The sequence below is a fragment of the Leuresthes tenuis genome, unplaced genomic scaffold (assembly GCF_036924035.1).
Source record: "Leuresthes tenuis unplaced genomic scaffold, fLeuTen1.0.hap1 SCAF_6, whole genome shotgun sequence".
In the NCBI taxonomy this organism is placed as follows: Eukaryota; Metazoa; Chordata; class Actinopteri; order Atheriniformes; family Atherinopsidae; genus Leuresthes; species Leuresthes tenuis.
In genome coordinates this window covers 10,776,219-10,919,744 of record NW_027325360.1, presented here as the reverse complement: position 1 = coordinate 10,919,744, position 143,526 = coordinate 10,776,219, and the positions used below count along the sequence as shown (strand labels likewise).

At 40.2% G+C, this 143,526-nt stretch overlaps 8 protein-coding genes across 13 annotated transcripts; 5 read left to right on the top strand and 3 right to left on the bottom strand.

Moving 5' to 3' along the window:
• Positions 1-26,270: 26,270 nt before the first annotated feature.
• lipg (lipase, endothelial) lies at positions 26,271-31,423 on the bottom strand. The gene is made up of 10 exons (XM_072387538.1): positions 31,238-31,423; positions 30,099-30,289; positions 29,732-29,911; positions 28,864-28,975; positions 28,556-28,774; positions 28,208-28,450; positions 27,921-28,038; positions 27,254-27,481; positions 27,067-27,171; positions 26,271-26,979 (listed from the first exon to the last, which is right to left on the bottom strand). Exons 1-10 carry the CDS (start codon positions 31,311-31,313, stop codon positions 26,967-26,969), a joined length of 1,485 nt encoding a protein of 494 aa, XP_072243639.1. The 5' UTR covers positions 31,314-31,423; the 3' UTR covers positions 26,271-26,966.
• Positions 31,424-34,768: 3,345 nt separating this feature from the next.
• On the top strand, positions 34,769-46,776 carry LOC140309609 (E3 ubiquitin-protein ligase KCMF1-like). The gene is made up of 7 exons (XM_072387537.1): positions 34,769-34,905; positions 36,613-36,780; positions 39,735-39,874; positions 42,145-42,246; positions 43,392-43,572; positions 44,343-44,661; positions 45,118-46,776. Exons 1-7 carry the CDS (start codon positions 34,890-34,892, stop codon positions 45,443-45,445), a joined length of 1,254 nt encoding a protein of 417 aa, XP_072243638.1. The 5' UTR covers positions 34,769-34,889; the 3' UTR covers positions 45,446-46,776.
• Positions 46,777-46,867: 91 nt separating this feature from the next.
• On the bottom strand, positions 46,868-90,629 carry slc20a2 (solute carrier family 20 member 2). Of its 6 annotated transcripts, XM_072387533.1 has the most exons (12): positions 90,274-90,629; positions 79,795-79,901; positions 67,762-68,337; positions 65,565-65,705; positions 65,102-65,187; positions 64,304-64,400; positions 64,006-64,125; positions 62,645-62,878; positions 61,770-62,406; positions 61,388-61,573; positions 58,263-58,347; positions 50,165-54,165 (listed from the first exon to the last, which is right to left on the bottom strand). In XM_072387533.1, the coding sequence occupies exons 3-12, from the start codon at positions 68,048-68,050 to the stop codon at positions 54,001-54,003; spliced, it is 2,040 nt and encodes a 679-aa protein (XP_072243634.1). In that variant the 5' UTR covers positions 68,051-68,337; positions 79,795-79,901; positions 90,274-90,629; the 3' UTR covers positions 50,165-54,000. The 6 variants fall into 6 exon arrangements, with proteins under 6 accessions (XP_072243637.1, XP_072243634.1, XP_072243632.1 ...); XM_072387531.1 differs by lacking the exon at positions 79,795-79,901; XM_072387532.1 differs by lacking the exons at positions 58,263-58,347; positions 79,795-79,901 and adding an exon at positions 56,817-56,901 and having other exon boundaries at positions 90,274-90,628.
• A 4,405-nt stretch (positions 90,630-95,034) lies between these two features.
• On the top strand, positions 95,035-108,014 carry mthfd2l (methylenetetrahydrofolate dehydrogenase (NADP+ dependent) 2 like). The gene is made up of 8 exons (XM_072387530.1): positions 95,035-95,187; positions 96,373-96,557; positions 96,745-96,867; positions 97,689-97,841; positions 99,396-99,503; positions 104,683-104,775; positions 107,234-107,359; positions 107,571-108,014. Exons 1-8 carry the CDS (start codon positions 95,045-95,047, stop codon positions 107,684-107,686), a joined length of 1,047 nt encoding a protein of 348 aa, XP_072243631.1. The 5' UTR covers positions 95,035-95,044; the 3' UTR covers positions 107,687-108,014.
• Positions 108,015-110,090: 2,076 nt separating this feature from the next.
• On the top strand, positions 110,091-111,916 carry epgn (epithelial mitogen homolog (mouse)). Its single transcript, XM_072386938.1, has 5 exons — positions 110,091-110,198; positions 110,476-110,604; positions 110,895-111,015; positions 111,176-111,328; positions 111,515-111,916. The coding sequence occupies exons 1-5, from the start codon at positions 110,165-110,167 to the stop codon at positions 111,567-111,569; spliced, it is 492 nt and encodes a 163-aa protein (XP_072243039.1). The 5' UTR covers positions 110,091-110,164; the 3' UTR covers positions 111,570-111,916.
• Positions 111,917-113,796: 1,880 nt separating this feature from the next.
• On the top strand, positions 113,797-122,218 carry LOC140309605 (proepiregulin-like). Its single transcript, XM_072387529.1, has 5 exons — positions 113,797-114,043; positions 118,461-118,544; positions 120,179-120,305; positions 120,410-120,556; positions 121,129-122,218. Exons 1-5 carry the CDS (start codon positions 114,004-114,006, stop codon positions 121,187-121,189), a joined length of 459 nt encoding a protein of 152 aa, XP_072243630.1. The 5' UTR covers positions 113,797-114,003; the 3' UTR covers positions 121,190-122,218.
• A 4,481-nt stretch (positions 122,219-126,699) lies between these two features.
• Positions 126,700-132,554, top strand: areg (amphiregulin). Its single transcript, XM_072386834.1, has 6 exons — positions 126,700-126,832; positions 127,639-127,815; positions 127,980-128,202; positions 128,430-128,594; positions 130,472-130,582; positions 132,244-132,554. Exons 1-5 carry the CDS (start codon positions 126,796-126,798, stop codon positions 130,563-130,565), a joined length of 696 nt encoding a protein of 231 aa, XP_072242935.1. The 5' UTR covers positions 126,700-126,795; the 3' UTR covers positions 130,566-130,582; positions 132,244-132,554.
• A 3,292-nt stretch (positions 132,555-135,846) lies between these two features.
• On the bottom strand, positions 135,847-143,183 carry LOC140308989 (transmembrane protease serine 9-like). Its single transcript, XM_072386833.1, has 12 exons — positions 143,076-143,183; positions 142,804-142,945; positions 141,681-141,819; positions 141,169-141,444; positions 140,933-141,076; positions 140,488-140,492; positions 139,276-139,349; positions 138,952-139,093; positions 138,410-138,548; positions 136,481-136,756; positions 136,181-136,387; positions 135,847-135,881 (listed from the first exon to the last, which is right to left on the bottom strand). Exons 1-11 carry the CDS (start codon positions 143,128-143,130, stop codon positions 136,235-136,237), a joined length of 1,545 nt encoding a protein of 514 aa, XP_072242934.1. The 5' UTR covers positions 143,131-143,183; the 3' UTR covers positions 135,847-135,881; positions 136,181-136,234.
• Between the last annotated feature and the right edge of the window lie 343 nt (positions 143,184-143,526).

Below are 143,526 nucleotides of genomic sequence, written 5' to 3'. Positions count from 1 at the left end.
CCCCTGTTACTCAGTCCCTAAGAGCTATTGGAAATGGATGGAGAAAACATTAAATGATAAATATGTAAATATTGCTGGTGACTGCAATAGTCCATCTTGAAAAAAAAATTTCTATTTATGCTCAGCCTTATGATGAATTGTGAAATGGGCCAACAAACAGTTTCCTTATGTAGATCAACACAAATTGTGTCTCTTTTTTATTTGAGACTTTCAGGACATCTTTCAAAGTAATTTCAGCTAAAGGTTTTTTTGTGTGATTTTTCAGATTTGGCAGAAGTCGTCATCTATGAAAATTTTCCAGTGAAATTTTATTGAAACCCCTGATATTTTATGAATATAGACCAATTAGTTTTAAACGCTTAAGCTTAACCAAACTGCAAGCAAAAGTGGAGTTTAAAACTAAAAGTTAAAAAAGGAATTGACTTAACCAAGACCAAACTTGATTTCTGGAGGACTGCTGTGAGTGTTTAAAGCCACCGAGACACCCTGAAGCTTTCCACAGTATCAAAGTTGGTAAGCACTCCTTTTCTGACAGTTTCACAATATGCACTCACTTTGTGTTCCAATTCAACTATTTTCATGCCCATGGAAAAGAGATAAAAGTCAGTGATGTCCAAGAATGATGTTGTGGCAGTTGAACAAACTGTTGTGAGACTGTGTTGGCAGGACCAATATGTGACAACATGTGATAAAAAGTACTTGACACAGAATCAAAATCTGCCAGGGTAAAATAATAGGTATATTTTTGAAAATTATATGTTTTTTTTTCTGGTGGGAAATCGCTTTTACATTTAGATTTCATTACAGAAATAATTCGGCAACCACTGTGTGCCAGGAATTTATCCTGAGATTTTCATGATATTTCAGTCAAAATTTCAACTCACTCCAGTGACTTTTAAAATAAAATGCAACAATGTACACACCAAACTTTAAAATTTCAGAGATAAAAAAGTTTTTAGAGTAAAGCTTAAGAACTTTGTAAGGACCGTTAATGGAAGTATTATTCGATATGATGCAATGAAAATCAATTACATGAACTGTGAGGACTGTGTAAGCTGATATGAAGTGATTCCATTTCAAATGGCTCATTCTAAAATGTGGCTTTAGGACATTAAAACAGACAAATCAAGTTGCTGTACATTAATTTCAACAAGTAAAGCCTCCCAAAATTAAGAAATGGAAGAGTGAATTGCTGTTTTTCACTAAAGCCAAACTAACCCCTTCAAAGACATAGTGAATGTATATTTTAAGAGCCAAACCAGTGTCAGAAATGTGAGAAACTGCGAGCAGTCACTCTGTGGGGTGTCAGTAGTGTCAAATGTCAGAACAGTACAAGCATATCACATACCAACATGCCAAGAAAGCACTTGTAGGGCGACCATCGGTTATATAAGTGACCTGTCACCGACAGACCTGAAACTGAAACTGAAATTTCTATTCAATTTCTTTCCTTCATAAAAACGTACAACAAGTTTTTTTTATTATTATTTCATGACTGGAAGAAATTGGCAATGCAAATAATGCAACCAATCTTCAGCATTAAATCCTACCTCTCTGCTTTTAAAGACCTGAACACATCGGGTGTTCCACCAGCCAAATCAAGTCATTACAACAGGATCAGCTATGAAGCTATGAAGTTATTTTTGGATCGAAACTGCGATTATGATGCAAATCAGTTTTATTACCTTAATTTTGCCCCTTGAATAATGACTTAACAGTTTTTTCCTTTTCTTTCTATTTTTGTGTGGTGTCAACTCAATCATACGATGCAGTGCATCATCATTCTGGAAATGCCTTCAGTATATTTCCCACCCAACCCATCACCTGAGCCTGCTCCACCCTGCATATCGCTTACTCATTCTAACTATAAGCTCTATTGTTTCTTCTTCACAGCTTCCCACTCCCTTTTGCTGCTTTTATTTTGCTTTGGTGTCCTATCAGATAACCTGTGTTCTTGGAGACTTAAGGCTGTCTGATATTTGCCACCTGAGTTAGATAAAATAGGTCTGCAGTCTACAAAACTTGGATTTTGCTGAGCAGTTTAACACATATCTAAGACCTTTAATCGTACATAGCCTCACACAATGCTTTAAATTTCTTTTTTGGAATCTTCCTTTAATGCTGTCCCTCCAGTCCTCACCTCGCAATGTTTACTACATTCCTGCATTCTGATGAGGCTCTTCGTTTGGTGAGAATGCATCCACTTTCTCTCATTTTGCCTCTCCTACTATAAACGCAAGTGGGAATGTGCCTTAATGAGATCTCCTTCATGTGCTTATGATTAAAACATAAGCCCCTTACCTAAAACTCTAAATTTAAACACTGGATATCCCGGTGAAACAACAATTAATCTGTTTGAAGCTTTGCAGGACTTAGATATTGAGGCTCTCAGAACAATACTTACAAAATTTGTCGTTTTGACAATCTTCAAGACATCAGGCATCCAATTTTAGACGTTAAAAAGTTTAGGGTTTCTGACAGTGTTACTATCTGTCCAGTCAGCATTGTCTGCAATGACTTGGAAACAATGGTGACGTTATTGTTGTGAATGTGGTTACAGGCAGAGTGCATTTTAGAGAGTTAAACAGTGAGGGCAGCAAGAATTTTTTTTTTGTCCAATAGTAGATTCAGTGACTTGAAAATATCAAATAATAAATTGCAAAAAGTAAAATAACTTAAAAAATAAATCTATTGAATATGTCTATGGAGGATTTATTATAATCCTAAAGAAATCTTAAATCCCATGTTTAAAATGACCGCAGTTAACACTTTAAGTATAAGTATAGTGCAGCAGAACTGCCAGAGATCAGCAACAATAGAGGAAATGAGTTAGAGCCACAGGGAAAAAAGACAAAAATAAAGTGACAATCTCAAGTCATAAAATCCAAGAAAAGCTTAAGGGAAACTAAAAAAAGCTGTTCCTTTCACATTTTGCTTATCAGCAGTGAGAATGCTAATATGCAAAACAAATGCAAAACAAAAAGTTAAAAATTCAGCATTCTCACAATGCTTAACAGCATTCTCACAATAACTAGAAAAAGCTGTTCCTGCGAAACGTCAGTGAGCATGCTGATAAGTTGAATGGAGATAGCTGATCATGCTAAAAAAGATGAAAAAGTGAAATTTTAGCAGAAAGTTTGTTGCTGAAGCTTCAAAAGACCTAAAATGTATTTTTGAAAGGACCTGGAGCTAGATGAAGGCATAAAATTTGTAAAGAACAGAAGAAAAATACAAAAAGGCTATGAAAGTCGCATTAGCTGAAAGAGGACAAATTTTACTACGTTTTGATGCTAGATTTATGTCTGTGGGTTAAAGATTGTGGACACAGTGACAGGTTACAAACTCTTTTTTTCTGGAGAATCTTTCTGTAATCTGACAACTGTACATATGTACACATTCCGTCTCATTGGAATGCATTGTAAACTCATCAATGATTTTACTAATTTTTTAAATAGCGATAGTTTAAAATTGGCAGAATATTTTAAAATGCTGCATCATTCAGTAATAGTTGAATGTCTTTAAATCTGTTTAAACTTTGAATGGTGTCTCAAGCTGAAAGTATGCTGAAATAGTTAGATTTCAAAGAGACGAAGTTTTTTTTAATGATTTGAAAGAATTTCCATTTATTTTCAATGACGGGAAATTTGAATAACAACCATAATATTTTAAGAATGATAAAAGTCATAAACACCAAACGATATAGCCATATATAATATGCCATATATAATGCTTAACAGCATTGTCACAATTAAAACACAAACACAGAAACAAAAGCACCTTTCCCTGGATACTTCCTGACACCTGATTGGTGAGAAGCGGTGTAATACTCACGATGTGACTGAAGTTTGTGTGTGTTTGTTGTGTGGTGGCATGCTGATATTGTCATAGGGGCTTTACGGGGCAAGACAGACAGACAGTGTGGTGTGATATCAAGTCGTTCTTTCAGATGGCTGAACACCCCAACACATGTACACTCACTGTGATAACTCGTCTCCTGGGAAACCTCGTCTGCAGCCAAGTTTTTTGTTATAGAGAACAAAGGTGTTAAGCACACCAGTGTTTCTGGACAGTCTGACCTGATGAGCACGTTCCTTTCTGCTGCGCATATTGCCTTCATGACATTATTATCAAGGTTGGGAACAAAACTGTTATCGGTTTTAATAATTCAACCTTGTTTCTGTTGCACAATTTTGTCATACTTGTACACAGTAAATGAGACATTGTTTTCAGTAAAGACCTGGCTGTTTCTGGGTATTTTGCTCCTTTGTCAAAGAGTACACTACTGAAAAGTGGCTAAATGAAGGGGGGACAATGATTACATCTCATATGCAACTAAAAAAACGTGACAATGCGGTCAAGTAGGCCATAAATGTCACTTTTTCACTCACTCCAGCTTTCACTCTGTACTTTACAGCACTTATGTATGAATATTGTCTAAGAATCCTCCTAAAACCTACCAGAAACATCAAGTGGTAACCTTAACCAAGTTTTTAAAACATTTTCAGTTTGCCTACCCATTAAATTGTCTGTATTTTGTGTCCCCCAGGAAGAGCTGAGGAAGTTGAAAGGGAGCAGAATTTCTGAGTAGCATTGCTGTTTTTCCTGATACTATACTTGACCAATGTAGAAGATGAACTAATACCAAATGATCCATCCTTCAGCATCTAACAACATTCAAAACGTCAAGTCATTTCTTTAGACAGGAGCACACAGGCTGTGTTTGCCATGTAATTACTGTGAAATGTCTCTGCTCATTATAGCTATGAGGCAAATGCTTGTAGCTCAAAGTGCAAGCATTAGTATTAAGCCTCTTTGTATGTTTACATCTTACAGTTGATCTGCATGTTAATAGTGCATGAAGTAACTTGCAGAAATTCCAAACCTGATTGTGTGCCTCTATTCTCCTTAATCACATTTAATGTCTCACTGTGGAAACTGGGGCAAGTTTTACAACTTGCATCTCAGTTTCTACCAAGGAAATAATCAAAATTGGCTCCTCAAACAAGACAATCTTTATTTTCTTATATTCAAACAGCATTCTAATTAATTTTGTCAAGCAATTTGAATTGTTCCAGCTTTGCATCCCTATTACTCCCAAAGTAATTCCAGTAATAGCTTAGTTGACTTTACTCAAGCACAATATGCAAAAAAATACAACAAACTTTTAGATCTAACCAGACTTGCAGGCAAGTGTCGCAAAGTAGGAGCACACGTATCTGGAAAATGCAACAATCTATGGGACAAGGCCATCTCAATATGGCTTTTGCATTTGTGCAGTACACCAAGTCTGTTCCATGCAAATGTCGAAATGTCTTCTTATTTAGGTAAAGTTACAATAAAAATCTGTAGCCGTCATGCCTTGACAAGGGTGCTGACACTGCTCCAATTATGTGTGGACAGCATCTCTTTAATCAATCAAACTTCTGGTGCCGCGTAGATCTTCAATAGAATGACAAAAATCAAAGAGACAAACAGCTCAGACTTGGTATTAGTGGTATCATCTGTTTGATGAGCTGTGTTCAGAATAGCATGAGGTGTGTCTGCACAAAAAGTACTTTCATCCACAGAAATGGACAGCTCTCGGCTCATGTGTTCACCATCTGTTCTGTAAAATGTTCTCACATATGGGTGTGTTTGATTGGTGAGTTCTGTAGAGCAGTATGCAGACATGCCACTCCAGCGAGTCTCTTAAACGAAATCCTGTTCTGTGTCTCTGGTGTTTCCTGTGAAGTAGAACAAAGCACACATTTAAAGATTTATAAAAATAATTAGATAAAGAGTGCATTAAGATGTAGATTCAACAAAACTGAAGCCACACGCTCCAAAGACACTTAAACTTTATGATATAGACTGGATCTCTGCATGACTTATCTATTTATTTATCTTTTTATGAGGCATAGTTCTCTGATGTCCACACACACATCTTGGGTGCTCACTCTCAGTTTTGATACTCGATAGCAAATACTGAGATCATGACTGTAGGCAGGTCAAGCAGTCTTTTCACTGTTAGTGTTGAAATACTCAACCTCTACAGACAGCTGCATACCAAATGTATTACTTGAGAGTCAGTTTACAAGAAATCCTCATTTCTTGCTGTGAAACAACACATAGGAGACACATCTGGAAACTGATCAGGACCGATCTCTTGTGTTTTAAAGACTAATGTGTTCTATATGAGCTAGGAGGTTACAGTTTCAAAATCAGAGGTAGGACACTGAAAATATTGTGATATTTAAGACGTTGGAGGGCATGATAAAGTCTATGGGCAAGTTGAATAAGTATCTTCTGCCCTTATTCCCTGGTGTTTAGGCTTTTCATCATGTTACACTTCATTACTCCCATTTTCCCACTCTGTCAAACTTACTTCATTCTTAATTCTGTCCTTACAACTCTGGTTCACTGACTTTATTAAATGTTTCACTCTAAACCAATCAGTTTCATTTGCATTCTTTCAAATTCTCTTCTGTTCTGTCATTCTCTCCCCAGAACAACTTTTCACTTCCTCCCCATCTCCGACTCTTCCTGACACCAGTGGTGCTCATTGGGAGTCTCTACAACCTCTTATGTCTGCTCATCCACCACTTGCATTTAGACACTGGGGGAATTCCGTCTTACTCCCCTCCCTCTTCCTGTAACTGCTCCACCAAGATGATTCTTGGGAATCTAATTGCAAACCACTATTTCTGTAATTCAGCTTTTGTGCATTTGTAGATTTTGCTTCACCCTTTTCGTTGATCTCTCTTGCCATGGCAGGATTTTTCATCAAACTTAACGCCTGACACTTCTGACAGATCCTCGTCCCGCAGTTCCAGCCGTCATGCTGACAAGTCTCTTTTCTCATCATTACTGTCACCCAAAAATACAAGTAGCTACAGAATAATAGTTTTTTTCTCGTTGTTGTTGAAGAAAACTGGCAGTTTCTCCCCATAGCTTCTCTGTCTCAGTTATTTCATGATGGAAAGACCAAAGATGGATGGATGTTCTTGTCAAACTTGAACCAAAATTTCCTGAGCAGACTATAGTTTCTTATAGTTCTTTATATATAGTTTCATTACTGTCCTCCTGGTTGTGTTGTTTGCAATTTTCTTTTCCCCTGTTACTCCTGTGGTGTATTCTTACAGTGTATCTTGTGCCCTCATTGGCTGTCACTCCTAGCTGACAGCTCACTCTTTCCTTGCTTGAAAATATCAAAAATGCCATCTACAGTTTTTTTCTATTTAGTGATTAATTTGACAGGGTCAATGCGGATTAATAGGCATAACTGTAAATGCATAATATCTGAAATCTGTAGTCCCTGGACAGGTGTTAAAGAGTCACCTTAAAAACGTAACTAGGACTTCTTCACAAGCCCCTGAAATCACATCTGTGAAACGTTGATACAGCAACTGAGGAACACCAGTCAAAGCACCGCCAGATACACTCAGATCTCTCTCTCCTCGGCTACTTCTTCCAGGGACACTGAGTTGTTCTTAAAACAGCCACCAAGAAATAAAAGCTTACCAGTAGATCCTAGGTCAGCCTGAGGTCTCCTTGATGTGGGACATGCCCGGTGGGATGCCTCTCCTCTGGGAGGTGTCCAGAAACTATCAACATATATTTAATGATTTTATGGGAGGTACAATTTTTTTTTGTACTTTTATAACCTGCATTATGCTGTGCCTTGCACATATCCTGATATTCTTTTTGGTTATTATACAATGCTGAAAACAGCACTGATGTAATCTTTTAACCCCAGAAAAATTCTCCTATGGGGAAAATAAAGTATATTTGATTTCCTTCCTGTGAAAGTAATTCAAAACTGAAGCTCAGATAACAACCCACACCATAGGTGGTTGTTGCCTCCAGCAGAACTACCTGAAACATTTGCGGTTCAGGCTATTCATCCATTACTCAACAACATCACCCTAAACAATGCGCATAATATCTGCCAAGTGGCAAGCCTGGGACACCTGAAACAAAGAATGAGAAACAAAGCCTATAATTCTGCCTCAGCCTTTTGCGAGAGGATGCCTTAAAGAGACAGGAGCTAAAATGGGATGTTTCAGGAAAAAGGGGACAAGACATGCAGCAACAATCCACAGTTTGAGAAAAAAAAGCCCTAAACATTTAATCGAGAAGACCCTGAAAAGTACAAACTTTTAAATGAGCATAATATGGGCTCTCTTAAGTTATACAAAGGTAAAGTAAGATTAATCGTTGTATGTTTGTGTTCACCTGCAAAGCTCTCACCTTAGGGAGTAAAGGATTATGGGTATTCAACCAACACAAACAGGGTTGTGAGTAAGTCGTTTACTTTTCAAATGTTCCACATATTCACAGATTTTTACGCTGCCCCCCTGTGGCCAAGGAAAGCTGTGGGAGGTAGATGTAGGTTCACCAAGCTGTGTGAAGCTGTGAACAGTCAAACAATAGCCGCACTATTCCTGTGAAAGCAATGACAACTAGCTGTAACTACAGTGGAGTAAGCAACTGAAGTTGACGAAAAGTTTAAAGTAGGAATGAACCAGGATGAGTCTTACATCTAAATCATTTTCTCTGTTGTGATCATGCCTACATTAAATAAAAGAGGAGAGAATGCATAAAACAGCAAAGGGGAAGGAGTGGGCAGGAGAAGAGCATTCGCGCGAAGGAATCAGAAATTGGAAAATAGTCTGAAATCCAGCAGACGGGAGCAGGATCAGGAAAACAGTCCTGCACAGGGAGGCTATTCAGCAACATGCAATTTATACTGCTAGATGCATGAAAATTATACACACCCAACATTCAAAGGGAGTTTTTCTTTCTGAAAAGATTGACTTTTTAGCTGACAGAGATGACAAACTTTGTCCAAAATCAATCAATAAATAAATAAGAATAAAATATTTGTCAGCAAGTTGTTTTTGCCCCTTTCCAGCAGTAACTGACAATTTCACACCACACAACCTGTTCAACAGCAAATGGACGAATAAATCAGGCTGGACAACATAGTGAAGTCACTGGTACTAATTTGTTAGTTTCTTTTTTTTTTGTTACTCACATAACATTAGCTATGCTGCAACTGCTCCAATAAAATAGTTTAAGATCTTATGAAGTGTCTGTAGCCTTAAAGTGTTACATGTCCCCTCAGATTTCAGAAGTATGCAGAATAAATAAAACACCCCAGGTACTGTCAGATTGACATCCCAGAGTCAACCTGAACAAACTAGCTAAACATACCAATTGTCAGCACAATCTTGAAAATCCACAGTTCCACAGTAAACATCGACCATTACCGCACCAGAGCCTGCTCGCCAACAGTTAGTCAATGCCAGAGCACAGTCAAATGTCCACACTCAATCAGCCCATACAACCTGACTACCTGGAATGTGATGTAAAGATATCTGATTTCAAAAGTCAGTTATATAGTGTGGTCCTAGTCTCAGTTAGGGAGAGTTTTTCCTGTTTAGCTGCACTTTCAGCTGCACTCTCAGCTGAGGTCACACAGGACGGCAGGAGACGCAGGGTCTGAGCCTGGCTCAAAAGCAGCTTAGTGGAATTTGCTGGCACTGAGCACCAGAGAGAACACCAGGGAACCGAGAGAAGTGCATATAAAGTTAATTTTGTTGACAGAGAATTCTGAGACAAGACTCAGCAGTATATAGTGTCGTTATTCAGCATTACTTGGTGTACAATGGCAGCTCAAAATGACAATAACCGGAGGAAAGGAAGTTGAACACAGAGGCTCCACGACTGCTCATTTCTCATGTAATAAAGTAACTCAATGAATGCATTTGGAGTCAAAAGTGAGTTTTCTTGGGAAATAACTCATCACAGTCACTTTCCCACCAAGCACTCAAACTTGGTTTGTCACAAAAGTCCCTTTGTTTGGGCAAGTGCCGCACATTCATTGACTAACATTCAAAAGGAGCACAGTGTCACAGCCCTGGGATTAGGGTCAGTTTAAAGGTTTGGAGGAGGAGAGGGAGGAAGGGGTCAGGGTTAAGGTTAGAATTGGCATGGGCGGGGGGGGCGCTCTGCTACACAAAGTAGGGATGTGTAGATGCCTACAAATGAATATAGCTTAAATGCTGATTTTATGGTCCTTTAGTGATGTTTTCCAAGCAATTACTATCCCTGCCACTGCTTATTACCCCAAACACGACTTGTCACATTTGAATCCCTAAATGGTTTGACTGAGAGGGAAATCATTTCTCTACGGGTTTCAGTTTTTAAATGTTTGTAGATTCGTGTTGTTTTCTGTGACAAATACTAGCCTGGAACTTTAGCTAGACATAACAAACCATCCAGGATTTTCTGATAGCAAATATGCAAGTGTTCCCCCTATACTTATTGTGAAAAAATAAGACAGTTGTGAAGAAGTGACTAAAGGAGCAGGAATGCACTTGCCTGCACATGCTATAATGACTACTGCTTATGAGAAAGGCATGTCCTTGTTGTGCATGTCGGCTTCTCAGACACGCCAACATGCTTACTGAAATCTTAGTGTCAATGAACTAGAGTAACCCTCCTTTAAGGTGAGACCATACCTCTCAGCCAATCAAAATCTTCCAAAGAATCAGGCATCATGTCCTGAGCCAATCAACACATTTGGGCTTCACCCCCCCCTCTCTCTCTTTCAGTTTCCTGGGTTCCTTTTCATTCTTTTTGAAATATACAATTTCATGAGTAACAACCAACCCCCAGAGGCGGAAGTGGTTACCATTTGTTAGTGTGCACCCATCAGGCAGTTTTTTTTCTCCTAAAGCTCTTTTCCTTGTGCCTCTTGTGCTCGTGTACCATGCCATTGTATGCTACCCATTCATTCACAAAATACACAATACTGGGGGAAATCCCTCATCCCCAAGTCTATTTTGCTCTCACTATGTCTGTGTTTGCTCTAGACAGGAAAGTATGTCATTAAATATCACCTTTTCCTCTATGAAGGGATTGTGGTAGAGTGTGAAGCTGCACTCGCAGATGTACCACTGTAAGCGTAACTTGAGGTGGGAACACTGTCATGTGACATCAACCGTTACATAATCCATGCCAAGCCAAGGCACAGGTGTTTCTGTTCCTTACTCAATATGGATTCCCACAGAATACCAAAATATACAGCAGAGCTCAGGTGGTCCGTTCCCATACATCTGAGAGAAGGGACGACTGAGAGGTTAGCTCCTCCTCATGATAAGTCATTGTTTTCTTTGGAGGAGCTCTTTTGGAATAAATCACGCGAATCTGCTTTTGGAGTTTTAATCTGATAAAGATGTTAAAAAAACTACAGATAAGGAAAAGTTGTACAGAACTGGGTGGGGGGTTCACATTTAACAATACAAGTTAAATGTGCAGAGCAAAAATATTTTGACTTAAGTCACCAGCCTTTTTTTTTAAGATTCATTTGATTCATGTCTATCTAATCAATTGTCTGTTTTGAAATCAAACAATTTCCTACTACAATGACACAATGAAATAGCATTAGATTCCGTGGCTCAGTTTGATCCATAACCCCTCCACGCCTTGAACTGTCCTGCTCAATCTGCTCAACCATTTGAGCTACCTGACAACCTTTGATCAATGGTTCTTGACCTTTTCCCTGGAGAGGAATTTGTTTTCAAATTTAGATATTTAAAAAATGCTTTACTTTTAGCTCAGAAAAAGACAACTTACTGGTGCTCTACTGGCTCAGTGCAGCTGAGAAAGAGGAGCAAAGAATAGTCCAGAGGTGAAAAAAATCACAGAGATTTGTCCAATTTCCTTCACTGCTTAAACCCTCAGTATTCCTGTTGCACTGATATGTTAAACTAAGCCTTTGTCTTCTTTGTGAACAACATCGGCCAATTCAACTGACAATCCAGTCAACCTACATTCACAGCGAAAGGATTTTATTTAACTCTTACAAATCCCCTGATGTTTAGGAAAAAAATAAACTTTATGAGCAGACCATTGAGCAGAAAAGCCTGAGCTGTGACCCACAAGTTGGTTTTGGACATATTCCTTACTCCCTGATGATCATTCAGCAATGCAACAGCTTCAAAATTCCCACTAAAGAATTTGAAACTATTTATTGTTGTGGGGAATGAAAAGCTGAGTGAGAAGTTTCCTTCTGGAGAGTCTCTATGCCATGTGGTATAACAGAAGCTACTATCAATAATGTTTCATTATATTTACAGACTTGTTATTCTTTTCATTCTTTGCCTGTGGGTCATTTTAAATGTTACCATCTTGACATTTTAAAGAATGACTGATTTAAACCAAAGGCTAAAACCTTTGCTGAATCACACTAAAGGTCAATATCACTCTGGACACCGGCCACACTCAGCAACCTCTATCAGAATCTTTTATCTGGTGAATATATTTGGAAAATTGAAGAATGAAATGATATGATCCCTTTAGTCCTGTAAGTTTGTGTCCTTTCTTGCTCTCAGGCTGAGAAGAATTGTGGTGGACATGGTTTGAGCTTTGAGGGGCAGTTGTATTATCAACAAAATATTTTAATGTTTTCTTAATATGAACTCAGATTTTGCATTGAAATATTACTGTGAAAACAAACAAGTGTGTGGCATTGCAGTGGAGGAAATTTTGCAAAGATTAACATCTACTGATGTATCAGCCTCTGACAGTTTCAAAGCAGCTCCAATAAAGGCTGATGTAATAAAAGGAGTTCCTGCACTTTGTGTGCCAAACTTGGCTTGGTGTCGCTGCTCTTCCAGTTTTTCTTCAGGAGAAACTGATGATTCATAAGTCAATGAGGCTGCAGTTTATGCAGGAATTTATTTGCAGATTAACTGTCACTTTGGGCTCCTCTCAAAAAAATGTGAATACAAAGAAGTGAACGATAGCTTTTACATCGGCTTTCTTTGTGACTTCACTAACCTACAGCATCACAAATTTAGATCAGCGAAATATTAAAAAATAAATGTAACCCTCGTCCCTTGTAGTGAGAGGAGCACTGAACTGCTTGATGAATGTGAATCTGCTCTAAATCCCTGACCAGTGCAGTAGCCTTTACTGTCACCAGGTCTCAACCCAGCGGAACAAATAAAGAAGATTTTTCACCAGCGTGTTGGAGAGCACTCTCCAACGCCATCATTAAAACATCAGCCATAAGGGAAATAAGGGAAATAAGGGAACAGTTTTTGGAAGAATGGTGTTTTGTCCCTCCAGAACAGCTCCATAGACTTCTATATGTGTGTCATTTGTCGGTATACGTGAAAAAAAAGCGTTAATGCAGCAGTGATAGCATTAGGCAAATATTTGCAGTGGCATTAGTTCAATTCAGTCACAGGTTTCCTCTTTGTTCTTCTGTTTCTGAAATAGACCAGCAAAATAACTGGCCCAACAGATACTTGTCAAGCACAGTATCTTTGAATTTAGAGCAGCTGTTCATCTGTATCAAAGATGCATGTTATCCTTTTCTCAGTAATTTCCTCCAAATAAAGCTTTTTTGTTTGTTTTATTTGCTGTAAAACATGTTTTTTCATTCTTTTCTTTGGCAATTGTTTCTCTGTCAAAGACTGATTATATTATCGCAATTTACTTCTGCCGGGAACAGGAACCACATGTATCTAATTTCTGAAATCAGGATGTTTGGGAAGAGTTTCTCTCCTTTAGATCATAACATTTTTCTTGTGGGCTCAATGGGCTAAATGGCAGACATGGTTTAGTAACACGGACCAGTTTTCTGGAAACTTTTCTTTTTGATACAGAACTAAATACTTTTAAAGTTTAAATGAGCCCAACCACATACTAATGAATTATCAATTTGTTTACTGAAAAACACTTTGATTGATATTGAGGGATGTACTGAGAGAGGCATTTGTCATAGCATCTTTTTCAAACTAATTAAATAGGGTTCAGTAACAACAAATCAATATAGATTGTTGAGGCATGGGTTACCCATGACTGTTGACTCGCAGTGGAAAACTGTGAGTGGTGGAAAACTATGGAAACTATTCCACTGGTGGTCAAAGACAAAGGAGGAGGAGAGAGAGAGGTCGTGCAAGAGAGAAAGAAAGGTATCAGTATCTGTGTAGCATTGAGAGTTAAGAGTTAAGATAAAGGGACTATGCCGGTAAAAAAAAGAGAGAGAGCTGGCTCACGTAGAGAAAGGAGTTAGATATATTGTGTGTTAAGGTGACATGGTAGAAGGAAACCAAGGCCAGGAGTGTGATGTTTGCTTTGAGAAAGTGAATGGAGAACTATAGTTTAGAGCAAAAGGAGTTTCACAGTGTTTTTGTAGATTTAAAGAAAGCTAATTATATGGGTGCCAAGAGAGGAGCAGTGGAATGCTATAAGGAAGTCAGAAGTAGAAGAGCAATATGTAAGCGTGGTGCTGGACACGAGGACAGCAAGACAGTGGTGAGATGTGCAGTTGTACATCAAGGGTTGTCTTTTAGCTCTGTCAAGTTTGATGTGGTCAAGCAGACGCTGCTATAGCCTGTAACGTTCACAAATGACATTGTGAAAGTCGTTAGAAGGAAGACAGGATGCATGTTAGCGAATGAGAGAAATGGGGGCCAAATGATGAAGATGCAAGGAGGAGAGGTAGTTATGGAGGATGGGTTTAAATACCTGCAGTCAACCATCTGAAGCAATAAAGATGAAGGTGCAGGCAAGATGGAGTGGGTGGAGACAATTGTTGGGGCGAAGTGTAATAGAAGGATATAAGCAAGAGTGAAAGGGAAGGTTTAGAGGACAATAGTGACCCTTACTATAATACAGACTGGAGGCAGGGGTACTGAGCTGGAGGTGGTGCAACTGGAGATGCTAAGATATTTGTGGGAAGTTGGATATTTAGTACGATTCTGAAATAGTCTAAGTATTTCCAAATGATCAGTTTGAATTATTACATAAAAGATGTACGGTAAGTGAGCATGTGGATGAACTTGTTGCTCCCTGTTATCTTCCCCAAGGGGCAGAAAAAAGTTGGCAATATGGTATTAAAAGATTAACAGTAAATCCTCACCCAAGGGCCATGTAGCTGTGATGAAAAGTGAAGTTCCCTTTGAGGTGGGATCTGTCTGCTGCTGCAGTAAGCTGTGTTTGATCTACTGTACAAATCAATCTCAAAATCATATGCATCAAATCATGAGACATCAAAGCCTCCGTGGATTTGGCACAGCAGCAGCACAATGACCTGAATCCCTTCCATAAAATACCACTTACAGTAGTGTAGCATGTGTGTTCTTTATACTTAAATATGTCCAGACTGAACAAAACCCCACATGCAGATTAGACTCTCATTTAGAAACCTTCATTATAAAGCTGATTATTTTGTTATGCAGGCAAAATAGGAGTTGGAAACATGTGAGCAGGCTGATCAGGCAAAAAAAAAAAAACAGATAATAGGTGGGTGGCATTGGATCATTCATGATACAGGAAAGAAATCAAACCAGATGTTGTGATGTTGATGTATAAACATATCGGGGGAGTAAATATTATATATGTCAAAGCCATTTAAGATACTGTTGAGAAGGGAAATTCTAAGTCTTTGAAAATGTGCTCTTTCTGGTCTTTAGTCCTCACCCCAGACTAAATTCTAAACTCTGGCTGAGCCACTTCAAAATGTTGATATTGTTTTCTCTTAACAGTTTCTTGACCCGCTCTGTGATTAGAATTATTGCCTTTTTAGGAGGTCTGTGCCTGCCTAAAGCCAAAGCTTTCAGTTTGATGTTTTTCCACTCTTGTTTGTCTCTCTTTTAATCGAGAGGCTATTTACTTTGATAAGGTTGTCTGGCATGTTATGACTGGGAAAAAAAGACAAAAACTGTATTTTTTTCTCTAGTTCCTCACCCTGCTTGACCACCCTTTTTCTCTCTAAAAAACACTAAATGCCAGTAAACAACTAGTTGTTCTGTTCTGTCTCTGCCTCATTCAAGCACAGAACTGATGACCAAATCATTTTTCTTTGTCTGTTTGGGCTTTTGTGTGCCTGTCTTGGTGAACTGGAGTTGTCCTTGGTTGTCGTCCATAGAGACCAATCTTGTGCAGTGCCCTCTGGATTGTTTACCTTAAGATGTTGTTAACAGAGCTGCATAGTTTCAGTAAGATGGACATGATGGCGATCATTCAACTTTAGATAATGTTTGATAAAGAAAACTGCATTAAGTAAGTATACAGTAAATGGAGTGTAACTGCCTGAAAAAAGTCACACTGGTGATGAAATCTAAAGAAAAGATGGCTTTGGGCAGCAAGACAAGAATTGAAAGCATACAAGTGAAGTGGTGAGGAAATGATAAAGAACAATATGAGGATTTTGTTTTTAAATTCAGATCTGAATCATTTCCTGAATCCAAAGAGAGATCAAAAGACAAAACCGATGGCACAGGGAAGCCCTCCAACCTCAAAGACCTACTAGCATCACATTCAGGTGGTTTGAAATCCCTGTTGAGACATGCAGGAGGATCACTTGCAATGATAACAATCTCTGCGATTGATATAAAGGTTCACCATTTCATCAGGGAAAATGGTATGATTTTGGACATGGTATTCTTTTTTAAATGTGTCATGGTCTATTAGTTCTGTCTTATGTTTTGTGTTAAGTTTATCCTGGTTTTATGGTTCTTTGCATTGGCTTTTATGATCTTGTTGTATTCCAGATTGGTTCGTTGTGTTTCACAGTTAGTTCTGCTTTCTGCTCTCACCACACACCTGGCACTAGTTTCCCGTACTATACCTGGATTGTGTCAGTAATTTTACTCCATCAGTTTATATAAGACATGTTGTCTTTTGTTCCTTGCAAGATCCATGTCTTTGTTTCATGTTGTTTTCTCATACCAAGTTTTGTATGAGGTTTTGTTCCAGTCGCGTTTAGCTCAGTATTATGGACTGCCTCCTGTACCTCAGTCTGCATTTGGGTCATCTCCAGCTATGCCGCTACACACAACCACAAGACAAAATGTGCTGAAACAAATGTCAAATGCACAGAATTACTCTCTTGTCACTTGCTTCTGTTCATTTCAAGCCAAACGAAAGTTGCATGCTCAAATATAAACTCACTATAAATGAAAACTCCAGAGTTCCAACTATTTGCTGGCCTGTTTTTTCATGGGCAGACAGTATACGTGACTGTAAATGTATAAGCTGATTTCAGGCAAATTAAGCTAAATTAATGTGCCAGCTCTGCAGTTTCACCATAGAGGGTGAACTGAAAAATGTATCGTGTGTGAATGACATAAATCCCATTGTCTGCAGATTATAGCTTTTTGTCCCCCCTCCTTCAGTTAAAGGGAAATTTCTTTGAGTTTCTCACAATCGTCTGGCTCATTCCCATGAGAAGGTCTTAGCCTACTCTCTGACACCATAGAATGGGTTCAGACGAAATAACTGGCATCCCAGGCTCTGTGTGTGGGAGAGGAGTAAATCACAAAGTTCTGTGTTTTCACATTCACAATGTTTGCTTTCTTTCAGCAGCATCAGGGTTGTTTCAGAGTGCATTAAAAAAAAAAAATCCTGTGTGTTTCTTTGTGTAAACCACTGGATCTGTCTACAGGCTTGTACTGGTCCTTGAGCTCAATTTGACACCATGAGGAAGTTTTGTTTTCCGAATGGTTTCCTGAGTGACTGAGTAACCTGAGTGAGGGGTAACTGTTACACCTTAGGGTTCTACTCTGAAGCACAACTGATGGGTGCTGGAGGTCTGTTGAGCCAAAAGCTGAGTTTTCAATGTCACAAATGCCTATTAAGCTGAATAGATTACCACAGATTTATTTAAATTTAAGTGAGCTGTGAAGAAACACTACCAATTTGCAAGTTTTGTTTTTGCTTATATTCTCTACAAAATGAGAAATATATATTCTCTATGAAAATACAAATTTATTTGCAGATCTGAGCTGTATGGTATGCCATCAAATGTAACCATACACATACAGTAATATGAATAATATGTATCTTGTAGCTGCAGGAACTTACATACGGTCAGCTGGTTATGCACAAAATACATGTGTTTTTTCATGCTAGGTTTCGATCCTTTTTACACTGTTGGTATAACAGCTAATAGAAAAACCGAGCTGATAGATTAGAAAATTGACTTGTCTGATGGTATTCAGCCAATAAAAATCCACATTAGTATCAAGTTTAAAAGCTCTGATGTGCGGTTATATGGAACTTGTAATATACCCCTTCTGTCTGTCTCTGACCATAAGAGGCAGCTTCACAGGGATGTAACATGTTAAAAAGAAGTTAAAGCTGGATCAATCTTAATAACTCCTGCAGTGGAAAAATCAGTCAGTTCTTCATACTTACAGTCAATACAGTCAATTCTAAGTAATAATTTGGTAAACAAGCCACTTAAAAGAAGTTCTACTCTCCGGAGACAACGTTAAATAGCCCTCATTCGTATTCTGGGCGTTGAATGAGAGCATTAGGAGCTGTTCATAAATCATCCCGCTCTATATTACTTTATTCCACATGTGAGCGTTAGTAGAGCTCTTCCCTCGAAGATCTTGCAGTCATTTAGAAGTCTATCAGAATTTGTGGTGAATATGTATATATGTGTATATTCAGACACAGATGATTGATTCAGTGAAGGTCATGAAGGAAAGTCTTGGGACAGAAGAGGCTCACTGACTGATTGGGTTAACAAGGTCCAAAATGGCCTGATCCTCCACTGCTGACTGACTGGTTTCTCCAGTTTTAGCTTTTAGTGCCTTTTGGCACTTTGTGGTAGAAATGTGGTCATTGTTGGACATGGCCCACTAATAAAATTTTCTGTCTGGAATCAAGGGCCACTGAGGGCAGCGAGTGGGCAGCTCACAACATGGCAGTCGTCCAGCTGTGTAGGAGCTGTATGTCAGGACAATGACCTCTGGCCTTAACTGACCTTTTCTTCCCACTCTTTGTTTGATGAAGTAGATATGTTTGAATTCCAATAAATAAACTTCAGCCTTACTAACAATAAATCAATAGGCCTTAAAGCAACAAAATCAAGGTTCAACTACTCTCATAACACTATTTTTTTAAATCTATTATGAATTAGGGATTTATAATTTTATCAGAAGTTAAATTGCAGGTATTTTTTAGTATTTTTTTAACTGAGTCTCTGTTTCTATGTCATAAATTAATTTTTACCCTAGCAGTGCAGGTTCTCCTAAATTAAGCACAAACTTGGCTATAAGTCCCAGTTGTTAGCCAATCACTTGACGTTATAAAACTGATCAAATGTGCATTATAAAACCATCCAGCAATTTTTACCATGGTTTTCTACATAGCTCAAATTTTTCAAAACAAGACATAGCTTGCTTTTTTTGACCATTTCTATACATTCTGAATTTGTTGCAGTAAACCAATTCATTCACAACATAACCTAAGTTTGAAGTAATTTTTCAAGCTTTTCAATCACATTATATGTTCTTTATCATCAAGTGATGTTTTTCTCATTTGCCTAAAATACTTTTTGGCACTTTTTTTGGTACTTTTTGGCACCATTTTTGGCACAAAAGTTGATATAGATATTGTTGTAGCTTGTTTCTGATACTTTTATCAAATAGGTGTGCTTCTGTTGGGTCTAGACTCTAGAGACCTGAGAAAGACTTGCAAAAACAAATGTTTTCATATTTTTTTCTTACAATTTGAAATCTATATCACCATAGAAATCTATCCTTACTGCTAAACTAGATGGTGTTTCAGCTGCTGTGAAGCAATTCAGTAACACTCAACACAAATTTGCCGCATAGATTAAATGACCTAATGATCCACACTTGATTAATCTACCCTAATTGTAACCAAGTCTGTTCATTCAGTAACTAATTATTCTGTTTGTTTTTGGCAACTTCTGGAACCTCAGTTGTACAAAGGCTAAAGTTATAACAAGTGCCCTTGATTATGTACCTGACCTGAATATGAAGTTCTATCTTGAGAGGAAACTTGATGGGTGAAACAACAACTGAGACCCTCACACACCTCTAGGTCAGTTTCACTGTGGTCTTACACAGCACTGGTCTCCCACTCCAGACAGTTGAGGCAAGCACAAATTAAATAAATGTGACAGTATAACAGTGGTGTCAAGTGCTGACGCATGCACCAATGGGAGGAGAGTGTTCATGTGGAAAATCGCACACCCTCACACACTCATAAACATACTGTACTTACACAGGGACCAGGTGACAGTGTAAATATAACCTCTTGTAAACAAATGTGAAGTTGCGAAACATAAACATAGACCTTCAGCATGTGGCCTCTGATTGGATATTCATCTTGACGTATGATAAGTTAACAGCACTCGCAGTACCCACAGCTGACCTCCCAAATAACATCACCATTCTCCTGCATGTGCACTCTCTGTTCTCTGCTTTCTTGTTGACATCACAGCATCCTTCAGGAGAAGTGTGCAAGGCCAAAACAATAAATCAGTACATGGATATATCAGGAACAACTTTCCATGACATTTGGGAACAGACATTACCCAGAATCCATCTAATTCTGGTGATCACCTAGCTTTGTCTCTCTTGTACCAACAACAGGGTACGATGATAGTTTGTGAAGACTCCTTGTCATCTCAGAAGGACACAGAAGGTGTGTTTTTGCTACATAGCCCAACCCAATTGTCCACATCAAAATTGTTGGAATGTTAAAGTGCTTCAAAACATAAGTCCCGACTTTGAAATGCCACTGGAGTAGTTGTTTTGTCATGTATCCGTTTTCATTCACTTGTTGGTGTTCCTGTTTCTAATGTTGTTTAATAAGGTTTCTGCTCCTAAAGCTACATTGTTAGGTTTAGGAAAATAACCTTGTTTGGGTTTACATAAACCACTCGTTAACAAATGATATTCTATCTCTAAGATTTCAAAGGTGACCCTTCACCTATTTAAACTTTATCACAACAACACATCCTTCATCAAAGCACGTTTCTCATGTCAAATTACTGCCCTCCCACACTTGGAAAATTCAGTGGGCATCTTATGTGGAAACAGAGAGAGCCCATGTGACCTGAGTGCTCTTGCCAGACTCTGACATGCTAAAACCACCCCATTGACATCACATAGTAAATGCAAAGGGTGTTTGGTCAATGTTTATTTTACAACTGATGTCATGAAGCCTCTTTCAAGTGGTCAGTCTCTGCAACTGAGTACATGTGTGTACATGGACTGCTGGGATCATGTGAGGTGACCCCCCCCAATCCTCTCTGCCGTTGATTTGCAGGGCCGCTGCAAGTGACTGAGCCAACATCCCAACATGTGGGAATGTCTTCACCACCGCCCTTTAATCTGCAAGGCACATGGATCTGGAGTAACCAGCAACACAGTACTGCTTGTGGTGTGTTGCAGCAGCAAAACTGGCAGGATTGAGACAAAAGCATTTAGATTTGCAACCGTATTCCATTTTTTTTCTTTCATCACAGAACTTGCAAAAGAAATTTACAGATGGACTGCAAATGTAGGTTAAGTTTGTCTAAAATCTTTAAACATATGAATTCAATTTGGAGCCCAGATGAAAGTGTAATTATAGCCTCTTGTGAACAAACACGGTATCTACAGGCAACACAAACTATAAACATAGATCATAAGGCATGTGGCCTTTTGCTGAATCTACCACTTGACTGGTAATACCTGCAGTGAATTGTGCCCCTTTCCACCCAATAGCTACAGTCTCTTACTTGTATTGACAACATGATGAGGTATACAAAGGTTGAACAATAAATAGGACAGGAAGATAAGAAAACAAACAAGCAAAAAACCAAGTGGTTTTCTGTTAAAAAATTGATGTAACTTGCCTAGAAATTTAAAAAAGATTCCTGCTAGAAATACCCATCTGACTTCAGACACTATGAGAAACAAAAATTGCTCTGTTCTTCAGGACCTGCAATCTATTTTCATCTATTGCCATCAGCTAGTGAAATATAATAATCCTTCTATATGGTGTAAGATTAAACACTTGCTTAAAATGCCTCCAATATGATAAAGAGAGTGAATATGTTAGATATAAAGTGATGCAACTGTTGGTATGCAGACATTACTTTTGTTTTCATTTTTGTCCAAAAATAAATCTAAATGAAGATGCAATCTACATCTCTTTGCCCTTTGGAAAGAAATCATTACACTGTGTCTTGGAACAGATTACAGACAAAAACACTTTTTAATAAGGATATGAAAAGCAGGCTTTTCTGCAAACAGCAAAAGTAAGATTAAGAGCAGAAGACTTCTTCAAGTTCAAGTTACATGGCTGGATAGCTGTGGAGAGAATGCATCTGACCGCATCTGCAAATTATACTTTGTGGTATCAGTGTGGATCCAGAATTTCTTCTCAGAGGTGCTGTGTAAGCTCTTTGAGAATCAGAAAAAAAGGTGCAATTTCTTAAAAGAAGGGATGCTCTACCAATACATTGTTTGTTTTAAAAAGAAAGATCTAATCATAAGCGTTGAAGCTGTCAAACAAAACCTAGATGACCTTTTTTGGTAAAGTTTCTGTTCCACAACTTGGAGTTCCCCTGGATTTTGGCATTTTGTTTATGGGGAACACATAGAGGGATGTGAAAAATACCCATGAAACTGCAATTCACTGCGATCTTCTTTTGAGAGAGGAACTACAGATAAAGTTTGTGTATCACAGCAGATGACACAAAAATGCCAATTTTGATTCAAATGTTCTAGTTTAGAGAATCGAAAGATTGATCAGTCCATTGAAAAAGACAGTACATCCCTATCTACTATAAATCACACATACAAATTTACAAAATAAATCAAAGAGTGCTAAGAGACTGTGTGTGGCATGTCTTTTGAAAGTTGATACGAAATAGAAGTAGGTCATGAAAGACCATTGGGATTCTCACCAGACTAGTATATCCTAAACTAGCGTACGATACAGCTGCATGGTGGTGAGGTGGTTAGCAACATTGCCTCACAGCAAGTGTTCCAGGTTTAAATCCCAGTTGGAGGCTCTCTGTGTGGAGTTTGCATATTCTCCCCATATGTGCATGGGTTCTCTTCTGGTACGCCAGCTTCCTCCCACCGTTAAAGACATACATGTTAAGTTATTTGTGACTCTAAGTGAGTGTGCACGGTTGGCCTCTTTTGTTCTTGTGCTCCAGAACCTGTTCTAGAGTTGCCATGATTAGTGCCTTTGTATTGTCTTTCAGACCAGCCTTTTCCAACCCCTGGTAAGACTTCTCGATATCAGCCACGTCTTCAGTCTTCAGTGATGGTACAGTGTGCAGAGGCTTATACTTCCAAGAAGGTTCCTCCTCTTTCTCTGCCTGAGATACTCTTGCAGCTATTCATCACTTAGGGCCATCTTCCTGATGGGTTCCTGAGTATTTGTTGATTCATCCTGAATAGTGGGTGTGACGCTCACTAGCCCCTGGCCTCCCTCTTTCCACTTAGTGTACAAACTCAGGGTGCTGGACTTTGGGTGAAACCATCCGTGCATTGTGGGGAGCTTTCTTGTCTTGGTATCAGTGGCTTCTATGTCCTCCTTTTGGTCAGGTTATTTTGTCAGTGGGGTATGTGATGGCAGGCTCAGGCTCAGGCTTTATTCTCTCCATTCAGCTGACTCTTCAGGATCTGCCTTACTCTCTGTGGGTACTTGGTTGTGGCTGACTTCCTTGTGGCCTCTGCATGGCTTCCATTTGCCTGTGGGATCCTAAGGTATTTATAGCTGTCCTGAACACCTGCTATGGTGTCCTCTGGTAGTTCAGCCCTTCAGTCATGATCCCTTTGCCCTTTGATATCTATCAGCCGCATTTATCTAGTCCAAATTACAACCTGATGTTCTTGCTGTATATCCTTGTGAGCTTCAGTGTTGTGCAGAGGCAGGTTCAGTGGCAGGTTATTGGCCAGTAGTTAGATGGAACTGCCCCCTTCTGGGAATCAGTACTGTCTGACTTTGCATTAACCAGTCTAGATGGGTCCCATCCATTAGCAGCTAGTTCATTTGTGCTGCTAGGCATTCATGGAGTGCAGTTAGTTCCTTTAGCCACTATCATGCCAGGGCCTGGTACAGTCCAACTCTACATACTTGGATGTATGCCACTGTGATGGTCACTGGTTCCTGTTCTGGGAGGCTGCTGTCACCTCTAAGATCCACCAGCCACTGAGCATTGGTGTTATGTGTGATATGGGTGTTAGGTGTGATGCTTCTTTCTCCCACATGCTCATGCAGTATTATTCAGTCTCAGCCCTGGGTGGGTCTATCATAAACTTATTGCCCTACTGAGAGTACACTTTGGATGGTTCAGTTGAAGCTTCTTTAGTGTACCTTCTCAGGTGGGTAGCCAAAGCTGTGAGTCATTGCTTGGCAGTCTCCAGTGCCTCAGATATGGAGAGTTTATAGTATTTCTTATGGATTTTCCTCTTCAGCGCACCTCTCTGATAGCTCTGATAGCTGGCTAACCTCCGTCTGTGTTGCCTTGATCTTTGAAAGGGCAGATTAAATTAATCACACCTTTTTTTCTTGCTGCAAAAAACACTCAGGCTTGCCACATTGAGGAACTTCAGCCTCTGTATATAGGACGCCCACTTAACCAGCTGAGCTATGTGTCAGTAGTTGGTAAACTTCTATATTAACACCTCTACCTCCTCAGTATGCAACGCACAGTCCAAAAAGGCAGATTGTTGTCTTGCACTTCCTCATTTTACTTTCATTTCAAGTGTTTGTTCTGTGAAGGCCTCTACTTCTTGAGTTGACCCATGGCTTCATACGTGATCCTTTACAACAACTCCGCCTGAAAATGTAAAAATCTTATCATAAACATTTTAATATAGATATATTTACATATATATGAAATGTAACGTGAAATGAACGTTTTATGAGTTCTGTATATTCATCAGCCATTGACAGTAATATTATATTATATATACACAAAAATGTCAAAAGAGTCATGTCAGTAAAGTGAAGTAGCACAGTAGGACCCCTCCATTTTACATGTGGTAAAATATTAGGTGCACTTTAACTGTAACAGTCCCCCACATCACCACCACCCACTATGATCTCAGTATTATTCATTATTACCTTTTTATTTAAACAAAAACAGAAAATGTGGGAATATTCATACATGTAGAACTTGCTATTGGATTGTAGCAATACTGTTGGATTAGAGTGCATAAACCTTCACATTCTTACCGAATAAGGGGCCTGTGAGAATATTTAGGAGCTGGAACTCTAGTCAGCATAGAGGGATTATCTTTAAATGATCAAAATCATGACGTATACTCACATTTACGTATTTAAACAGTGAATAATAATACTTTCTGAAATTCTCAAGGATTCTTTCTTGGGATTATTTTATTACTTTATTATTATTACTAATTTGAATTTGGTTGCAAGAGAAATGCATTTTTGTAACAAGATTTTTTTTAAATTTGTTTTGTTTATTTTGTTATTTAGTGTAATACATTTGGAAACTGTAAAACCATCAGCAACAACTGCCAAGATGTAATTAGATTTCAAGCCTTTGAGGATGTTCAGCCTAAATTTCAACCCAATCTTTTTGTTAACTGATCTAAATCTACCGATACTGACCCACAGCTATGTGCAAACAAGCCTAGGAATCTGTGTGACTGTAAGTGAAACTGATGGTATGGAGAGATTTGAAGTACCCCAAACAAGGAAACAGAAGTGAGTCACTAAAACAACTGCGTGGGATGGTGATTAACGTGGGGGTACAACATCCTCTGTTATGGGCAGATGTTTCTTTTTTATGGACAAAAAATATTTGCACAACATAGCAAAGCACCAAAGAGAATTACAACCAGAGAAGGGCAGCGGCCATACTGACAGACAGCTACTTAGTAAGTGTTACACACATTCCTCCTTTCATCAAACAGCAGCTCAGTGAAATGCAACAGAACACAACAAGATGATTATGACAATATTTGCTGCGATTTGGATTTTAGCATTTTGTAAAAGGAAAGCATGGTTGTTTCAATTCTCCACCTCATGTTAAAACAAATAGATGAGTCACTGGAACTCGTAAATGTTTATGGAGTTGAACCGACTGCTCAATCCCACGTGTTTTAAAAAAAAAAAAAACCTTAGTTCAAACAAAGACATTAGAGTCAAAGAGTTAGAACTTTGCATACAAGCTGCATGTGAGTGATGTTTGGATAAATGAGCTTCTGACAAATGATTGACAACTGAAGTAAAATCCAGTTCCCCAACCGGTGAGCAGACCTTTTGAAAATAAGGTTTTAGATGGCCTTGCTCAAGTCATCAAGTTGCATTGACAAATAATTTGAACTCAAGATTACTAAAACATGCCTAAATGCTGTTACAAATCATAGCTTGCACATTCAATTCTGTGAAACAGGCAACAGACTACCAGCAAGTCCATCTGAGAGCCACGACTCAGTTATTACTGATATATAAAAATGATAAGACACAACTTCTACAAACAGGTGAATTTATTTTTCAAAAAACAAAAACCTATATACATTATATACAGACACACCCCAAACAATAACAAAAAGATGACACATTGTAATACTATGCACAGAATCTCTTAATCATAACGGATCAGCCTTCAATTTTACAGTGTATTGTAATCTCTCAGCAGAAAGGCACACTTCTTGGTCACAAACACACTTAACATACACAATACTGCATTTGCAAGAAAGTCAACATGTGCTTTATTCTGGGATGTGCTCTGATAAATAACATTGGTCTTGCAGTGCTTCAATTTATTTTTTTTCCATAAATAAAATAGTTTTAAAAAAATGTACAACAGCAATTACCTCTACTACAACTGCCTCTGTTCACTGGCAAAGATCTGTATTCTACTTCACTCAAAGAAGGAACTTTCTGCAACTTGAAAAACCAATCTTGATACATGCAAGACTGCCACCTATACCAGCCTGCGCATCATTTTGCAGCCATCTTGTGTCCTCAAGACAAAACCCCCCCCATAGTCCTCAGTTTAAGATGCCACTGGAAACAACCTGGAGTCCAAGACCTGTAGCCCATTTCCCCCAGTGTGTAGATCAATACTCCAATGAAAAAGTGCTCAAATGACGAGAAGGCAGTGCTTCTCCATGTTGGGTCCCCAATGGTGTCGGTGTATTGGTCATCGGCAATTAGCTTTGTTACATGAGCAGTCTGTTGAGCAGAAGCAGTAGGATTACACACTGTACAACATCTACCTAATAAATGTCACTTACAGCACAATCTCCTAATCTTTCATACCGTTTTCTTGGTTTCACCTCCCAGCCATCACGACATTTTACAAAAGTCAAAGACTCCCCTGGAGCGATGTCAGTTTTTGAAGGGTCTTGTGCACAGAAAGTAAACCTAGAACACAAAAGGCGAAATTAGGGTTTGCTCAGAGTAATAAAACTTTGTTTTCCACTACAGCAGGTCTGCGCATGCTTACTTCTTCTGCGTCTCTCCAGCCTTCACGCGGATCCGCCGAACTTCAAGTACAGGTTTGGGAGGCTTGGCGTTCCAGGCCCATAAAGTGCTCTTGAAGGTCTTCCAGACAGAGTTCCACGATTCAGAGTCTCCCTCCCAGCTCAGACTGATCTTTAACAGATCACCAATCTCCTTCTCAGTGAACACCAAGAAGGTGTTTGTCAGGTTCAGACCAATTTTGTCATCGTGGCTGTACAAATAGGAGAAAATAAGGTAAGCCACGTGTCCATGTGAAAAGTTTTAGCAGTTGAGTGCACACAAGACAACCTGTTCTGCATTGTTAAAACAAATAGCAATTTCAGACAAAAGAAATAAGTGACACATTGCCATGCCATTACATTTATAGAAACTTGAGTTGACAAACTGGAGTTCCTCCTTCAGTCTGAGCTTGTTGTACATCACAAATCTGTGCGACTGACACTTTGAAAAGGTCAGTACAAACAAGACGCTAGTTCAAATTCCAAAATCATGTCGTAACTTTTTTTTTAAGCTCTTCTCTGTACAGCATGCATAGAATTTCGCTGACAGGTTGTAAAGATGAGTGCAGCAAAGTTATTTCATGCAAGTTCAGGAAAAGGCATTCTGAGAAGAGACTTGCTCAGCAGGAATGATTAAGATTTTGAACTTACACAACAAGTATTTTTGCTGTGTCATTGTGGGCACCGTACAGCTTGACGTAAAAGGTGGGATCGGCATGATCCGACTGTTTCCTGTTGAAAATGTGCATCTTCATCTGGTAGTGGTAGCCTTAAAGAAAACAAAAACAAAAAAAAGCACTGTTAATGCTTAATCCACTGGTGGCGTGGACAGTAGCAACACATGAATCATAAAACACAAGGGTAAAAAGGTTATGATAGTTGCTTATCACTTTTTTTAAAAGATAGGATTAACATATTCTCATATCCTTGTAGCTCACCTCCAAAGGGAGTGTCGGCGCGAGTCTTCAGATACATTTTACTGTTGCGCCTCTTGCGCATCTTTCTGGAATTGTAGCCAATGTTGTTGCAGCGGTTTTTGCGACAGCTGAGGCAGATGCCCTTCTTGAAGCGATCCGGGCCAGTACACTGGAATGCAAAGCTCATGTGCTCCTTGTTCATCAGGGAGTCCACAAACAGGTGTACAGCTCGCTCGTGTTCACACTTCATCACCTCCATGAAATCTGGAGAAATTGATCATTTAAAGTGTAAAATTTAGTATTTTAGACCCAGTAGTTCAATTCTACACAGCTGGATCTGACAAAAGGCCAGTTTTCTTAAGCACTCACTTCCTGCCACTGCCAGCACGTCACCAAGTCCACAGCCAGGTTGCACTTCACCACCATTGGGATAGATATCAATATCCCCAATTGGCTGCTGGATTCCGATGCTCACACCCAAAGCTTCTCGAGTGTATGTGTGAAGAACATCTACAAAGTCTGCATCATCTGGAGAGAGGCGCTTCTCCTCCTCTGCACCCTCAAACATTGGTCCAGCTGGGTCTAGACCTACAAGAAACGACAAGGATGTCAGGCAAATGAGGCAGTGCCCTCACAGAGATTCGCTTTTCCAGTGACTTATGATGCAGCCGACTTACCTGTGATTCTGCCAATAGTCCCTTCTACATAAGTTCCTGCATAGCCAGCTACATGGGCACCTAAACTGTAGCCAATCAGGTGCACATTCTTAAGAGGGAGCTGCAGCTCATCCTGTTCAAAGAAAAAATAAAAAGAAGCACTTAGCAGCTGCTACACAGTGAAAACTTCCTGGGTTTCAGCCAGTAAGGAGTTGAGCCTGCAGTTGAGTAAAAGCTGATTAAAACCAAGCAGAATCCACTGACAGACCCTTTCCTTCCATGCAACCATCCGTCTCAGCTCATCTCTGTGAAAAAGTCTGTGTGCACTTATCATTATGTGCCGATCTAAATTAATGACGGTTCTGATAAATGAAACCTTGTTAAATTTACTTCAGATAAACAAATTCTTAGTAATCCCAGAGCTGAAAAAAGCAAAGATGCCATTTAAACCAAAATATCATGTATACCACGGTGCAAATACAACGTGGCAGAAAAAGGTGCAGAAACACTCCTGTTGTAGGAAATTAAATGAAAGGAGTTTTAGGCCTTTGAACTCAGTTGATCACCCACCCCATAAACCCCCCCCCCATCATTCCCTAAAGTCTTTATTTGCCAAGAGAGCTTAGGTCACATGCGCTCTATAAATCACTGTTAGGAATCTACACGTGTCCACCTTACAGACTACAAACACGTTGCCTATTTGAAACAAAAATATGCAGAAGCTGAGGGGTTTATTCATAAGCAAACTGTGGGGTTTAGTAGAATGTGTGAAATTAAAGAAACTGATGAACGCCCATAGAAAGTGGGGGGTGGATTGGTATGGTTTGTTTTTTCCTGTTTCAGCAGAAGCCATCAGAGGAAGTGTGTGGGTGCACACGACTGTACATACCTGAAGCCAGTTGAGCATGGCAGCAATGTCGAGACCAACGCCGTTCGTATGGTTCACTGCATCAGGGTATAGCTGCTGAGCCATGGGTAGCCAATCAACCACCACCACATTGGCCTCATGTTCTCGCTGCATCACCGCAGACACCAGCTTGTGCATCCACCGTTCAAACATGCCGCTCATCTGAGATGAGAGATTAAAGAAGAAAAAGGAGTCAGTCTTTCATGGAAACTGAGCTCTTCAATAAACCAGAGTACCTCCATCCAAAACTTAAGTTTCCTTTATTTTGAGGTTGGACTGAATCACAAAGATACAAGTAAACAACTGGAAATGAAGGTTTAACAAGTGGGGGAAAAAAAAAAGTGTGTACCGTCCAGCCATGGATGATGAAGATAGTCTTGGCCGTAGCATTGAAGCCACATTCTTCTAGACAGGTCTTCTTGCCAGTCTGCAGGTAGCAGCCCTCCTGCTCTAGATCCAAACTCTTCCTCATGTTGTACTTGACCACGCCATGGAGAGCGTTGCTGTCTGAGAACTCATCCAAACCCCCATCCTCGTCACCTGAGGGGAAAATTGTAGATTACATTGGATCAAGGTCAAGAATTTTTTTTAAATTTTTTTTTTTTTTTTTAATTTCCTCATGTGACGCTTTGATCATCATAATTTCTTTATCAGAAAAAAGGTCAGCCAGCCCTGATACTCGCAAAGAGCGACCGAGGAGAAACATCTGCTACAATAATTGCTGTTGAGCTCAACTTGGACTGAAGACGCAGAGCCAAAGTGTCACAACCTCCCGGCTTCCATTTCATCCCCGACACAGCTGCAGCTTGTAATCACGTCAGACTTTTAACACACTGCTCTCGGGCTTTAGGCCAAAACTGAGCAATTACACCATTTGCTTTAAAAAGCCCTGTGAAGCGGTTCAAAGAGGATGCTACGAACCGATTGACCTCATCTGAGGGATGAGTGACTGACAGCTTGTTTAGATTAATTTCCAAGCGCAGAAGCGTTAGATCACAACTTAATTGCCCCCCCTCCAAACAAGAACACCATTTGGTAATTGGCCGCACAGATCAAAATGACTTCAACTGAGCTGGTCCGTGGTAAAGCGCGGATTCAGCGGAACATCTTTCCAAATAGTTGACATAGACGGGGCTTTGTATTTCCACCCGTTGGAGCTTCGTTTCAAGACTCCTGGTGCTTGCCCAAAAAGGACACGTCGCAGTCTTGGCTCGTTAATCCATGCCCGTTTTTCTGGTTCGCTCAGCCAGCCACACTTGTTCTCATGTGGAATACAATAAATCCACCTCAGTCGGACAGAAAAGGGGCGAAATTTGGAGATTTAGGGCAAATTAAAAAAAAAGGAAAAGTAAAATAATAAAGTGACCCTACAAATTTGTTCTCGTTTGGACAATTTCACGCACCGCTTCTATGTGGTGTCACATCGATCCACTTCAGTTGGATACAGAGAGAAACGAATGAAAAAGCAATGAATGAAGAGCGTCTTACCTCTGAGAACAGCGGAAGAGCAGAGCGCAGAAAAAGACTGAAGGAAAATCCAGAGTAAAACGGCTTTATGATTCATTCTCAGTAACAATCAAAAGAGCAGCGATTAAAAACTTTTCGTGAGTCTAAAACGTCTTATTTCCTTCTTTGTCTCGTTGCTTTATATATCTATATTTAGCGTTTGAATCCAGTGGTGACAAAGACCGGTGCGCGCGCCTCCGAAAGCACCAGAAGTGTTTAACTTGCCTCTTGGCGTGTCTTTTGAGTTTTAAATAGTTTTTCCTTTTCAGTCATCTGATCATCGGCTGATCTATCGTGGATCTTATTGGTCAAGCCCCCATTTGTTTACGTTGAAGGCGTGGCAAAGTTGAATGAAGTAGTAGTATTCTCACGTTGCGGGGTGTGGAAGCTACGCAGGCGCCGTGGTTTGCTCAGTATTGCTGGGAAGGTCATTTAACGCACGCCATTGTCTTCTAACCCGATTCAGTTGTGTGTTAAAATGGCCAGTAAACGAGTGGTTAAAAAGGGTATGTTTCCAGAGACGCTACACTTTTTTTCCTTACTTTGAATAAAAAAAGAAAGAAGAAGAAGAAAAAAAAGATTTCTCATCACACGAAGAAAACGACAGTCTCCCCACGCGGAACATTTAAAAGGCATCCAAGCAATGTTCGTGTGGGGGGATGGACAGTCTGTCCAATGAAAGCATCCTCCCCTCATCCTGGCGGGCTGCCAAATCATCAGCTTAGCTCACCGACCAGGGTTCAATTGATGAGGCGAAGAATGGGCGCACTCACGCAAGGGGTCTCCGCTACAATAACACACTGTTTTGTGCTTCAGCGCCCATCAGAAGGAAACGACACTTGCCACCCACAGCAGCCCCTGGTACCTGGCTTATAGACAGCCTTTATGCATCTCTGCAAACAGAGTCATGTACAGCACATTTACAACTGGGTCACTGGGTTTGAGGCTCTGAGGGGCCAATATGCCAGAGACAAAGACATTTGATTGTTCAGCTGTTGAATCTGATCTCATGCTTTTCCTCACATTCTCCACAGAGAGGTCGAAAGATCTGTATGTTTGTGAAGACATTAGTAAAGAAAACTTGCTCTGGACTGAACAGCTTAAAGCATAATGTAACAACTCTTGTGTCACATGGTGTAGATGTGGAAGCAAATGATGTTCTGTACAAAGCGATTCTAATATGCTACCCATCGCAATGAGTAAATTCTGTCCAGGAACAAGAAGACAGAGGTAGTGTTCTGAGGTGTGTTTGTACAATGTGTATCCTTACCAAAGGCAAATAAAACTATCATTCAGAGATGAATTATTTAATTAATAGTATGTTCCTCTCAAGGTGTGCGATACTACAGGAGGGCACTGGTGTTTCAATGAGAAGATCATGCACGCCACAGTGTTGTGATCCAGCCCTCTCTCTACAGTGGAAATGAGTTCTTAACAGTCACAAGCGAGCCTCCATGGTTGGTGGCTTCATCACAAAATGTGTTGTACATTTAGAACTCTGAAACGCTGGAGGATCTTCTACATGATAGTAACTTCACTGCTTTAAACTGAAAGTGTAACATAACGAGTGTTGTAGAAGATGCAGAGATTTCAGCGACTACAGCAAATTAAGTTACTACTTCCATCAGCAATAAACTTCTGCAGACGCAGGGAACCTGAATGAAATCATGCACAAATGGCTCAGTTTTCCTCCAAATTCTAAATGGAGCTCGTCTGTGCACAGGGTGTCTTTGGGGGAAAGGAAAGGTAAAGCCATGTGTTTGTTTGTTACATTTGTATGCCAAATCTGAGACGGACTAATATGCCATTTAAACAACTGGCAAAAAAAGACCATGACCCAGCTTAAGTGTGAAGTTATACAGTGTGGGAGACATTAACTTATTCATTTCTTAAATGGGTCCTGTCAGACAAATTAAAAAATTTTTTTCGCAGTTTGAGGCTGGATTTTTCTTGAAAGTGCCGGTGCCTGTGGCATTAGAATAACAGTCAACTACCCAGAAGCGTCCACCCGTAAAACATCCTCAGATATAATCAAGTGACGGCTCCATAACTGTCAGACGAAACTAAACAACACCTGGCTCTATTGGTACGTGACACTCTGAGAATTCCTCACATCTTTATTTTTGTCACTAGGCCAAATGAGATTCGAAAAGCTGCTGAAAACATTGCTGGGATTTTCTGTCTACCAACACTGTAAATCAAGCAGCCTTTGAACAAGTCAGTCACGCTGCTGTAACTACACCTGCTCCCCAAATTTCTCGAAATCCTACCAAATCTGTTGCAACAAAGATGAAGCCAAGCTGTAAAGTGAAGCGTCATTAACCCGAATGTGTGATGGAAACCAAAACCTAAAAGAAATGGTAATGATTGCTTTCTTTTGGGCGAATACAGCCAGGCTCAGTGCAGGACGTACCAGGGAGGAAAAGGTTCAAGATAAGGGAGTGTCATGAGTTTTGCCTGACAGGAAAAGGACAGTGATAAAAAAAAAAAACACCAATATTTCCCAGAATGAGTAGGATATCAGAAATTGTATTCAGCTTCAAACATAAAGTTTCCATGAAGCTCCCCATGAAAGAGTACTGTTATTCTTTCTATCCAGAGAGCCAGACTGATTCTGCACTGAGCTGACCAGTCTTCAGTTTGCTCGCTTAGGTCTGTCTGTCGAGGACCAACAGGGTGTAATACTAAAACAATCAGTCTGTTAATCTGCAGGGAAAGCAGGAAGAGAGTCATTTAAACAGCTTCATCATGTACAGCTTTTACTCATTCCTGAGATTTAGAGAAAACACTGCGCTGGCAAGAAAAGTTTCTCAACTGAATGAACATGAGGGCTTTCTTTGTTACAGTTCAATGCAAAATCAGCTTTGACAGCTTTACAGCCCACAATTCATGATGTTTTAAAAAACAAAATGGCACTGATATGAGCTACAGGAGTCAGTCAGTGACAGTCAGTTCATAAAAATGCAATTTCTCAAGTCAAGGAACGTGTTGACACCTGAGGTTTTGTTCTCTTAATCTACTGAAATATTTGCTGACGGCTTGTTTCCTTAGAAATGAGCTTTTAGTGTGAGCTGTTTTTTTTTTTTACCCGATTTGCATTGATTTAATAGCTTAAAGTACATTTGTCTTCACTTTTGGAATCTCTTTTAAGATATTAATCCTTAATACACTTGATGGATGCTCCCTACATGTAAACAGGTGTGCATTTGATGGGTGGAGCTGATTTCTATGTCTGTTGAGCCATAAATAGATTTTTGGATTTTTTTCTTCTTCGTGGATTTTGCCTTTTTCTTCTTTTATGTCTCGTTGCGTGTGTTTTTTCAATAAAACAATTTTTTGGTATCATTTCAAAAATAGCTATGTACGTGCTGGGGTTACTTTAGAGCAAACATCCACCAGCTGAGACAACAGTCGCACTAAAAATTAGACAACAGCGCCGCCGTGTGGACAGAGCGGCAGCACGCCGGACAGTGACACAGCAGGAGGCGGAGGAGGGCAGTGAGCCAGACCGGATCCTTCATGAGGGAAGAGGCCAGGGACAGCCAGCCAGCCCCGGCTTCTCTTCTCTTCTCTCAAATTATTCTATATTGCAAGCCCGGGAGCCCGAGCAGGGGGCTGCGTCAGTGTTCGTAGGATGTCCCGTCATGAAGGTAATGATACGCCTCAACACCGAGCTGTGAGCATGTCAGGATTTGAGAAAAAAAACGTTGACAGTGCAGCGCGAGCTAACGCTGGCTAGCCGAGAATTTCTTATTTTGCAGCTCATCCTAGCTAACGTTGGCAAGTATTAGACGCAACGCTGCTGTTACAGTTCATGGGGACGCGTTATGGAGGCCCCAAAATGCGTATCTAATTTAACGGACTTTGCGCGTGCCATCATTGTTTAAGTAAATATTCCAAACTTCACATTACTCAGCATTGTCACATAAGCGGAAGACGGTAGTTAACGTTAGCTTAATGCTAATTAGCATGCCAGCAATCTGGTAATGTAGGTAATCGCCGAAAAGCAAGGGGAGTGCCGAGAAAAGGCAACAGAAGAGGGTAGCGATTCCCAGATGACGTTGCAGGGTCCAAGCTTGTCTATGATTCATGTTGACCAATTTTAGCTTCCTTCCTGGTGAAAGTTGGCCTTTGAATTCCAGTTTTGTAAGCTAACAAATAGCAAACTAACATGCACCCCGTCCTTGTGGCCAACCTTGTTGAGCTGCGAGTTCGTTGTTAGTGTTGTTCAACATTGTAAATACGTGTTTCAACTCTACGGTCACTTAAAAAGTTGATTCGAGCAACGCCCCCCACCGCAGACTAGATTTTCAGCTAACATGTAAGCTAACGATAGCAGGTTTGTTTGTTAATTAGTTAGCTAGTTGCAAGGGTTAGTCGGGCCTGGGCGGCCTCTTTTCCCATGCGTGTGTTGTTGTTGTTGTCAACTTTGTTGTCAGCAGTTGTCAAGCTATTTTTCTCCTAGATGTCAGTGGTTATCGTTGTTGAAGTCGTCTCGTTAGCAGACGCTAAGCAGCAGGATCAGGTTTGTACAGAGCTTTACAGCTTCCTGGCTTTGAGTGTGGATATGGGGGACTTAGGGCAGTCCCGTGTCACTGAATACACCGGGGCTGCACGACTGTCCCAGTCAATCTTCAGCACCGAGGGTCCCATTTACGCCACGTGACGCAAAAATGGCTAAACGTCTTGAATGAAAAGTCTGAATTATTATAGTACTCTCTTATGTACGACTTAAGCATTGTGATTGTAGTTTCCAAAGTTTTTTTTTTTTGCAAGAAGTGGTAAGCCTGAATAAAATATTGCCACAAGTACAGTAACACACCAGTTATAGTCCAGTGTCCTTCTAACAATTACACAACATGTTACATTAATTAAAGACTGATAGTTATAAAGACATTTCCTTTAAATGCCTATGTTTAGCAAATAGGATGACAGTTCTCATGCCTCTTTACCTCTATCTCCGTAAAAGCATATATTTAGTCAAATCATCACAATCAGTTTACTGTAAGTCATTGAGTTGGCCGAACATTTGCAGCTGATTGTGTTGATCTGTCGATCACATCGTGTCTTTTGAGGTTTTTATCCTGTGGTCATCTTGGATGGTCCAACCTGAAATAAAATGAGGCTAGAATAGAACAATCATCATTTTATACATCCCGATTTATCTCTGAGCTTATAAGCATGCCAATGGTAATGTATTCAAACAATTCTTTCTGTTTGATGGGTGGGCACGAAGGTTACATTGATTGTAACCCATGTACTGAATACAAAGTTTGGGAAAAACATCCAAGGACGTGGAAAAGAGTTGTGCACACATCTCTAACCTCTCTTGTTGTGTCTTACCTTTCCTCTTTCAGGTGTGAGCTGCGATGCATGTTTAAAAGGCAACTTCAGAGGTCGACGGTACAAATGTTTAATATGCTATGACTATGATCTGTGCGCATCGTGCTACGAGAGCGGTGCAACGACAACCAGACACACCACAGAGCATCCCATGCAGTGTATATTAACACGAGTTGACTTTGGTAAGTAGAGTTAATATTCAACTTTATTTGTGCTATGTGAGCTGTCTCTGTTTTATGAATGTTTGTGAGTCAAACTGTTTTGTAATGCTTTTATCTGCTGGAATAAAGGGCTTCAATGTCGCACTTTATCTCAGCGTAAAGATGTTCATAGTCAATGAACGAGTGATAAAGTGTAGAGGTAGTTCACAGTGGGTGAGCATTTCTGCATCTTGACAAACTGCATTTAAAATTACCATGAAAAACCACATGCAGTGTTATAAGCTGCTTCTCATAGTGGTTTATCACCAGAATGACTGAGTATTTCTGAGTCAGAGCTAAACAAATATGCAGCTTCTCGAAGTTTAAGGCACTCGGCCTGACCTCGGATAAAGTTTGGAGGAAAAACCTTCCGCATGGGTATACCAAAAGGACCGTGATTACGCTGTTTAATCCCACACACACTTAGCAAGTGTGCAAAGATACCCTCATGTTGCTGTTTTGACATCCATCCATCATGCCCAACACTAAATGAATAAGGGGTCTGTCCTGAGGTATTTATTAGTTTCTGGCTTAGTAGGGAAAAAAGCACCAAAGTGTGGGCAGCCACATCAAAAACATTCTTTCAAGATACTCTTATATGAGTTGTGATATTTCCTTACCTCCGTTCACACTGATTTTTTTTATTTTTAATCAAGCATTGCAGAGCCCGGTCACAAATGACCAAGAGTAGGAATTTCTTTGATTGATAATCGGGATAAAGGTCCGACACAGGCAGTCTTCTTAAACCAGCTGGCTTTGTTTTTAAATGGGAAGGTTGCTCCCAGATAGCCCGGCAAGGATGGATTTGACATAACCAGAGGAGGTTTTTTTAAAAATTTTTTTACCTTTTGGTTTTGATTTATTTCTGTGTAACAGGAACGTATTGCAGTGGCATCAATTTGGATTCTAAAATGTGTTCTGTAATGTTCATAATTAGTTTGGCTTTATTGTAGGCGGCTTATTGTGTGAAACGTTGTAAGATTCAGCTTTGGACAACCACATCTGCTGGAATTTTAATTCTCAGTCACAGTTTTAGGTGCGTTTGATTAAATAAATAGAGAGATATGTAAATGGGAGCAGCTTTATCTAAAATCTAGCTTTGTTCTTATGCTTTAATGCATTTACAGAAAACTTCGGAGCATGTGCGAGGGCCCATTTGTGTTTCGTTGAGTGTTTACCTGCAGGAGTGATTCGACCCCCATCTGCATGATCTCGGTGTGTTAGTCTGGTTCCGAGAAGCTGAATTTTGTATGATTATGGTTGGACTAACATGTTTATGTGCATTGTAAAAGTCTGGTTTCGGAACATCAAAATAGGGTACAAGCTGAGAGGTCCTCATTTCAGTTTCAGACCTTTAACTCTTTGGTATTAATGCCAACAGTAACATCTGACCACAAAGAATTGTTTGTCATTTAATCCATTCAGACCTAAAGCTTTGTTTAAAAAGGCTTTATAAAATCTGAGCAATATATGGGAACATATCCAAAAACCTGAAGTTCCTGGAGAACTTTAATCCGTTCACGAAGACCTTTTACTGCTCTGCCTCTGAATCTATGAATTTGGAATAAAAAAATCTGAAAGGTCAAGCCATTGACTTTTATTGTAATTTCTTGACTTTTTCCTTTTGTCTGGCAACATGCGCAACATGCACAAAGCATTCTCACCAAAAACATGGATAATAGACTGAAGGCCGTCAGGTGGACACAAGCGCAACCTCAAAATCAATGTAATTTAGGTTGACATGCAACTGTTGGCAGGAACTTTTTAATGCTATTTACCCCAAGCGTAGCTTTTTAAAACATAGATTTGCGTGCTAGAACAAGCCCCTTGAATCTTCTCCCATTGACAGTAATAGTGTTTTTACCGCTGGGAGGGCTACATCTTATTCAGACTTCGTCCAGTAATTAACCTCCCACTGAACAGGCCTCTAACTACAACAACATGAAGGGATGGCGCAACGCTGCATCCTATGGGCTGCGTGGGACTACAGTTTCTGAGAATTACTGCTCTGAGGTTATCGAGCTGGTTTATTGTTTTTGAGTGGACCTCAGATATCCGACCCACACCGCGGTGTCGAGTGCGCTGTCAGCTGCCTTGCAGACTGGTAAAATGTATGAATCTCTCCTCTTTTTGCGTGCAAGTTGTTGCCGTTAGTTTCAGAGCTTCCATTTGAGACATTACAGTTTGTAAACGTGTGTTTTTGTAATGGAAAAGTGAGCTGTGCCGGCTCTTTAAGCCCAAACCACAGCACCCTAAGTGAAAATCCCGGGCCCCCAGGTGTTGTGTTCCCGTCCATTATTTGATGAAGGATTGGATGGCAATTAAAGACTTACCCAAATGCACTCAAAAGCCAGATGTTTTTCAGAATTTTTGCAGTATTTTGACCAGTGTAAATAAAGGCTTAAGATACTAGACTGTGACTAAAAAACATTCTAAAGCAGGTTTGCCTCCCTGTTATTAAATGGATTGTTGTAATGCTTGCCACAGGTTTGCTGTGTTTGTAGGTGACCTATTTACAGGTGGGTTTATGTGAGTGGGATCAATTTTGTGTTCAGGAATGTTGGATTGCTTAACCTCTTTAGGTCCATTGGTTGTGTTTACAGAGAGTTTCATACAAAGTTTTACCCGTCCTTCTTATTTCTCAGCCCTTGGCGAAACTAGAAGCGTACTCATTTGAGATGTTAAACCTCAGTCGTCTTCCTTTGTGTTTCTGACTTTGCTCGTAAGTAAATAGAAGTAGTAATTATTTTGGGTGTCTTGAAAATGTTGATGGGACATGGGTGATCCATCAGGCAATGAAGATAAAAGCAGAACTCTTGCATCAGGTCTGATAAGGTCACAACGAGGCTAAAAACGTTGCCCTGCCAGCAGCTGAAATGAGTTCAAACAGGCCAACAGACCGAAACTGAATGCAGTGTCTATCTTGTCTCTCTCAGATCTGTACTATGGTGGAGAGGCCTTCTCGGTGGAGCAGCCGCAGGCCTTCACATGTCCCTACTGTGGCAGGATGGGCTACACAGAGATCTCCCTGCAGGAGCATGTGGCTGCAGAGCACACAGAGACCTCCACAGAAGTGGTAAGTCAGCGCTGCAGGTTTTCATGCTCAGATGTGAAACCACAATGAGAAGTTTGTACAGAAGCTGTAAACATTTACATTTTCTTTTTCTTTTTATTTCCCTCACATACTTGAGAATGTTACCCTAACTGAATAAAAAGAATCGGTGGTGCTGAATGTCCTCCACGTTACAGGAATACGCAGTTTCTGTGTGATAAGCTGTGATAGGTTGACCTCCTGTATATGATTGTCAGGGTATTTTTTAGCCGAAGCCTAGCTCTGATGTCAGCTTATGTCTCTTCAAGCAAAACTAAACTAAAAGTGAAGTCAGGTGAACTGTACAGCTCCATTTATAGATTCTCCCTGATTTGGTTTTGACAACAAAGCTACTACTGTAGCCTATGCATGGTATTATTCATTTGAATGATTCCAATTCTTAACAATATTGTTTCAATTAATTTAGAATTAAGAGAAGTCTGGTGCTGATCAGATTGATTCTAGATTGGATTTATTTGTAATTACACTAGATTGTATGATGGAATTAAATGGCAGAGTCCTACTTCCACAAGATGACCTCGTGCAATCTATCTGATGAATGATAACTGCAGCAACAAATATACTGGTAAGATATCTTGGCACAACACGGTTGTTTCACTGCATAACAAGGTCCGTCCATGAAGCCTCGATGGAGCCAGTTCTCTACATATGTGCTCGGACAGTTCCTGATTTCCTGTCCTCATCTTATCCACTTCATTCTCCTCCTCGGGACAGGAGTCTGAAGTAGCTTATTTAGAGAAATAGCCTCAGGGCTAACTTTTTTCCAAAGTTAATGAATGTATTTTTGTGTTAAGTAATCACAAGAACTGCATACTGCATCTGTAAGAACAAACAAAAAAAGGCCGGAAAAAAAAAAGAGAGACTGCAGCTGCCTCTGCATCAGGCTGCACTGTTGCCATGGTGCTCAGTAATTGAGAATGCAAATGCTTTTTGAAAAAACATCAATACCACATGCAGCTACGTATATGCTTTTGCGTCTGTCTCGAAGTTGCCTCGGGTCTTCACAGGGTTAATGAGTGGTCACTATTATCACTTTTTTCATCTGTTTATCCCAGTGAGACCTGTAAGATGAGGTCAAACTGAACCCTCCATGCTTTCCACGTACCTGCAGCCACCATATTATGCTTTATTTACCTGCTGGGTCTGCTGATTTAAAAGCATTTCTAAATCACAGCTTCCACTTGTCTTGAGATTCTATGTAAGACTTATAGCTACAGAAAGACTTGATTTCGTGAGTGTAATTAGAAAGGGAGGTAGACAGAAATAGACTGTGGGAAGAAGTGAGCCTGAGACGATCCATTTAGGGGAACCACTTCTTCATATTGTCTTGTGAAATGTACCAAAATACAGGTTTTGATGTGAAATTGGATCTGCAAAATGTATTTGAACAGAAGCCATCCTCTTATTGGCTGAGCTTAGAGTTGTTTGGATCTGTTAAACACACGACTCACAAACCGCTGTAACCAGTTTTCACTTCGATTTTTATCCCAGACCGCTGATGTGGCGGTGTGCATTTCTGCTGCTTTAACTCTTCTTTCAGGATGTTGATAGTCGGCTGTTTCACCACAGGCAGACTAAACAGCATTTTTGATGAGCTTGGCAGCTCCACCTGCTCCAGGTTTTGTTTGGAGAGGTGTCCAGACACCCTACTGAACGTGTGCTTTTGGCAGTTCTCATGTAATTCAGGGGTCTGTCCAAAAAATCAGTCGTCCTACTGAGAAGGCCAGGTCTACCTGATCAGCAAAGATTGAACTTTCAGTGTAAAATATTAGCATGTGGCCCCCTAATTGGCAAAATTCCTCAGAAAAGGTGAGAGTACTCTGTCTTTCAAGATGCTCTATATGAAAGATCATCAGATGGCCCATACCTCGGGAGGGTGTGAAATGGCCTATAGTCTTTTGAATAAAAAAGGGAAGATGTATCAAGTATTTCTCTTATTCTAATATATTCTATGTGTATTGAAAGGTTGCTTGGACAGATAACTTAACAGGTCCTCAATCAGCAGCTCAAATTCAAGATAACCCGCGCCATAATCTGTTGTATTTTCTTAATACCAGCATTGAGGTGGAGCTTTCAGCAGACTGCCTCTCTTCATGTGTAAAAGCAGCTGTTGTATAGAAGATATTCCCACCTCCTGCTTGTTCAGGAGGGTCCAGCACCATCTGGTGAATGTTGAATGTCTGGCAAAGTTTGGCTGACATTAACCTGTCCACACTCTCTTTCCTGTCCTCCAGATCTGCCCCATATGTGCAGCACTGCCAGGTGGCGACCCAAATCATGTGACAGATGACTTCGCTGCTCATCTCACACTTGAACACAGAGCCCCCAGAGACTTGATATCCTTTTCAAGTAGTGCCTCAACCTCCACAGATATGACTCTAACCATTTGCTAGTTTCATTGGCTTTTTATTTTTATGCTTTGTAAGAGAAGTGATGCACTTTGTGTCATTTGGATTGTCCTCTATTTTAAAAGATGTGTGCACCAAAGAGACCTCTGTTCACTGAAACTGATGAATGCAATTTAAACAAATGGCAACAGATTGCCACTGGAAGGATAGGCCTCACTTTTAGTTCAGATAATTCGATTGATTTTCAAATTGAGTAGCAAATGTTCTCAGTACATTCTTTGTGACTTTGCCTTGATTTTCATTACCTGCTCTAATGGTATGTCCCTCACTGAGCAGACACACCTGCAGAAGGAAGCATCGTGTTGGGGATTTGTTCAAAAAGAGATGGAACAACATAAAAGCAGGGCAGGGAGAATGACACTTGAGTCTTAAATTAGAAACGTGCTTCGGTGTCAGTCAGACTGTTTGGAAGTTTTGGAAGAGGCTCTGCTGGAAAATGTTGGCTAATTATACTCCTAAAATGAACACTCGGCTTCTTTGTTCCTTGTGGTTGAAAATACAGATTCTGGTACTTGGATGAATTCCACAGCCACTTATAATGCAGAGGGAGCTGAATGTAGCTATCAGATTGTTGTAGGGGTTGAACTTAACTTAATGCTGTACCTGTGAGTGTTTCAGCTGGTTCCAGACAAGGGAGTGACAACAACAACAACAGCAGCAGCAGCAGTCTGGTCTATTTATAGAAGAGAAAAACAACAGAAGCAGAAAAGTACTAAAGGAAACTCAGAACAAGTGCATCGAAAGATCCACATAACAGGTTTTGTTTGCCACTGTAGCCAGTGTGGTGTCTTTTGCATTGGTTTGTCGTGACATGAAAACAACATGCAAATATATCGTCAGAAGGCAGCTGGTTCAAAAGCCCCGAGAGCATTTAAAGAGCATGTATGAGAGCATTTAAAGGTGTGGCAGTGATCCTACAGCTGCTACAAGAAAAAATACAAGCATTAGCTCCTTAAATATGAGTATCCTTTAGGTCTTTAGTAATCTTTAGTTTTTAAACCCTGACGGTCCTTTTTTTTTATTAGCTATTGCACCGTTTTACTCCGAATGTATTCCTTGACAGCGAATGTCACGATGAGTCCAGTGGGGTGCGGCATGTGAGGAGGATGTTTCACCCTGGGCGCGGGTTGGGGGGCCCGCGAGCCCGCAGGTCAAACATGCATTTCACCAGCAGCACCACAGGGGGGCTCTCCACCAGCCAGAGCTCCTCACAGAGCTCCAACTACAGCAGAGAGGCCATGGACCCCATAGCAGGTCAGTCACTCTTTGACAGTTTCAGACAGCCCCCCGCAGGCATTAATCTGCTGGGCAAAAAGCCGTGGAGGCAGATTTAAGTCAGGACAGGAGAAAAAAAAAACATGATTATTAAAATCAGATGGGAATCAGTTATTTAGTGTAAGCCAGTACTAATTCCAATCAGTTAGTGAACATGGTATGATAAGAAAGAAAGAAAGACTGAAACAGCATGGCTCTGTTGTTAGAAAGACCTGGTGCTGAACTGGCCTTGATTCCTGTAACGTCTGTGAAGACTTGTTGGAGTCACATTTCCTTGATTATCCTGTTCCCAATTTGCATCTGGTTCAGTGCTTGGCATTCGCCACATCAGCTCCAGCTGTGTCGTAATGAGGGTCTGTGTTCATTGTGCTTCACAAACACAGAACCAGCCTTATTTCTAATGGCCCGCTAAACCTGCTGAGCCCTTTATCTGACTGGTTGGGCTTTGACACACGACCCTGCACTTTTCCCATACTTCTGTGGCAACGTGGCTCTCAAAATGCCCGTTTTCAAAGAACAACGATGTGGCCAAGTTTATGCTGTCACTTGTTTTATTAGATTAGGAGAATTAGGAGATTGGTTATTGTCATACAATTTTCCCATGATCTGAGTTTTTCATTAGTCTTTGATCAGGTGTACTAGCTTTTTAATGGTTTGAGAGGAGCAGCACACAGCTGGCCTGGCCAGCTATTTGCTCCAAACCATAATCAGATTTTCTGACAGTAAGCCTTTGTCCTTGGTTCCCCTAGAACTTCTTTCCCAGTTGTCAGGAGTGCGGCGTTCAGCGGGAGGCCAGCTTAGCTCGGGCCCTTCTGCTTCCCAGCTCCAGCAGCTTCAGATGCAGCTCCAGTTGGAGCGACAACAGGCCCAGGCGGCGCGTCAGCAGCTGGAGACGGCCCGAAACGCCACCCGGGGAGGCGGCAGAGCCAACGCAATCCTCAACACAAATTCAGCCGCTGCAAACCCCAACCCCAGCGCCAACCACACCAACAACCCCAGTCCCAACCCGGGTCCACCTGAGCCCAACACACAGCATACTGCACATAGCTCCCAGTTTTTACTCAGCAGGTAGGACCGTTTTAGCTCAATACGCTGGGTGTGCTTTGCATATTGTTTCCTCGTGTGTTACTGTTTGGCTGCCTGTGTGTTATGAGAAAGAAATGAGTCATATAGCGCGTCCTCATGTGTTTTGAGTTATCTCTTTAACCATCAACCTTTACTGCTGATCCAAATTTATTTGGCGCTTCTTTTTGATTTGGGTGAAAACCAAGAACTGTTGCTGTGGCTAAATTCATGATGCAGTAAACTTTGAGTCAGTCGTGGTCTCTTTTGATGTTTGAACCTCAAAACTCCCTGCAAATACAGTATAACACTGAGAATAAATTCTTTATTAGTTTTTGAATACAGATTAAGGGTTGTCCAATCAGGTAGAAGGACTCTACTGTCTGAAATACGTCTGTGGATGATTTTTTTTTTGGTTGTTACTTGCTCCGTCAGCTGACGAGTCCTTTTTTTTTCACGCAGACTGAGCGAACCCCGGCTGTCTGAGTTAGAGCGGCAGGCGTGTGAGGCCCAGTGGGCCGACAGGAGCCTGTTCGTGACGGAGCTACTGCTGTCCACGCTGCTGCCCGACGAGGACGCCTCGGCTTCCTCCTCCGAGGACGAGGATGATTGTCACGGTTCATTGCGGAATTTCGCTGACTTCGAGGCCATGGGCTGCGTTGAGGTGATGACCTTAGACGTGGCACTGGAGAACCTCAACCTCAAGGAGATGGCCCCGGCTACCAAGACGACAAAAATGACAACTAAAACGGCACCGACGAAGAAAGAGCCCCCCCCACCTCCCCTTTGATGACTTGGCGACTCCCTCCCCTAAGACCCCCATTGTAACGGGCTGACTGCTCGGTCAGTCCAACTGTCGATGGATGACAAAAAAAGACCGCAGTTCTTTTTGGCTCCCCCCCCCCCCATTTTCTCAGTGATTGTCATTTCAGCTCAGTCGCTCCCCACTCCACACCATGTTTTACGTTGTGTACATTGAATAAAAGTAGTGAGACGAGAGAATGTGAAAGCAAGCAAGCGTGGTGGGTGAGTGTGACAAAAGGAGAAATAACTATATAAATATATTATAGAAGAATCTATATGAAAGTTGATAATCAATTCCACATAACCCGTGTTTCCTCTAGCAGATGAGCAAAGCGTAGTTAGCCGTTTTAAGAGACAAACTCGTCACACACTCACCGAGGGAGAGGAGACCGACTGAAACCTCTCCGGTTAAAAAAAAAAAAAAAAAAAGAAAAAAAACGCTGCTGTGTATTTATAGATATAAATTAAAGAAGTGCTTGGATGGTTTACCACAACTTAAGCATGAGCTTAAATCACCATGTGCCCATTTTTAACTGCACAGTCACTAAACGGGGAGGTCTTTCTCTTGTTCGGACACCTGAGTAACTGTAAATGAACGGTGCTGAGTGCCATATCACTGGCATGTCTCCACCCCACACACACACACACACACACACACACACACACACACACACACACACACACACACACACACACACACACACACACACACACACAAACAAACTGATGACGACCGTGTTTGGTTACCTTCATGTCCAGTTTAAAACCCCTCCCCCTTTGTGTGACATCACCTGTTTTGGGTCACGTGACCTTGCTTTATATCGACTATGGGCACTTTGGTTTGGAATTGCATATCCGGTGTCCATTTGTGTACACTACAGATGTTCCACATTAAAGCAACTCGGAGGCAAACGGATGAACAATCTCTTCGGTGTGACCATTTTCAGGCCTTTTCTAATGTGGAAGAAACACGACGCTGGTCTTCATACGGTTGTTTATTTTCCCCCTCTTCCTCCTCCTCCTCCTCTCCGTCTTTTACAGAAGACCAGACGCTTCTTCCTCAAGCTTCTTCCCGTGATCTGAAATTAATCTCTCATGAATGCAAAGATTACTCATCATGTGACTCGAAGGAGAGAATCTTGTATTGCTCTTTCCATTAATTTCTCTCAGTCAAAGAAGATCTTTGTATGCCTCCACTGCTACCTGAAGAAATGCAATGTATGTTTTTTGGCTCATCGGACGAGCCAAACGACAGGGTAAACCTTTTCAGTTCGGAGGACAATAAAAGTGTTTTTGGATGGAAATTAACTAACCCAATCCCTGCTCTCTGGTTTGTGTTTTTATTTGCTCAGCGAGCATGTACATAATATGGTAAAAAAAATAAACACTTAAACTCCAGGTTGAGTTCAATCTCAGTCAGTCTTGTCCTCTCCTGATGCACGGCCTCAGTCACGGTAAGCGCATGTTCTGCATCGGATCAGGTCGCTTGACCAAACTTAGGAGCAGCTACCTGCAGAATGGAGATCTCAGAGATTTATTACCTCACTTTGAGGTTTCACAGATAACTTCAAAGAGCTGAATTCCACATGAGTTGATAAATGAGCCTCGTGAGTCAAGATTCCTCATAATTCCACATATTTCCTCATGAGTTCTTGCATCGGAGCCTCTTTAACAAAAGTTGAAATAAAGAAAACTTATTGTGCTGGAGGCTGGAGTGAGCTCAGTCGGATTGTAAGGTGACAAAACGTCAAACGTCCAGAGGTTATTAGTCTGACATGAGCACAGCTGTGTTATTCCTCAGAAAGACTCTCACCGGCGGTATTTGGTATGGCTTCAGGTGAACGATATGCAAATAGGATAGCATGCGCAGAATGGAGATGCCACCGCTCGAGCTTAAAATGAAACCATCTGAAAACAAGCTCTACGTCTAGATGGAAGGTGAACTGTGTGGGATTTGCAGCAAGATAAAATGAAATGTTTGGAATTCAATCTGTTTAAGTCAGCACGGCCAACATTTTTTTTAAATGCCCTCGAGCTTAGTTTAAATGGATCTCAGTCTGATCCCTTTGGAGAGTTTTAATTCAGTGCAGGAGCCATGTTTTATCAAAGCTGAAGGGCTTTCTGTTGTTTATTAAGTTGAGGATAAGAACAAATAAATGAACACATGCCTCTCACAGAGCATGAACAGCGTCTCCGTTATTGAAACTCTGGAAAGCCCGGACTACAGGGAGGTCGCGGTTTCCATCTCTTGTTGGTTACTGATTTAACCGAGATGAAATGGAAACCATTATCCCACTTATTAATCCACCATTTTTTATTTATTTATTTATACTGTTGCTGGAGATTTAAATTAAAGCCAGCACAAGACGCCACACTGCTGGGAACTTACAGTTGCAATCTGTGCCAAGTCTGCACCAAGAATTATTATCTGAGCTGAGATCACTAAATAAGAGCATCCTGAAAAGATGTGGCAGGCTCATTACGTCTTTAAGGAGGCTGGTTGCTCCAGGAGACAGAATGCATGCAAAGAAGAAGGGGGAGGAAGGAGAAGAGGCACAAGATTAAGGTTAACATGTCATGAATGCAGCAAATAATAGATGTTGTCCTCGGGTTTCACATACATAGTGAACTGTCATCAAAAGCAGAAAAGAAAGTGGAGATAAATTATAGAAACATCCCCATTTTGCTGGTTAGTTCATTTGCATGAAAAAGAGATCTGCTGTATAGAGTCGTATCAATCACAGTTCAACACATTAAAAACAATGCGACACTCAGCTTATGCATTTTCCACTCTCAATCAAGTCTGAATCAACCTCACCAACACAACCCAAATGTTACCCCACTGCCTCCTCTTTTCGCTTTACTTTGGTCGTTTTAGAAGTCATCCGTTTTTCCAAAGCAGCTCAGGCAGCGGGTCCCACCTCAGACCTTTGAGTACATTTCTCAGTTTACATTAAGCAAAGAATAGTTCCTGAGAAGTGAAAAGGTCATGTTAAAATACACACCTGTTTATTTCAATACACTGAAATTTTATGCAATACTGTAATGTCTCCCTCTTCTGATTTTTCTGAACATATTTTCTAACGTTCTTGCGTCATTTCATTGACCCATGTGATGATTTGCTGCATTTCGTCCCTCCCTATATTTGGCCACTTTAATGTTACTCTCTTTCACTGACAAATAAAGGCCACTAGTGACCAAAAAAACTGCTTCAAGCCAATTTATGTGGGCCCGATTCTTGTTAACTATGAAATGTGCCAAACTACTCGGGACATAACGGCAGATGTACCTGTAATTGCTCAGAAATTCGGCAAAATGTACAAAGTTGTTTAAATCCGCTCTCTCCGCGCTTAATACTTCACTTAATACTTGGCTTTAATTGACTTTGTCAAAGAGTTCCACCTCTCAAAAAGAAAAATGAAAATCTAAGGTGGGACATGTGACAACCATTAATATTTCCATGCTTTTCCATGAACACAACTTCAACACACACACACACACACGCACACACCATTCCAGTAATAAGACACGACTCAATGGACTTTAGGTATTCTTTGTAATTTTAATTCCCATAATTTAGTTTTAATGCAGACATTTTTCCACTAAAATCTTAAATAAAACATTACAGTACGATATTTGCAAATCAGAAGAGCTTTAAGATTTTGCAGAAGCAGGCTACAGTTTCTTTTGAATTTGCTTATTTTCTATCATGTACTTTCAGAGGACTGGACAGTTAAGTAGCAGTAAACAGTAAAAAGACAACACAGAGCTGTAAAGCCTGCAGGCCGGCCATGGAGCACATTCTATTACAAAACAGACCAGAACACTAGAGAAGACCGCACGCCACACCCTCCGCCACTGTGAGGTGGTGCTAGTTCCACACAAACAGTAGAGGGCGCTATTACACCATGGCAGGTGGAGCTACATGACCACGAAGTGACAGCAATGTAGTTGCACCCTCAAAACAAACGGCTTGCATTGCACATTCAGGGAGAAGGAAATGGCACAGTCTGTTTAGTTTCTCTACAAGATGGTTATAATGCATCAAATGCACAGTAACTCCCTCAATGGCAACTCCACCACTCACTGATTTATGCTTAAAATGTTCGGTCTAAAAATGCTGTCCCTCCTCATGGGGGGAAAAGTGTCAAACTACGACATCTAGTGGCAGCGTTCACGCCAAACCAAATTTGATAAATTTCTTAATTTTTTTTTTTAACATTTAATCAAAAACAAGAGCTCCAAGTGCATCTTGAAAACTGCATGTAATCCATTATGTTTCTGTATTTGTGCTTTTCTCACTGGTTTGCAGTGACACTGTTTACAAAAGATGACACATTTTTGTACAGTTTTTTTTTTTTAAATCAGAGTTTGACTGATTATGTGAGGGGAGTTGAAGCGTTGCTTACCTAATTTAGGTCAAACCAGTGCGGCTAACATGTTTTAACTGAGTTTAGAAAAAACCCAAAACAAATCCTGATCGAATTTTGTTTGACGTCGCAGTGTCTGAGCAATCTTCAGTGCTGCCACCAGAGGGCGATTTTCACTTTCCCTCCCCATCTTGAGCATTGCACCTCTTTTGGCCTATCAGGGCTAAGAATGCATGGAGAAACAAAAAAATAGAAAAAGTGCGAATCACAGAGGGGGGCCTGCAGGGCGTGGTGGTGATGATGATGATGCACGATTCAGATTTGCAGAGGAGAAAAAAAATGGATCGATTTCATTGTTGACTAAAACTTCCTGGAGAGCAACTAAGTTGCAGCAGCCGCTGATATTTGGCTGCTGAGTTACTGCTCATTATCAAACTAATTTCTCCCACAGGTTTCACAAACAAATGAAGACCTAATGTCAACCATAAATAATATATTCTTTCTTTTTGCACCTTTCCTGTGAAGGTTACATAAACCACGAGGTAAGAGGTTAAATGTCTGGGGAAACAGACCGAGCTGGTTGAACAGGGGGAAAGATCCCAGCAAGATGAGAGAATGTGCAGCAGTGTGCGTTTATCACAGTTGAATGACCTTTTTCCTTAAAGTCAGCAACAGATTTTAGGCCTGACTGGTGCCCGGGGGCAGGAAGTGGGTTTACTTTAACGCAATTCTCCCGTTTACAAAAAGAAACGATGGAACCTTCATCCATTCAGAACAAAATACCTTCTTGCTACGGAAGATTTGACCAGAAGTTTTCGCCGGCTATAAAATGCTGCTTCTTTTACAGTTTACACATTCATCATCTTGTACAAGTCACCTGAAGCCACAGTGGATTAGCAACAAGTCAGCAGTTACACTGGCTCCCTTTAAAGTCAATGTAGGGGAAAAAAAGTCATCTTTGTGAAACAAGGCTCATCTCTTGTGCATCATTAATTTTTAAAATGTACATCCTGTACCTCCACATCCAGGCACCTTGCAACAAGCCTGAGCGTGCAAAGAGGACATGAACACACCAGCTCCGTGCAGCCCCCTGTGTAACACGCAGTTTGTGGCAGAGTAAAAGGTCATGGGCTTCAAGAGAGGTCAGCTGCCAAAAAAAAAAAACCAAGGCAACAAATGTGCTCAGCGTCTAAACTTCTAGCGTAAAATTGAATTTTTCTCAAGAAAACAATTACCTAGCTTCTGCATCTCAACGTCAGCGGCGACACGCTGGCCCCCTCTTGCAGCTCATGATGAAAAGCAGTAGGGAAACAAAATTACAAAGTGTTTTCATCTAAAGTTCAAAAATAAAAATGGTAATTTCAAAATCTGATCTACTGGCATCTGACACGTCAATCTACATGTTAGAGGAGCACACTGGGCTTTGAGGAAGTGTTGCACATGGCACCAGCGAGGCGACACGCTGAAATAAAACCATTACATCATGGTCTCACATTAACCAGCCCCCAGCAGCCCGTCCCCCCCCGTCAAGCCCTCAGCGTCTCCTCCAAAGTGTCAGGAAGCTCACCCAGGTTTAAACTCAGATATGGTAGAAAAATATATAGTTTTGATGAAATTTCTCTAGTTATTCTTTTCATTACTGAATTGCACCCATACGTGTAGTGTTAACACATTGTAGTAGCAGTGTAAAGTGACAGGGATCATGATTAGCACTACTACAACAACAAAAAAAGAAACACAAGTCATCGCGCACACACTTGCTCTCACTCTTTCTAGACACTTCTGGTTATTTTCTTTTTTTTTTTTTTTTACTTGCACTTAAAAATTCATGGTTAATAGTTTGTCTTTCATTGGCATCATTAGGCAGACTTTTTGTTTTTTGTCTTTCCGTTTTTACAGATACTCTACAATATGGTTACGATGTAAACACCACGGTACTTAATTATCTTACTGTATCTGCACAAAGTAAAACACAACGTTACAAGGCATGTGGCTACTTAAGCATAGATTTGTTCATGGAGAAAACGACAAACTGAGGAGACACACCGCAAGAACAAAAAGAACTTGAAACACCTAGTTTGATCAAATAAAATAAAAAATCTTTAGACTTTGTTCATCCAGAGGTCAGATGACCCCGTTTAAAAGCTGGTGATGATCAATACCCCCCCCCCCCCCCCCAAAAAACAACATATTTTTCAGGAATATTTCTACAGACAAAAGTCTTCGATATCTTGTGACACGAGCAGCCTGGACACCCCCATCTGGCTTTGACTGAGCCCTCAATTTGACCAAACGATATCTGGCTAACCTTTAGCACTTAGACTGAAGCACAGGTGTGCAAAAAATAAAAAATAAAAAATTACCTTCAAACACCAGCCCATTTTGAGGAGCTACATGTGGCTGGGGTTGAATCCCCTTCCTTTCCACATCTGCACAACTGGCTCTGTTTTAACACACCAGTTTAATGTTTTAGTGTTTAATATGCATCGCAACTTCAGCTGTTTATTTCATTTTTCTTTTTTTTCCTTGGGCATCTTGAGAGATATGCCTCAATTTTGTCACAGGATAGTAGGAGTTAGAGGTTCAGGGTTGTGTGAAAGAGAAAAACCCTGGAGACTGACAAGGGGGTGGCTTTGATATGACAGCGACTCCAATTACTGAGCTTTATGTATGAAAACAAAAGGCATACGGATGAAGATATGAGCGTTTCATGAGACCTTGTTGGTAAGTAATCGTATGCCTCAGCTTTGTTTTAGTGTTTTGGCATCTGCTGCACCTAAACCTAATGTTTTTTTTTTCTATATTACAGTAAATTGGCATGCTGAAATGCTGACAACGTAACTTACTTTGGCATGGATCTACTCTGAAAAGAGCGACCTCTCTGTCCCTGGTTATCAGAAAACTTTTTTTTTTTCTTTTCTGGGAGAGAACCTTTAAACTAAGAGCTCTCTGTCGACACTGTTGAATTTACTGACGCAATAAAACCAGAAAGAACCGAAGAGCTCCGCCTCTGCACTGTGAACAGATCCCGCTCGTTACTTTGAACTGAAAAGTTTCCAATAAATAGACGTGTGCCAACCCCAGAAAAATCTGTGTTTCCACTATGAGCCATGGCCACGAAACATATTGTAAATGACTTCCGTCATGATGAGGTGAAGAATCCCCTCCCCCACCCCACTATAACATTAAAAACAAACCATGATCCCCATCCCACTGCCAAACTCTTTAAGGACAGTATTTACAGTACAAATTACAGTATATTACATCATTAAAAAATATGAGATGCATCTCTAAAAACATACAGGAGCTCTTGACAAAAATCAACTCTTTAGTAAATTAGGTTTCTGTGGTGTCGTGGAAAATAAAAACAAAGCAGAGTGATCGTTGCACCACCCTGTCTGAGGCGTGCTTTCCATTTGGCCCCAGCTGTACTCGGCTAGCACGTTGAAAGTGAGATGATGGATGGGTTGGTTGACCAAATGCACATCTTTTTCTTTTGTTTTAAAGCAAGCCGCAACACATCAAGTCACACTCGATCCAGAATAGCAATATGTACAAGTTTGTTTTCTTTTTGGAATATTATTCATGATAAGCACTTGACCGACTATGCTAACTGGTACTGTAGAAAGATTAATACAGATTGACTGCAGGCGTCTGTCAGCCTGTTCAGAATTAACGTTTTTTTCTTTAAAATACATTTTTTTTAGTCATAATAAGCCATCTGATTTCTTTTAAAATGAGGCTGAAAACTGCAGCCATTTTTCTCCAACAAATGTAATTCCTGTTAAAGGTTACTGGTATGTTCCCCATTATTGTCTTATGTACAGCAGATTGAATGGTGCATTTCCTATGCGCCCGAATAAAAAGAATAAATAAAAAAAACTAAACAAAACAAAAAAAACAACCATCGATCATAACTCAAACGAGTCACACAGATCTCTGGACAACGGAGCCAGGCAGCATGTGAACCAACCCTCCTCACATCCACAGTACAACCAAGTCCATCTGTAAACCTCTGCAGCTCCCTCCCACTCTTCGCTTTACCCTTCCGCGTATCCCATCTCCTTTTCCTTCTCTTTCATCTGCAACCCCGACACTTGAGCTATTTTTTACCCAAGTTTCCCTCTCTGACTCTCCTTCCTCCTCTGCTCACCCTCCCAGCCATGTGCCCTCAGACGTAGGGCAGGATGCCGTAGACGAACAGAGCCATGACGGCAGCGCTGAACAGGCCGGCCACAGGCACCGTGACGAACCACGCCAGGAAGATGTTCCTGAAGAGGTGCCAGTCCACGGCTTTCTGTGAGCGGATCCAACCCACGGCCACGACTGAGCCCACCTGGAGGCCATAGCCGGAGAGAAAAACAATCAGCAGCAGCACAGAACACAGTGCTCACAGTGGTGAAGACAGCGAGGAGCTGCAGGCTGGCCATGCTTTCCTCATGACTGAAGTTTGTTGTGGTCAGATTTGTCCACTTGTTTTTCCATGCATCGCTTTAATAGCTCAGTTCTTCTATTAAGTTATGTTTAGGCATTGTTTTCTAACTTTCTTTCTCATTTTCGAACAGCAACAGCAAATTAAACAAAGTGCCAACTGTGACATTTAGAATATTGAATAAAGTGGTGGACAGGGTTGAAAATGTTGCACAGTAACATTAAAAGGACATAAAATAAGTCCATAACAATTTGAAGCAATTGTTTTCCAACAGTTAAAGCTGTTAACTCCCTGGCTTGGAGTGTTTCTATAACAACTGGATGACCAATAGCGATGCATTTTTTTAAAAATTTGGGCATCTGTGCCCATCTTGATTGAACATGTTCTCTACAAACTTTTAACTACTGCTGATACCTCATGCTCCTAGCACAGTATTTCCACTTTGAGATGAGGTTCAGAAGCTACATGTGGCAGAAAAGTACCTGAAAGTGTATTCAAATGAGAAGCTTGAGTAAAAGTACTTTAGGAGGAGACTCGTGTCGGCAGCTGAACAGAAAAGCCTGTGCAGCCTTCAGCTCCTCGAGTGTCAGATTAGAATGTCTGTTAGTTACAGCAAGCTGAGTATGTAGAGGTTACCACCAATCAGAAAAACAAAACAGTTTTTACATGTGAAAGTCTGAAAATGGCAGGCCTATTATATCTAAATTTTAGTACTTACCTTCCCACTAAGCTGTACACATCATAAAGAGACTATTTTGGAGATTTCCATTTCTAAGGTCTGCAAATGTCAAACTTCCACAAACACATTTCATGAAAAGGGACCCGATCAGAATACGACTGAGTGAGAAATCATTTAGGAGAACACACAGCAAGAATTTCAGACACCTCAGCGTGTTGGCATATCGTGTGCAGTGACTGGTTTCAGCTGGGTTTTCGGTGCTACTGTCGGGCAGCAGTTACAGAGGTCACCCTGCTCTTATACGGCCGCAGAAACTCGAGACGCCTGCCACACTCCGATGTTCCACATTTAGTCCGTCACGTTTGTAGTTGAAAGGTCAGTCTTACTCTGAGCAACCCAAGTACCTGACCGCATGAAAATATCTTCCAGAAGGGAGATGCAAACTGACTGTCTACTTCACAGGATGCCGATTGTTAGGCTAAAACGTCTCAGATGCTTTTCCTGAGGCGCAGTCAGCATTACGAAGCGCTCCTCTTAAAAAACAGAGTCCATGTGGAACAAAATCTAAACTTTGTGGCCAGGAAGTCTGTTTACAGGCCTTTATAGTATCTAGAGCATGCAGTGACCTCGGTGTTCGAGCTGCCTGCAGAGCTTTTGAAACCACAAGTCACTGTACATGATCATATCATAGAGACTCGCACACCAGGGCTGGGCATTGATTTGATTTCCCCTCTGCAGAAGTAAAAATGAGTGCAAAAAAGGATCACTTAAGTCTGACAGGAGTTAATGAAAACCAAATCAAAGCCCATCACCGCTTACTCTCTCACACACAAACAGCCATTCCGGAGATGCAGACAGATGCTTTTGGCTACTTTCTGTAACAAAAAACAAAACAAAAAAAAAAATCAAGGATCACTGAGGGTCATCAGCATCCCTTTCTCCTAAAAAGATTTGGATAGTTTTGCAACAATTCTATCCAAAAACATCTGTACACCTCCAAACACAGTCACTTAATCATTTAAATCACCACTTCAGTTATATACCTCTAACCATCACTAGATTTAGTGTTTTGGCATAGCAGTTGATTATCAGAAGGTTTAAGGAGAAGACAAGAGTATTTGGAGGTGAGGAATGAAAATGAGAAATGAATGGTGATGTTGACGTTTAGGCAAACTGATCACCAGTAATTGAAAACCAGTTTTGCATCTTCTGCAGTTTCCCTTCAGTGGATTTGAGGTTTCTGAAGTTTTGGAATAAAGGTTATGACGCTCTCATGTTTTTTACTTATTCATATACAGCAACATAATACAAAGAACTAATAAGACTCACTTCAGCACTGACATGCATGCTTTATACTTCATGTCCTTCCAAATAGAGTCTGTAGAAGTAGGAGGGCTAGAAGTTTAGGCTGTAGAGTTAAAAGACAAGCCAAATGCAACAGTGGCATCAATCCCGTCATCTTAACTTTTTTTACAAAGCTCAAAAGCTCGAGTCTCATACTTCCAGAATCAAAATCATGCTTTATTTAAAAAAATAAATGAATAAGAAATGAATCACAAAAAAAAATTTTCAATTAATATTCGAACAATATAACAAGTGATTGTGAGAAAAGAATAACTAAAAACAGCAAAAAAACCTCTCAGGGTGGCAAATTCAAACTGTATAACTGAATATCTATGACGTAGTGAGATACAGCTGTCAAATGTTTTCAACAGTAAAGAGAGGCTTTGCTGCTGGAGGAAAACTGCAGGAGAAGTCAAAACTTCAACTTCAGGAGTTGCGATTGGTTTTGGTGATTGACAGCTAGAGGTGAAGCGATGGAGAGGAGCTCTGAGAGGGCTCTCTTGAACAGCTTCACTACCAATGACTCCAATACCTTGCAGTGGGTGGAGCTTATTGGGATGCCCACATTTGATGCAACAAGCACTGTTAGCGCACTCATTACTTCAATGCAAAATCCGCTGTGAAGACAGATGAGTAGAGAGACAGAAAGATGGAGAGTGAGAGGTAAAAAAGTGGAAAACAAGTTTGACAAGTGGGATCGGGGAGGAGGCTGGTGGTGAGGGCGGTGGAGGTGGTGGGGGGAGTCGGCTTGCAGTCAAGCACAGGAGGGTGGAGGACCCACACGCCAAACCATGCCAGTGCTGAGAGGGCAAAATGGAAAAGAGTTGGTGGAAATGAAACAGAGAATGAGACACTGTGTGGGTGGGGAGGGGAGCATCGGGACTGGATCTGTCCGCTTTGACTTTCAGCCTGGATCTGATGTTCCTGAAAGAAACTGGGGAGAGGGGCTGCACACTGCTGCCTGGGGCTGCACACGTCTGTAAATGTCTTTTTCTACAGTGAAAAGGGATCGTCAGGAGCACGGAATTAAAGGATATTCTGGATTACAATAACATGGGTGTTATCGAGATTGTTTTGGCAACCATTATCATAATCAAGCATCTATTGTGCTCACTAAATTAATTGGTAGATTATGGAAAAAAGTGTCTCTGCAAAGCCCAAGCAGGACTCTTCAGCCAACGAGAGAAGTTCCCAATCATTAATGCAAATAACTGGCTTGAGAGAACCACGGTACGCAATGACAGTGCAAACAAAAAAAATTAAAGGTTACATTATTTATGTTTCGGTATAAATATTAAGCGTAAGAGGTGCTAATCAGTGGAGCCTCAGAGGCCGAATACAGCCTCAACAACCACCAGCAAGGATGTAGGAATTATGCATTCCTTTATCGGTCAAAATCAGAACTGAAAAAAAGAAACAAACAGCATATCACTCTCTACTACTTGAAAATCTGTCTGATAAGAGAGAGCAGCAGTAATAAAAGTCAAGTCAGATTAGTCCATCGACATTTTATCAGCTAATCTCTGGTTTTATGAGATTAGAGACTTTATTGTGGAAATTAAACTCTAAAAGTAGCCTTTTAAATGTAAGGGAGACTTGCTCCAATCTCCATGGTTACACCATGGCTCTTGTAACATGCCTGGCAATAACACCTATCTTTTTTTTTTTCTGACTTCACAGTAGAAATGTTCCAAGATGTCAGTCATATCTTCAACTTGCACATTCCTGTCACTGATAGAAATGATGTCCAAAAGCAATAACATCCCAGTTTTAATAAACAGGAGTATCCTTTTCTGACACGATGATTTAAACTTTGCTGCAAATAATGTCACGAATTTCACAGTTTACTGGGAGACAAGCTATCTACGTGCCCGGGCATTTTATTGCCCGGTACCCTGGCAGGCAGTGTGAGCCCTCTGTCCCCTGGAGGGGCCTGGAGGGAAGTTGAGAGGTCAGCTGGAGGGCCACTCCATCATACCTTGCAGTGTGTGGTACTGACAGGGATTCCGATATTGGAAGCCAACACGACTGTGACTGCAGAAGCCAGTTCAATAGTGAACCCACTGTGGAGGTAGGGAGGGGAGAGGGGAGGTGGGGGCAAAGAGACATTCTTCATTGCAATGTCTAGGACGGTGCCGCCGATGGCAGCATCACCAGCATTCACATTAACCACAGCAGGACATGCAACACTTCTCTAAATGTTTGCCCATCACACACTGAAATAAAGCACAAATAACCACATTGTCCCTTCCTTAAAAAAGATAAATAAATCAGCTTTTTTTGCGAGGTCCTGTATGTTTGCAGGTAAATGTTTGCAGCTTTGTGTGTTTCTGTTGTGTCTCGCACTTAGTAGGAGACATTTTCTCCAAAGTCAAGCCCTGTTTCCAAAAACACTTAAACTTCAGACCAGTGGATGCACTGGAAGAGAAAATCATTAAAACACACACACACACACGCGCAAGAAAAAATAACTGCACTATAAGTAAGTTATAAAAACAGAAGTGAATGAGAAAGAAAATGCAAGAATCTGCACAAGTGGAGAGATGGCTTGAAACTGGAGCATTAGCTAGAACTTCTTCCCCTCGAGATATCTACTAAATGAAAAGCAGCAGCAACTCGGAGGTAAGATTCTGGGAAGAGACACTGCTGAAATTCATTTGGCTGGGGTGACATGATCATTAAACTGTCATTCCAGCTGCTGCTGTAGAGTTCTCCAACAGCAGGAGCCAATCTCTGTCACAGCGGGGCCCCAATGATTTACCCCACCACCACCCCCGAGTCAATTTTGAGCATAACCCGAACCCTTCGGGTAAGTGGGCGCTATTTAGAACCTGTCTTTGAAGATATATTTAAGACATGCTGTTCATTAACTCCATTTTAGTTCATCTACAAGTGTTTTCCTAACTTTTTATGTCAAAATGCCAGAGTGGAGCTTCTCCGGACAGTTTTTGCACCTTCCTAGTCAGCTGAAAATGTAAAAAGCACAATTCATTCTACTTCTAAAGACAAGAAAAAACATTTAGCTCGTCAACTGATAAAACACACACAGTGCGGTGTCATCACAAAGAGACAGGATTGTTTAGGTATCCATCTGTCTCTGTGGTGGCTTAATGCCAGAATAATTCAAAGATATTAAAAACTGTTTTTTGCTGCCATGTTAAAGTAAAAGTGCTGAGGTGATTATAAAATACTGTCTGGGCATGTACTGCAGACTACACACAGACACAAACTTTTCTGTTCTCGCCCAAAACAAACTCCTTTCCCAGTCTGATGCATGGAGACAGACACTGGAGAAAAGAAATTCTTTAGAACTGTGAACCAGAGCAAATTTGTCTTTGGATTCTGGCAGCAGTCAGTGGGTGACGGAGGGAGGGAGATTAAGCAAGAAAGTGGGCACACAGAGAGAGGAGCTTAAGAAAAGTGGAGAAACAAATATAAAGGAGAAAATAATGAGAATGGGTGAGCGTGAGAAGAACTGAGACAGCTTTAGAAACGAGACAGCGATGAAAGAGAATGCAAAGAGGAAATGAACGGGAAGGAGCAAAGAAGACCAGAAGAAGCGAGGGCAAGGAGGTGAAGCAGTTTAACAGCAAAGTGAAATTTACAGGAGAAAGTGGAAAAGAGAAAGGAGGAAGAAAGGGGAAAAAGAAAAGTGCAAAAGAAGGAGTCAGGCTGGCGTCCCTCCCTGCGGCTGGAGAAGAGAAGTTAACGTTCCCACTGTGGCTTCGCCCCTCCCTCTACTTCCCCTCATCCAGAATGCCAAACAACTTCCTGCAACGCTGTGTGATGTTTTTGCCAGGCAACAACACGCACGCACACACGCACGCACAAACACACACACACACGCACAAACACCCACACACACGCACGCACAAACACACACACACACAAACACACACACACGCACGCACAAACACACTCTCCAAAAAAGCTCACCGGAACAATTAGCCCTTAATATGCATACTAGCACTCATACAGTAAATTCAACACACTGTGCACAGAGCTTGGCTTTCTTAACACACAAATTTGCGAGCTACTGCGTGGGAAGACGAATAGCCAGCAAGAGACAGAGAAAATGGGGATGATCGGAGGCATGGACGAAGGAGGAGCAGCGAGAGGTTAAAGGATGTGTAATGTCTGCTGCCGGGGCTGTTGGATAAAATGAGCTCCAGGGCTTTTGTTGCAGTCTGACAAGCTATTTATCTATTCACAATCATTATGCAATAGGTCAAAAATGTGAGGGGAAAATGCAAAGAGCATAGCACTTCTATTTCACTGCTTCTGCACAGAGCTACTGCGAAGACAGTTACTGCAGTTTATTTCTGAACATGCTCCAAAAGAGTTTGGACTGTCAAAAGAACAATTAGTTTGTTCATCACCGAGATTGTGATTCATCTGTTATCAACCTGTTTACATGAGTTAAGGAGGAATTAATGCATTTCATTGCAGTCATTTTAATACTGCACTTATTCATATTCTGTACCCACGTACAACCCTACTGTACTTAATGAATTCAAATTAAATGGATCTGAATCTAATGCAGTTTAATTCGGTTCTCTTCTGGTGAGACATACACATATAGTTTAATTTAATTCATATACTTTCAAAGATGAAGCTAACACAGATGATACAAATACATTACTATGCAGTTTATGTAGTAAACTTGAGTTTTACTCGCAACTGCTGCTCTGTTTGATAAAGACTGTAATCAGAGCATTTTCAGTACAAAGCAGCCGTCATCATTCCAACAAGTTTTCTGTGACTGTTAACATGTCGCTCATGAGGCAACCGGGGTGCAATAAACCAAACTAAAGTCTTGGTGTCTGCATTTTCCTCTCTGCCTGTTGTGGATTACTGAATACAATTTGAATGTTCAGTTGCGTAGAACAACCTCAAAGACTGTGTGTGGTCATTCTGACACAGCTGTGTGCATGTGAGTACTCACCAAGGACGCCATAGCACTGGATGAACCTGTTTGTGTCAGCGTGTTCGGGCTCTTTGGAATTCCACTCATGTTGGAAAGCTCACCTCTCCCACAAATGCTAGCAGAAACAACAACTCACACACTACTGCACAGACGCTCTTGTGTGGTGGCTTTCTCACCTTGAGGGGGTGATGGGAGTCAAGTCCTTCCCCATGGTCTGGATGACGCGGCGGCCCCAGACCCACAGGCCAGCACAGATGCCTATACCACCGTAAAACAGCAGCCACACGGGAGTGGCAGCATCCTGCATCACACCTCCCTGGTCATAAATCATCCACAGCGCCACCAGGGGTCCAATGGCATTACTGCAAAGATGAGAAAACGGACACTAAACTCATTTAACTATTCTAGTACCTATGCTTGAATTCTGCTACAGTTTAAAGTTGATTTATGGTATGGTGGTGGGGGAAAATGTACTGTATGCGAGAGAACTGGCTTCAGGAATAACAAACGTGTTATCAAGTATTATGATGGTGGTTCATACAGGCTGACATCTCTCACCTCACATCATTGCCTCCGTGGGCGAAGGAGCCGAAGCAGGCGGTGAGGATCTGCAGGAAGTGGAAGAGCAGAAACACTTCAGACTTATCCTTTTCCTCATGATCCTCCTCTGCCAAGTCGTCCAGAGGCAAGGGAGCTGGCGCTCCTTCTTCCTCCACCCCCTCCAGCTCAGTGGCCAGCTTCATCTCCACCCCACCTTCCTCTGCTTCAATCTCAGCCTCGGCAACAGCGTTACAATATGATGAGTAGCTGTCATAGCGGATCCGCTTTTTGGAGTAAGACACACTGTTGCTCCTGCCGCCTCCCTCACCCACTAGCTTTTCGCTGTCGTCACGTGATTCTGAACGTATGAGCGGCTGGACGGGCATGCCGCATATTGCTGCTGTGTAGCAGGTGTAGCTGTTGTTGCGGCGCAGCAGGCGGTAATTATTATCAGGTGGGCCAGCGTTGGAGACCGTACGCTCGTTATCATCCATGCGACCCAGGTGGATTTTGTGAAGCAGGTCTTTATACAGACCAGAGTCTTTGTGCACGGTGTGGTACACCTGGCCGTCGCTGCGCATGTGCCCATCGAAGCTAAAACTGCCATTAGAGACGGGAGACTTGAGGCAGCCATTGGTCATCGAGTGGGTCCGACCTAGGAAAGAAAAGATTCAAATGACTGTGAGGTTTATGACAAATGAAAGCATCTCAAACATTCACATTACTGTTTGCTCTGTCCTCCTTTTCTTCCTCACATTCTGACCTCACAAAATCAGGCTTCAGCTGACACAGAAACTAGTTCATGTTTTTATTTCTTTAGTTATTGACTGGCAAATGTAAAAGCAGTGAAAAGTTATGTTTTTTTTTTCAAAAATGAGGCCTTCCAGTTTTACCGTACACCCTGCCGTTTGGCAGGACTGTGCCTCCGTTCGCCATGTTCGTGAGCTCCCCACTGAAGTCGCGGGTGCCCCGGTCACTGCTGCCTCCAGTGAGCGGCAGCACAGCCTCATCGGTGCCCTTTGCCCCTGGCAGCTCTTTAAAGACGGGGCTCTCTTCCTCCTCTTCAGGGATCTTATCCAGGCTCTCATCAGAGATCCTGGACAGAGCCTGCTCTTTCTTTAAACGACCTGAAGGAAATCCAGCCATTAATGAAACTCGTCAATGACAAAACATCTCCTACAAATGCGCTGTTTATACTAACGATAACAGTGCCACTGGTGTATGCACATTAGTGGGTGAGCACTTACAATGTGAAACAAAACATTTCAAACATCGGTACAAAGAAAAGTGAGCTGGATGATTTCCAGGTTGAGCAAGCTGATGGATTCAAGTCACAAGGGTAGTCAATAAGAATAGAAAAAAAAAAAAGCTGTTGTCAAACCACAGAGAGAAACTACTAGAAACAATCATGAAACACATACAACCATCAGCTGATCCAAAGTAATCCTACAGCTGATACCCTGGATGCCCTGTTACTCCTCAAGAACACAAACAACCTCAGCCATCACGTTTCATTTTGAAGGATGGGATAATGTCCAGATTAGGACGATAATGTTGCAGATAATCCTGAAAGGCATTCTGGAGTTATGACATGTTAAGCAACAGGTCAAGACGACCTTAACGCCTGGGTAATGTCGAAAGAAAAGACATTCTATTTTAAGCCTGCACTTGGACAATAATGCTTCACTCAAGCCCACACTGTTTTAGATCAACCTCAATTTACTTCTTTTAGAGTGCAAAGTGTTATTTAGGTTTGTCAGTTTAAGTAAAAGCTCTTAGTCATCCAGCACAAAGCCGAATCCAACAAACTGTGACTACGTCCAGCTCTTTTTTTATTTTTTAGCTATTATTCCTTATTAGCTTTCCATTGTTTTCATTTTCTGTGTGGTGAGTTTTATAGAGTCCATCTGCTTCGCTGTGGGCTGGTTTTCCCATTAGGGGAAACAATTTTTAACCCTGAATTGAAAGCTTTTTCCACTGCAGGGCATGATCTTAACCCTTTTAATCAGTCCTAAGAGGAAAACCAACATTTAAAAGTAACACAGGAGCACTGGAGAGTTTGCAGGGGTTTTCTGGTGGCTTCAGTGGCTCTGGAAGAGACCAACAGCAGAACACATCAGCTGACTTCTGGTTTGTCAGAGCACAGAGTGCAGGGCCTGTGGATGTGTTGTAAAGCCCCAGTCTGTCAGAGTCTGTCAGAGTGCTCAGTTTTCAGACGCCGTGAGAAAGACCGGACACAGACATGTGTACCTACTTGCTATTTTTCGCCTCATCCAAGGACAGACGAATATCCAGACCAAAGCTGCACAGACGAGCGACCCAGCCAAAGTGATGAGAAAGATGGCCCACACCGGTAACATCTCTATCCCGAGCACTACGGTTCATAAACACACACACACACACACGGGTAAAGATCACAGCTGGAAAGCGGTTTCAGATGAGATTAAAAACTAAGCTCATCACTTCTTATGGCCAAGACAATTTTATCATCTCATCAGCTGAATAAACACTGATGAAATTTCTGCCAGGAACAGCCGTCACCCAGGACTTACACGGGGCTCCAGTGTACATGATGGAGAATGTGTTGATGCCGATGGTGGAGGCGTAGAAGAGGGGCAGCGCTCGCAGGCCATTTGGGACAGAGTCATCCTGTGCAGAAAAGCCACAGATGGATTTTAACCAGAGTGTCTAATAAGATCCTTTAAAAGCAAACTTGTGTGTGTGAAGATAATTGCAATTAATCATCTAGTTGAGTTTGTGTACAGTAAGTATTCTGTTCACCGATTAGGCATATTGAAATATAATCGTGTGGTATGTCAATATAAACTAAAACCAAAAAAAAAAAGTAGCTCAGTTTTATTCAAAGATGGGGCAGTGGTGTAAAAGAAAATACGATTTGTACCAATTCCCCAGTGCAATTATGTATGAACAAGTCCACATGACAGACTTGCTCATACATAATTCTGCAGTGGTGACCTCACGGGGATCTGCAACAGTGTTCTCCTCCTCGTCTGCCAGAGATTGTCCGTTACATAACAGATCTGTGTGTGTTGCCAAATCAAATTGATTTTATCTGCACTGAACTTCTTTGGACAAGTTATGTGGACATGTAAGCGCATGTTTAACTTTTAGTACTTAAACACAAATCGAAAGTTCCCTCTCCACGTGGAGAGGACAGTCCTCTGTGGTGCTGTGCCGACATACATTAACACCATACTTAGATTTCATGGCAAAGTAGTCAAACATATTCAGGATTTAAATGCTAAGTTAATCAATAAATAAAACAACACATTTACATTCATCTGTATTTTGTGTGAAGGTGAATTACTATTGAAGTGATGTCTGCCCACCTTGTTGAGAATGAAATGCCTGATGAGCATGAAGAGGATTCCAGACATGAGTCCGGAGAGCAAAGGGGAGATGAACCAAGAAGACACTGGAACAGGAAAATAAAGACACTGTTAAGAAAAGGTTGGAGCTTTTACTTTCTTCTTTAGATAGCTGAGGTGAAATGAGATTCTGCTGGCCTGTAAAGTATGCCTTCTTGCTTTGTGCTGGCTAAAAGAAGCTTTAATGAGGCAGAAATTGGTTTCATCCGGCTCTTCTGAAATAAATTACTTGCTGTCCAAATGGAAAAGGAGCCAAGGGATTCGTCCTATCTAACAACCAAATCTGATTATTACCCTTTAGGTTTTTATTTAGCTAATGTCTAACTACCTCAGGGGAGCTGTTAAGGAATTAACTCAGTTAAAGGTGTTTTTAGTATATATTAGTACCAGCATATTAGATGATGTGTTCTCCTACAGTTATTACCAATTTTAACAAGCTGCATCCACTGTACGCCCCTTGTGCCGATGGCCACCATGGAGAAACCGATGGTGGCTCCAACAATGCAGTGAGTTCCAGAGATGGGCAGCCTGAGGAAGGAGGCGATTAGCTGCCAGACTGCTGACCCTGTGACCAAAACAGACACATAAAGCTCAGATAATTCTCATATCAAACTGTGCACGCTAAATTAAAATGTATTTCTATATTAAAAGAAAACAAACAAAGGAGCTTTTTTTCTTCTTATTATCTTTGTGCGCAGTTAATCAGTGATCGTTTATTGCTTCCCTTGCTGGATTAAAGTCAACATATAATAACTTAAATTAGGGCCTAATCTTTGTTTGGTTTAATTTTTCAGTTCCAGTATAATCTAAAGGCTACAAAGCCATTGTCCCATAATCACTGGCATAAGGACCTCATGTGGTTAAATGACATTTAGAAATTCAAGTACTTTTCATGTGTGGAAAGGATGTGTAAATGTGTACTGATAATGAACTATTCTCTTTTTTAAGAAAACCAAACCAACCACTTCCTACAGCTAAACTTATATTTCCTATTTTAAAAAAACCACGCAGTCCACAGAGAACTCGCTTTGTCATCGTCAGGCTCGGCGGTTATATTCAAAGCCTAAATCAGACAAAGACTGTGTACACTGAACCGTGTTGTCTCTGCAACCTCCGGTCGGACATCAGAACCTTGTGTGGAGGCATTTTCCTGCTTTTATCTAATGAAATCAACACCTTAAACGTCTCCCAATTTTGTATAAACAATATGTCATTGAGTAATGTTTCCTGTTTGAGGTTAGGAAAAAAAATGTTTAAAGTTTTCCAAACACTCGGCTGTCACACCTGATTTTCACATTTTCCCCATCATGGGAATCCCCTGTGCAAAGTGCTGCCTTATTCGTCCCATTCAGCAGTCTCTGCATCATATAAATGCCATTGTCTCAAAGGGAGACCTATTGTTTTTTGTTCTGCGCCGGTGACGTTGTGTAGAGCTGCTGAAAGTCAGAAAAACATGTTTGACTTTCGCCATGAATATGTTTTAGACGCGCTTTGTGACAGAAATCAACCCTATAACATCAGCTAATACTATCACAAGCTTTTAAATGTCATCTGAAAATAGATATGAACAACTTTGGCTCTCTTTGCCGTTAAGTCTCTTTATAAACTTTGAAAAGACGACTTTTACATCTTTCACAACATGGAAAAAGAAACGTGAAATACAACAGATGTTATTCAAATCAAAAGCTGCTAAAGTCACATCAGTTCGAAGGAGACGCACAAAGACAGCCTCAGAAAACAGGGTTTTCTGCCCACTAAAATCTTTTTATCTCAGCCTCTCAGGGCTAACAAATAAAATCTGGTCTGGTGTGTATGTGGTCTAAGTGGGTTAAAAAAAAAATTAAACCTGGGCTTTAGCAAACTGTGGAGGTAATTCTGCCCTTCTTTTGGCCAAAAACAACACATTTATAATACTAATAGCATATGAAACACTGTGCAAAACATTTATACACTATTATGTAAGCAATCATTTGTATTAATCTATTTAACAGAAAACTTACCATCTTTTCAAGCAATCCCAGACAGACTGGACAATGCTGAGAGAATCTAAAGACCAAGTGGTGCTGAGCAATTTAGGCTAAATAAAAAAAATACTTAATTTCCCCAATAGCATGTTACCCTGATGGAAAAGGATAATCTGTAAGCAGTTCAACTATTGCATCTGTCATGTGTAAATCACAGAGTTTCTCTTGAGATTTTCTTGGCTGCGATCAGGACACATTTGTTAGCAATAATAGAACTTTAACTAATTTTAGGCCATGTGACATAAAACATGTAGAACTGCATTTTATAGTTTCCTTAAGCACAGTAGTGATGCTGTCTAATGTAATTTTTTCTGACCAAAGAAATTTGATTTAAAAACTTATACATGCAACATCCTTCCATTTCAGAAACTAATAAAAGCAAGTGTCGTGCTCCTGGGAAAACTAAAAAGGCCTGCTTAACCCACCTATTGTCTGATATCCGTCTGCCTTGTTCATTAATCGTGTAAGATTCCCAGCTTCTTTTATCTCTTAAAGTGACGTCTTTGTTATTCAGTCACCGTGGAAACATCGCAGTTTTCTGCAGTTACATAAAAGAGACCCAATTCAACAACAAGAATAAAAATTTGTCCAACTTACCAACCATGGCGCTAACCTCCCCAGCCATGAGCACAGGTACCGTGTCATTGTAGAGGCTGACGTCTATTATACCCTTCCGGATGGTCTCTCCCACTTTGGCCCCGAGCAGCATGGAGCCCAGCGTCTCAAAAATGGACGCCAGGAAACAGGCCTGCTTAAGAGTGACCACACCGGACCCCACTGCTGTGCCAAATGAATTGGCCACGTCATTGGCTCCCACTGAAAAGGCCAGGACGAAGGCAATGATGAAGCCAATAATCACCATCCACAGATACGACTCCAAATCCATCTTGATATGATTTTACCAGAACAAAAGATAGCAGAAAAAAAATTTCAAATCTAGCTTAAATATTCTAAAAAAGAAAAAAAAAAGACAAGTGCTCTGTGCGATTCAGGTGGAGGACTTGCTAAGTCCACTCCTTTTCTTCGTCCCCTGGTTAGAAAGAGTTCGAGGGGAGAATCACAGCTGCTAACTAAGCGTTTGAAGCTCAGTCCAAAGATTGGAGACTAGTGATGGTGGGAGCAGAGAGCATTCCATAGCTTAGTGTGAGGCAGCCTGTCTGCACAGTCTTTCACCTGCCAGAGACAAAAGAGAGGAGACAGAGAAGCAGATTAGTGTCATAAGCCATGATTACCCAGCTACTATCTGACAACACCTCCATGTGACTTCCTCAGAAAACCTAAAAACAAAGGAGGGGCGAAGGACCACGAAAAGAGGAGGATAGAGCAGGAGACAAAAGTTAAGAGAAAGAAAAGTCAGGATGATGATGCAGAATTGACTTTGATGAAACAGCGAGAGGACTCCAGTGGGGGAAGCTCTCCGATAGCCCCAATAGGAAATCAGTCTGCACTTCAAATAAATCAAATCGGACCGCTCAGGAAGCTTGACGTCAGCACTGACACAATGAAAAGCCCACAGCGTGCAGAGGGAGATGTAAGCAATGTTTCCCACATTAGAAAAGTCTTGTATACAATCAGAGGGCAGCCGACATGCGAAAAAAACCCAACAATCCCGCTTTTCTTTTTTCTTTAAACCACAGGTTTTTCCTTGCCTTCTTTCTAAATTAAGAAAAGCCTTCGACAGGAATTTCTAATTTACTGAGTTTCAATTTCAGATGACCAAACTATCTCAACATCTATTACTTTCATCTGGCACAGAGATGCCAACAGAGATAATGGAGAGAATTACAAAGGATATTAAATGCTTTAACATTGTGCCTGAAAGCAATTTGATCAAGCTGATCTAATTAAAACAGAAATGTTAACACAGAGGCTATCTCACAGACGGACATGTGGATGTTTGCCTGGAACATTACGTCGCAGTCACCCCACTAATCTTTGCTCTTTCAGCCTCAGCATGGCTGCAGCAGTGCTCACCGACTGACAGTCAAAGTTACACAACAGTGTTGTAACAAGAATTTGAGCACAAGTTCAAAACAGCGTCGGAGGCTTTGGTGCAGCACAAAAAAGAAAAACTTTGGTGCATGGATAGTTAGTTAAGACTGCAATGCAGTAAGAACATCAGCAGTGGTGTTCACCGCTGCTCGAGCTGCGGACAGTTCATAAAACTCAAAAACTTTTTAGACACACTGTGTGACTGTCTTTTGACGCAGTGAGCACAGCGCAGCGGTGAGGCTTGGGAACAGGTTCAGAGGTGGCTGTCGTGGGTCGAAAGAATCATTTTTTTTTAAACACAGTCGCCAGTTTTGTTGAGGATATGATGCAGAATCAGCAGGTGATCCTGGTTTGAAAAACGAAAGGACATTAAGTTTATCAGGTAAAGAAAAGTCATGCATTTCTTGTACAGATCTCCTTAAACACTAAGTGCAACGGCTGCATAATGCATACACCAAGAAATCAATATCTGTACATTCCACTGCACTGTATAGTGGGAGCTGGCATTTACAATATTTCCATGAATAAACTGAATATCTGCAGACATATTCCCTAATAACAGTTTGAACTTTAGGAATTTCTCTTCCTCTGAAACAGTTTTCCTTTTAAATGAAACGAATGGAAAGTATCCGTTTATAACAACTTAATTCATTCAAGAGTGATGCAATAAAGTTGATGTAACGAATGTTTCTGCTAGTGCTCCATAGGAGCACCTGTGATACCAGTGGAAAAGTAGTAACCCCCCCCCCCAAAAAAAAGCACTTTTGTGGGTCAGACAAACAAGACCGATGATGCAGTAGAGGAAAACTCGCTGAAATTCTTTAACAGCTCAACATGGAGTTACAGCTGGGTTCAGGATTTTACTTTTCGGGTGTACATGACTAAACTGCGACAATAAAGCCCATTCAGTCCACTTCAGACTGCAGCATTCTGTCAGATTGTTCTTGTGACCGATCCCCGTAGTGGCAAATAAAAAGCTGCATCTAATTATACAAATTTAAATGCTAACCTTTGAAAACACATTCATCCAAAAGGTTCTCGAATCAGAGTGGGCTAAATGCTGAACAAAACCTTTCCTAGTTTAAGCTTCTACAACATGGAACAGATGTTACTCCTCGTATATTTTGTCCCCAGACTACACAGGCAAAAAAAAAACAAAGACATATCAATCAGTAATGACAGTGATTTCTTTTTCCTTTAGAGTTGTCTCATACGGCGCTCTTGCTATGCGCTACTTAAGTTTGTCTGACATTACCTGATGCCATCAGATCAGCTGGAAACAGCAGGTAGACAGCTTCCTATGTCACTGGAGAGTTTCATAACGCCTGTTTTCACCAAAATAAAAACAAAAAAAAGGTCGAAAAACTTGAGCCCACCAACAATGAAGCATCTGTTGGTCTTTTAAAAACCCACACCACAAACAACTTTGTTTGGATTCCGTCTCCCCTTTTCTTTTGTCTATGCAACATAATCAAAGTCATTTCATAGGAGTTAATGACAGCACATTTCCTTCTATGGTTAACCCAGTTGTTAATGGGGAGCATTAAACGTAAACAGCACGAAGGCCAAACTAGTACATTCTCTCTGCATGAAGTGACTGTGTGCTCCTCATCTCGTGGGGGCAGGCCACTCCTTTCTAAACAGCCCCCAGCCAGTTATGACTCCCTCCTCCCGACCAAGAGCTCCATCTGGAACAGTTGAGGTCATTCACAGCCATCCCTTTATCCTTTGTTGAACCATAACAACATACAGAAAAAAGGTGAAATCGGGACCTACACGAGACACTTAAATGAATCCCATTCTTGTTTTCAAAGTTAGGATAAAAAGGATTTCAATGTCTGAAAACAGACATTCAAGGTTTTTTTTTGGTTGTTTTACTCCTACATTGATATTACGTTTTTTTGAATAATTAGTTCAAAATGTATCTTATATTCTCCTCGTCAACTTCTGCAGCACTTTGGTGAAGTTCTCGAGAAATAAATATACTTTACAGCCGACCGACGGGACGCTGTGTAAATGTTTAAGTCGGGGACAACGCCGCCACAAGGGGACCAAACCGCTCTCCGCAGTCAAACACGACACTCCAAACACAGCCGCACATACACTCCACAGAGTGAAACGCTCAAACAGAGAAACCTTCGGAGCATCTGTGAGCAAGCGTGAAAGTCAAAGGAGGAGACATGGAGCGAGTGATTTGCTGGAGAGTGGGTGTGACCACGAGCGCCAGTCGTTTTTTTGTGTTCTAAACAGGGAAACTCAACCCGACAGCTGCACTCGACACATTCTGACGACCTCATCCTTCTGAAACACACAGACTCATATTCCACCCATCCCAGTTGTGAACATAATTCTTTCTTATAATTCACTGCAGACTACTGATTAACTCGCGCAAGCAGACTTTGTAAGAAGAGTTTCAAAAACGTCCTCAGTCAGCCACAAAATAACGTTGGAATAGTCCGAAGGTTACAGCAACATATACAGTCAGCATTACCGGTGACAGCCAGAAGTAATGTTAGTGTCACCACTCACAGATAATCTACGGAATTATGGGGTTCAACGACTGCTTGAGGTGAGAACAGGAGTTAAACCATCAGTGCCATAAATTAACGAGACCAACACCGAAATCTGCTGGCTCTTCGATGAAATCTTAACAGTTGGGGCAGATATTCACTAGAACACCCATTGTCCAATTCAGCCAGACGTTTCCAGTTAATGAGCCCAAATCGGCACGTCGAAAAACTAACAAATCACAAGATTACATCAAGTTCTTCATTGCTGGGCCAAAATGTTTATTCAGTATCTACAGCTAAACAGATCTCAAATTAGAGAATTTAACGTCTAAAGGAAAGATCTTCTTTAGCTTTTCTGTTGTTAAAAGACAAAAACTAAATCTCGCACAGATTTCCCTCTTGTCCCCAACCTGTGAAAATGATTTGGTTACGAAACCACGAAGGTAAAAGCACAGCCAAGCCTGCCTTCTGCTTATCCGAGCAACTGGTTATTCTCGCTTCCCGCTTCTGTCCAACATTACCTCCACTTTAGCCACATTCAAATGGGAAGGGGGCACAATTTTCCAATTACATCATTAAGGCTGATATATGCAGCAGCATTTAACATCCTTTCAAGTCAGTGCAGATCTGCAGACATTCAAACAAACCTGTTTTTGCTGGGGTTTAAGGAGTGGAGCAAGGCTTTAAAAAAAAGGTTCAGCATGTTCCTCCAGCTGTTGTTCTGTACCGAATGCCTGAGGAGTGCAGAAAATGAAGTGAGGACTGCGTATTTTAAGATATCCCAGTGGCAGCACACAGCTTGAAGAAAGAGGAAAACCATTCATCAACGGTGGTGCTGATTGGTTAATGGGAAGTCCTCACACAATGCTTACTGGATTAATTATTTTGTCAAGAGAGAAATTGTCATTTCACCAAAATTTCTGGGAAAAATTTGGGCTAAGTGTTAGAATTTTTTTAAAAGAGAAAAGAAAGCAGGGCTGGCATAAACATTCACTGTGATACCAACTCTTTGCACAAACTGATCATGTTTCTGGTCTACGGCAGGAAAATGAACCCGAGTGAAATGGTGCTATTCTGAATTTAAATTGAAAACTGGCAGCAGCGGTTATTTGGCCAGAGTGTAGAAATGACACGGCTGTTCAATCAAAAAATGAAAATGAGGAGAAATGCCTGGGGTGATGGGCTGGCGATAACAGGAAGCAGCATAGGGGGTCAAACTAATCTATAGTTATTAGTTTTGACCCACACGTATTGCATGCTAGCTGCACTCACAGTCCAGAAGAGGCTCCAAGTCTAGCGATCTCTGGGACAGAAGGAATTTAAGGTTACTTGTAAGACCAATGTGGAACCAGGGGCACTGCTCTGTGTGTGCAAACATGACAAAAGCTTCATCTGGAAGCTTGAGGATCAAAAGACTGAATTATTTCACTCTATAAAAGATTAGTTTGGTTGTAGATAATCCACTGACTGTTTCACCATAATTTGCATGCTCATCCAACATGCTCAACCTGAAACCATCAGGGAGATGCATGCATGCAAATGATCCCGCTATTTATGTTTCACAACCGACATCATTTTGTGAAAATCAATCCAATCAGAACCAACTATTTTTGGTTTCGTCTTTGAACCCCCGAGCCAATATGTCGAAACGGCTTTGAGCACCAGACAAACCCCCCACCTTGATCCTGACGAGCAGCCTGGAGCTTTTGACAGCAGCAGGTTTTTTTTTGAGAGTTCTCAAAAAAGGAAAGCTCTACTTAAAATAACGCTTGAGTGACATACGCTTTAAATCTCCATGCTCCTCGGCTTATTTTGGACAGACAATTTTCTTCCTGTGGGTGTCAGATGGCAAACAGTTCACTTAATGAGAGCACGAGACGCAACATTGTCAAACAAAGACTAGATTTGGTCTTCATCTCTGTGCTGGAACATTTCTAATTCAATTTAAACTATAAATCGCATAGAAATCAAAAAGCACATTTCCACATCAGTACAAACAAAAACGTAGCTTTTTTAAAAATTATTTGTCAGTTGTATTAATATGGACTTAAACTTTACTTTTCTTAAAAAAAAATTGTAAATCAAGCCGTTCCTTATGGTCATTCTTTTTTGGTACTTGCTGCTGCTTCTGTATTCTGGACAGGAACTTGCATCTCTGCAATCCTTGTATTTGATCTATAGGAACAGTTGGATTAGATTTGCATTAATATCATGAATATATATGGCATCTGCAAACCAAGGCAGCCCTAGCATTACCTTAGAATCCATTGCTCGTGCCTAATATAACCACTTCTGGTCCCGAGCTGGTGCTGGCCAAATGTCAGACTTCAAAATAGTGGAGAAAACTTCCCATTGACTACATCCATCTTTCATTTACTGCGTGCAATTTAAATCTGCAACAGTCATTTACCTGAATAAAGCTGCCTTATATGAAAAGTTGCAGATCGAGCCGTTGAAAAGTTAACAAAGGGGTGATAAAACTCTGTAGGCACCTCGATATACACTGGCATTTTGACTAGTTATTTTCACAGACTTGATATTTTCTCATGAAGATACTAACTGATGATGTACTCCTGAGTTTGACACCCTGCACCATTTCACCGGAGCCCTTAGCCTGTTACAGCGTCAGCCTCTTGTGGCATGTGCTGTGTGCCATCAGCTGAATGAGAAACCTGTGTGCTAACTACTCACTGTGATTACTTTTCTAACCATTTGCTGTCGCTGCTGCACAGTGCTCATTAATCTGCCAGGGATGCCACTGCACCACAGCTGCTGCAAAACAGTGTCACGAGCCACAGTCTGCACTAACATGCAGCTACACTTTCCACGCACTGATTCAACCCCCGTGCTCTCAGTCAGCAACTAACCCACCGTCTCTCTGCACATGATGAAAGGAGCGGAACTAGGACATACACAGTGTCACATGATGACTCACAGCAGCATCCTACCAGTGCTGGCTAATTGTTTCACCTGAAGCATAAAAAAAAAGAAGAACCAGAAAACAAAACTGCGCTCTGTGCCTCCAAGGACACAGGGTGCTCACATATAACAGATGGCGTACCAAGTAAAATGAAAGAGTCATGTTTAAGGATAAGAATGAAAGCAAATGAGCAGGAAAGTCCAAAGCCACACAGCCTCAAAGCCTGTAAATGTACTCCCACTCACCTTCACGTCTCGACACATCAGTAGAAGGTGGAGAAATGATGGAAATGAATGAACGTCAGACAAGATAACAGGATCGGTGAGAAATGGAAAGAGGGATATGGGAGCCTTGAAAAAAAGAAACAACAATTGGAATAAGATGGGGTGAGCCTGTAAATGATGGGAAAATATGATTAAGAAGGAAGAGGGAAAGAGAAAATCTGATGACAGGAGGAGAGGGGAAGGAGCAAATGAGGTTTAGTGAGAAATCAGCAGGTTGTGGTGGTGTTGCAGGACAGAGAAGGAGAGCACAAGCTAACAAGCAAGGTGGAGAAGGAGAGCAGTGCAGTCGACTGAGTCTAGACTGCTTCTAAAAGGAACGGATCTGCATTCACAGCACACGCCAGCCAATGACAAATAAATGTCGGATGAAGCTGTGGTGTACTGCCGACCGGTTGTCTGTGTGCAGACAAGATGGAAAGATGAAGGGGAGGCAGCCAATGAATGGAGGTGGATAACTGACAAGGGAGGGGATGAAGAGAAAAGGAGATGGACCAGTGTGAAGTGTGTGTTTTTACAGACAGAAAAGTCTGCAGTTTGATCAAGGGCATTCAGAGCACCAACACCCCCCCCCTTTAATATTTTGGTCATAACACAACACAGGCAGTAAACAGATTCAGATGGATGCAGAGAGCAGCAGTGAATGCAGCTTAGGGACTGGGCTCTGAGTTTATCATCTATAATGATATCTGCCACTGCGAAGGATTATGTGTGAAGAAATGGACTTTGATGGGACCATTTTTCTCGCTAACAGAGAGGCGGATCACACAAGAACTCGCATCATCTCAACGTCGTTACTTGGCTACATTCCACTCATCACTTTCTCTGCCTTTCTGCATTTGCCACAATTGTCCTTTTCAGAGACATGCTCAACAGTATGCTTCTGTGTCACTGGGCTCCAGCAGACACAGACAGGGGCACTGGTTGACCCAATAAGGAGGACAGACTGGAGCTGTTGTGGGCGACAAAATACAAGCACGACCAGACTTCATTACTGAGAAGAAACGGCAAGATTACTGTATCAGAAAGAGTTTTTGCCCTTAACTAAAGTTAAACTTTCAACAAGCCCACCGAGCTACCTGCCTCACACAAAATCTGTGCGTCAATTTCTTTCTTCAACCACGTCATTAAAAAAACATCTTACTCACACACACACACACACACCACTGATGGGAAGAGAATCTAGAGCCAGTTTGGGTCCCGTTACTTTCATTCTCACATCCTGTGCATGAACTAGAGAAGTGGTGACAAATCATTTCATCCAAAGACTTGATCTTGTGCTTGTTTGAGTTCCTGTGGCTTTCTCCTCTATCAGCTCTCACTCATCATCTCCCTTTCTGTCCCCCAACTGTCCCTGACTGGAAAAAGCCTATCTGCGTCAGCTGCACCTGCTGCCTCTGACTCTGTGTTTCACAGCGGGGAACGTCGTCTCTAAGAACCCAAACACACACACACACTGTACAATGCTCACATCGGTCTGTTTTGATGGGAGGGAGGGGGGCCTCCTAAGAATGACAACATAAAGGAGCATGCCGCTCAACAACCATCTTCAAAAGACACACACATTTCCATAAATCCTCTCGTTGCATTTTCTCCCCCCTGCATTGCAGCACAAAGTCGGGCTCTCAAAACGCAAGTATCTCCGAGCACACACAAATGTATACTTTCAGACTAAACTTTTAGCCATTTTATCTTAGTGCAAATCATGTTTTCTCATATCACCTAAGTCTCAAAGTAGAAATGGAACATCTACCAGCAAAAAAATCAAATTCAAATGTGTACTTTTTTTTTCTATTCTCATTTGACAACACTAAATCATGTCACTAAACTAGATTCTTTTTGTCTCGTCGGTTCTCTATAAGCACAAAGATATGTAATCAATCACTCAGAGTAACCCATCAGCATTCAATTGCTCTATAATGCCGTTACTGTGGAATTTCACTGATTAATGAATCCCTTAAAGGGATTATGCTATCAATTTACCACTTAAACCCATCATTAAAAGAAATGAACTGACCGGCAAGCCACAGCTATCATCCCAGAGTAAATGGGGTTTGCAGCATACTTCAGTACACAACATGTACGACCGCTCTTTTCAGTGTGGCACTTTGCAGATGGTCCTTTTCCAAAGTCACAGCCAGCTGCAGTTAGTTTCGTTTGTTTTGATGAGACTAAAGTTCCAGCTCGTTTTCTTCCTTCCAATGATCGGTCAGAGGTGTCGTTTACATTAATGAGGTCTGCATTCCACTTTTACGAATGTTCTATAGCAGGTGCAAAAGTGGAACGCAGCCCTCCTTAATACACTTTGTTCTTATATCACAAGTCATATTGTCATTACAATTTTCAACAATGTTACTGCATTTTGCACGCTTTCCTAATACTGTTCCTACCCATCTGCTATGACCTTTAGCATGTTGCGTGAACCATCACTTGACTCCTGACCCAGTGCCTTCACCTCTCATGGCTCATTCAGTTACTCCTGCCCTGCTGAATCATTAAAAATATCAAACACTATATATTCAGTCAGAGACGTTAATGTCTCTGCCAGCCTGGCAAATCATGCCTATGAAGCATTTACATATAGTGACTGATGATCACACTGATCAAACAAATTCAATTCATCTCAGATCGTGGCCATTAGCCTGCAACTCATTTGTCTTCCTCACAAAAATCGTTTAAAATCTTGTAGTGTGAACTTGGCTGGGTTGCAATAATGATAGAGCCACAGACACATATACTCTCACTTGACTCAAAGTTTTCTCCTCAGGTGCAACTGCTGTGAAAAACTGACTGAGACATCAGTGGAATAGCAGTAGACTAGGTGTTATAAAGGTGTTATAAAGGAAATACGACATGACATGAGAATTTTAGGTGGGATTCTGTGCCTTTGAGAAATCCCGTTACTCAAACACTGATGGGATGTAGAGATGGAACTCCCAACAGATGAGCTCCTTCTGCCATGTGAGGATCCTTCGGCGGGGACGTGCCCAACAAGTACCAAGCGCAAGCAACAGTGAGCATTAGCACGTTTTTCTACCACCAATCAAGCTCAACTCCGCACCCCAAAAATCTTTCTTTATCCAGATTCAGTCTTCAGCCCAAATTGGTCCCCTCAAGTGACTAACATCACATGAGACAATGTATCATATTGCATTCCATGCAGCTATGTCTGTTGCCAAGAAACAGCCATTTGACATTTTTTTCTTTTCCATTGAGACCTTACCATAAACTCTTGTAAAGTCAAGCAGAGTGTAAACATAGTATAGTGTTAACATACTTTCTTAACCCTGTTTACTCGGCTGAATAGATAATATTTCCATCACTGTTGCTTGTGATACCTCTCTTATGTCGGTTGGAGTTTTTAACAGAGACCGCTCTTACGTTTGTTTAATGTTTATGACAAGGCTATTCATGCCTCTTAATATTTTCCTTTTTGTGGATTGACACAGAGGGTTTTTAATCTAGTTTTTCAGAATGATGGAGTCAGAGACAACAGTCTCACACTTCTTACACTCACCAACTATCAAAGCCTTAAGCAACACTAAACCAAGCTTTGGAACAACAGCAAACAATTGAGCCCCCCATGGCTTTCAGAGTTGTGTAAGCCTTATGTTTAAATACTCTTAAGGTCAGTTCTCTCTGGTTTCAGTGGACACAGGTTTGACTCCCTCACCCCGAAATGGCAAAGAGACTGAAGCAGCTCCTCCCCGTTTCAGTGTCTGTATGACTGACTGTTTTAAACAACTGAGGCAGATACACTGTACTATCTTTTCACTGTCTGTCTGTCTTATGGTTGTTTCTAAGGTGTCCAAAAAAGGAAGTCAGCCTAGATCGATTCAATGTGAGCAACATGAAAAGGAAGATGAAAATAGATTTCTTATCATTTATAATGATCAACATTGATCTTACATAAAGTCTTTTCTTGCAAGCTCATAAATCAGTGATTTTAAACCATTTCCATAGTCCATGTACACACATGCGGACACACAAAAAGAAAAACAAACAAACCCAGAGCTAAAATAGCAGCAACACAAAGGATGGGCTGCTCACAATACTCCTTTTCCACTGACAGAAACTATTACTCATCTCTTAGAATAACCCATGCTTACAAAAAGATCTCAATAGATCAAATCAAATTGTGTCGTAATATAGAGCTAACAACTTCATAAGCAACACCAAGAGCTGGGACTGTTGGCTAGGCTTAACATCATATGACTGACACGATTAAGCAGAGTACCTACCAATAATTTTAAGGTTGCTGGCGGACTTTTTTCCCCCTCTTTCTGCCATCCGTGTCCATGTTCCTAAACGTTGGAGTCATCTTACCCTTGACCCTCCCTCTGTTTTCCTCTCCTCCCTCAACCCCCCTCCCACAATCTGCTTTAGCCAGACAGTTCCAGTTCTCTTCCACGAATCAGCGCTGGTACCCAGTCTCCTTCACCCCTGCCCTTCCTCTTCTTTACTCCTCTGCCAACGCGTCCCGATCTGTTCTCCTCTTACATATGGAAAGAATGAAATGTTGATTTGGTTCTGTGCTCAAAAAGCACTACCAACCTTCCCACCTTTGTCTCAACTACTGAGACCGCTAATCTACTCCTGGCGTGCTCAAAGGTTTTAAACTGTGTTACTGGGGCAAAGTGGGTGCAGGTATTAGTGAGTGCTGAAAAAATAGTGCAAAAACGGTGAAAAACTCTGGGAAAGAAGTGACGTACCAACATATATAACGATCTTTAACGTTTTTAGGCGTTTCCACGCTAACCAGAGTAAATGCATGTTGTTATGTTAGGTAGATTCCCTGTGAAACCTGAAAATTCTGGGTTTATGTTATAATGCTCCTGTGTGACACAGGATCCATCCAAAAAACTGGATTTACAAGCTTTATAAGACTTACTTTTTAAAAGCGCAGGAGTAGAGATTAGTTACTGACCTGAAGCGTTGTGATGCTGGGGACTATGTGAATAGATGTTCCAGACGTTCTGCCGCTTCTAACTTTCCCTGCAGGGGTTTATCGTACGTGTAGTTTGGTCGAATTCACTGCAAAGACGTTCTCTTTCAGTTATTTCAACAGTGATTTCTATGCTAATAAAATTAGGATTTTATTAGTGCAAAGTGACAGTCTGGAGAAGCTTTAAGTGACAAGCTGACACATGGGCTTAATAGGCTGACTGAAACCGTACGATTTAAATGTTTATTTTGTTTATCTGAATTAAAAAAAAAAAAAAAACCTGCTCAGCATTTATTAATCTAAAGTACTGAATAAAAAATCGAGTGGGTTTTAACAATGACAAACAAAACCACATTTATGTTATAAATAAATGCAAATCTAATATCAGGATTAAAAAAAAAAAAAAAACTTCAATGCCTGAAAAGACACACGAGTCAAATCCATCGTCTCACACGTTTATATTTGTGAAATCTTTTTGGAGTATTATCTGTCTGGGAAAGCTCTGCAGGGTGCTAGAGTCCTGCCAGTTAAACAGTGTGTGCCGAAAGTTCAATCAAGGGCAGCATTACGCACATAAACAGAGTTTTAAGTATCTGTGTGGTTATTTTAAACTGGACATATCATCTATACTGTGGTTTGAAATTGCATTCTTGCTTCCATTTAATTAATCTCCAGTAACTACAGTATAACACGGTATGCGTTCAGCGCACGCGACTTGAAAAGATGAGTATAAAAAAAGAGAAAAGAGAAAGTGAGGGAGAGAAAAAGGGAAAGAGAGCGAACGGCCCCTCCTAAGCTGGATCTAGTGGCCTGTGCCCTCCTGCTCTTAATCCTGGCTTCCAGCACATGACCCAGCTAACAGCATTATGAAGTGCTTTGATTAGAACTGCTGCTGTGCGCACGTAGTGAAAGACGTGATGGTGGTGGGGGGCGGACATGGGGTCCTGTGCTCCTCCACGACTTTAGAGGATTGCCAGGCTTCTGCAAAGTCACAAACACATGCACACAAACTTACATAACATTGACCATGATTTTAGCCTCAGTGTTAACATCTTACCAATGGCGGAAGAAAAGGCACGAGATGGGCCAGATTAGGCCTGCAAGTCAGTGAGTCAGCGGATTACCCTGGCACTGTTCTTCTAGGTGAAAACTGAGAGTAAAGCTAAGTGGAACATCTACTAAGATAAGGACAAGTATCAAAAGTATTGTGTGCCTGATCAAATATCACAAACTGTCAAATTTAAAAAAAGAACAGTCTAAGACAACATAACATGGCCCCGACTCATGATTGATTCACCAAACTTTTCGAGAAACCAACCATCCAAAACAAAGAACTTCCTTATTTGTGTAAAAAAGTTTATGGTCAGATTAAATTACAATGTAGACTAAACTGTTGGGGATTTCTGAAAAGCATGTCTTCAACATGGGAGATGAACTGCGTGTTATATTCTGCACCATGTCCTCAGAATGTACGTTCAACAAGAAATCCTCAAGCAAAAAAGATAAACCACACAGTCAACCCAATTAAGACTGCGAGCAACAATATTTAGTTTGAACCAAAAACCCAGACTGAGTATGAAGTAGATCTCAAAAAGCTCTTTAAGCTTTTGTGTTGTGCAGCAGTGATCCTTTCTCGTTGAAGAACTGATATCCTCCCAAAGGATGGGCCAAGAGCAAGCAAGTACACTGGTCAGCTGCAAAATACAGGAAACAAATCTATGGGGCTACCACAAATATTAAAGATGAATGGCTCAGTGTTAAAATGTTTTACATTTACAATGCATGGTTAATTTTTAACATTTGTGTGGCAAGTTTGCAAATCAGGCGATATCCAGACAGTCTATGATACTCGCATTGATCAAACATGTTCCACATAATATCGTTAAACAGCTGTCACACCGGCTCCAGGGGCGGATATTTTTGGGGACAGCATTCTTTTAGGCTGCGTCTGGCATGTGCTTCTTTTTTTCGGTCTGAATGCTGTCGCAGCATGCTCGATGCTGAGGAAAACTCATCGTGACAAGTGGTCTGCTGCTGTTCCGGTGATGAAGGGTTTGTTTGCCTGGGTCACCTCTAATCCATCTGGGATGAAGTATTTCCTTGAGACTTTTCCACCCATTACCTCAAATCAGAACATAATCCTGCCAGACCAGGAGGGGGCACAATGACGCTCAAATCGTCTTGTTTTCCTTTTTGTGTCTCAATAAAACTTTAAAGGCATGGAATTTCCATTCCTGGAAATGCTATTTAAAGTGCAAACACTCACCGATTGGCATGTTAGATGCTGATGTTAAATGCAAACAGGTGTATTAAGATGGATATTACCACAACGACAATATACAAAAGAACTCCCTCTCAATCGTGTCATGTGATCCAATAGAAATGTGCGTCGGTGTATTTCTCTGCACTGATGTAGCTCCATTTCTCCTTTCTCCTCTTATGCTGTTCAGGACATTGTAGGCTAAAATCTTTGTGTGTAGACACAAGTTAACACATCGCAATGGTTTTAGAGTTCAAATCATCCAACATACTATACCACCCTGCTGGCAGGATGTAAAGTTCTGCCAACGCTCACCTTTCCATCAGGTTATAGGTCAGAGGTGTAATCATGTTTATTTGTGCTCTAGAATGAAACTGCAGTTGGTAAACTGATTTTATTTATCTGATTTACTGCTTTGTTATGTGACTGACTGAAGTCCACTCATCTCTCCGTTCCTCATAAAGACTTCTCGGTTACATGCTGCCATTCCGACATCTCGCCATTCCAACATTGGCCTCCAATTGTCGGAGACACTTGATTTTTTATCAAACGTCCCGTCATTCCGACACTTTTTTCCTCCTATGGTCAGAATGGCGCTATGTTTTTTTTTTTTTTCTAACATACCGCCATTCCGACAGTTCCTTTTAATAGCCTATTTTTTACCCAAAATATTTTGCACTAATGATATGCCGGCACAAACTTTAGGCCCACAGCCTCGCAAACAAACTTTAATATTCTATTATCAAAATCCCCTGAAATTTCAAATATCAAAATACAGACATTAATGTAACTCTGGCGAGACTGAAACTGATTAAGCAGAAATACAGTGTCAGTGAGCTGTCACAGCAGCCAGCTGGAGCGGAGCTCTCCACAGAGCCCATGCGTCTTTTGCACGCTATCATCATATGCAAAAGTGATAATTGCAATAACAGATATCAATAACAGCGCTCCAGTTACATACCAGAAATAACTGCCTACAGCAAGAACATGTCACCTGGTACAGAGGTGAGCATCATTAACATGCAGGGACTGAGAATAAATGAGATGTCCGCTCATTAAAGCTTATAACGAGTCTTCTCCTCCTCCAGTTGCCGAGACTTTGTGTTTTTAATAATGCTTATCTGTAAACATGTGTTAAACATATAAGTTGCTTGAACAGAAAGAAGGGACTCACCTGTTGAGTAACGCACATTTCCTTATACGGAAAGCCTTGTCGGAATGGTGGGACGTTTGCATGTCGTAATAGCGCGAAGTCGGAATGGTGGGATGTCGGAATGGGTGTTGCCACCCAGACTTCTCACGTTATTGTGTTCAGTAACCAGTGGAAACTTTACAATCTCCAGTTGGGGAAAATAAATAAATAAATAAAATATGAGAAAAGTCTCAAGATCTAAAAAGACTCGATTTACCAAATTCACACTTCGGAGTTACACCAAAGGTGGCATTATTTTGCCACAAAGTAAAGAACAGGCCAAGTTTGCTGGAGATTTTCAATAATATCTTATTCTCATCTGCCCTAGTTTACCAGGCTGACATTTCCCTTCAGAAGGACCGTTATTTCAGTTTTTCTGTGAACCGGGTCCTCCCTCGGCTTTCTTGGAATTCAGAAGTAATTTTGCATCAGTGTATTTTCCAGGCACTGTTCCAAAAAGGTTCTTATTTCTATCACTGATCTAAGCAAAACCCATTACAAAAATTTATCCAAAGCAGAGGGCAATGAGACCTGTACCGGACCATTAGTCATATCCTCCATTCAGTTCAAACACCCTGATTAATTCTTCTGTAAAAAGAAAAGCTCACTAAGACTATATTACTTAGTCTTAGCTTGCAAGAGCATAATAGCACAATTCAAGGCAGTAGCCATAAGTGATTCGAGGTCGACTGAATATTTAAATACCACTGTAATAATGGTAGTTCCCCCAAACCTTTATTTTACATATATATCTATAGGTGCACAATGTCAAGTCAAGTCAAACTTAAATTAATGTTCAAATTTTCAGGGTGTAAGGAAAATTTAAAAAAAGGGCCATTAAAAAAGTGTAATACACATCTGAAAAATTTCATCTGTATGGCTTAGTGCATACCCTCATTTCTCAATAACCTTGAACAAACGGTTTAGAGCCATTTTATACTTCCAGAGGTATCTGTCTGCAGCACTGTCAGCCTCTGCATACAGCTGGTTTTTCCCCCCAATGCAGACAGGCAATTGTGCAGTCTTACAAAAAGCCAACAACAAATAGGCTCCAGAGCTGATGCTAGATGTTAATCAAATACTGACTGGTTGAAAGACAGCTCGACCTGGCTAAACATGGGTGGTTGCCGACAGCAACCAATTTCACCACAAAAAGGACGGAGCGCCAAATACCATAAATAGTAAAGAAGCACGTGTGAAAAGCACAGACAACAGTAGCAATGGACAATCTTCACTATCTCCACAGTTCCTATTTACTCCAACACAAAGCAGATCTTTGTCCACTTGGACTTCTAGCTTTTCAACAGCAGAGTGAAGCTAATGGACCAGACATAGCCCCAGCACAACGAGGAGCAGCCCACGACTTAAGATTGTCCCACACATCTATTAAACAGCACCAAAGTGGTAGCAAAATGCAAAAACATGTAGACATGCATTTGCAAGGTACCAACTGAAAGAGGAAGGAGATCCATGCTCAGTCATTTGCACTCGATTGTCCAGCCTGCCATTGCTCAACCTAAATCATTCCTAACCCACAAGGTGGCATCTGGATGGATACCACTGGTTTCCGACAACTGACCCTCACCTTCCAGCCTCACTGCTCTGAGGTGTCACATACCCACCACTCACTCTTGTTGCTAAAGGGGGGAGGAATGAATTGGCTAGAAATAGAATTGTCACATGAGTGTGTGCAGTGACCAGACAACCAGCTGCTCATCCTTACATGGAGCACAACCCCATCCTTGCAGTCAAATGCAAATAGGTGGTAACATTATTAACACAAAACCAAAAACCAGTGTCACAGGCATATCAGAACCTTCCCATGTCACAGTACACTAAGAATAAAGCTATGGAATCTCAGTTAAAGCACACCATTTTCTAAACAGTGACATGATCTTAAAAATTCTAATTCTTCTTAGGTGAAAGAGATTTCCCTTTGAATATAGACAGAGTTTATTATATTCAACATGTCTTCCTTGTACTAAACTTGTTACATTTGTCATTGATAACCCCCGCCCCACACATACACATACCAATAAACACAAATAATGCTAAAAATAGCTTTTCCCATGCCCCTCTGTAGTTTCTCTAATGTTTTGCCATCAAACATTTTCCAAAACCTCAAACTAACCCCAGGCCTTAGTGGCAGATTTATGTCTCATTAAAGTCAAGCAAAGCATTGGTCCTCTTAGAAAATGGACCTGAGGGAGAAAAAAAAACTAAAAGAAGAGTAATAACCTCCATTCTACCTTGTGTTAAAAGTTTAAAACCCCCCACAAACTTCACACTTCAGGAGTAAGCTTTGCATTAGCATAGTTAACACCAGGCCAGCACACAAACAAGAGCAGCTCTGTGTGACAGTGCTTTGATACAGACTCTGCTGCCTACAGAAGGCTACCAGAAAGACCACAAAAGGCCTCTCATGGCCCGAGTGGAGGGCACAAACAGGGCCAAAAAACACACAATAGCTCAAAGAAAATGATGCAATAAGCATGGGTAGTAACGGGCTAACTAGGTAATAAATGGCTAATTGTTTCACTATATGATGGCATGGCTGTCTTTGATCAGAATGACACATGCAGGGTTTTATTTTTAAGAGGACTATTAAGTTTAGAATTACATTCTTTTTGTATGAATCTCTTTTTTTGCTTCAAAGCAGCCTCGACAGGAAAACTAGGAAGCCTTTGGCTGGCGGCATGATTAAATAACACTGTGTGAGCTGTAAATGCCGATTTTTAATCAAGATAGAATAAACCTTCAGAACAACACCACAGTCAAAGAAAAAAAAATTAAATACTTTTTTTTTATATCAGCATAATGACTTATTGATGATTACTTATGGGTCAAAAAAAGAAAGCATGCCTAAGTGACAGCAGAAACAAGACAATATGTTTCACAGGACACAAACATTTTCAGTGGCTATAAGCCTGGAACCAAACACGAGATCCATGAAACCAGATGCATGCATGTGCATGTGTAGACACCACAAATATCGGAGCAATACATAAATCCAGCCTCAAGTATCTTTGTGTCCAAACTACTTAAACTGAACCTGTGGTTCTAATTTGGTCTCATTAAGTGGTGAAACGGTGACAATCATTTTCCCCAAGCCTTGATGATACCCTGACCCTGAACCACAGCGTAGGCGAAATGGTTGACAAAAGGCTCCTCAGCTTCTTTCTCTATCACTAACATCTAGCATCTTGCTCAATATGCTTTCTCTTCTCAATTTCCTCTTACAACATTTACGAGTCAACCTTTTCTGCTTTTTTCTATCCGAAAATGTGCTTCTTTTGACTTTTTTTTTTTCTTTCTGTGAACTGAAAACAAAGAAAAGACGCGTTATCAGCGCCACGTGATCAGTGACATGCCTAACCAGGTTTTTTGCAATGACATGCCATAAGCGTCGCTGGTACAAGCACACATGGAGCGCACACATACACGAAGATTCACAATCAGTCTGCGCTATCATGTGATGTTGCCATGGCGAAGGAGGGCTCAGACATAACAGGGTGATTGTGCTCTCAGGGCGAGGTGGGCTGATCAGAGACAGAAGACTGTTCTCCGACTGTGACGCTGCCAGTCCCAGTGCCAACTGCCCTTCTGCCCACAGATACAGAGGCACCCACTGGCAGAAGGACCAGCCTGCACGGGGCCATGCCATCGTGAAAAAAATAGCAGGGACTATATGTGAGTGAGAATGTGAGAGTCTGTTGTTGCTACCATCACCCTGTGTAATGCAGATATTTCAGAAACATAAAAAAAGCTGATAACAACACAACTGAACGTCTTTTCAAAGAGACACTTGTGGAGCAACATTTTTTTTTTTTTATGTGGAGTCTTATTTCTGTCCACCTGATGACTAATCAAAAACATATTTTACAGCCATTTTAGCTCTGCTGAAATCTGTCTTTGAACTCAAGTCTGTAATCACGCGTCACACTTGTTGTATTAATCCAACCGACCGACAGTGTGTCTATGAAAACAACAACGTCAGAGGGCTTTCATAGACATGTACAGCTTTAATAGAGCGAGGCTATGAGGTAATGTAGTGTGACCTGCTCCCCCCGCCCCGTCACGGAGGACGTTCGTGGTACAAACCAAAGGGCCGAAGGTGAACTGAACTCTGACCTAGAACTATACCGTCATAGACGGCAGGAGGTTCGTAGAAAATGTAAACTTCCTAAATGCATCTGTACCGAGAAAGCACACTCCCATGAAACCGGTAAGCTCTCTCAGCATTTTGTTGAACATGAAAACACTGCAGTGGCCACATACCGCTCTCGTGCATATAAACAGCTCCTCCTCTGATGGCAGGCTTCAGGATAGAAATTAAAAGAAACAAGGCTTAGTTGCGCAAACAAATGGCATATAAAATATGAAATGCAGTGTCTGTTGTTTAGCTTTTGGATTTATGGATAGTATTAACTCGAATGACCTTGTAGTCTAAGCTGTGGCTGCGCCCTGTCGCCACAGAACGAGCAATTCAGTGTGAATCACTCTGCCTCAATTGTGTTTTTTTTCTCTCCCCCTTTCCAAAGGGATTACTCTTACAAAAGGCAGGTCAAAGTACAGTCAAACATGAATTTTATCAACTCATACATGTTGCTGTGAACCCACCTTAAAGCCACAGGTTAGAGATGACGATTCTTTAGTAATGCACAGTCAAATGGAGGGCAACAACACTAATATCCAATCACGAGCTCATCCAAAGCTGGCTGCTAAAACTTAAGCTGAACTGAGGTGTCTCCCGGAAAGTGGGCCGTTTTAGTAAATCAGACAGCTTCAAATCCAAGGCAGCAGATTATCCACCCTACACAAGAACGTGAAAACAACTGGAGCCAGCTTTGAGACCGCATGTAGGCAGGCAGCTACTTTTCCAGGGAACTCACAATTTATTTGTTCTGAGGTGTAAAAAAAAGAAGTGACCTGAGATTCAAATACCTTCTAGAGCCATCTCATTAATACTTAAGCAGGGGATGCCACCGCAGCTGAGCGTTTAATGCAGAAACCACAAGAGCTTGAACGCCCTAAGCTTCGAGTCCCCAGCCAGCATCACTTTCATTCCTGTCCATCTCTGCATTCTATTCCACAAAAGCACAAAAAAACATGTTTTTCCGAAGCCCAGGGTGATAGGTTTTCAAACTATGAGTGGGAGTGGGAGAGGCTGGCGACACGGTCCTTCATCACAGAATCTTGTAAACAAAAGCACCAGACTGTACACGCCTATGTTTGTTCCAGGCATAAAAGGTGGATGTAAAAAAAGAAGGAAGTCATCAATAGGCCTATCTTATCATACAGTGCTCCATATCAGTTTTATTTCCTTTGAGACCAGACGAGATACTCCAATGAGTAACTGGCTCTCATACTTGTGAGCTCCTGCTGTGTGAAAACACCGAGGTTACATTTTTTAAGAGAGGCCTTTATGAGAGAAAACAAGCGAAGGGGAATACAGAGGTCAAGGTAGTCCCCAACATTCTTCTTCTTTCACACTAGTTCTTATCATAGTAACCTGACCAATTATTAACTCACAGATTCCATTCTGGTCACTTGACTGTTATCCACTTCCTCAGTGTATGTCGGCAATAACAGAAGACAGGTTTAGTATGGGTTATCTGTGAGAATAAAACACAAGGACTAAATCTGACCAGCTGAGCAAAAGTTAGATTAATTTGAACAACAAAAACTGAAATGGAGGGAAACGGACAAACTGATTTTTTGGGTTCCATTTATTTAATAAATTCTGTCATTACATCAATATATGCTATTTAAATCAACTTCAGCCTCTACAGCTTCAAGTGATGCCATGATAAATAAGCGCAAACCTTCACAGAGACTGTAGATTCTGCAGGGAGTACTTTTAATTATTCCTGTTACAGCAGATGCTGATAACGATCAGAACTTTTAAAAAAAACGTATCTTGCAATGCAATAGTTTCTATTCTCCGCATGTTAAGTCGGCTACACTGATGTATCAGTTCACGGGTTTTTTGTTGTTCCTATAACCACATGTTTTCACTGTGGGTATGCTCCACTTCTTGGACATTTTTGTTAAACAAAAAAAAAAGTTGGATTTGAATAATTATACATTTGGATTTGACTCCTGCAGAGGGCTCAGTGGCAGACACGATCATATGTCACAATACACGCCGGGCTCGCTCTAAAAGATATGCAACTGCAAGTGAACAGGCTCTGTTCGTGTCCTTGTCTGACTGGCTGGCGAGGGAATTGATACGAGCATTGATTCATGGGAAAGTAGTCACATCAGCATTAACACGTCAAAATCGACGTCGCTGTCGACGGAGACAACAGGGGTGAGTCGATGCGTTCCCGACACGTTTAGAACAATCTGGTCCCCAACTTACTACCAAACATTGGGCAATGAGGCGTCGCATAGTGCGCATGCCCAGTAGTCACTAGAAACTATTCGGAACAGCTCAACAGCGAGAAATGAAGTCGAGTGATAAACAGCCAAATGTTCGAACGCACGCTAAAAGAGGAGAGGCTCTCCAGCCCTCGCTGTTTCTCGCTGTTTCCAGTTACTCCCGTATGTTCAATACGACGAGAAAAAAGCCACGGAACCACCGACACCAATTGGAGCTATTGTCATACTCTGTTAGATGTGGAGTCGCACACGTGTAGCAGCACAATTCACTCATTTAGTTTGGGCTCGACTAGTGGTCACAATGATGTTCCAACGACACAAAAACGTTGCCACATGTAGTTAAAAGCACATTCATCTGGAGCTGACCAAAGCAACACGAATCCGAGAGTGAAAGGGTGGTTATGGGCTGCAGTGGCTTATCTAAATAGCCAGGATACATGTTTATTTTACGCTGTATTTACACTACACAGGCCTGTGCTTCCTTAAAGGCATCCCGCACATAAACACACAATAAATAAATGCGCAGGGGAAGTGGCTGAGCGAGACAGATACCCCATCGAAGCAAGAAAGACTCACTCGGTTTTTTTTTTTTAGGGGGGGGGGTTGTTCCACAAAATGTACTTACCAACGAAATAGGACACCACAGGAGGAGAAATGTACCGCCGTTCCACTTCGCCTCCGCGCCTCTGTCTGTATTTTCCCAGAACCGCTCAACGTGGGCTGCGTCGAAAATGTCAGATTCCAACAGTGGCTGTCGTCCCCCAGAATGGTTGCCCTCCACTCAGCCGACTCATGCGACCATGTAGCCCTGGACGTCGCCTGCTTCTCTCATCCGGGCGTTTAGGGGTTGATCCGACGTTTCAATGCTGCTCAGGATGACAGCTTTGAGATGAGGGAGGGGGGAGTAGCTCGAGAGAGAGCGCGGTCAAGCTGATGACTGCAAGGTTACACCACCATATGGGAAGCTCAGTACCCTTTTATGCGCGAGAGCTCCGCGTGAAAGGTGTGTTAAAAGAGGCGTACTACTGATTGAAGCTGCATGCATTTCTGCAGCCTGTCCCTGGTCTGAAGATGAAACCAGAACACGCATCTGTGCGATGCGCCTACAGTGTGTGCGTGTTTCCAGTGTCTAACTTCACTGCCAGTCAGTGGCTGCTTACTCCGAGAAAAAAAAATGTAGAAAATTTTGAAGATGGCTGTGGAAACAAAATCCCTGTCAGTGCAATGTTTCCAGGCAAGGATGAGAAACCCGTACACAGCAGTACAGTGAAGAGCACACGCACAGTCGTGTGTCTCAGCCCACTGTGAATGATCTTTTGTGGCTGAGAGAAGAATCTGTGGCGAGTGGAGGAATCCAATCCTTAATTATTATGCAGGAAAATCGTCTGTTTGTCCCGAATTCCTATGTACTTAGCTCTAATTTTACACCCCAAAGATTAAACAGGGTGGATGGTAATGTTTAAACCGGTTTGGATATTGCCATCTATAATGACTGTGGCCACGTGCTCAAGGCATAATTGTTATGCAACTGCCCGAACCAGTCAACAGCAGGAGGTGGGAGAGAGGAAGGTGGGGTCCGTGAAAACCAGAGTTAAACCACTCTCAGCCTCAGAGTGGTGATTTCTCAGTTTCACGAATTTGTTGAAGAACCGAAGGTATGGAAAAACCCACAATAGACCTAATCTCTTACGCTAAAGTTTGCGTGATGTGACACGGAAAATCCAAAAAAAAAAAACAGTTTGAAACATCCCAAGAAGCTATCCAGGACTTGCGTGGGAGTTGTGTTTTTGAATGGGTCTTGTTGGGACATGACTGCCAAATAAAGCCACTTGTAGGATGGAAACGCTGACTCTTGTGGACTTAAATAAGGCTACATATCTTTGATATATTACTAGCTTATTGGCCAAATGTATCTGCAAGCATCTCCAACAACACATAGAGTGGGATTTTTAGAATTATGTGAATCAAAACTATTGTGCCGTGATTTTTTTTCTTGTTTTTCTGCATGCATAAAGTCTTCCTAATTTTTAATGAGAGATAAGATACAAACTTGGGGGGGGGGGGGGTATACAGTATGCTTCCAGAAAAGATTAATTTAGTGAAATATTTTCAATTAAGGAAAGAACTGATAATCCTCAATGGGAAAATATTTTGTTGCAGTCTAAATGATAAACAGATAATAAGAACAGTCATTAGAAATAGTGCAAAGTTCTTGTGTAGTATTGTGAGTGTGCTCTGTCCCTTCTTGTGCACAGCCTCAGTGTTGAATTTCCAGTCTCGAAAGACTGGTTTGATTTATTTATTTTATTCTCAAATATATATAGGTTGCCTTAGTCTCCATGGACCTGCTCAACAGTCTTTCTCCCATGTTAAAAAAAAATCCTAGGAAAATGAAAGAGAAAGGTTCATTTTTATCACTTAACCAAAGCAACCTTGTTCAGTAGGTTACATGCAACATCTTCTGAAAGCAGCACTTGTCCAAATACGAAGGGGTCAGCATTCTGTGCCTCAGGGGTACTGTCTGCCCTCTAACAGCCACGCAACAAATGTCACATCCTTGTCACAGTTACAGGTAATTGTTCTTACTATCTTGAAGTTCTCTCATTATTTTTGAACTCCAGTTGCCCACTGTAGTATTAACTGTACAGTATGTGCTGTTACCACTGAATATGAAAAAAAAATTCCCAGGGCCACTTTGACACAGATTGCAACATATGGATTTGCAAACTGCACATTAGTTTTTTGTCACATGACATAACGTGTCCACTCTCTCTTAGTCTCATGCTCAGGCAGGCCTGGTTGGGTGCGGTGTTTACCACATTTTCTCAATACACTCCCACCACTCAAACAAACCTTTACTCCAAATATGTTGCATGTAATCTTTATGGCTTCTGAAAATCAACAACTTGCTTTCATACAGAAGTGATATGAGCAGCTAAAGTCAAACATCATCTCTAACAGTTGTGTAATAAGTGCATGTTTTTGCAGGTGTGCCAAGCTTGATGATAAAGAGTGAAATCAGTATTTTAAAATGCAAGTTTTATTATTCACTCTCTTTATGTCATCCTCAATGGTTGTAACTTTCATCTTCTCTTACTTTTTTAGCCCCACTGAATGAAAACTGGACATTGGCATGTTGTTACCCATACATGTAGTGAAATTTTAGCAGGTGAATGTTGACTTGGCCTCTTGATGAATGTAATGGAGGCAATGGGTTTCATAATCTTATATAGTAGAGTGGTATTAGTTCATAGATATAATAAGTGCTGCACGCTCTGTGCTGAATCAATATTTGTATCTGCTCTCAAGAAATTGATTGTCTCGCCACTCAAAATCTTAAAGCTTTTGCCATCCCAAATGACTACAAATGCAAGTTTGGTCCCCTCCCGTCTTGTTATATCTTGTCCCACATATTGAGTTGGTTTCACCTGTGGAAAAATTCAATTCACTGTTTTCAGACTTGTGAGTTGTCATGGATTAACCTGACACAAGCAAATGGGAATTTCATTTGTTCCTTATGTGGAGTAAAGTTTAATATACAAATGACATAAATGTGGGTTATTGTATACCAAATGTGTGATAAAATGTCCAAAAACTATATTTTTCCCTTTTGGGGATGTTTCATTTCAGCATTTAGACTGGAAGGGCCGGCACACTGGTGCAGTACTTAGCACCTGTTACGAAACTTGGCTGGAGCCGTACAAGCATGCATGGCTAGGTTAGCTGTAGATTCTGAATTCCCAGTAGGTGTGGACTGGGTGTAGATGGTTGTTTGTCTCTGTGGACTGGCAATCTGCAACCCCGACATACCACAGCTAGGACAGGCTCCAGCCCCCGTAACCTCAAATAGTATAATCAATGGATGGAGGTTACATTGAAATAATGATTTCATGATTCTATTTGACCCACCTCTGCTACAATACTTTGTATTCTCTGTCCAAGAACAACTGGCTACCCTTTCACTTGTTTTGCAACAAATTGTTCCCAATGAACAAACTCATCTCTGGCAATATCGTCTTTCCTGTTCTTTATGTTGAAGGAACTAATGCATGCTTCAAAGTAGAGAAACAACTGTGTTCCTGATTAATATATATATAAACAGTATATGAACCCTTCTCCCTCATTCCCAACCCCCCTCCCCCCTTTAGGACTACCATCTTTGTCTGTTGCATATGAATGTAAGTTAAAGAATAAGTACAGGGTTTCTGAGTGGTCAAGGTGCCTTTATTGTTTTCCCTGAGTGTATTTGTAATTGTTAGAAAAGCACTTTAAAAAGCATACACTCATTTAAATCTGCATTAAAAAGTTGAGAATCATTGCTTGGTGTAGCTCCTCTTGACACCTACAGACTCGAAATGTCGATCATCTACTTTAGACGATCATTTGTTAAATATCTAACATAGATGTGATACATAGTTTAAGTGGTAAACTTAAAACTGGCATTCCCCCTTCTTGAAATCTCAAGTGCTTTAAACTAAATGAAGCTGGGAGCGTTCCATTTATGAGCCGAATATTTGATGCCATCTTGTGGTAAAACATGATATTTCAGCAACCCGTCTGCCTTTCCTTGAGCTCGTGACTACAGCAAGATCAGATAAAACATCTAAGAGGTGAAATTTCATAAAAGTTGCATAAGCATTTTGTAATTTCTTGGAAAACCATGAGAAGAGTTGATGTATTTCCTTTTTTTCTTAGAATAATCAGATGAAGCAAAAAAAAAAAAGAGAAATAAATAAATAAAACACAGTCACGGTGACCTGTAAAAGTGGAGACTAATTTGAAGGACGTTGGGCTCTACAGTCTCTGTTTTTTACTTTTTTTTTATCAGCAACACGTAAACATGTAGCACTGTCCTTACCATTTCATGGGAAGCTATCACGATGCTGGTGGTACCTGACTATTTACAGTACAAACACGAGTATTATGGATTTTCTCATCTTAACACTTACGATAAAAAAACCGCATTCTCCAAACATGCTGAACTAGCTCTTAATCTATGTTTTTTTTTAACCTGAACCAAACGAACAATATATGTATGTATATACACTCACACGATAACTTGTAGATATATATCTGGTATGTAAACTGACTGAAATGAAGAACAGTAATGAAAATAGAGCTTAAGTGGGAACCTTACTGTTACGTTCAATATAATCGCATGAAACCAGTGTTGTAAGGTAGGAAAACATTAGTTATGTTGTAACACTGAAACACTGGTTTCATGCCATTATATTGAACGTAACGGTAAGGTGCTTATCTTATCTCTTCCCTACAAGCTAAAATATGTGTGCAGTATTCGCAGCACTGCATGTCATTCATCACCCTCTCCCTATCTCACTCATGCACTCGCGACGCACCCTCGCGACGTACACACGCTCTACGACGCGCACACAAACATGGCGGCCTCTATTTCACCCCTACGCTCCTCTGTAAGGATTTGCATCCCGTTAACCGCACACTACCACTGCTGTCTCGCCAAACTACGGATACACAGAAAATATGACAGTCAGAGGAGACATCTACACCAGTCGGCGACGAGGTAAAAGGCTCTGCGCTTAAAATACAGTTGATCTTTCTTTTAAATACACGGCATCTCGCGGTATTATCTGGCGGTGGGACGCTCCAGAGCCGGTGTATGTCACGTGTCAGAGGATGGTGATTGACAGCAGGTTTCACCGTTCACTGTAGAGTCCGCTGGTGTGACGGACGAAGGACGATAAGATATTAAATTCAAGTATTGAATCGACAGTCTTAAAAATGTGTCAGCGTCATATAACTCACCGCAGTTTAATGCACTGCATTCGTGTGAGCTGGCAGAGGATGCAGGGGGGCGGTTAGCTACGGTTATCCCGTTTACGTGAACCGCCGCAGGTGCAGGCACCGTTACCATTTAGCTGGACAGGACTGCCACTAATTTCCACCACCACCATTTAGAATAAGCGGTACTTTGATATTATAGACAAGAAAAGGAAGACGTAATTCGTGTCTTCAGTTATTAACCGTTTCTTTTACAGCTTCGAAGGCAAACCATTCCCAGGCTGCGAACTACCACTCTGACATATTTACTCAATGAAAAATGAAAATGAAAAAATCTTTCGCCACCGTGCTGTCTTGATATTGTAATGCGGACTTTACTCCAAAGTCTTTTGCTTCCAATGATCTGAGTATGTAACAGACTGCCTGTAGTTTTAATGTAGTCACAATGTAATGGACAAAGTGTTGAGCTCTGAAGTTCGGCTTGATTCCAATAATGGTCTGACAATTGTTAGTTGATCCATTAACTAATGGAGAGTTATTCACACAGATAAGTATTTTATTTATGAATATTTTGTGTGGGGCACTAACATTGTACTCATTGTATGTGTGTGATGGACTGTCACAGAAGAGAGAATATTTGAAAAAGGCTTATTCTCCATTTGACACCGCCCCCCCCCTCTCCCTACTATAAATAAGAAAATGTGCACAATATGACAAATATTGTTTTTTCTACCATGGTATAGGCGTCAGCTACCATGTTCCTGCTGTAACCCATTGAATGAGTGACATTATTGGGTTGTTAATGTTCTTTATGGCTCTAAATAAAGTGAAATATAGTCGAGCATTTTGCTTAAAAATATCTATTTTCTTACAATTGTTGCCTTCAGCGTTGTTTGTGTTAAACATGTCGGCAGTGTGTGCTGTATTTATGGGCCTTCTTTCGTGTCTTTACAAACGTCCTCTCCAGGCATGCGGCCGTGCTGATTTCGGGAACAGAGTTGGCTCGTCAGCTCCACAGAGAAATCCAGCGTGACGTGGAAGAGCTGGTAGCTCAGGGTAACATGAGACCCCACCTGGGAGTGGTTTTAGTCGGAGACGACCCGGCCAGTCGCACCTATGTTAGGAACAAGACCCGGGCAGCCAGCATCCTGGGTCAGATATGAACAACGTGTGCCTTTTTGAACACTTTGTATCGTGTGTACGGTGCTGATAAACAAAAAAACACGGATAAGAGTTTCTCTTTTTTTTTAAAGCAAAACTAATGTAGTGTAATGTCATAACACATGGACATAAATACATTTTGAACCTGCTATATGTGTGATGTACACGTGTTCTCCAGGTATTTCCAGTGACACAGTGGTGCGGCCTAGCTCGGTGTCCCAGGAGGAGTTGTTGGAGCTAATTGACCGGATGAACCGCGACTGGAGGGTCAGTGGCCTCTTGGTGCAGCTGCCACTTCCAGGTAAACCACTGCTGCAGATGAGTCTTCCTCGCTGAAATAATTCCACCTATGTCACCTGATCTTTACAGAGCAGTTGGTCTTGATACTGTAGTTATTCAGCATCTCTATAAGTCCATTTTGATGATGACTAATTGGACATCTACAGTGCATTGCATTTCCAGTGTGTCATATTAATTTAGAATATGACCTCATTGTGAGTGTGATTTCAGCAGCAAGATTATGACTGAAAAAACATTGTTGGTGAACACAGCGTCACCATGCAAAGACAGAAGAAAAAAAAGATCCAGAAACGGCTCCATCCTCTTCTCCATCAGGGACCATCAGGGTCGTTATTTGCACACAATGAGATGAATAAAAGGCCACCAGGTGCTGATCTGGCCCGGCTTCATACCAGACCCATGTCACCTTGTGTAATTGTCTGGTGCATATAGAAAAATAAATATATAAGTATAATAAATAGATATAATAATAAAATGTTCAAACATGCCTGCCTCAAAGAGTGGAGCTTAAGATTCTGAGTTTCAACTTTTATTATGTTGTCGAGTTTTTATTTTCAGTTAAATAGACTGAATCGTGAATTTGTTGTAAATATTGAAACAACTTGCAGATGACTGCGTTCTCTTTTTGCATTTTCTTACACAGCCCCCCGCTCAATATTTTTTGGAAACAATATTTTATTTAATAGGTATCTATGATATATGTATGTATGTCTAAAGAAAGCATGTAGTGGAATTATAATTTGTGGTAATCAGCATTCAGTCATGAAGTCCATGACATCAAAGTTTTAATGCCAACATGGAACCTTTCTCTACCTTCTCCAGAGCATATCAATGAGCGAGCAGTATGTAATGCCATAGCTCCAGAGAAAGATGTTGATGGCTTCCATATTGTGAATATTGGGAAACTGTGCCTGGACCAGAGATCCATGGTGCCTGCGACACCTGCAGCTGTCTGGGAGATGATCAAAAGAGCAGGTAAACCACCCAATTTTCGTTCCGCTTCAGATTTGCAGCAAAAAATGAACCACTAGAGGGCACTACAGATCAGTGAAAATGAAATAAGCTTTTATGATACAGTTCATGATTGTTTAGCAATGTTAATATATTTTTAAAAGAAGCTGTTTCAGTTCTGTAAAGCATGCTGCAAAGTCATCATATTTCCACAAGTGTTCGATCTTGAGTGACAACATTTTTTATTTGAGCTCATTTCTTATAGTATAGAGCCCACTTGATGGGCTTGTCAGCATTTTACTTCCTAAAATCTCTCCACTGCACCATTCAGCTGGGCCGGTCATTCATCCTCTTGATCAAAGCATTTTATTTGTATATTCTAACATTCTAAAAACCTTCTGACATCACTGAGGATACTCTGAAATACTCCAAGTTGTCAAATTATGGTTTGAGAAAATTCGCTGGCATGGGAAATGAATGAGAAAAACAAAGAGAAGAATGCTTTGTTCATGGCCAAGAGGTGCCAAACCTTCAGCCAAAACTTGACTGCTAATCAGTAAAGTTCACTTCAGGTAAGTGTTGCTTGATGGGTGGTGTGGTGTTGTGTTGCATTGCTCACATGCTCTGCTAACTGCTGCCAGGAATCGGAGATACCTAAACCACGAGAGGGCAGGGAAGAACCTTCGTGATGTTGGAGGCTTTTTTGACTGCATTGTTGGTGATGATAAGTACATGCTTTGGAGAAGTGAGACCTTGATGGCTTTTTGCTATCAGCAATCTGTACATTTTGTTAATTTTGCTCTGTTACAGTCCCATTGTGAAAATGTGTTGATTGGAAGAATGAAGCTTGTCTGTCTGAGGGATTGGGATGTTTCAAAGACTCATAGTTGGATAAATCTAACCTTGCATGAGCTTGAGTACTAAGACTGTTTGAGTGATATATCCTACCTCAGCTGAATGAAGAACTGAGACAGAAAGAACAGAAAGGTTTAGTGTTGATATTGGAATAGTATATTTTAACATCTTGCATGCCTTTAAAAGTATTTGGCACCTCTTGATTTCTTCATTTAGTCTATATCTCCTGCTAACTTGAGTCTGATAATTAAACTAAATTTAACATCAAGCCTGAGAAAACAGAATATCAAAGTTCTAAATGATGATTGTTTCTGTTTACACAAATTTCAAATCTAAAAATCTCCAGTGTTAAATAGTAATCACCTGTCTAAATGTCACAGCAGCAGCAACTGACTCCACACACTTAAGATGAGTGTCTGACATCACTTTGGTAGAAGTTTAAATCACTCTACTTTGTGGAACTGCTTTAATGTAAACAATGGTGGAGGATTTACGAGTATGAACAGCTCTTTTCAGGTCAAGCCACAGCATTGTAATGGGTTCTTGTCTGGACTTTGACTAGAAAACCTCTCTTTAAAGGTACTTTGGAGCACGAGTGGCCTTTATTTTGAAAGGTGGAGAAATGTGGGGTGGGTGACATACAGCGAAGGGCTCCAGCCTGGGATGTCATTATATGCACATGAGGCAACTGGTCAACAATTTTTTTTCCCCTTGTTTGTGCAGGCATTGACACTGTGGGAAAGAATGTCCTGGTTGCTGGTCGCTCCAAAAATGTTGGAATGCCCATTGCAATGTTGATGCATACTGATCGCAACCATGAACGCCCCGGAGGTAAGAGATCTTGTCTGTGTGTGCATGTGGGTTTATTTGTGCTATCTGTGCAGGTGAGTTTGTGCTGCTTTCAGTAAAAAAAAAAGAAAATTGCACCATCCCTAAAAGACATTTGACACTGTTAAGCTTTTGTCAGGATATGAACAATAAACAAAGTCTTTAATGACTCCTCGCCTTTTTTGTCAAACAAAAAAAGTGCTGATGCATGTCCTGCTGGAAGAGAACAAAAAACAGGGAGTGTGAAAGAAATTCACTGGGTGAAACCTTTGGCACTGTGCGCCAATGGGAGACGGATCAACTCCTTATAAGGGCATAGGAAGAAGGAATTGGATTTCAAAAGGCAATACCTATCTGGATTAAGCAACAAGATATGCATCCCAGGTTAAGGTTTCAGGGCTTTGTCATAGATGTGGAGTGCTTTGCTTTGGGAAAAGTGTTTGATTTACACCTAGCTTGTGGCAGTCTCTGCTCGTCAGACTGCTTTAAATGAAAACCATGAACCACCTTAAAGGAATGAAAAAAAGAGGAAAAACCTGTAAATGTAAAGTAAATGTCCTGTATTAGCTGGCAAAAACTTTTCCTAGAGCCGTCAAAGTTGTCGGTCAAGTCCTTCCCAAGTTTTTATGTTACTGTTAGCTAGTCTCAAACTGGTGAGACTTGTTTACGTACCATTAAAAGAAAATGTAGATTTTAACATTGTGTAAATCAGTTGCCAGCTGACACCTGTGTCCTTATTTGACTGAGCAGTGAACATGACGTCTGTGGCCCCATAAACTTAAAAAAGGAAATGATGATGAAGAGATGTGAGGGTTTTTTTTTTTATCACAAGTAGCTGAATGCTGTGCTGAGACGACAAATCTCTGAGATTCACAAGTTGAGAAGTTTTAAACAGTTAAACTAAAATCTGTATTTTACTAGTTCATTTGAACCCTAATTTGACAAACACAGGAAATCATTTTCAGTGTCTTTACTGATCAACTTTATTCTATTTAAAAAATGTACTTGACGTTCTGGACGATTCCACAATCATCAGATTGTTTGATGACAGGAGACAGTGTCAGAATTGGATATTCAACGAGCATCAAACAAGGGCCAAGTATAGATGGGTCGTGGCTCTCCAATTTGTGCCAGAGTTTACTCAAGAATTATTGATGAAAAAGTTTTGAAACCTTTCAGCATCTACGGTACGACATACTGAGAAAAGATTCAGGGAGTCCGGGGGAATCTTGCTGCTGAAAGACCAAGGTTGAAATAAACTGTTAGATACACTTTTTCGTCTCAAATGCTCAGACAGACATAGGACTAATCGACTGGGTAAAACGACTAACACTTTTCTAGTTGGCCACCCAAAGTGCCGGTACAGGCAGGTTTATATTCCATTCAAGTCATATGGTAATGCCTCTATCTATAGAAAATGGACGGATGGACGAATGGACCTTAAACAAAGAACTGATAGAGTATTACCAGCTAATTTCTTCCAGACAGATTGTGTTCTTTTGAGTCTGAAGTTAACTCATATACCCAAATATATGCTCTCATGCTGCATGCTACAATGCACATGACAGAGTACGAAATGCCCTTTTTGTGGTTCATCTTCGAATCAGTTGTAGTTTTACCATGACTATCCCCTCTGCAGGCAGTCGATTGGCGCCTACTACAAGTGTGGTTGGATACTCGCTGCGGCATGATGGTCTTTTTCTAAGTCCGTACCAGTACCCTCTATCGTCTTCCATCAACCTCATGATGTTTCCCAACAAGTTCAAGGAAAAGTGTTTTAATCAAAAATGAATGTGAAGTACTTTTTTTATTATTGAACTGTACCAATAGACTACAACCTGCCTTTTATTTGTGTCTTTTAACTGTACGCTTAGTTGGCTTTAGATGTCACCAGCTGAATGCACTGAGGTGAAAAAAAACTCAAATTAAAAGAACACTTTCTGATAGTGTCGAGGCTGGCAAATAATGTGGTGAATTATTACTCTCAGCAGTAATGGACTGGAAATCATAAATACTCACTTGCATTAAGGTCATTCATTTTTGAAAAATTTAAATGTTGATATTGGAATAGCACAGCGATTTAACCGTTGAATGGCTATGGATGGGGTTCGTATTATTTGTTTGTATTATTAGAAAAATATGGTGTTCAGGTTTCATAGATGCAGCATTACAATCTTATTTCATATTACTCCCTTTACATTACCACACGATGAGTAGGGAGTCATGTTAGATGTCAGTTAGGTGTCAGTTGCGTGCCAATTCTATCTGGCAGTCACTGGGTAAGTATCTGGTAGCACCTAATTTCTGTAAGAACTTGTTTATGCCAAATTTGGCACCTCCAGCGGGTGCAACACCTGCTTTGACTAATGGTGCGGGTGTTTTGATGTAAATCCTGTGCCAAAATTGTGTGTTGCCCTCGACTAAGTGAGCAATATTGCAGGGTAGAGTCATGAAAAACAACCAGATACGCTATGCTGAGGTTGTTGACATGCTCCTTTTTAATTAGTCTTGGATGTTGCCTTTCTCTTTTCTTCATATTTTGCTTAATGTACGTGTTTCTATTATTTTGATACGGCAGTTCTCACAATATCGTGCCATTCTCAGTTGTAGGACAGAAAACATGGAAAGAAATGTCAGTATGAAGTGTTGTTTCAGTTATCTTAGCTGGATTTAACATTACTGATTGGAAAAAAAAATTGTGTATGACAGTTTTACGTGTTACCTGATGACAAAAGTCATTTGTTCTGCTACTTGTCACTGTATTTGTTGCTCAGCACAGCTCTTTAAAAGTTGTATTAAAAAGAGGACATATTATGGAAAAGTCACAGAAAGAGTATATATTTGGGGGTCTGAAGTCAGTACCAACTCAACCACGGAGAAAAAAACCACAACCCTGGATTTTTGCTTTAGGCCCCCCTAGGTTTAAAAAATATCTCATTCAGCATTCAACGAGTAAAATTATGTTTATATCCTCAAGTTCACCCCATTTCCTCTGCTCAGCCTTGACCTCTTAGCCCCGCCTGCTCACAAGACAGTGTGTCCTTAGCCAACATGCAAACATACATAAACTAACCCTTCACTGATGTCCTGATAAAGCCTGGATGCTTGAAAATCTCCAGGAGCTCCTTGTACAGGGTCCAAACTGATTTAGTTGCTTGATTCTGTCAGAGACAGTAAAGTTCTGCTTGAAAACGTTCTTTCTTTCTCACTGCTTGCTTAGCAGTTGCCATGGTTAGGAGAAGCCATACCCAAACCACACCCCTCGGTCTCCGCCCCTCAAAACAGATGGTCTCAGGAGAGATGTTTTGGTAGGGGTGAGAGAACAGCCACTGTGCTTAAACCAGCAGATGTTTCGACCACAGCCTGTGTCATACGGTTCAGTAAGAACATAGGATATTGTGCCAGCTTGTTTAAAAAAAAGGGTTGTCATGTTTTGTGTAATTAACACATGTAAAAATAGAATAAAAACATTGCAGTTTATCTTGCAAGAAGCCCTGCAATTTAGAGGGATTTACCAAAGATCCTGCTGCTAGTTTTGCCTCCTACAACTCTCTATAAATCTTGTGTTCCAAATAACGTTCACACACCTTCCAAATATAACGGCAAGGTGACTTACCAATATATGTGCATACTTTGGCCTACCATTTGTGAATTGTTTCAGACGTTAAAATATTTAAATAGCAACTCTGAAAGTGCCTGGAGCCACATTTTTCACTGTTATTTTCAAATCAGCTTGTCGATACAAGATTACTGAATTAATGACACCCCCCCACCACAAACAATTCAATTACAAATTTTGAACATGCAAATGTAAAGGCATCCTAAATTAGACTCAAGCAAAATACAGAAGAAAGGTTTCTTTCTTCGTTACAAAGTTTGTACAATTGAAATCCTTTTTATAGCGTCATATTGTGGCTTTAGATTAAATTGTCCATGTTGGATACTTTATGTGCTCTACTATTCCCTTAAAGACAAATATTTAAAAGTAGATCAATACACAACAGTAATATTAAGTATTACAATGCTAAAGTTTAAACCCGTTTTGTTTTCTGTTTGTGTTTTATGTCCCAGACAGAAGTTAAATCCCCACATTATGACTGTGTAAACAGATTTATATCCCCACAATACTGGTGATACAAGTACACACACATTTCATCTGGTATGCGACCCAGCGGGTTTGATGTGCTGGGACTTGCCTTTCCTTGATTCTAATTCTTATCTTCTAAGAATGCGTCCTTGTGTCATGGCTTTTTATCTTGTTCCACACCTCTGTTATGTGTGCCAGCACAATAAGACCAGTGTAGGATATCCTTGAAGTTGAAGGGAAACGCCATAGGGTTTATGAAATAGCAGGTATTTGTCAGGACTCCAACCACACTGAGTAGGCGGCAATCGTGTGCCTGCAGATCTTAGATAAAGATTGTGCATTCCTGATATTTCATTTCCTCGTTTAATTTATGTTGAAATCAAGTATTAAATTTTCTGTTTTTTCTCAACTTGTAAGAGACCCGGAGACTCGGATGTAAAGTAAAACAGTAGTTTTTACTTGTGCCTATGAAACCTTGGCCACCAGTAAAATACAACAAGCTAAGATAAAATAGCAAGGTTCCTGGTTTCAATCTAATCTGGATCTATCCATTTTGTGGAGTGTTTTGATGTTCTCCTCGCTTTGGTGCTCAGGTTTAATTGTTTTTTTTTAATAGACTGTAAATGGTAAATGATCTGGACTTGAGTAGCACTTTTTAACCGTGTTTAGGTTTTACAAACTGCTTTAGACTGTGTCTCTTCACCCATTTACAAACACTTGCATAGCACCTCTTATTATGTATAGTTGCATTCTATACATGCAGCACCTTTTCTCTACATTCACACACCAATGAACATGCTGTGGTCATTGTCCAAGGCCTCTTCCAGGTGTGGAGGTGCTGAGGTTAAAAATGGTCTGTGCATGGCCACAGCCCCTTATGTGTCTCAGCTGGTAAAGTATTAAAATTCATGATTGTATTCATCAGCAGAATTTGATCAAATAGTTATTTACCTGTCTAAGAGACCAATAGCTCATGGCTATATACAGGCAGCATTAATCCAGAGTTCTCTGCAGTGCAACTCACTATGGAAATGAGTAAATATTCTAGTGTATATATGTGGGCTTGTTAACCCTTAAAGTCTTTTTACCTCCCAGGGGATGCCACAGTTACCATTGCCCACAGATGTACACCGAGGGAACGTCTGAAAGAGCTAACAAGTCTGGCTGACATCATCATTGCAGCTGCAGGTAATTACAACCAGAACAACCAGTAAGGCACTCGTTTTGCAATTCATGTCACTACCAGATTGACATATCTGATACTGTGTGAAGTTACTGTGTGAAGGGTTCAGAACTATTAGCTATAGGGTTGTAACAAGCAGTAAAAAGCTCCTAATTTAACAAATAATGTTTTCTTAGTGTTTCCTTCATATCATACATGATATGGTGGGCGTACCTAGTGGGCATAATCTGCATACTGTTTTAACTGTATAGATGCCCCAGTCACCTCAGTTGGTGGAGGCGGTGTTTATGGATTATACAACCCCAACTCCTAAAAAGTTGGAGCACTGTGTTAAATGTAAATTAGATCAGAATGCAATCATTTGCAAATCTCATAAATCAATCTTTTGTTTACCATAGAATGTAGAAAACACAGACACAGACAGACATTTTATTAAACATATGAGCTCATCTTGAATTTGATGGCAGCAACATTTCAAAGTGTGACGGGGGAAACAAAGGGCTGGTTATAGAAAGAAATAATCAAAATAATTGAAAGAATCTGGGGACACCCCTGAGGGAAAATGAGACATAGGCTGAAATTAGGATGCATGTCATCTTCTGGCCTTCAGGCAGCACTGCATGAAAAACAGGCGTCATTTACTCATGGAAATACCTTTATGGGGCCAGGAGCACTTCTGGAAATCCTTGTTTTTTAACAGAGTTCACCATCCAGAAATGCAGGTTGAAACTATATCATGCAAAGAAGAACCCATGTGTGATGCAGAAATATGACGGCTTTGTCCAAGCCTAAGTCTCTGGCTTATCAGCGCTCAGTTTAAAAGCCTGCATCTCTGATGGCATCGGGGTGCATTACTGCCCATTAGGAAAGGCACCATCAACGCTAACAGGTACATAAAAGGGGCGGCTGTAGAGAGAAGCAGTCGCCCACCAATCGGAAGGTCGGTGGTTCGACTCTGGCTTCCCCGGGCTACATGTCGAAGAGTCCTTGGGCAAGACACTGAACCCCACGTTGCCTCCCAGTGTATCACTGGGGTATGAATGTGTATGAATGATTAGAAAAAAAAGCATGTAGTTAAGTATCTTAAGACATGAATGTGTGTGAGTGAATGCGGCATGTAGTGAAGCGCTTTGAGTGGTCAATTAGACTAGAAAAGTGCTATACAAGTACAAGTCCATTTACCATACAGGTTCGATGAATGCAGTGGGAAACATGGGTCTGTCCCAACTTTTTTGAGATTTGCCATGTTTTCTTGTGAATAAAACATTGGTTTATGAGATCTGCAGTTACAGTTTCTTCAAATTCTGTTGTTTGAAATTTTTCTTGAATAAGTTAGTTTGTGTTATTGCTGCATATAGAAATTTCATTAAAGCCCATCATGATGCTGTAATATAGTAACACGAACATTGTTGAGTGTGATTGTCCATTGTATTATAAGCACAGCGATAAGTAGTTAGGTTTGTGTTAGACGACCTCTGAATATTGAAACTCTCAGGCAGAGATTGTGAAATGCTCTAATGAGCCGTATCTTTAAGTGATCCTGCTGGAGTCTAAATAATCAACTTGGAGGTTTCTGTGTGTTAAACTTTCATTCTGCCTCTTTTGTGGTTGCAAATTACACCTTAAGTGAAGCACAAACGTGATTTTAGACACCAGGAATGTGAGACCATTAACCCGTTTGACAGATTCGTCAGTAATACGATGCTGCTGGGAGTGTCAAGTGGAACTTTTATTTGTATTGAATGAGCTTTGTGGTGATGATGAAAAGCAGCACGACAGAAAGTATGATTAGATTGGCTGAGCTTCTTCTCAAAATGTTCATGTTCTGATCTAACAATGAACAGTATTTAAACTCTACTGTTTGATCAACCAAACACCACCCATCCTTCTGTCTTTATCAGTCAGAAAGCAGCACGTTTGGATTCAGAGTTATTGGAAACTAAGTGTAACTTAGTGCACTTAAAGCAGTTAGTACAGGGTTAGTCACGAGCCCCCCCAGTGTTAAAGCACTGTGGATGGACAGTATGTTTTTCTGTTGGTTTTTAATTCAGACTTGATACCATTGTTGATTAGCTTCAATTGCAGTCTTGGGAGTTAAAATCTAGTGAATTCTTGTAGGCCATCGTGAAAAGAGACGTCACTTAAATCTTTTTCTTCCTTTCAGACTCTCAGCTATTTACTTGTTTAGATATGAAACCTTCTAAGTAAAAAATCAAGTACTACATGTCACGGTATGAGAACCTGTGATTTAAGAAATTAAAAAAAAGATAAGAATCTGAGTAAAAGACACTGACTTTGATGTGAAAAACATTGATACTGCAGAACAATTTGTCTCAGCCCTTATACGGGCTATTTAGATTGCACTGTGACTGTCATGGTGGCTGCTGAGTGTCGTGCTGGCTACCAAGTTATGAGCTCATCAAGGACTTATTTCAGTTATTTCTATATTTTCTCTGTATCTAGGGGTTCCTGGGCTGATCACAGCAGATATGGTGAAAGAGGGCGCAGCAGTTATTGACGTTGGCATAAATCGCATCCAGGACCCGAAAACAGGAAAGGTCCGACTCATTGGTGATGTGGATTTTGAAGGTAAAGAAAAAAGAAAGGCAAACCTTTATTGAGATTGTTTCACAAATTTCAGTGAGTTTAAAAGTTTTTTTTCCCCTATCTGCTGACAGATGAAAGTGTGACTCCTTTATTAGATTCTCTTTTTGCATATAAATGAGCTGATACCTGTCCGCAGTACTTTGCATATCAAGAGCAATGCTTAATTCCAAGTAATTTTTTTTATTTATTGTAGGAGTGAAAGAAAAGGCGGGTTTCATCACACCTGTGCCTGGAGGTGTGGGTCCGGTAACAGTTGCCATGTTGATGAGGAACACTGTGACTGCTGCCAGAAATGCACTGATGCATTAATCGCGTCATATACTCATTCATTTTGATTAATGCTTGACAGAGCAAGCAGCTTATAAAACACACATTTTGATGCATATGCAGACAGTTTTGCCAAACATCGAACTTTTATTTATTTTATTTAAACACTTTGTGAATTTTGTAACTGCTGGAAGAATCTACTCTTTAAGTACTGTGTTTATATTATTATTTATTTAGATAATTTTCTTCAGAGTTCACTTTTTAAGAATTTATTTTTCTACTGAAGTGGTTTGGTTTGTTTATAGCATTCTAGAACAACTGGGGGAAAAAAGTCGTAATAAAAAAGAGTCTGTGCCAGTGCCTCAGTCTGTCTCTGTATGCTTTATTCCTGATTTGGGTTTGGAAGACTACATGACAACATCCAATATTTTTGGGCTTCCAGTATAACAATTACCTAAGCAACAATTACCTGGACCATAGCTTCCTGTATTAGTCATCTATTACTGCTTTGATTTAACAAAAATCAGGGTTTCCGGATTATATTTTAGTAAATGTCTTCGGCCATTTTTTCTATATGGTATGATGGCCATTTACATGCAAAGTGAAAGCCCTCCACAATGTAAATGCTCGACACCTCTGCTACTATACAGATTCTACATATTCGTATCCCAATACGTGTTAAAGAGTTGAAATCAAAACAGAGCTACTAAATAATATCTTTAATACCTTCTCCTAAAAAAAAAATCTCTCCATTAGCCTGGCCTCAGGATCAACATTTTTCTTTTTCTTTTTGGTTGGTACAGTCCTCGTTGAAATATCTCCTCATTGGTTAGAATATTTACAGCAGACATCTGGTTAATCCATAGGACTGAATGACTTCAGAATTACTATTTCAGTTGTGACATGCGTATGAAGTTTTCTGTGAACTACTAAGTTTTGGACATGTGGACAAATGCACCTGCTGCACATTCTCTTGTGAGACTGAGATGCTTTGAGATTCCAGCCAAACAAACTGGTTACATTATGCACCGCTTGGTTCACTGTTAGTCAGTTTATATTAAATCAATATCGACTGAGACCCATTGAAAAAAAATCATGTAAATTCAACATTCCTGTTTGAATTAATCACATTTATCACTTGAAAGGAGAATAGGCACAAATTTCCTCACTTGGCGAAGATTAAGACCAAAATTCAGTCCTGCGTCAGAGGGAATTCCAGTTTAAGTTACACAAAAGCACGTCTGAAGGCTTTTACACTTCTTGATGATGTAAACTGTTTAATCTTTAGCAATCATAATTGAGATGTAAACTACAGAATTACAACACCGACTCTATGCACTTGAGCCTGTGTTTGCAAGTGTTTGACAGAGCAGGTGTTGACAAGCTGTCAGTGAACAAAAGACTTGAAGAGGAAACTTCGAACAGTACATTTACTAATGATACAAAGCAAAGCTTTTCCCAACCTAGCAAACCAGACTTTTTTTCTGGTTATTCTTGTTAAATGATGCAAAAGAAATGGCTTACAACTGATCTATAAGTCATTATTAGCTGAGTATACGTTTCTACATTTCTACAAAAATCTAGAAACTGATATAAAGCTATTAATTACAGCTCATAAACCTTAAAGTGGCAGTGTAATTATGAATGAATGAATTAATTTATTTCAGACAAAAAAAATGTGACTGGTAAACAGTAGTTACAAAAAGAACAATCCCAAACAACATATACATATTCACCAGTATTAACTCAACATCACATTACATATTCATATATAAATTTGAACATAAATAGAAACTAATAATATCAACAAAATTTCCAATCGAATAAACTAGTAAGTATTTATACCTATTAATTAATGCAAATTGTCTGAAAAGGGGTATGAAGAAGCAAAACTTATTTATTCATACCCCTTCTCCCTCTAATTGCCCTTATAGTAACCTCCTTGTTTGATTTCTATGCTTTTATCCAAAATTCACAAAAAAATCAAATTTAATAAATAAATACATATATACACATTTTATGAATAGGCAACAGACTGGAGGCCAACTTTAAGAAACGTCAGCCAAAGATGCTTTTTAGTAAATCATAATTCACATCTTTACAGTTTCTGTCACTCTTGTCTGTCTGTCTTATACTGCGTAGTGCCCTGTCCTCCATAGAAAAACTCAACTGAGGCTTTTGCAACACCTGTAATTGTCGGTGAAGCAACCTTTTCATCGAGCGGCGTGGGCTCTTCCTAAGAAAGAGCTGCATTTAAGAAGCCTCTCGGCAATCACGTGACACCAACACCACCACACTCACCCACCAGCCTGTAGACTTTGTTTCTGCATGCAGTGCCTATGCAAAAGACGGAAGTGAGGCAGGTGGACTTTCTGGAAGGAAATTCCTTTCAAAAAGCCTTAAGGATGTTGATTGGCTGGGGAAACCTGCCAGAGGTTGGTGCACAGTATATAAAGCCCAGCAAAAGTCTGAACAGGAACACGGATCTGAGCTGCAAACTTCACATTGTCAGAAGAGAAGATGTTTACACAAAGACGGACGTACCTGGAGAAGGGTGAGTGTTTGCTTTATTCTATTTTCTACATAAACTGCTAAAATGAGGTGAGAATCATTGCTTTTAGACTTGTAATTTGTTATTTACCTGCACCTTGATTAAAAGTATTATTGATGCACACTGATAGCTCTTGATAATGGCAACATAACCGAAATGTGGAGTTTGGATTGTGAGGTGACACAGTTGCAGGCAATTTTTTAAAGAATATTACAAGAAAACCTCCAATACTACACTGGTACTCTACATATTTTCTGATATTTCTCTCTGTGTTTTACAGCTTTCCTGTCAGCAGTGACAGTGCTGCTTCTCCTGACTACAGATGGGCAGTCTGCTGTCCTGAGTAACAGCCCACAGACCTCCACAGCTCCACCTGTCTCAAATTCATCTCTGACTACACAGATCACCGGTAAGTGTCTTCTATCTGAGGTTTTTTTCTAAGCTTCAACAGACATTGAGCTTTGAAAAAGATTATCTGTGACTTAACTGAAATCTAGAGCCTATATAATGCGAAAGACATCACAATATAGCTCTTATTGTACAAGCAAAAATTTCAAGATCAGCCTGTCTTTAAATTGCTGAGGGTCTGTGGGAGAAAGTTGTCTCTACGGGTGCCTGAATTTGTTTGTTTTAGTTAATTAATGCATCAAATAAAACCTAATTTGAAGAAATAATTCATCTTTCTTTTTCTGTCCGCAGGCAACATGGAGGAACCTCGGGTCCAGAGGATACACAGATCATGTGGGAGTGAACATTCAACATATTGTGGAAACGGTGGCCAGTGCATGTTACCCCAAGACAGCGAGAAGCCTTCCTGCATGTAAGCTTGAATGTGGTTTTACACACACAGCACACCACGTGCGTGTCCTGTGTGTCCTAATCATATTAGTTATGAGTAGTTATCAGTAAAATTTTTCCTCTCGCACATGTTGGCTCCCGTTCACCTTTGGAATGTACTCACATATTTCTCTGGTCTGCAGCTGCACGTCTTCATACAGTGGGCCACGCTGCATGCATTTCAGTGACCGCACTTACACTCCACCAGAGTTAGAGGAGGTGATTGCCATCAGTTTTGGGGTCATCATGGTCATCTTCCTCGTGCTCATTGTCATTTACTGCTGTGCCTATAAGAGGTAAGAATCTAATAGCTTTCTGTTGCACTTATATAAAAGTATTCTGGCACCTAGGAGTACAGAAATCTATGGATCCTTATACAGTTTGTTTCTTGCGGCATAATGAAAACCGGTGGCTTGCAGAAAATGTATTGATTTGTAAGGGTAAGATAATAACTTATAACTGTGATGTTTGTTCATTTGCAGATGTGTAAAATCAGCACCACTGATAAAATCAGCATCATCTGAGACTTCAGTGTGACCTCTTCAGCCCCTGCTCCTCGTCATCGTCTTCATCTCTGTTGCTATCACCATTCAAAGCCAAAAAACTGTAAAACAGGATACAACTTTGCTGTATAATCCGCGGCACAGAAAATTTGATATAATTTGAATACACACATGCTGTTCGGTGAAGTGAGGGAATCTGGACCAGGATTGCTGTATCACACCTGATAGAATATTGTATGTAAAAAAAAGTGTAACTGAACAGTATTATCATTAAAAGAATAGGAGTGGCCCGAAGACACCTATTTATTGTTATGTTATGATGATTAAATTATTTAGTTTTTAGTTTATTTAAAGTTTTGTAATAAATTCATAGAAAAAGAATATCTCTGTGTTGCTTGCGTTTCTGTGTACTCACATATATATATATATATATAAATATATTTGTGTTTGTAAGTCATTAGTTTGGTAAGTGGGAGGCTCAACATGTAGTTGGATTTTTACTTCAAATAGGCTTTGATAACCATAACGTGAAACATAGAATTGAAAAATGGTGTACAGTTGTTTGACTTTTACTTATTATTCCTTTCAAGGGTTTATGCTCATTAATCCACCGACAAACTGAGAGAGATGTCTATTAAGCCTAAAAGTCTCCCAGAAATCTGATTACACAGCATTTTATCTGCAAGCTGAGATGTGAATGTGTTGCATTCAACAGTTCAAACTTGCTCCAAGCCATAGATTATAACCACAAGTGAGTGTTTTTCCAAAGATCCTACTTAGAACAGCAGTGCAAAAGTCTTGAGCCATCCCTCATTTTTATCTTTTTTTTTTGCTTCCAAGCAGCCAGACCTTCAGAAGTTTTTTCAAAGTTTTTCTTTGGACATTGGCTGCTTTTCCCCTCATTTTCAGTCAAGTTCCCATACCTGAACATAACGTTTTTTTAAAGCAACTTAAGCTACTTAAGCTGCTTCCAATTTTTGGGATGGACCAGGGTTGTATTCGTATATAAAAGAAAAGAAAACTTAATAAATTTTATGTATAGACACGTTGTTAACAGCAGCTTGTCACATAAACTTTGTTTCCATGTCCTTTGTTGCAGCTACAAAAAAAATAACAAAGATAACACAGTTTGACAGGCAAAGAATTTTGTTTTTGAGCCAACAAGGTCATTACCAAAGAGCTATTAGCTGAAAACTTGGCCCATCTCAGCACTGTGTGCAGTGTTTACTTAAAACATTTGAGGAAACTGAATAAGCAGAGGACAAGAAGTGGCAGGCCTAAAAAAAAAACATCCACTGTAGATGAACACTATCTGAAAGTGATGAACTTCAGTGAACTTCAGTGAAAGGAAAAAAGCCAGCTGAGACCTGACACGGGACCTGAGAGATGCATCTGGACCTTGAGTTGAGCCATCTCCTGGTGGCTGTCATGAAGCCATTCTTAAGGAAGGAAAACAGGGAGAAAAGGCTGAGCTATGCCAAATGACACAAGAAGTGGATTGAAAATCAGTGGCAACAGGTCTTATGGAGGGATGAATCCTCCCAGAGCTCGGATCCCAACATTATTTAAGCAGTGTGGGATCATCTTGACAGAGGAAGAAGCCAATATTCAAGGAAGAGCTTTAAGAAGCCTGGATAACTATTCCTGATAACTATTCCTTTGTCTTGAGGGTTCAGGCTGTGCTAAATAATAGATATGCTCATACCACATACTAGGCCACATAGAAATGTGTCTTTTTGCCTTATATTCTATATTTCTATTTATGTTTAAACATGTCATTTCCTGTTTTCCTGTCAATACATGAATAAATGAGCAGTGGCACAGGGTGTTTGCGCAGTACTGTACAACCAATAAACCACAGTGTGGTGTATTTTTGTTGCAGTTTGATTTGAACCCTTAAAATAACAAAACATAAAGATATAACATTATGTACGTTTATGAGAACAACAGAAATCTCTTCTGCCATGTTTAAAAATCACTAATGTCTTAAAATATGATATTCGATCTCTTGACTTGCTGGACAGAAGCCACCCTTCTGCATCATAACGTTTCATTCTTCTGCTGAACTTTTACATCAATTAGATGATTACTGTGTTGTTTTATTGTTGAGCAGCTACTTTTACTCATAATCTGTGCACTTTCTCCTGCACTGTTTATGTGTGACAGTACCAACGATGAGCTGGATTTCCAACTACATTTCCCAATTTCTTTTTGTATGTGAATGACGCATGTCCAACTAATGCCTCTGTCTCTGATCCCGCTGCATGCAGGGGTCTGTGTTGTCTATATGCATATTTGAAGTGTGAAATGATCTAAGAGAAAGGAGTGTGCCACCACACCCACACCGCAGGACTGAGCCCACTGGTTTCCAGTTGGTGTCTTGCACCTTTCCCTGGTCGTTATTTGGACAAGACGGAAGAGTCTCCAGCTCAGCTACTCATCGTGTCTCCCGACCTGTCGATTCTGAAATGGGGAACAGCAAACCATCGACACTCCTTTCACTTATCGGTAACGTCTGTTTTTGTGGATATATTTAACAGGACAAAAAAACAAAACTCAAGTTACTGCCGTAACTTTTGGTGCGTCTGATGTGGGTTGACGGTGTTGCTTTAGTCAGGTTTAGAGCTCTGGGATAAAGTTAAAACGCAGCAGAGGCAACACGACCGCAAAGCTCTCAGGCTACTTTTCGCTGCGCGCACTGAAGATCTTCAGTGGATCCTTACTTCTCAGTTTGAGATTTTTAATATGTAAGCCTACTTTTACGGATGATAATTTGGTTATTGGTACTTCTGTTCCTTTATTCAACCTAATTAGCCTGCTTTTTGAAATAACAAATCACCCTAATTATCTTTTACTTGACTGCAACTAATAGTTCACTTTTACTGTTTCAGGGAAATCCACTGTTGGGACTATTGAATACATTTTTACAAGTGTACAAGTTTTTAAGATGATTAAATGTACCACATTTCAGCCTCTGTAGCTGCCAGATGATTGAAATGGAGTTAAAAGTTACTTTAACATGTCCCTCTAGATGCTCTTATTGTAAATGCTAGCAGTTACACAATGTAGGTATTAAGTTATAGCAAATTGCTTGAGATTTTCTACCTCATAGAAAAAAATCACGACCGACTCCACTTTACTTTAGGGTATATGATTATGAGGACATGATATATCACAACTGTAAAGTTAATTTCAAAATTTGTCAAGTGTCTAAGATGAGGGAAAAGTTTCTCTGCTACAGAGAGTAGAAATATGCAGAGAGCAAGTGCAAATTACTGCTTTCCCTGAGTTTTGCTTTGTGCTGCTTTATGACCAATTGTTCTTTATCAGACTCTTTCAGAGGAGAGTATAATGCTTTTTACCATATATCGTTAGAAATGACTGAGTTGGTGGAATTCTATAGTGCATTTGTAAACAAACTCAGTTGGTCAAACAGGCTGCATAAGATGCAAATAAAATCAAGTCACTAAATCAGCGATCAATAGTTCAGATGCTACTCTGCTGCAACTCAAATAATCTTAGGATACAGGAGCTTTAATGTCTGTTGTTTTTTTTTTCTGAGCTGAGTATACTCCGTTAATTATCTTTTAAGAAAAATATGTCTCTGCATCGCTACAAGATGCAGTTAATATCAGAAGAAAATATTAACAGAATTTCACAATTTAGGAGTTTGAGTTAAAGCACTATTTACTGACTCAGTTGTCAGTTCAATTTTCATTCAAATTCAGCAGTTTTACTCTCAGTTTGCTCTCAATACTGTAGAATTCTACACAAATTAGTTTTGATATTGTCATTTTTATTTCAACGTGTGTATCTTACTCGTGTCAACAATAATAAGTTATTCCAGAAACCAACTCGGAACATATATGAAACACTCTACCACATAGCTGAGTTAATGAGTTAATGATGCTGAGCCCAGAGCCTGAGGGATGCAGGAGGGTGCTATCAATTAAAATATGAATAAAGCATTATAACTGGAAAACAAGAGCAGCGTTATTACATATGTTGTTTGCTTGTTCGAGCTTGTTCTGAAACAAATTCAAAAAGTCATACAATCAAGAGAGAAATTCACACTTGAATGTTTGTGGAGGATGTAATAGTGGTTTTATGATACTTTATTCCTCTCTTTGTTCATCTTGACTGAGTTTTGTGATCAGTTGGTAATCCACTGTGACAGGAGCTTGTCACAGACAACTTTCCTTCCTATTACTGCTCGTCATCCCCATATGAATCACAAACAGTGCATGTTTTGTTGCTCTGCTATCTCTTAGAGATGTGAGATGTTTATTTGAAACTGAAACCCATCCGAAGGTTTCACTCTTAAAAAAAATATCCCAGTTGTATGTGTCAATCTTGTTGTCAATCTGCACTGCCTGGCCAAAAAATCTCACACTCCAATGCAAGCTTTGATAACAGAAGACATTTGGAGCGGTGTTGTTTCCATAAGCTTATGAAGTGTTATAAGCTTATGAAATGCTAAGTGCCAAAATCTTGTATTGATGACGGGACAGTCGGACCCAAAGTTTTCTCAAGCACATCCCAACGGTTCTTTATGGGGTTATGGTCTGGCCTGATTTAAGACCAACATGTTCTGGGCTCTTGTCATCTTTTAAAATGACTGTGTCATTACCAAAATATCTTTGACAAAAAAATCTGGTCATTCAGTGTATTCAGGCAGTCATCTGACCTCATTTTATGGATTATACGGATCCTGGACCTGATGAACTGAAGCAATCACAGATCCTAAATCTGCCCCCTCAGACTTGCACTGCAGGCACTTGGTATTATGGATGCAACACTCTTCTGGAACAGGGTAAATCTTTACTAATCAGACCACAATACCCTTTTCCTTTGGTACAGAGTCCTGTCTTTATGCTCCCTGAAAACTGAGGCTGTTTTAGTTTGATTAACCTTGCTGATTAATGGTTTTCTCAAGGCTACACAGCTGTTTAGTACCTTGGATTCTTTTTACTTTGTGGAAATGCTCTTATTTATCCTATTGCTGTGAGTTGTACTGTTAATTTTTGATTTCATCAAACACTGAAATGATCTCTTTTCACGATAATTCAAAATTTTCATCCAGCCACATTTCTGTTTCGAAGATGATGGTCCACCACTCTGTTCAGGTTTTAATAATGCATTGGACAGTTTTTAAACAAGTTTTAGTTTTTAAACAGCTTCAGTAGTCTTGCGAGGTGTTTTATTTGCTTGATGCAGACCGATCATTTGACCCTTCTCAAAAACATCTTTTCCACAACCACAGAATGTGTTCTCTGACAGAGTTGTTTAAGCAATTAGAAGCTGCTCATTACAGCTGTTAGGGTTAGATTACTTGTTGCTAGGTGAAACAATTTAAGTCCCGCAGTGCTTTTCCAATAGGAGGCTCTTTACCGTTTTACTTTGTCAATCCTAGCTGGTGACTGTTTTTTTTCTTTTTTGTCCAGGTAATGTGCAGATTAAAAATGAGTAATTCTCACCTCAAAGGGTCGAGGTAACATGGGCATTTGCCATTAGAGTGAGTCAGTATCTACTGATGTGAGTATGCTGACAAAATCTGATTAATCAGTCATACAGTAAAGTTGACACATCACTACTTCCAGCATACAATGTACGTTTCCTGCGTACATAACCATGTCACCAGCAGCCTACAACAGAGAAATATCTCTGTAGCTGTTACAGCTGGAAGGACTCAAGTTTTTTTTGGGGAGAATTGGCAGATTCATAACCTGACACATCTTGCATTAAGGTTTCTGTGTTTTCCTGTCTGTTGGAATGTGGGCGTCCTCAAATGCCGTGCATTGTAAATCTGTGCGGGCCAGTACAGGCATGTGGACCAGGCAGGCAGCACAAGCCTCTCCACGTCATGTCCGACAGCTGGAAGGCACTTAAACAGTTAGAACCAAATTAGGTTTTTTTCCTCACCATATCAATTTGTTCTGTATTTTTCCTTAATGCTGGTGGAGTGTCTTATTTAGAAATAAGAAATTAATCATTTTGATCAGTGTGAGCTAATGTAGATATTAACCTCCCTTTGTCACACCCAGTAAATCATGTCACAAAGAAAACATGAAACATGTTTAGTGTACATAACTACATAGTATCCACAAGTGAAAATGACTTCTTCTCCTGTTTTAACTACAGTTTGAATTCAGGTTTTAACAACAACAAACATCTGAATCAAATAACAACCGGATCTCATGGCAGAATGAGGACTAGATACATTAATTTAAAAATGTTGCAGTGTCACAGTATCGGCTCCAAAATGTTTAAATCACCTTTTTTCCCCTTGTGCTGTTTCCAACGCAGTTTCAGCTTAAGATTGGCTCTGTCAGCCCACCAGTGTTCTTTGTCTCCATATGTGTTCCTACATGGTGACATCCACGCTTCCTGACTTGCTAATGTTGGCCACAAACACTTTTATTAGGAGGAGGGATGGCGGCAGGTGCTACTCCCCCTTTAGCAGCTCTCGCCACCTTCGTGAATCTGAACATCTTAATGCAAATGACCGCTGGTTTGAGACTCGGCCTTCACATCTTTTTCCACAGTCTGTGCCCTTATCTACCTCCCTCCCATTTGTTATTTCTAACTTTTCTACTGCGCTCTCAGCTGCAGACGGTTAAAGTTTGGGAATGATTATGCTCGATGCATCAGATATTGACATTAACACAGCTCCATAACCCTCAATGGAAACTGTACACATTTCTTCTGTGAAAATGACTAGAACTAGAACATAACTGCAGTTTCAACTTTTCTGTTGCATTGTTAAATGCTTTTGTAATATTTGCCATAACTTTTTGGCTTTTCATATTTTTCTTTCTTCTTGTGTCTTTTCTCCTTACTACAGCTCATCCGTATAAATATAAGCCTTCCAATCGCATATCCACTTCTACTAATGAGATTTTTTTTTCTCGTTGTCGTTCTGCAGGTGTCATGTTGATCTGGCCTTATGTACTCACCAAAAGTGTTTCACCCGGACTGCAAATGGCGGACAACTCATCTTTATCTGCAGGTATTCACTAGAACAACCAAGGAATTCAATCTTATTTTCATTTTTTTCACCTTACAAAGTTCCAGGTTGTGATCTCATGGATGATGACAACTCTTGATAACTGCTGACAGTCTTTTTGATGTTTTTACATTTGTAGTACTTTTTTTAAGCCAATCCACAGATGAATGATGTCTGTTTATGTTTCCAGAAACCTTTCTGATAATATGCAGGTGAATATGCTTTATTGAATAAGACTTGTTAACTAATGACAAACTTGTTCACTTGTTTTTTTCTTGTCTTGGATACAGTGGTTCTAGTTTCTTGTTAGTCCAAGGCTGTGTTTAGTTATTTTTTCTTTTCATTCCAACTCAGTGTTCGAAACTATTTGGTTTAAAATCAGGCACCAAAACAAAGTGGTTGGGATCATTTGGTATAAAATAGAAACCTTTCAGCACCCTGCTTGCTCCTGATAAAGTGTCACCATGGGACCAGGTTGTGCAGTCTCTGTTTGCAGAGAGAAACTTACATTATTCATATCTGTGTCAGAGAACTGTTGACATGACTCATCTGGTTTTTAGACGCTTATATAGAAAAGCTTTGCTCCGGAGACTTGGCTTTCTGCCACTGGGAGAGTTAGCCTCCGAGGCTTTCTGCCAGGAAGCCTCGAGACAAAAACTTCTTTGACAAAAAGTTTGTTGAGGGTCCATTGAGGTGATAAATGGTTCAACAAACATGGTGGTTAACAGGCAACAGTGGCTGAAGAGATATCGTAAATCAAGGCAGCATATACTCGTTTTTGTCAGACAAGATAAAGCTACTTGCATGTAGCCGGGTCAGTTTAAACAGGTCTGAGGGGTCTCTGTGGAGAGAAAATCGCACTTGCTTTGAAAACTCTTGGCTGGTCAAGTTTTTATGTTCTGTTGGCAGATCATTTTAACTATCTTAAGTAATATTTATCCCATTTTATTACTTTATTTACTTTAGTTCTTACACTGTAAATGTTTAAGAGACCAACAGTACCAGCAGACTTGCAGCTTATAGACTTGCATTAAATCCTGCTTGATACCATTTTGTGAAGACTTATCCAACGTGTTGTTCTTTTTTGTTTGTAAATAATAGTTTCAGTTTTTATTATGATTTTCAATAGTTTTGTAAATCTTTTTATGTATCTACTCTTTTCAGTCGCCCAAAGCATTTTTCTTGGTTTAGCAAAATATCATCCTTTGACATCAGGCAGAGGCCTTCACAGCACTGACACCATGTTAGAAATGTCAGAAAGCTATTTTCTGGCAGAAAGAAATGCAAATGAACTTCTTCAATATGCCATTTTTTGTCTATAAAGGTTTTTAAAATACAAATAACGGCGTCTTTGTTTGACTTACCAGTCTAAAACAGTCCAAAACGACATAATATTCTTTATAACGTATGAAAATACAAGCAGTGAAAATAAAATGTTCTGCATTTTATTCCTGTAAATGTTACTTAACTTGATGATGAATCTGCATCCAGTCACCATATGCAAGACTGTTTATTGAATGGAACATATTACAGATGGGATTAATTATCAAGCTATCTCTTTTAAAAATCCTGATATGGTTCATCTAAGAGAGCCAAAAGAATTCGGAGTGAAAAGATTTCCTTTGCTGGTGTTTCAGGACAGGGAGGAGAGCGCCCTCATGTGCTGAAGCGATCGATTCAGAGCTGCGGCAGCGCGTACGACACCTACTGTCTGAACAAGGGCAAGTGCATGCTGCTGGTGGACCAGAACACACACAGCTGCAAGTATGTTCACGTGCGGCGCTGTGTGCCTGTCGCTGGCTGAGAGTCAGTGTCTGCTGCTTCGTCACAGTGCATAATTATGTATGACTCCTCTGTTTGTGTTGCAGTTGTGAGAAGGGCTTCGCTGGCCCCAGGTGTGGCACCCCAGAGCTCGTTTTTCAGCCAATGGGCGAAGAGCAAGTAATCCTCATCATTTTCTGTGTCAGTCTGCTGATAATAGGTCTGGCTGGAGTGCTGTACTTCTTCTGCAAATGGTAAGCCTGTCATCTGTGAACTAGTGTGTGTCTGTGTGTGTGTGTGTGTGTGTGAAGCCACTTAGCTACCTGTGAGAGTGTGATATATGAAGAACAACAGCATCAGGTATCATTACAGCTGTGCTTTAGAAGTTAAGATGATTGTGAACATCAGCCAGCATAAAAACTTACAAACCAACCAGGAACATTACACTTGAATTGTCAAAACCTTTTCTATTGTGCCCTATTGTCATATTGCAGATGCATTTTTCTGAAAGTGGTCCGTTTATTCAGCTGAATGAAACATGTTGATAAATTCTGAAGGTGACTGTGACGCAACCTTTCATCACTTGAAACCCGCAAATCTAAGTTGTATTGCAAATCAAACAGATTAAGACATAAAATCTCCCCAGCATCCTGTTTCGTACAGAAACATGTCAAACCACAGAGGACGACTACTCATTTCTAAAAGATCTGCTGCGTTGACGAAAGCAAATGGGTTTAAAATGACTTTTTTAAAGTATTGTTGGAGTTTCAGATTTGATGGTTGCCCTTTTAAAGATGTTAAATCATGTTCTGTGTCATTTTCACAGGTATAAGAAAAACAAATTCCCACGCCAGCGGCACGGTTACAAAGGAGTCCAGACTGCTTAGAGCGTCGCACTCTGCATCTGCAGTTGGATCAGTATTAACTTTATTTTATTATTTTTTTTTCATTTAAATGTTTTCCATACTATGATGTTTTTAGGCAAGCTTACACTCCCAGTTTCAGCACCGCATGTTGCAAGGATTTATCAAGCAGGTTGATCATTACAAAGAGATTAAGGTGGTCAAAAGAAACAGCTTTGTAAGCCGAGCGACTGTTTTCCAGCTGTACTGGTTCTTAAGTTTCGGTACCTGTTACACTCAGTTTGAAAAGATGAATCAAGAGACACACAAGAACGGTTTCTGTGGGTGAAACCACCCACACGATGGTGGAAAACTCATAGAAAATGAACAAATGTGAGGGATATGAATGGACCAGTGCAACTGTCGCAACTTGTAGTGATTCATGCTTTGAAAAATTTTGGCTACTGTCTGTAAAACCTCATCATGTTTTCACAAGCAAGAAGCCACAGCTGAAGATGAATTTGGCTGACAGCAATTGTTTAATATACATTAATGTATATTACAGTCATTATCGTGCTTTAGTTCTTTTAGTTCAAGCCCCCCTCTGTGTATGAGATCTGATTTTTTTTGTACTTTTAAGCCTCGTTTTTAATTTATGTGCATCCAGCTTTAACTTTTATATTTATTGTCTTTTGGAACTCACTATCAATACTACAGCCATTAAAATGATGTCTGAGTGTCACAGTTCTATATTTTATTACTAGAGATTTTTAGACAGAATATTCTTGTTTAGATAACTTATTTTAAAGCATTAACATATACAATGGAATCTTGTCTGTTCCGTTACTGCCAAAAAAATCATTGCAACTTGAATTGTTTTGCTGCTGTATGTGTCATCGCCTTCAGTCCTCTGATAAGGGTGTAGCTGAGAGTCTTCACATTCTTCTCGTCTTCAAGCAGCTCTCTCTTTCGTGCATGACATTCTTGCAGGGCTTATAGTATCTGTTTGTATCTGTTTGGAAGCAGGAAAACATTCAATGAAATATGAATTAAATGTTTGATTTCAGATTTGAAGTGGTGGTCCCTTCATTCTAAAAACTCAACTTAATTTTTTGTTTATATATATGTTTGTTTATCAAATTATTCTTTGCTAGTCAGACCTGTGCTTGAGCTGCTATAACAAGCTGATCCTTACCATGTCTCACATGCCCACAAGCTATATTACACAGTGTTATTAATCATTTATCAAAATCTAAGTCAAAATGCAGAGGCAATGCGTAAAAAATTACTATACTCTTTTTTTATACTCTGCTATAGGAAATGAGACGATAAAGTCGAAAACAGGTGCTGCTAATCAGATGCTCTTGATTAACTTATCATCAACAAGTGTGATCACCTCTTTGGGTCTGGAGCATTCAGGTGTGTGTTAACACAATGTCAAGGAGGAAAGACATCAGCAATGATCTTAAGGGTGAACTTGTTATTTCCATCAATCTGGGAAGGGCTGTAAGGTCATTTCCTCACAATCTGGAGTCCATCATTCAGTGAAAAAAGACTACTTGCAAAATGCAAATCATTCAAGACAGGTTTAAATCGGCCCAAGAATGGACATCTGAGCAAGTTCACTCCAAGGTCAGACCGTGCAATGTTCTTTAACATATCTTTAATGAATTAAAAGCACAGTTGTGGAGATCGAGAGGATTTGTGCTTGTTTTGCAGCCACAGGACCCGGACATCTTGCAGTAATTGAGTTGACCATGAACTCCTCTGTTTAACAAAGTATTCTGGAGTGAAATGAGAGGCCATCTGTCTGAGAGCTTATGCTACAACCACATTAGATAATGGAACGGGACAATGAATTTAAGTGAAGCAGCAAATCTGCAACATAACAGCAGAAAAAAGAAAATAATTGAGGTGTTGCAATGTTTCCAGTCAAAGACCAGACCTCAACCTGATTGAAAAGCTGTGGTGGGAGCTGAAGGAAATTATACATAAACAAATACCCGCAAATCTAAATAAACTGAAGCAATACTGTAAAGAGAAGTTGACCAAAACCTCCTGCAGACAGGAATTGTTTCAAGTTATTGATGATAGAGGTGGTTCTACAAGCTGTTGAATCATGGGATGTTATTAGTTTTTCCTTTGGCTCAGCTTTATTAAATGAATAATGACGCTATGTCATGTGTTGTTGTTTATCTGAGGTCGCATTTACCTCAGCTCTATAATGCTATAATGCTCTATAATTCAAAAATGGCCTTCTCAGCCACAACATCAATACCACCCACCAAATAACATGTAGATACGTTTCTTGTTTCCAAAACTGCTTTATCCCACTGTGTTGAGGACATGGGACCTCTGGATGTCTGATTTTAGATGTTTGGAACCTGTTTGGAACCAACTGTTTGTTATGTTCTAAGAGGTGTATTTAAGAAGCGGATGGAGTACTTCTGCACGTGTTCAGGTGGGATGCTACGAGGGCCAGGACTGGTGGTTCATTGCTTTACAGGAAATGTATCAATATTTTTGACATGTCAATAATTTTTTATATTGCTGCTGTTCGGCATTGCTTGAACTTTATAGACCTGCACTTAAATCAAATGCGTATTCAACCCTGTGATACTTTGATAAGTTTGTTCCTTGGTTTTAATTTTTACTGAAACTTCCTGCATAACCCACGGCTTGAGATAAAACTACAATTCCAAAATATTTCTCTACTAGCAAAGAAACAGTGGAACCAGTTGTGCCTTTAATCCTAATTTGGATTTGTGGAAAGTAAGCGTAGGCAAAAGCATTGTAAGTACTCCAGTCATCAGTTGACCTGCAGCACTGGATATCGTGTCTGGTGTCACGTTAATCAGTGGTAAGATTTTGACTCTCTGCACCCTGATTACTGCCTCAGCCAGAATCAATGGGCCACGACCCACACCTGACTCCAGCCTCTTCACATGTTCTCTATGCTAATGAACAGTTCTGACACATAAACATTAACTCAACAGCTCTGTTAAGACATACTTAAAAACACATTAACATGCTCTTACACACGCTACGAGCCACAAACACACCCACTCTGCGGTTTCCGTTTAGTTCTAAATATAAAACCAGCGGATAAACATATCCCTAATCAGGAACTGTTGCTCTGGTCTCTGTTCATAATATCAAACTGTTCTTACCTAATTGTTGCGTAAGTAATAGTAGATTGCTCATACAGTGAGAAATGTGGGTGGAAGGGAAGCCCCATTAAGCTGCATCTTTGAATGACAAAACAAAGACTTCCACGTGTACCAAGTATGCAACTTATTTTGCTGCTCAAAGCCCGTCTCATCGCTATTCTTAAATAATTGGCAAAATCTATATCGGTAGCACCCCCTTTACGACAGAATAATGACCACTTTTGTCTACACCAACTATCTTAACAAAAGTGAGACATTCTTGGTCCCCAGAGGATGATTGTCTAGTTTCCCATTAACCTTTTTGCATCAGTATCTTGAATTGTTGCAAAATGTTGCACTTTTGGTTCCCAGAGGGTGAAGCCTACTGGCTTCGACGCCTTGACCTTTCCTCCAGTGACAACATGAGGACATTCGTGGTTTTCAGGGAGATGTCTTGGTATCACTTGCATCATTTGCATTACAGACATTAATACCCTGCAAACAGAGACTAAAGAGCCGTAAGTTTTCATAACTGAGACATTTCTCAAATCATTGGCTGCGGCTAAATACAACCTCAGTGAGTTGATAGAGCATCTGTAGAGCAGTTTCTTTTGTTTTCAGGTGTTAGTAGACATTAAAACCGTACATTTGACACTGTGGTTCATGTGGAGAAAAGTAATTTTTCTACAAAAATTAATTAGTGTTGACATTACACAAAGTTTTTTCCAAAGAAGCAACAATATATGTCTGAAAGTTTTCATCTACCTGCTGATAACTAAGCAGCAGTGTGTTTACAGTGGGTGGCTGGTATGAGGAGCTTCTCCCCAGGCATGTGACTTTACTCACATTCATATCACATGTCATCAGTACCATTACACATAATCCAAACAATCTCAGTTCACGCCGTTATAAACAAAACGTGTCAGGAGTTCTTGGAGGTTGTTGAGGTCGAGGATTGAGACGGAGAATTTCCTGACATTCCAAACAAGTTTTTATGGGATTCCACCGGAGCTTGTGTGGTGGAATGACCTCTCTCTACAGACACAACACAAGCAACACACCCATCTGTGCAGCTTCCCCACCCATGCCTCAAGGTCCTCTCTTGGTTAAGGTGTAATAAAATAGAAAAACAAGGCATCATTTTATCAAACAAATACACAAAATAATTCACATCCAATAGCATGGGAGGACAAAACACTCACGTACACAGATCAAGCTAGTTTTAATGGCACATTAAGTCAATAGAAAGACAAAATGATAATAAAAATACACTAATTTTTTATCACTTTAATGCAGGATTTTACATCACCAGTAGTGGACAGCCTCTCACTATTTGACCATGTATGTATATGAAACTACTCATCAGTCACACACAATCACTAAAATGTCTTTTATAATCCTTAATCAAGGACATTGACGTGCAGATGATCATAAAATAAAAGGGATGTCCTCGTTATCTGGTGGTGATTTGCAGCTGTTTGATATTCTTAAATGGTGATGTAATTCCCGGCAATCGCAGATACTTCTTTTGTATATGTTGGATCCATTTAATATTTGGATTTGGATTGAATTTGTTGACGCTTTTACATATCATTTTGGATGTTAAACTCTGTTATTACCTGTGCGATTTAAAAATTTGAATTGTGGATTTTTAACCAACCTGGAGCTTTTTAGTCCAATGGGAAATACAGACGTGCTTTCTGTTATCCAAAATTTTGCGACATAGTTGGGTCAAATCTTTGTCAATAAATGATCTCAGTGGCATGGAGTGACTGTGTGAGCAGGTCTACGTCTCACATGATACTGATCACACACAGTCATAAAAAGATATTTTATGATTCACATTTCTCTTCTGACCAACTTTGTACCCTGAGTGAAGTGTTGCTGTGACCCTAGGTTACAGTTCATTATAAAAACTCTTTATCTCCATTGCCAACATCTTACCCCCCCTTCAAAAAGACAACTTCTGGCCAAATTTGTGGAAAGTAGTGAGTTCCCAGTTCCTCATTTTTGTGTGTTTAACTTCAGGTCTATTGATGTAATTAGGGCCTCATTAGTAAACTTAAGTAGAAGCATACGGAAGCAATAATAATTACAGATGCCGGAACAGCTGTTTCTGTCCTCTAATGCTGACGGAAATCAAGTCAGAATACATCACGCTGTTCTGTGCCACAGCCTCATTCAGTCTAATTATTCCCAGACATCATATGAGAACACAAGGTGCAAAATGTGTTGCCTGGGGCAAGTTAATCATTAAACACACAAACACACGTATACACACATTTGTTGCTCTTTCTCTCTCTCAAACATACACACACACACACCCTTCTTTCACCTTGGAGTTTTAGAGGCAGGCGTTGGTCTATAAAAGCTGCACCCAGTGGAGGCAAAGAGAGCGAAGCACAGTCTCTATCAGCAGGCAAGAAACTTACACTCCAACACACACATTCAGACACAGTTTAGCGCAGGACTGTCATACACAACACACTGTCTTCCTGGGATATGAACACTCTCATCCTCATCTGTCTCCTGTGCATTGGTAAGTCTGGACTTGTACTTGTATTCTGCAGATATCTTACATCAATGAAATGGAAAGTGGAAGTGTGAAGTGAGGGGAGGGGGTGAAATTAAAATGTAAGTATGTCAGTGAGGACTTGTCAGGCAGGAAAAAGAATGTCAGGTATTTTAGAGAAAAGTTATTGTGGTTCTCAACAGACCAATTCAAGTTATTGTACAACAGTAGCAGGTGCTGCAAAGGGTCGTCATATTTCAGATGTTCTATTAACCGTTGAATGAATGCTGATACTGCTGTGGATTTGGACCGGACTTACAAGGTTCACACTGCCATCAGTACCTGACGGTGAAATTATTGGTCAGTACCGGGCCAAGATTTCTAAGTACGCCTTTAATACAAATTTGCTCAAATCATGCTCCTGCTGAGAGGAGATTTTCAACATTTTAAAACCTTTTACAATTTCTTAGAATTTTCTTTTCAGCAAATTTTAAGCAGAAAGATGCGTGCCATGGATAATTCTAATAACTTTAATCTGTCAGCTCAGTCACTGGATTAAAACTTTGACATGTCATGATTCCACACTGGCATAATCTTAACGTCTCAGAGCTAAAAGAACCCTATGTCACTCTCACTTCACTGTATACTGATGAATGTGAGCGATGAATTTAAGTAAAATTGTGTAGTAAATATAGCTGAAATTCTAGCAATTCTCCAAAATAAAAATTGCCATGAGGGCAAATATAAATAGGTGAATGCCTTTTTTCTATAGATTTCATATGGATGAATTAATATATCTGTTTTTTTGTCTGCATGTTGTGTTGGTTTTGCAGTTGTCTGCAGTGCTCGAGGTGCTGAGGGATCTGAGGCCAGGTACTTACGTGAATTAGCTGAAGTGACAAGGGGTCCAGCCTCTGGAGAGGGCCTCCAGAGTTTGCTGACTGACGATGATGAGCTGAACGTAGATGAAGAACTTTCAGGGGGAGACAATGACAATATCATCATCCATGGTATGAAAACTAAAGAATAAAACTAAAATCTAAAATCTAAAAGATAAAACAGGCAACCATTCCATGTGTTTGCTTTCTTTTTTGACTATTTGAACCTTCAGTCTATAAACCATAAGTAACTCATAAACCCCTGTTGCATTTTCACTTTCTTTTCAAATTTTTAGTCACAGAGTTGCGTGAGAACAAAGATGAGAAGAAGAAAGGCAAGAGGAGGAACAGGCATAAGAGCAAAATCACAACTCCCTTCAATCCCGAGTACACGGTCTTCACAAACAAGCACACATCCGCTCGCAGTACCACTGAGGATCCCTGCACCTCCACCCACCTGGGCTACTGTATTCATGGCTACTGCAAGTACATGGAAGGCTTGCAAGAGCCAGTGTGTGTGTGAGTACAAATCAAGAAATATGAGCTACATAAGTTGTGCAAGACTGTGTGCTTTAATTGAGAATTTGTAATCAAATTTAAGATTACAGCTGCCTTTCCCAGCTTTATCAAATGTGGAGGATCAGTATATTTTATAACTCTATTTCAAACCTCATTCAAACACATATGATATAGCATCTGATTTCATCTCTTCACTGGCTGAACAGCTTTTTTTCTTCCTTCCATAGATGTATGAAGGGTTACGATGGAGAGCGCTGTGGGATCCAAACTCTGGAGGCAATCAAACCCACTGAAAGCTACAAGAGTGAGCTGGTGCAGACGGTCTTGGTGGTTATTGCTGTGATCCTGTCATCCATCAGCTGCTGCGCCATCCTGCTCATGACCTGTGCTCAGTAAGTTTTAAAATGTCACACGGCCACACTCACAGACGCACACTTTGATGTTAAAGCTTCAGTGAGGGATTTTGAGTAAACTGATCAAATACTTTGCTCATCATCCCAACAGAGATGTAAGTGATAAGCTGTTTAGTGAAAGAAAAAGAGAAGCTTACTCAGAGTAGTAAGATTATTCGACAAATCCAAAATATGACTAATGGTATCAGTTATTGTTACACCCAGTTTAGTAACTGAAATGAAAAGCCCAAAAAGAATTTTCTTCCCAACTTCTCTTCAGTTCTTAACACCCCAACTATTATTGCCATTGCTGTACCACTAGTCAGTCTGTAAAATGATGAAAAACGTCAGAATCTCATACTTTTCACACTTGTTTCTTTTTTATTTCTCGCCCTATCAAAATCTGACTTTTTTCAAGTCTTTCAGTCACAACTTTCCTGAGTGTGTGTGTATGTGTGTGAAAGCTACTTTTGTGCAAAACAAGAAAACGAAAAACAACCCTTTTTGAAAATGTAACGACTTTCCCAGTTCCTGTAATACCAAATTTGTGCACTTTTACTTATGTAGTGGACATGGGTACACCAAAAGAAGGGAGGGGGATTGCAACGATTAATTATTCAATTTACAGGATGTAAGCAACATTTCCCATTTTTGTGCAGTACCTAAATTATTTTGTATATTGCCAAGAAATGTGGTTCTTTGCAAAGTTGTCTGATGTGTAGACACAATGCTGGTTTAGCCCTTATGTTGGTCAGTGTAAAGTGGTTTAACAAACAAACTAATTTCTCTGAAAATGGTCAGATACAAGGACTCGACTGAAAATGAGCAAAAAAACAAACAAAAAAAACAGCCAATGTCCAAAGAAAAACTTTGAATGACCATCAGAAAGCCTGGAGAACGATTGTTCAAGACCAAAGGTTGCTCCTGTCTAATTTACAATATGTAGCTAAAAATAAAAGAACAACTTCAAACGATTTGAGCAAAACAAAAACCTGGTTTCACCCCTTCTGGCACAAAAATCATAAAAAATGTTCAACTTATTAAGTCTTGCAACTCTCAGGCAGAAATTGAAACCCGACACTTTTCCCACCTGATTACAATCTACTGGTTGTCAGTGCGATCTACCTCTTTTGGGCCTTGATGTTACTTTTTAGAAATTTAGAAACATTTCAAAAAGAAGATTACTAAGGCAACGATCCACACCCATGAATCCTAACATAACACATATTACAATCCACATATCCAGCCCAGAAACACTTCTTGGCATATGAACACACTGACACATCAAAAAGCACAATAACACACCCAAACACACCCATACAATACAGGTATTGCTCACCACCTTCACAGGATGGACTTTTACAGCTTCCGTGACCTGTAGTGAAAAGTAAATTTTCACCAATTAATTGTGTCACATCAGATTATTACTCATGCTTAAACCCCCCATCTTACATCACTTACTGTAACTGTGTCACAGGTCATATAATCATAGTTCCTTATCAATATCCAAATCCCAACTATTGATTAAGACGTCACTTGTCTGACACAGTGTGCCGCAGTGCAATTGCTGTAAGGTTTTACAGCCACAATTAGACTGAACTACTGAGGCAGAACCTCTTACTGAGAGGTGAAACTATCTCAAGTATTATTTCTGATCACTTTGGTTAGAGTGGGGGTTAAGGCTAAGAAATCAAACAGGTTATGGGCTGGAGTCTATATATGTGTGACTGCCAATGGCTTTAATTTGCCTTGTTTCTGAGGATTAAAAGCCATGCTGCAGGCTCCAGCTGTCTACCTCTCAGAGTAACCAACCTCAGTCCCCTGACAATCACAAGAGCTATACTCTGCTTTATGCTCATGTTGAAACCCTTTTGCAGTTACAGGTCACATAAAAACTTCATGGCATCCTACCTTGGAACTGGATCAGAGCAGGAGAAGCTACAGAAATCTATCGGTGACATTGTGGTCTGAGGGTTTGTTTTGACGAGGTACGTATCGCTGAGGTTATGACCTTCTTTTTTTTGTGTCCAAACATGCATCCAGTACACGCTGAGTCCATACTGCATCAACTCAGCAGGAATTATACTGTATGTTGCTTTCGAGGCCAGGGACATTATTTTTGTTGTATCTGATCAAAAAAAAGAATATCCAAACTTAACTCAAGGTATTTCCCAAATGTCTGGGCACATTTCCTGAACACAGCTGTTAACATTAACAGCTCTGTTGCATTTGGACAGGTTTACACAAGAGCCACGAGGTGTTTCAGATAGCTTTTCAAAAATATGAGTTAGGCCTCCGTTTAAAGGTATTTCCTCATAAAACTGACAATTAAGCATAAATCTAGGCTTTGTCCTGCTGGCAGTTGTACACAAGTAAAATCAACTGAATGGTATGTAGAAAAAGATTTATGTTTTAAAATGAGAAATCATTTAGTTTGAGCAAACCTCGCGTTAAACTTATAAATTAGCCTACCTGGCTCTTAAGCTAACTACAACCACCTTGTCTCAGTTCTAGAATGGATTTTGCAGAGCAGCAACTGTAACTAAGAGAGGCAAGGACTTCGTAAGAGGTCAATTCCTTATACTCAAAAATAAAAATCAAACCTACACCAAGCTTTTTTTCTATGCTGTTAGAAGGACATGTAACCATGCCTTCCTGTTTTTTTCCGGTGATGTATATTTAGGTGATGTATGTCTTCTAAAAGTCTTGCTTAAGTCTGTCTAGCCTCTGCTCACGCGACTCTTAAGCCAACAGGAATGAGTAGGCTGAAGGGAGAACCCGTTTGCTTGTTGTTGTTGGTGCACACAGCAAGTTGCATCATGCAATGAGGAATCCCCACAGCAGGCATTAGGCTGGATTAGCCAGGGGTGTCTTGGCCTGTGGCGTTTCTGCGCTGCATACCAGCGTAAAGGAAAACCAAACGACAGTACTAACTCACTTACTTTACACGTGATGAACTTGTTGTGAGAGCAATATTGCTTAATCTGCATGTGACTAGACCTTCCAGCAATGTATGTACACACACATGCAGACTTTATGTGTTTAGATGCACAAATCTCGAACCTTTAGACAACGTGTTTTACAGATAAAAAGTGACAGCTCAAATGTATCTTTTGTCACAGCAGTTTTGGCAAATTTTTAATCTACAGTCATGGGATGCTTAGTGGTTTGCAACCTATCATTTATTAAATTGATGCATGTAAACAATAATCTGGTTGTTCTCACAAAAGGAAATATTGAAAAATTTGATCTCTGCAACATTGTTCCAGGTAAGAATAATAGATGAAAATAAAAAAGAATAAGTAGGCAGTTCAGAGGCAGCAATATAGGCACATTATTCAAAATGATAGTCTCATTTTCCAACAAACGTGTACCTTTATAAAGATTCTGGAAATACGCAAAACAATACGCAAAATAAAAATAAATACACAAATATAAAGGAAATACGCAAAACAAAATTCAAACTATTGAATTCAGAAATCGTTACATTAAAAATGACTTTCTGATGGCCCTCACTGCAAAAGCAAATATGAAGCAACAGAAATATGTATTCTTAAGTGCTATACATCTTGTCCATGAAGTTTGTTATGCAGCATGTATGGTTCTTTGTAATTTCCACTGTAATTGATAAGTTTCTGTCTTTCCACAGCCACAGATCTGAGGAGAAGAGGAGTCTGAGGACCTGAGAGAGCAGTAGATGGCTTCAGTAGATGCTGTGTAAAAACACTTTACACAATTAGTTAGAATGTAATTTATTAGTGTGAATATTTATTGCTAACAACCGTATAAATGTTTGTATGTTGGTCTACTATTATGATGTCTTGTATATGCGAATGCTGAGCATTCAGCCTTTTATTGTTCTGCAGATTTAGTTTTATTTATTGCATTTGTTATAGGTCAGAGAAACTCTCTCCATCTCACTCTGGAGAAGTGATGAAATTTGATTCTTAATAAAGTGTCTCAGTGTTACATAAAAGTGTTGTCGGTCCATCACTATCACCATACAGTCTTTACATTCTCATATCTGGATGAATCCTATGCCTTCAACAACTGCTCATGCAAACACGTTCTACTTTTGGCCAAACATAGAATATCCAGAAGGAAGTTCTCAAAAAAGACGTCTAAAACCTTAAAAGAAATTTGAGAGCAACATAAGAGCAGGAGAACTGGAAAGATGTTTGCTCCAGCCATGAATTGTAACACTTCTCCCACTTATCCAGCAAACATATAGCCAGAAAAAACCCCATCAAATTTAATCAAAGGTAGTTGGTTCATCAGAGATCATCATGGAGTCTGTTTGAGATTAGAGACAGACACACCAGACACTGACACAGCCAAAATCCACAGAGTCATGCTTAAAATGTTCAAGTCTTCACTGAAGCTGTATGACATTTGATCTATTGTACACAATATTAGGACTGTGATATTTGCTCCCAAAACTTTTTGAGAATACTTTCATCATTTTATGCATGTTGTGTCAAACTTTGGTCTGATATGCTAGTGAGCTACTCTGCTGGGTTTATATTCTCTGAACTTATCACAGATGTATTTTGGGCCTAAACCATTCTGGGATTTGTAAACCATCAGTAGGCTGAAATCTATTCTATGACTGACTGGAAGCCAGAGTAAAGATTTTAAAACTGGTGTGATGTGTTCAAATCTCTTAGTCCTGGTTAAAACTCAAGCTGCAGCGTTCTGGATGAGCTGCAGATGTTTAATGCTCTTTTCGGGAAGTCGAGTTAAAAGACCATGGATGAGTTTCTCCTGGACTTTTTGGGAGAGAAAACCTTTAATTCTGTTGATGTTTCTGAGTTGGTAAAAAGCTGCCTTGGTGACAGCTTTGATGTGGCTGCTGAAAGTCAGATCTGAGTCTATCAACACTCCAAGGTTACGGACTTGGTCAGTGATTGTAAGGGCTCAAGTCTCGAGATATTTACCAATAGATAGATGAATATTTCACTCATTATCACTCACAGTATACTCACACTATCATTCACTCACTCCTCACTCATTCTTTTTAAGCGTTTGGTGAGAAAATAAATGCCAGTATTCTTTGATCTCAATTTATACTGTAATTTTTCTTTGTACTCTGACAATGGTAAGAATGGTAGCCTTGTATCTTGTTAAACTCCCCATAAAAAGTTTTTTTTATTTTTTGTTTTCAATTATGAGATTCCTTTGAAATCTCATAATTGAACCCAGCTGAACCCCTCTTTGGTGTCTTAATCTAAAAACCCATGTTGGGTTAGTATTACACATGTAATGAATTTCAACTTTAACAGGCATATCTTAACTCCAGCTCAACTGCTCAAATACATCAGCTTCCAGTTATCTTTATAATACAGTGTTTCACTCTGTTTGTGTGTGGCGTTACGTCACTAGTGAGGAAAAGGTGAGGCAAAGTGGACAGCTCACCGAACACACACAGGTGATGCAAGTCCAGGTAAACATTTACTCTCACACTGTGTGTGTGTGTGTGTGTGTGCACGTGTAGGTCCGTTGATGTGTGAGAGTGTTTGTGTGTGTGTATGAGAGAGACAGTGATTTCTATGGTGGAACTGACAATTTAAACATCCCAAATACATTCCTAAACACCTTCATTCATCCATCTCACAAAATAAGTTAATATGGGTGTGGTGAGCTTTGGTAGTTTCTGTGTCACTGAGGTGGGCCTTTGAGCTTTTGTGGGTGACCATGGAAACAGAGTAAACACACAGGTACATGGCTGGTCAGTGATAATTCACCTCAAACGCAAATAAAGAACATGCTGGAACTGCAAGGGTGTGGTAAAGTTGTTTTTCCTTCACCTTTAAAAGGGAGCAGACTAGTTGCCAGGGAAGGTCTTCCTTTGTTTTTTATTTTTAATTTCCAACACAGACTTTGATTTTATAATAGTTAATGTGGTTGCCAGGCAAGCAATTTTAAGAGCATGGCTTTGTAAGAGGTGAAGATACCTGATCCACCACTTTGACAAAAACCTTTAAGTTTTTTTTTAAGTTAGTGAAAACCTAAGTAAAAATGGAAAAAGTTGCAATTTCATAATTGGAAATAGCTGCCTACACTGCAAAGCAACCCAACAAAAAGACATCTGTCTGTTTTTTCCCTAGTATCTACACTAGTAGGGACCAAAAAGTTTTTTTTTTTCAATGTGTCTGTCCAGTATTCTTATTAACCAAACTTATCTTTATGAATGTCTTCCCTAGGTGGTGCTCTAGTAATTAAGATTTATTCTTCGGGTCTGTTTGGAAAGAGTCCCTTTGTGTTGATATTAAGGTAACTATCATATTTTTTCCTTTTTTTTATACAATACATGACCCAAACAGGTAGAAGACAGACACACACAAATATATGTTGTATTATGAGTTTTATTTGAAAATTTATACTGATATCAGAGAGATTAAACACAAAATGGGATGTCAATAAGTAGTTGAGTACTTTATGATTTATCACCAGAAATAATCCAGATGAGGAGAACCGTACTGAATGCATCACAACAGATATTGTTGACAAAATGAAGGCTGTGGGAACATGCATTTCAATTCACATTTGTACAGCAGGAAGCGGTAAATCTCTGGGGTTGACTGGTTGAACGAGGTCTCTTTAATGTCTCTCTTTCATGTATTTACCATAAAAGAAAAATGGCTTTTGTGAATACAAAAAAAAGTCCCCTTTTGCCCTGTACTGCATGTGCAACAGACAGATGATATTCATATGTGTTCAGAACAGAAACGTAAAAAACAACATTAAAAAAAAAAAGATGATGAGGAATTTTCATTTCATCCCTGTAACTGAACTACTACACGACCTTTTGGCCTTTGTGATGCTACCAAATGCTGCTAATGCTACAGTATACATATCTGTGCCTTTGCGAGCGAGAATGGTTAAAGTCTGCAATTTAAAATAAGAACAGTGGCAGATTCAGCAGTACTTTAAATAACTCTGAAATGACTCTTTTAGTCATTTCTAGCTTGTCCTGCATTTAGCTAACTAAGCTAACTGTAGCTCATGAGTGAAATACCTTGCTCAGCCTTGTCTCACAGATATGTTTGAAATAACCACTACCTTTTAAGACATAAAGGGGACATATCATGTCTTAAAATTACTTTCTGAATGGAGATTTTTCTAGTATTTTATCAGAATCAAAATCAACCTGGGATAGACTACTCTTGCAATTTTTTAACCCTCCCCCCTACCAAGCTGAAGATGTGCATGAGCTGCACTATCACCAGCCAGTCCTAAATCTGGTCATAGAATTTTGGCACCTAATTCAAATGCATTTTCTGCCACCTACGACGGAGTATTAGGGCCACATTAAAAAAAACAAAACATTTTTTTGGAATTAATTACGAGAATGAAGTCATTATTAAATATGGCAAGAAGAAATTACGAGAATAAAGTCTTAAATATTCTATCAGTGAGCAGAACCGTTTAATTGAACGCTTAGCCTATAACATTACATTAACCTTAAATGCTAACTGTTGCACTCTCGTCTTTTCCGTTTTAAGTAAAACAACTTTAATCTCGTATTAATTCCAAAAAAAATGTTTTTTTTTATAAATGTGGCGCTAATACTCTGTTGTAGCCACCACTATTTGGTTTTAAGAGGTTTTGTCATATGAAAACAGGCTGACACATATTTTTTAGGATTTCAAGGTTTTTTTGATCCACTTGAGATGTTTTTCTGAAATAAATGAGTACACTCCGGGCTTTTTAATGCTGCCACACTTTTTACCTCCAAAAGATGTAACTCCAACTAGTGCTCCACTGCACAACAGTGCCCCCCCTGAATCCCCCTATGGAGAGAACAGACAACACAGTCACAGCTCATTAACATTAGATAAGTGGTAGTGTGGAGCCATTAACTGAAAAGAAAAAAGAATTATTACCTTACAGGTATCCGCCTTTTTTTTACCATTTGAGCCAGCACATATCATGTCACAGATGATAACAGGCTTGTTGTTGTAATATTCTGGGGAGTTGCATTTCTTTCTATCTATCACAGTGACATTGACAGACATTAAGACATCTGACATCTGTTTGTCCTTGGCAGTTGTTATTCCCCATCCAGCCACTATGCAGCTGGTGCCAGCAGGCTCTTTGGTCGTTTTTTTCCCCAGCTTGAGACACTTCACCATCTTGGTTTTCTTTGCTGGTTTTTCAAGCTGAAAATTAAAATTTAAAAAGCACAAATCTAAATGACCTTATAAGAAATTAACAGTTGGACAGCTTAAGCTTATGGGAATTTCTTATCAAGCATTCCTCTTGAAGAGAATTTATTTTTATAAAATTTGATTTTTATCACAGCTCCTATTTTAATAACTTTGGATGGACTTCCATATCATTTTGTCCACGGCTTGAGTTTGAGCAAACATCTATAGTGCATGTTACTTACACTTAATCGACTGTTTTTGGATTGGAATCTTATGATATTGTCAAGGAGGCAACCTGTATCCTCTACAGTGTGTAGGTCACACATCAGTCACAATACACAAGTACACACTTTGGATGATGTTTCGGCTTTGGCTCGTGTAAAAGGTAGCGTAGCAGAGCAAGGGAACACAGGGTTTGTATGCTAACTTAGCCAACTTTATGTTGATTCGCATATTATGTATTTTGCGTATCAATCGTTGACATTTCTAAGAAATAACAGCACACTGCACATCCACATTTATATAATTTATTAATTTAAATAAATTTTTGCCCAGTGAATGTGTCATACTCCTTGTAGCCAACAGGATGAAGATCCAAACTGGTGAACAGGATGTGATAAGCTCCTACCCAGTTTATAGAAGCATCAGTGTGTACCATTTTGGTTAGAATATAAAGAGGAAATTCTTATGGTTTTCAATGAGTAGTCTTCTAAACACATGAATTAAGATGTTGGAGATCCCTGGGAGAGTTCAGAGTTGTACTTCATGGATAAAGTTGAAAGCCAAGGGCCTCATCCCAGTTTCTTCAGTTGCTTAGAGGTCCTCTGATTTGCACGTTTTAAAAAATTATTGAGAAAGCTTCAAATGGCTGATCAATCACTGTAAAGCCATTTCATTCTAACTTAATACACTCATCAAGGATATGAATACGACTGCAAAATTCTTGTGTGTGTAAGTCGGGTCCATGTAGAAAACAATCACATCTAATTTAATTCAACCACGTCTGCCATGAAGAATAAGGAGATATCTTACCATGATTCTACCAGAAGCTTGTTGATGGTTAAAGGCATTGGTCTGACGCTCAACTTGGCAAGGGATGTTCGTGCAAATATTAGGTGTTTTTATAATTTATAGCCCAATTTAATGCACACTGAATTTAAACTTTAAATTTAGATTATTGGTAGTTTTTTTCTATCGAAGATGTATGATGTACAGTTAGCACATATTTAGCACCAACAAGCTCACATTCTATTTTGTTTCAGCAGCTATTGGTTTCCTCAACAATACCCAGTAAGATTTAGTGTATTTTGTATCCATAACCTCTAAGAGGCTGTGTATTTATTGACAGCATTCTATTCATCACTCATGTTTGATAGCTGTTTTGTACTGCTGGCTGTAAAACGCCTTGCCTCTTGGGGATAATACAGTTGTCCATGATCTTGATTTGTAACGACAACACTGGATGACCAATTTAACTAGCAATTTTTAAAGCAAAAATCAAAAGTCTGCTTTGTGGGAACAGATAAGATCTAGATGTGGATATTTGACCTTTGAAAGTTTTAAACAACAAAATTGAGCTGTTGAGCAAAGGCTGCATTTTGAAGGTTAGATGTGTGGACTTTTGCTTGATTGACTACAAGTTAGTGTGATTTTTCTTTTTCTTACCTTGAGTAACTTGAGGTCATTAACCTTTTTGTTGTCATTGTACTCTGGATGAGGAATCTCTCTTTTCACCCCTAGGACCTGCCTGGATCCTTTTTCCTCCCCTTTGATGGAGTGCACTCCAAGCAAAACTTTCTTTATGCTGATGGAGAAATGTACCACAGGACAAAGACATTTTTACTTGCCAAAGGAACTCCCTCTTACTATCAGATGTAAAAAAAATTAAATAAATGAATTTTAAAAAAGTGCAATTCTGCCGGTAAGATTTCACCTCGGGGAGCTTTGATGTTTTACATCAAACCCACAAATCTGAGTCATATTTTTTCTCTTCACTGACACCAGAGGGCAGTGCTGTGTAAATTAATCCATCTCAATAAAACCTGCATTCTGATTTACTATGATCTTGTAAATCTTATAATAGAAAATAGAATAAAACCTTTACTAATATATATACACATTTGACCTGAAACACACCAATAAATACATTCTAGTGTGCAATGCAGGAGGACTTTTTTTAAACATTTGACAGTTTTGCAGAGTCCTACCCAGTGCAGTGGGCAGCAGTCAGGACCCATTTTGGATCCATTAATATCCCTCCACAGTCTGGTGCGTTTGTCTCTAACAGAGCCATGAAAGGCAGTGAGTGTGGCTGGACTTCTGTCCCGCCAATGATCTCGGAACCATGACCTAACACAAAAAATACACAGATAAGTGACCTAACAGTAAAAGCAGAATTGCAAGTCAAGACGAGGTAACTCAAATGAAACCCTGCACCAAGTGGAATTTTGATACAGAGGCACGAGCAATCTGGTTTACTACGTGAATGAGCCAACAAAGTATATCATTGCAGTACAGAAAATATTACTCACACAAACGGACAAACAGAAGAACCGCACACGAGATAAAGGCAGCTAGATCTCTCAACCAGTACATTTCTTCTGATCTTTATCTTTGATCTCTATGTGAATGCACAGAAACCCACTTCAATGTCCTCTGTCATATTTATGTGTTAAACTCGACGGATGTGGTCTGCATGCAAATGCATGTCTTAGTCACTTATTGCATGAAACCTGAACCATTTTGAAGCCTGTAACATTGTCCAGTAATCATGTCTATTTCATTCAGTATATATCTGATCCAGATATTTAGATACTGCTGTGACCATCAAGAAGTGGAGAGTTATCACCAGTGTAAGCTAATGAGTTTTTTTTTTAGGGCTATTAAATGAGACTTTGGCTGTGTGTAAACATTACAGTTGCATAGGGGGAGTTAGTAAAGGCATAAGTCAGACAATATTCTTTGACATGTACAGGACTATGAATGGAATATTCTTCTGCGTGTGTGCAAATGCTATAGTGAGAATATTGTCTTATTTAGATAGTGTTCAATGATTGTAATTTTATTGTGCAGGCGCTCATAGCCACTACTGAACACAACTATTAAATAACCCATAGAATAATCATTTGCATAACATATTTTTAATGATCGGAAGCACATTATTTTTCACATGTAGTGCACAGCTGCAGCACCTGTTGGCATTGTCTGTCTGGGATGCTGTATTCCAGTACTTGTCTCTTTAAGGACTCTTTTACACTCTTGTGAACGACCACACAAACTACTGCAAGCAGCATAGATCTGTAAACACTAACACCATTCTGACTAGAGGACTGCACTGATGTAGTTTGGCAGTACTGGTACTCTGGCACCCTATGGATTAGTTGCTATATGTTGCAGTTATGTCAGACATCATATGATGGCGGTTTGAATGAGATCGGGGGAAGAATAAGACAGCACCTACTGGTCAGAAGTGCTCTTGATTTTTCTTTTTTAAAAACAGAATATGTGTGGATACTTATTTTTGTTTTTTGTTTGTTTGTTTTTGGCTCTCCCTTTTAAAGTGTCCACACTAAAGATCGATAATATCAATTACACCATCAAGAGCATTTATCCATCTACATTGATATCATAAACTTATGAACATTCACTGTTTTCCTTAACCTGTCAGCTACACAAAAGAGCTTTGGACTATCCATTTACTAAGAACCCTCTCTCATTAACATCATCTATTCACACTAACCTACCTTCCCTAATTCCTTCCACAATACACAAACTTAGACATACATAATGATGGAGTTGTTTGTGGTAAATGAGGTGGTTGAATATCTCCTGTGAGCCAACATTAAACACTCCATGTTTACATGTTGAACCTTTGTGCTCTAAGATGGGTGCATTATCATGCTGGAAGACGTTACTCCCATCAGGATAGAAATGTTTCACAACTTAATAGAAGTTATCACTCCACCTTTAACCTAAAAAAAGCAGTGGGTCAAGTTCACGTAAATTATGGCAGAAGAGGATTCACACAGAAAGTCTGGATGCAGTCACTGCAAGGGTCAGAGGTTTGTTTTTTTTTTCTTTAATTTGTCAACCGTATGTACAAGTCACTTTTATAATTAAAAAGAAAATGCAATGAACAATGCAATGATTAGATCAACAGAAGCACTCAAAGAGAAGAATTATATTTCAGCTCATTGTCTTCTTGATCCACTTGAGATTCTTTTCTGTGAGGAAAGAGTACACTCCAGGGTATCTCATCACTCCACAGTTCTTTCCAAAAGAGGTGACTCCAACTAAAACTCCATTACACAACAGAGGCCCGCCTGAATCCCCCTGCAGGATGAATAAACAAGTGACATTTTCTGGTCATTTTCAGGTCATCACTTCAGTTAATATGGAAGTGAAAGGCTGTTAGGCCCTCTTACCTGACAGGTATCAGCAGGGCTTTTGCCATCTGACCCAGCACAAATCATGCTGCTGGTAATAACAGGTTTGAGGTTGTAATAATCAGGAGAGTTGCACTTCACCCTGTCGATTACAGTCACATTGACCGATCTCAGAACATCCGACATTTGCTTGGCTATGTTGTTTGTTTTTCCCCATCCGGCCACCTGACAGCTGGTACCAGCTTCTGGCTGTTTTACAACCTTGCCCAGTTTGAGACATTTCACAGTCTCAGTTTGCTTCACTGGCTTGTCAAGCTGAAATTTAAAAAAAGTATTACCATACACATCTCAGTCAGAATCTTAGCTCCTGCATGCTGATCAAATAACTCTTACGACAAGAACCACTGAAATAGACATTCTGGAAGTGATAACTAATATTTCAGGCAACAAAACCGAGGGTGTGTTTCTCAGTCATCTTCAACTTTTTTTTTCCAATTATGATTAATTTTCTGCTTTAACATATAAGCTACCACACTCCGACGTCAACTTACCTTTAGCAACATGAGGTCATTGACTCTGTCAGTCTCATCGTAACAGGGATGAGGAACACGTTTGGTCACTTTTCGGACCTGCCTGGAATCTTGTTCCTTTTCTTTGATGGAGTGCACCCCCAGTAACACTTTCTTAATGCTTCAAGAGAAAGAATAGTTAAGTTATTACCTTATTTACTTGAGTTATCACAGTTATGATAAACAGTATATAAAAGATTGGGATGTTATATATTTCATTGAGACTTAGATAACGACATAGCTTTTATATCATTGTCAATAAGTGTGTCAAACCACATTTTCATAGCGTTGAATGGAGATATAACGTGCAAAAAACATGTTAAGCATTTAATTTTACAGTGTGACCTTATACAAAATCACGTGCCTTAAATCTTCCAAAAAACAACATTTTCATTTGAATTTAGCTTTTGTAGATTTGCACCACATAGCAGGTGTTGCTGTCTCACTGTGCAGCAAAGATTAAACAATAATTAAATTAACGCATTGTCTGTACTGTATAAAAATGACTTAAGTTATTTAAACCATGAGCTACATTTCTTTTCAAGCTTGTCTCTCGTTAGACTCTGTTGCGAAAGTGGAAACTGAGAGTTAAAGATCAGAGACAATAGTTTCAGGGCTAAACAGCAAATGTTTGAACATATCATTCTGAGAAGTACAATTTTAAACACTTTACTGGGTGAACGTCACTAATATGTGGCTTATCTTGCTTGTGCGACATGCTTTTGAATGGAATTGTGAACATCAGTGGCCATACCCATACTTTGGAGTAATTAACCCAAATAAACCTCAAATTCCACAATGGCCAACCTCAAAAGGAGCAGCCTGGATGTTTTGCCATTGCCTTTATTTGGCCTCTGTTATAAGTTTAGAGACAGAGCATAAGAAGAAGTAGTAGCTTGCAAGAAAAGACAAACATCTTGGAAAAACTAGTAGAAGGGGGAAAAGAAAAACATTTAGAGCGTGTTTTCTCTTCACATAAATGAAAAACTTTATCTGCATTTTAAATGGGATCATTACGTGCAATGTTTGAAATAATCAATCAAGACTAAACATCACATATCTTTAGACGAGACAGCTTCAGGAATGCATGCTTTCAGGTTCTTACTCATTGCAGTGGGCTGCAGTCAGCACCCATTTTGGATCAATTAAAATCCCTCCGCAGATAGGCTTGTTTGTCTCCAGCAGAGCCATGAAAGGTAAAGAGTGTTTCTTGACTTCCTTCCCATTAATAATCTCAGAGCCATGACCTAACACACACACACACAATAGTGGACAAAAATAAATCCGGATTGTTCGTTTACCCAAAAAAAAGTAAACGATTTTTCAAAAATGGAAACATGACTGATGAAATTATTTAACTTAAAAAATATTACTTACTTGAGTTGACAACAAGGAGAATTACACATGAGATGAAAGCAGAGAGGCAGAACATCTTTTTTTTATCTCTGTCTTTGATCTGATAGTGACTGTGCTGATACCCAGCTCGATGCTTTATCTGTTAGTCTTAAAGGATGTGGTCTGACCATGGAAATGAGTCAACAAAATAGAGGCAAGCATGACATCAGAACCGATGCATATTTTCACGCTGATGTGGTGACATTTACCAGCACTGATCATACTCATTTTAAAGCAGCACCTCTCATATCATCCCTGGATGAAAGGTGTGCTGACGACCATTGTTGAGCATTTTTTTGTAATGTTATGATTCAGATGGAATCATGAGAGAGTGACACACATTGGCCGATGCAGTGAATAATCAAGAAAGGTAAACTACATAACTAAGAGAAAACGAGAACATGCTTCTTGGGTCACCTGAAAGACAGATAAA

Excerpts from the sequence above, each read along its gene's own strand:
- epgn (XM_072386938.1), top strand. The coding sequence starts at position 110,165 with ATGTTTACACAAAGACGGACGTACCTGGAGAAGG. Across the intron at positions 111,016-111,175 it reads AGCGAGAAGCCTTCCTGCAT|CTGCACGTCTTCATACAGTG; the intron begins GTAAGCTTGAAT and ends TCTGGTCTGCAG. Across the intron at positions 111,329-111,514 it reads TACTGCTGTGCCTATAAGAG|ATGTGTAAAATCAGCACCAC; the intron begins GTAAGAATCTAA and ends GTTCATTTGCAG.
- LOC140309609 (XM_072387537.1), top strand. Across the intron at positions 36,781-39,734 it reads ATTAACACGAGTTGACTTTG|ATCTGTACTATGGTGGAGAG; the intron begins GTAAGTAGAGTT and ends TGTCTCTCTCAG. Across the intron at positions 43,573-44,342 it reads GGCCATGGACCCCATAGCAG|AACTTCTTTCCCAGTTGTCA; the intron begins GTCAGTCACTCT and ends TGGTTCCCCTAG.
- mthfd2l (XM_072387530.1), top strand. The coding sequence starts at position 95,045 with ATGGCGGCCTCTATTTCACCCCTACGCTCCTCTGTAAGGATTTGCATC. Across the intron at positions 99,504-104,682 it reads CAACCATGAACGCCCCGGAG|GGGATGCCACAGTTACCATT; the intron begins GTAAGAGATCTT and ends TTTACCTCCCAG. Across the intron at positions 104,776-107,233 it reads CATCATCATTGCAGCTGCAG|GGGTTCCTGGGCTGATCACA; the intron begins GTAATTACAACC and ends CTCTGTATCTAG.
- slc20a2 (XM_072387533.1), bottom strand. The coding sequence starts at position 68,050 with ATGGATTTGGAGTCGTATCTGTGGATGGTGATTATTGGCTTCATCATT. Across the intron at positions 61,574-61,769 it reads CACGGAGGCAATGATGTGAG|TAATGCCATTGGACCCCTGG; the intron begins GTGAGAGATGTC and ends TCATCTTTGCAG. Across the intron at positions 54,166-58,262 it reads TCAGTACCACACACTGCAAG|GTGGGCTCAGTCGTGGCCGT; the intron begins GTATGATGGAGT and ends TATGGCCTCCAG.
- areg (XM_072386834.1), top strand. The coding sequence starts at position 126,796 with ATGAACACTCTCATCCTCATCTGTCTCCTGTGCATTG. Across the intron at positions 127,816-127,979 it reads TGACAATATCATCATCCATG|TCACAGAGTTGCGTGAGAAC; the intron begins GTATGAAAACTA and ends TCAAATTTTTAG. Across the intron at positions 128,595-130,471 it reads CTGCTCATGACCTGTGCTCA|TTACAGGTCACATAAAAACT; the intron begins GTAAGTTTTAAA and ends ACCCTTTTGCAG.
- LOC140308989 (XM_072386833.1), bottom strand. The coding sequence starts at position 143,130 with ATGTTCTGCCTCTCTGCTTTCATCTCATGTGTAATTCTCCTTGTTGTC. Across the intron at positions 141,445-141,680 it reads ATGACCTCATGTTGCTAAAG|CTTGACAAGCCAGTGAAGCA; the intron begins GTAAGTTGACGT and ends TTTAAATTTCAG. Across the intron at positions 139,094-139,275 it reads TCTTCTGTTTGTCCGTTTGT|GTCATGGTTCCGAGATCATT; the intron begins GTGAGTAATATT and ends TTTTTGTGTTAG.
- lipg (XM_072387538.1), bottom strand. The coding sequence starts at position 31,313 with ATGAATCATAAAGCCGTTTTACTCTGGATTTTCCTTCAGTCTTTTTCT. Across the intron at positions 28,976-29,731 it reads CCATGCTCAACTGGCTTCAG|GATGAGCTGCAGCTCCCTCT; the intron begins GTATGTACAGTC and ends TTCTTTGAACAG. Across the intron at positions 28,775-28,863 it reads GACTATTGGCAGAATCACAG|GTCTAGACCCAGCTGGACCA; the intron begins GTAAGTCGGCTG and ends CGTTTCTTGTAG.
- LOC140309605 (XM_072387529.1), top strand. The coding sequence starts at position 114,004 with ATGGGGAACAGCAAACCATCGACACTCCTTTCACTTATCG. Across the intron at positions 118,545-120,178 it reads CAACTCATCTTTATCTGCAG|GACAGGGAGGAGAGCGCCCT; the intron begins GTATTCACTAGA and ends CTGGTGTTTCAG. Across the intron at positions 120,306-120,409 it reads CAGAACACACACAGCTGCAA|TTGTGAGAAGGGCTTCGCTG; the intron begins GTATGTTCACGT and ends TTTGTGTTGCAG.